Source organism: Rousettus aegyptiacus, unplaced genomic scaffold (assembly GCF_014176215.1).
Source record: "Rousettus aegyptiacus isolate mRouAeg1 unplaced genomic scaffold, mRouAeg1.p scaffold_m13_p_17, whole genome shotgun sequence".
NCBI lineage: Eukaryota > Metazoa > Chordata > Mammalia > Chiroptera > Pteropodidae > Rousettus > Rousettus aegyptiacus.
Genome location: NW_023416292.1, coordinates 16,944,567 through 17,066,462, shown reverse-complemented (window position 1 = coordinate 17,066,462; position 121,896 = coordinate 16,944,567). Strand labels below are relative to the sequence as shown.

General features: G+C 47.8%; 1 protein-coding gene across 1 annotated transcript; it reads left to right on the top strand.

Annotated features, from left to right (window-relative positions):
- The first annotated feature begins 990 nt into the window (after nucleotides 1-990).
- On the top strand, nucleotides 991-89,355 carry BRINP2 (BMP/retinoic acid inducible neural specific 2). Its single transcript, XM_016154375.2, has 8 exons — nucleotides 991-1,546; nucleotides 46,800-47,146; nucleotides 69,514-69,704; nucleotides 70,767-70,975; nucleotides 80,450-80,555; nucleotides 83,171-83,407; nucleotides 85,915-86,137; nucleotides 87,144-89,355. The coding sequence occupies exons 2-8, from the start codon at nucleotides 46,878-46,880 to the stop codon at nucleotides 88,258-88,260; spliced, it is 2,352 nt and encodes a 783-aa protein (XP_016009861.1). The 5' UTR covers nucleotides 991-1,546; nucleotides 46,800-46,877; the 3' UTR covers nucleotides 88,261-89,355.
- The last annotated feature ends 32,541 nt before the right edge of the window (nucleotides 89,356-121,896 follow it).

Genomic DNA, 121,896 nt, shown 5'->3' with positions numbered 1-121,896 from the left:
GCAAAACAGTCCCTGCTTTGGGAAGCGGGACACCCTCCCCCCTTGAATTTCTCCTCAGAAGTGATTTTTGGTTTTGCCACCCCCCCTCCCCTTTGTCTTCACAATCCTGGTTTTGGGGACAGAATGTTTCTTGATTTAGCTGTTGGGAGTCTCCAGATCTGTTTCTCTCTTCTTATTAAGTTTCTCTCTCTCTCTCTCTCTCTCTCTCTCTCTCTCTCTCTCTCTCTCTCTCTCTCTCTCTCTCTCTCTCTCTCTCACACACACACACACACACACACAGTGACATAACTATTTCCCACTTGGAGGCTCATTTCTAATTAAGTGATTCAGGACCAAGAGGCTAAAATACACAAACCAACTGAATAAAACCTCAAATTAAAGGGAGACTGTCTCAAATGGGTCCCTATTTCTGGGAGTTCTAGTTGAGCAAGCGAACAAAATGGTCTGGGACAAATGATTATTGTACTTCAGGAAAATGAGAAGAAAATGTAATTAGCTCCCAAGCTTCTTCCTGTTCCTCAGCTTTCTTACACTCTCCAACTCCCCAGCCGTGAATTTAGCCAAGCCTTCCTTACCCGCACCAAAACGTCCCGGCTTCAAGGCTGGGAGGGTTAACGGAGCGGGTTCCCCCGCCCGCCGACAGAGGCGGTCGGTGCGGCTCCGAGCCCGCCCCCTGCCAAGCCTCCAGCCAATGGGCGCCTGCGGGGACTGTGGCGCCGGGCCCCATTGGCTGCCAACCTCTGTGCATAAGAAAGAGAGAGGCAGGCCGGGCAGCATTGTTATCCTAAGACACTCGTCCGGTGTCTGAGTCTGCAGGTGACACTGCTGAGGTGTGGAGCGCGGAATCGGAGCCCGGGCGCGAGGCTGCAGCCGGGGCTGGAATCCGGCCGCCGCGGGAGCTGCAGGCGGCGGCCGGGCCGCGCCTCCGGGCGCCCGGAGCATCCCGCGCGCGCTGGCCCGGGGATGCGCACCCGCCGTGCGCCGCGGCCGGGCTGCGGGCAGCCGAGCGCGCGCCGAAGCCGGCGGAGCAGCCTGCGCCCGGGTGCGAGGCAGTGATTTCGGGGGAGAGAGAGAGCGAGCGAGGGCGGGTGAGTCCTTGGTAGAGTTGTAAGGAAGGCAAGATCTTGAGTTTCCCTTCGGTGGAGGGACAGGGGACATCCCTGGCTGGGCGTTGCACTTTCCTTCCCTCTCTCGCCCGCGTGCTCCCCGACCTGGCGCCGAAGCCCACTTCGAAGCCGCGTTGGGGGTGCGGACGATCCGGGCTGCTCCGCCGGGAGGCAGCGGCGAGTGGTCTGGCGGCGGCGGCGGCAAAGCCGAGCAGGAGAACTGGAAAAGAGACTTTCCTCTCCCTCTCACGCGCTGAAGGGGCGGCATTCCCGTTTCCCCGAATGAGAAAGAGCCACAAGGAATCATGAAGTAGAAACTTTGGAAAGCTGCCACTGGAGATGCTGCACAGAACCCTGGAATCCGTTAGGAATCTCCTGCCAGGCGGTGGAGGTGTGGGGAGCAGCTGATACAGCCAGGAGGGCTCTTGCAAGGATTCAAGGTAACAGCACAGGGTTTGGGTGACTTTTCTATCCCCTATTCGTTGTCCTTCGGTGTGTCCCTTGGTGAGGGGATCATTGGCCCCCCTACAACGCCCCTGACCCTGGCGCCTAGCAGCTGCGGGCAGAGGGAAGGATCTCATGTCTTAGTTTCCGTCCGGGGTTGCCGAGCAGTGGACTTTGGGGTTTAGCTAGAGATGGCCCCGTTACTGCTTCCTAGTGCCGCTCGGCTGTTGCACGGTTTGGGCACTCTGCATGACCTATATTGCTTTTGCCTGGTTTAAGTCGTCAAAGTTAGTGCAACTCCCATTAGCTTCAGAAAATCCAATCAGGCTGCATAACTGCTGGAGATGACGGAGACTTTAGCCTGCCGAGCCAAGGCTCGGCTGAGCTGTCCCCAGTTCCCTACGTTTGGGAAAGACACCAAGGAGCAGAGGCTGCTAGGCACGACACGGCGCCAGCCACATGTTCACAGAGCCCTGTGGCATGTCTGTAGAGGCCTGTAGCTTCCTCCCATGAACATGCAGCCAAGAAAAAAAAATCCTGAAGAGAGAACCCCGTAGGTTGCAAATAGTGTCCCCAGGGGGGTGGCAGGAGTCCGCTGATTGAGCTGAGCCTGGCAGCCCGCGGGAGACACTGGAGAGAGCACACGGCCGGCCGAGCTGGAAGGAGGGGCGTGCTGACATGATCCCGCCATCGCGCTCCCTGGTGCTGTGATCATCTGGGTACACAGTCTCATGCTGCCCGTGGTGTGTGTGTGTGTGCATGTGCGTGTGTGTGTGTGTGTGTGTGCGCGCGTGCGCACACCCGTGCTCACAGCTGTATGCAGGAAGCGGGCTGCCAACGGAACCAAGCATGTGCAGCTCTCTCTCTGCTCAGGCCCCGCATGCTGGAGCATCCCTTCCCAGCCTCAGTCTGAACTTGGGAGCTGCTCTTCCAGCCCACAGGAGTTTTCTCCTCACCAAGCAGTCCCTCTGCCTGGTACATCTTTATCCAGGGTATACAGACTTCAGCCAAATGTTAACTAGGAATCAAGCAAATGCACTGTAACATGATTGAACAGACAGACCCCTCTGTAAAGAACCGTGTGTGTGTGTGTGTGTGTGTGTGTGTATTCTTCCTAGCCCTGGAAACCGGGTGCCCTGAGCAGGAAGAAACGTTTTGTTAAAAGGATGGCAAATAGAACAGACCACGCTTACAGTTGGGTTCTCTGGGCCTTATCCAGCAGGGACAACGACATATCATTAGAACTAGTGAGAAGGTTACAGGCATACGGCCAGTCAAGTATTTCTGCCTCTGTTGTTCCCCAGACATGGGCATGCTGAAGGGACACTCCGACCGCGCTCTCTAGAACACACGCGATGCCACTGTTAACCAAGCAGCTCAAATATTTTACAGAATCCCCTGGGGGGCAGTCTAATGACATCAGGCTGGAGTTTGTGTGTTTTCCCTCTTGACTTCACACAGTTGTGTGTGTGTGTGTGTGTGTGTGTGTGTGTGTGCATGCGCGTGTACTATTGGTTTGAAGCAGGACACTCAGAGTTCTGTCTCAGTCAGAATAAGTTGCTTTGCAGCATCGGGGGCATGACCAAGCAATGCTACCACAATGGTCCTGAAGTCTTACCAGAGTCACAGCTGCTGTCTACTCTGGGGAAAATGCGCGCTTTGCTTCCCGAGGGGGCATGACTGGGGTCTGTGCAGAGCCTGGACACAGTGAGCCCTTGGAGAAAAGCAAAACAAATGTCAGACCGTGGTCGCCCCTGCGGGCAGCTTTCTCCTCAGGGTCTGACGGCTGGGCTACAGCCGCGGAGAAGACAGACGCCTCCTGCACCCCTGCACCCGGCTTCTGCCTCCTCCCCCCAAATGGGGCTGGCTTTGTCTCCCAGAATGGAGTGGTGTGTGCTGCAGTGGGGGCACCAGGAAGGAGAGGAGAGAGGGCCGGGGAGGGAGCAGGGCTCCTGCTCCGCAGGCACCGGGCCAGTCTCAAGGCGGGAGCATCTCCTCTCCTGCCCTCGGTAGCTCAGCTCGTCCCCTGGGTGTTCCTTCCTGGCCTCCCAACAGGTTGTTTACTGAGCCAGGCCAGAGGGCACAGAACACCCTGCTGCGTCATCAGCTCCTTCTGATCCCCTTTCCCCGGGCACAGGCTGGCCACTGGGGAGCGCGTCACGTGTCACAAAAGAGAGTCCGGGGGAAAGAGCTCCAGACTCCCTCCCCTGCCCACAAACCAGAGGTAATCTGCAGACGCCTGTGGGCGCTTTCTGCTGACTGGGGTGCTTAGCGGCAGGTCTCCCGGTTAGTGTTTTGTTTTCCCCACTGTGCTGTGAATTTTTGGCGATTCAACTCTTTCTCCTAAATAAGGCCCTGTCTTCATTTTATAATGGCATCTTTCTCCGAAGGGCTGGCAGCATTTCAGGGAGCCCACCTCCTTAATCCTCACATGGCTTATTGTCTCATTTATCTTTGATTACTCCAAGAAGTGGAGCTAGCATTTTAGCCTCCTTCTGGGAAAAGTGGGGCCAGAGGACCTCAGGGAAAAAAGGAACCAGTGGCTTTGCTCTGGGTCACACGGCGCTTCAGGGAACCCGAGGGGCGGGGTGCGGGTCTCGTCATTGCTAAGCCAACTCTGGGCGCCAGGCCTTCTCCTAAGGACTGGCTCACTCTTTATGACTGTGGTTTGCTTCGGCTGTTCTGTACTCTCTGGGAATGGGAGGCGACAGTGACAGAGAATGTCTCCTCTGACAATGACCTGAGGCTTCTGAGGGGTAAAAGTCTTATAAGACCTTGCCCTGGCCCTCAATGATCTTCTAGTCTAGCTAGGAAAGCAGGCTCACGTCTGGGCACAGGTAAATGACAACGTACATCATACACAGCAATTAGAAGTGGGAGGCCGTGAGGCTGACCTAGTTAACCCGCCATTGATTTGTGCAGTAACAGGAGCTGGCAGTGTTCCGGAGCGGGGAGAACCTGCATTGTGCCGTGGGGGATGGGTGGGATTTGCCTGGATGGGGAGACTCGGGTGAAGGACTCTAGCTGACAGGGGTGCTGTGGGCAGCGCCATTGAAGTGGCCGGGAACGCCTAGGCTGGCCTGATCCCTGGGGGCTTTACTCTGTGCCACTTCTCCAGATGAATCCTGGAAATACCATCCGCCCGGGTTAATGATCTAGGGCATACATCGGCCTAGAGGAAGCACCCCCCAGTCCAGGCAGAGGACTCTGAACACCGGACGTCTCATTAGGCATTGACTATGACCTAGCCTTCCACCCGCTCTCTACCTTACAGGGAAGACCAGTGTTCAAGGTCAGGGAGCTTCTCAACAGCGCACCAGAAAAAGCAAGTGAAGGCATTGGGAGAAAGCAGGCAAAATTCAAGAAAACATGGGAAAATCTTCTCATACTTTAGAATCAGACCTTCCTAAGAGAGAGCCTTGCTTTTTTCTCTATTTCCTCTTTCCCCGCCCAAATGTCCCCATTGGGGTTCACTTGGAGCCGCAAAATGCCAAAGCCTTCAGGCATTTCGCACTGAGCTGATTTTCAATCTTAAGATTCTTGAGCATGCCCGTGTACATAACCTCTTGTCTTCCCTCCTCTTTCCCTTTTAATAAAACATACGCTGTAGCAGTCACGGAGGAGGAGACCAGAGAAAGCAGGCGGGGTAGCTGTGGGACTGCCTGCAGCTCTACCCCAGGGTACTGTGACTGCTCGGCCAGCCTGGGCAGCACCCAGGAAGGGCCGAGGGCTGCAGACCACCAGGAGATGGCTGTGACTGGTCGGCCACACGCATTTGCTCTCGCAGTGACCCTGGCCGCCTAGAGAAAAGGTCAAGGCAAAGCGCGGGGCTTATGAGAGAGGTGGTGAACAACCACCCTGCTCACTGGTCTTCGGGTAGTGTGAGGCATCTATTTGTGCTGCACGGTTGCTCCCATTCCAACATGGAGGACATCTCTGTCAGGCACTGAGATTGGGGTGACTTGCCTAATGCCACATCACCTTTGCTCTCAGGTCAAGAAGAAGATCCCCCAAACCCCGGTCTGTTTCATTGCTTAGCTCCCGGAGCTCACTCGGGGGGACAAGTCCTGATGGATGTGTAGCTTTTCTTGAGGATCCTCCCCCGGGCCTTGTTGCCACCTTTGTCCCCTGTGTTGAATGACCATGCAGCTCCAGTGGGCGGGTCTCATCTGACCATTTAGGATGCAGGTTGATTTCTCTTGCAACTGTCGCTCTGACATGCTGATGGGGGTAAGGTCGAGTGACATGATGACACTATGGAATCTGGCACAGCTCCACCATTCCGTTCACTGAAGCTCACATGAAACGCAGACACGTTCAGAATGCCCGACTGAGCAACCGGAGCGGGCAACCTGACGCGCCCCGCGACTGAGCCCCCGGCCCGCCCCAGGCCTCCAGTGCACCAGCCACGAGCCACGTGTGGCTCTTGACAGTGTGAAAAGCAAGCATAACATACACGCTAAATTCTGAAGACTCAGTTTTAAGGAAAGAATGTAAACTATCTCAGCAGCGATTTTTAATTACTGATTACATGTTAAAACGATAGTATTCTGGACATATTGGGTCAAACGAAATAAATTGAGATTTGTTTCATCCGTTTGTTTTTACTCTTTAGTGTGGCTACTAGAAAAGTTAAAATCATCATGTGGTTCATGTTATTTTTCCTTCCGACAGTGCTGGTCTAGACCCCGCAGAGTAGAGTAGTGACAGGTGACGTGGAGACAGGGCGGAGGCGTGACATAAGGGGGCGGGAGATGCGGAAAGAGAGGACGTGCAGGGAATGATGCCCAGCAGGTCAGAGCCTCTGCCTGCGTGTTTCTGAAACCCAGAGTCAAGGGGCCGCAGAGAGCGTACACCGGCTTATATTTGCATCATCAGCTGAGACTCAGCTCCCCTGCCCCCTACGCCTCTGTGGAGTGCGAGAACTGTCAGTTCACACACGAACAGTTAGCAGGTAGGCGGCCTGAAATTTTTATCCTAATATTTTCTAGTTTCTGCCTAACAGTACAAATAAATTATCTTTAGTGTCTCATTCCCAAAGTGTGAGGACACACAGTTGGGATCGGCTGGGCATGTTTGATTTTCCAACCCCTTTCTTCCTTCTCATCTCTACCACATTTTCATCTTTTCTTCCGAGAGCATTCCTTCAGACCAGACATGCTGACAGTGTGGGGGGAGAAATGGTATGCATTCGAGATTCTTTCGTGGACCTATCAGTAAGAAGAGTGGGGAGAAGACATCCTGCTTGACTTTTACTTAATAATTACAGATTTGAACGTTATGATTAACTCGTTATTATTATCTCCTTATTACTCATTGCAATAAGGTTTGGCCACAGCGTGAACTCGTTATATTTGCTTAGCACTCCCTAGTTTCTATGATTGGCCCCCAAACATCTCACACGCAACCTTTATTTTCTAATCCTTCTCCTTGTATGCACTTCCTTCCTTCATTCTGGCTTAATCAAACTGGTCCGCTCACTGTTCTTCAAAGTTACCATGCAAAGCAGGGGTCATTATCTCTCTGTGCCAGGTTCACCATCTATACAATAAAAAGATAATAATGCCTTATCTTTCAAAGGGTTGTTCTAGATGTTGGCGCCAAACGTAGTTCCAGGCACATGGCAGACGCTCAACAAACATCAACACCTTTTCTCACCAAGGGTCTTCGCTCTGATAACGCCAAGGTTAACACGTCCACCAATGTCACACAAAACGACCCCCTTTCCCAAACTCCTCGCTTTGGTTAATGGCGCAACCAACGCATAATTAAGAAACATGGGTTGTCCGGGGCTCCACTTTCTCTCGCACAGCCCCCCGCGTCCAATCAGCCCCTGAGAGCCGATAACGAGGTCCGCCGAACCATTTCTCGAAGCCCCCGCTCCTGCCACTCCCTTCTGTCAGCAACTCATCCCTTCTTACCGAGCCTTTCCCAGGACTTGGTTCCCCCGTTTCCTCCCTTGAAGCCTGGCCAGTCCAGTTTCATTGGAGCTGGGCGATATTTCAGAATTATTAATCTGATGATGCACCTCCTGACTCTCATACTCCAGCGACTCCCACTACTCTCAGAATAAAGTCCGAGTTTCTTAGTGTGACAAACAGGAGGTCTTTACCGAGCTGGTCTAACAGCCTCTCCCTGCCTCTCCCCACGCACCCGCTTCTCACTCCAGCGACCAGAGGCGCTGGGCAGCTGGGCAGCTGGGCAGCTCCCTCGGCACGTCGCACCGTTAGACGTGCCGCGCTCCCTTCCCATAGAACCGCCCCCTGCCCTGTTCTCCGTTTCCTGAGGGTTACTGAGCTTCAAGAGTCTAAAGATTATGTCCTCTGTGAAGACTTCCCTGAGACTCTGGGAAGAATTAATTGCCTCCCCCTCTAGACTCCTACACACCTCACACAAACTCTGTTTCTGCACTATGCCCGCCACGCTGTAAGGATTTGTTCATGTGGCTTTCTCCTGCGCTCAGAGGCAGGGCTGGATTGGGGGTTGTAAGACATTTTTTTCTCAGGAAATATTTATTCAGTGTATTATTATAAACATGTGCCAGGAACTCGTCTTAGGCCCTGGAGAGTCAGCAGTGAACAACAGATAAAAACCTTGCCATCAAGCTGCTCATATTCTAGAAGGAAGATAGGATGATCATCACAATAATTATTATTAACATTGCTGATTATAGCTAACACTTTAATAGTACTTACGTGCCAAGCAACAGAACACCGTCGGCATCTCAGAAGCCCCCACATCCCCTCCCCGATGCATTTCCATGCCAAGCACCTGCCCACAACGGGCATTCTGAAAGCTTTTACACACATTAGCTCACTCACTTCACCTAACGATCCATTAATTCATGCTTTAATAGGTCCTATATTCCTGTTTTATAGATGATAACCTAGAGTCCCAGAGAGGGTCCACAGTGTGTCCAAGGTGACACAGCTAATCAGTGGGGTAGCTGGCATCCCAACCCAGCTTAGATTCTCAGTCTATATTGTTTATTACTATGGTATCCAGGAAAACAAACACGTAAACAAAGAAATCAATGAGAGAATTTCAGGTGCTGATAATGGAGAGCATTAAAATAGGTTATTACAGGCGAAAGTGATTGTGGGGGGGAGCAGGGGTCAGGAAAAGGTCTCTTTGAGGGGGGAAGATTTATATCGAGACTAGATTAGTCAGCTGAGGCAGGGAGAAAGTCCTGGTGGGGTGGGGCCTGGGATCCAGAGGAGAGAAACTGTGTGCTCTGTACTCAAGGCTCTAGCCGCTGTGATGTCTGCCCCTCACCACGGGGGGCGCCAGACGTGGCGCCAAGTGGTCCTGGGTGGCCGCGAAACAGCCCAATGTTCCCAGGCTCCTCTCACGTCAGTCCACGTGTCCCTTCTGTTCTTTTGGTTCAGACACGTCTCACGAGGCGTCTGGTTTGCCTCTCCCCACAAAGGTAGGAGTGGTGGCCACACACGCGCACACGCACGCACATGTACACACGCACACACACAACGTGTGTGTGTCCCTGCTCTGCTGAACCACTCTATTTCACTCCTCTCCTGTGAATGACATGTCACTCAGAACCTTAGTGAAGTGACAGGCGCGGGCACAGCAAAAAGGTTGGAGACGACCCCCAGAGACAGGCGCAAAAAGGGCACAGAGAACTATTTTTTCACGAGATGAGAAGTGCGTCGGACTGGAGGGTGGCGTGGGAATTTGATCGGGGGGGGGGCGGTGGATATGGGGGTGCTGCTGGGATGCTGACGGCGATCTGCTCTTGACCTGGGGGGTGGTCTGTGGGATTGGCTTCCACACGTGTTTGCATATAGGTACGCATAAACGCACATATGCACATATGCGCGCATATTCTCACACACACCGCACTATACGTGTACACATACGTGCATCTTCTCTATGACTATTTCTTATAATGAGATTGAAAAAAGCAGGTGAAACAGGTACGGTTAGTTCATACATATATAATACATATCTGAAGCCTGCTTTATGATAAAAATTGCACTAGGTCTACTTTTACTTATGTCGTCTCATTTAATTTTTATTGCAACCTCATGAAGCAAGTATCGTTCCTATTTACACACTAACATTCATGACGGCACAGCACAGCGGAGCTGACGTCCGGAGCCAGGCCTCCGCCCCCACGCCGTGCCCTCGGCCTTCCACACAGGAAAGCTCTGAGTCGGCAAGGTCCCTCTGACTTCTGGGTCAAAGTTGGGCTCCGATCTAGCCTTGGTCCCTTACTGTGTGACCTTAGATCTGTTATATAACCTCTCTGAGCTTCAGTATCCTCTCTAGTCCAGTAGAGCGAATAACTCCTTATCTTGTACAAACACCGTGAAGACTAAAGACAATGACGAAAAAAAAAAGTCAGCCAAGTACCTGCCACACGTGGGCATTCGGAAAACGGCTGCTGTTTTCGGTTGCTATTTCTGTTCGCAAGGATGGAAGCTCTTAAGACACAACTTCCGTGGAGAGCAGTGACGGCACTTAAGCTGTGGTCGAGGTCGGGTGCCAGCTTCAGCGTCCCTGCTCACGAGCTGGTGAACCGGGAACTTCTTGGCACTAGGTACTGTGTGCCAAGCAGCATGCTAAGTGCTTCTCAGGCATTGTCTCATTAATGGTCTAAGAACGCTCTGAGAAAGGGTTATCGACTGTTTGTAGGCGAGGAAATTAAAAATCAGAGAGATTAAATAACCCAAGGTCTGGGAAAGGGGCAGAGTTCACATTTGAACCCAGGACTGTTAGATCCCCAAGCGCACCCCCAGCTTTGCACCGTGGTCACTGTCTTTGGTCATGTCCAGGGTAAGGGTGCCTCTGCGGTCAAGGTCAGGCTAGATTCTCCAGGATCTGAGCCACATCAGTCCGGAGAGGGGTGGAAGCATTGTTCTACCCTCGGGGATGTGGGGGGAGTTCTGGGGCCGGCCAAGCAGGTTGGAGCACATTCAGAAAAGGCTGCAGTTTCCAGTGCCATGCACTCCATACTGGGTGCTTAGTGTGTGGGGGCTGCATGCTTCAGGTGCTTCTGTTTCTGAATACAGGTGTGCTCCTTTTTGAAAAGAGCAGGATTTCAAAACAAATAAAATGAGAGTTGATTGTTCTGAGGCTTGGATGAAAAGGTTTCCCTGAATTACACAAGGAGAGATTAGCTGTGGTTTCTAACCTTTTACAAAAGCGGTAGAAGATTCAAATAAACCCTGACCTAGAACCCCAATATATGAAGCAGAGACAAGTGGACCTCCCTGACTGGAGCAGGCCCGGGGGTCTGGAACTCCCCCACTTCCGCTTCCCACTCCTCACCCACAAGTGGTCCCTGAGGCATCTTCTTGGAACCCAAAGGTTCCAAAACACATTGAAAACCACCACACTACAGAGTCCCTTTAAGAAGTGAGACTTGTGATGCATTTAAAACAGCAGGTGACATACCAACATTGATTTCATGATAGAAGACTCTCGCCGACCCCCACACACCTGTGCAGTTCGGTGAGCCTAGAACAAACTACTGTTGTCCACCCTCGTTACCGATGACACAGGAGGCATGAAATTCAATGCCTGTGAAGAGATGGATGCCTGCTGTGTATCAGGCTCGGTGCTGGGCCCTGTACCACCAGCTAGCTGGAAGAGCCCAGTCAATCCTAACAACGCCCCCACGAAATAAATATTATTTCCATTTTGCAGATGAGAAAAATTAAGTATAGAGAGGTCAAGTCAATTATCAAGGTCTCACGGCTTGCGAGTTAGTAGAGTTGGCATGGGATGGGTTGGAGAGCCATTCTTCCCACCAACCCCCGCGGCCTCTTTAAGCATGAATCGGGAGTACTAGTGCTTCTCTTAAAGTTTCTTACTTTTTACATTTCTCGGTCGTGAGATTTTACAGAAAAACTCTCTCTGGACCCTCTGGCCTTCAAAGGCTCTGCTTTCTTAGGGCACGGAGGTCTCCCAGGGCTCAGGCTGCCGTCCAGCCTCAAAGGGAGCCTGGTCGTCAGCGTCAGGCCCAAGTGGCGGGGGAGGGGGGCTGGGGGCTACCCCTGTCTCTCCGGCCTGTGCAGCATGAAGCCCCAGGCTGCTGGGCAGAGGGTGGACAGGGGTGGGGAGATTCCTGCTCTGCTGTGGTCTGGTAGCCTGGAGACGGGGCTTACTGGAAGAGTGTGAGGTGGGGCTGTGGGGGTTGGGGGGGAGTCCTTGGACTCCCCTTGAGGAATGCTTAACCTCAGTGAGGAGTGCAGGGCCACTGAATTTCTGTCTCCCCATCACTCCCGTTCAGCCATTGGTGCTATAAATAGGCCGTCAGGCTGGAGCCTGGGAGGGGGCTGAGCGGTGTTCCCGGCGGCGGCGGGGGCCTGGGGGCTCCGTGCCCACGCCTCTTTTGCTTTCCACGGTCTTAGCCCTTTTGGGGTTGAGCCCTTCGGGACAACAGAGCAAGGTCAGAGTCCTCCCGAAGCCTCAGGGAGCTGGAGACCCCTAAAGGCCAAAGGCTGCATTACAAGCCCCCTGGCCGCGGAAGCGCAGGCGAGGGAGGTTCTTACAGGAGGATGCAGAGGCCTGGCAGGCACGTTCCCGAAAACCCTCGCCTGTCGCTACGGTTCCACAGGGTCCCAGGGCGGGCGCGTGCGTGCGTGCGTGCATGTGTGTGTGTATATGTGTGTGCATGTGTGCGCGTGTGTGGTAGAAGCAGTCCCGCGGCCCTCCCTCCTTCCCTGCTCCTCCCATTCTCTCCCTTTGAGGGCCAGCACCCCTTGCTGCCAGCACCCACTCAGCCCCTGCGGCCACCGGAAGTCAGCCCTCCCGGGCACCTCCCCACCTCCTCCATCGGAATGACAGCTCTCCCTCGGGGCTCTGCACACCTCTCAGTAACCCCATCAGCTAATTCGTGCTGAAGTATTAATGACTAATAACGATTTAATACGCTGCCCTCTCAATTAACACTTGAGCATTTAAAAAGAGAAATTCACAGATTTTAACCCAAGTAGGAGACTCACGTTTTTCCCACTTGAGAGGCACCATAGGCCCCTCCAAACCAACCACAGAGACAGCCGCCCATCCAATGCTAACACAACATCACCGCTGCTCTTAGCAATGCTGGGAGACACTGCAGGGCCAAGCGGAATTTCCCACAAAGGCCTGCTCTGATCCACAACCCTAAAGACAGTGCCTTGTGCCCGCGGGGCGGGGCGGGGCGGGGCGGGGAGGGTGGAGGGAGAACACAGGAGATGCCCTCTCTCCCACCTCCTCCTCCAAGGGTAAGTGGGGATTTATTTGACCGAGAGAAACCCAAGGCACCCAACTCCACGATAACCCCCATACGCCTCCCCTTCACTAAGAGAAGCCAGGGAGGCAAGCCTTCCAAGAGGTGCCTCCTGATGTCTCAATACCAGGCCTCTAGAGGCCTAATGGGCTTTCACTGACACACGAGATGACCTCCGCATCCAGAGAGTAGGCTCGGGGATGATTAACTTGGGATCAAGTGCTTGGCAGGCTCCACTAGGTACTGGCTGTGTGACCTTGCCAAGTTACTTAACTACGTAAGCTTCAGGCTCCACACCTGTCAAATGGATCCAGTGAAACTCACGTCAGGGGTTGTTTTGAGGATGAAATGAAATCGTGCAGAATTAGCACTCCCCATAAAATCTGGACGTAAAGGGTGCTCAATAAATAGGACTTTTCATTAATCATCTTATTTTTGTTTACTATTCTTGCCATACCGTAAACTTTCAAATGCCATATTTACTATTTAAAAACAAGTGAAGCGGTCCAGCCTCCTAGGTGTGGTGGTTCATTTGGTAATGCACTAGATTTCTTTCCAGGGTATGGGCATTATATGAGATCCTTCCCCCATCACCCCACCTTTGTTTCTTTAAATGTATCTCACAAATGCAGTGAGTGTAATGGATTTGGCAGTGACTTAAAAAGACTTAATGTATTTTGGAAAGAAAAAAAAAAAACAAAAAAAAAACCGGCTTGTTTTTGTGATATATGGTTCATGTGATATGACAAAAATCCATTTTTATGCTTAGGAATATTGGCTAATTTTAAAACAGTTGACACGTGCCATATGCATAGAGAGTAATGATAGATTTTGCTCAGGCAACCCCGGAAGAACACAGGGCCAGTGATACCTCCGTTAGGGCTTCCACTGGTTCGGTTCCTATGTGGAGGCAGACCTGCCGCACGGACGAAAGGAGGGTAAACTGGAGAGGGGTCGGGCGGTGGGGTCGGGCGCTAGAGTCAGACATTAGAGCATAAAGATGCCACCTACCAACCCCGAGACACAGGCACCGTGTTTTCACGTCGTGAGTGAGAAGGGACTGAGGAACGCGCCGATACGGCAAGCTCTGTGCACGAGAAAGCCGTGTACAAAGATATCATCCGGACAAAGGGGAGACGGTGCAACGGGTATTGAATTGTTGGGCCCGCCCGATTTGCAGCGACTCCTGACCTTTGCCTGATCATTTCTCCGGTTGGACAGGTGGATGGTTTTTGGACTTCAAATACTACTTACATCCTTGGGATCCTCTGGTTGACAGCTCTGACTAAATCACACTGAAAGGCATTTTCGATGATTGCTAGTTAGGGCGAAGAGATTACATGTGAAAATAAGATGCTACAAAGGTTGTACATGAAATAAGAAGTGATTATGAAACGCTTAAGACAGAGATCAGCTCTCTGTTCCCTTCATGCCCCTCTTGTAGACCCTTCCACTTTCAGCTCCCAGGATAGGTCAACCAGATGCCTGGCCCCTTTGCTGACTAATGATATGCATTCTACTTGACTCAAGAAAAGGCTGTATTTTCTTTTATTTTCCTTTTTTCAAGGCAACATTTAATTAGTGATCGCAGAGGGAAAAGGCTGAGTAGCTTAGAGGAGGTTTCTAGTTCGGGTCTACAGGACTCAGCAATTTGACATTCTAATCCTGTTATTTCTCACCTGAAACTGAACAGAGTCAGCATAATTCACCTAGATATTAGGTTTCCCCTCCCCTGACTTTCCACTGTCATCCCTTGCTTCAGTGACTTCTTTGCCTGTTTCCTACTGCATTTTTTTTCAAGATACAAAAAAAAGAAAAAGAAAGAAAGAAAGAAAGAAAGAAAGAAAGAAAGAAAGAAAGAAAGAAAGAAAAAAAAAAAAAAGGAAAGAAAGAAAGAAAACCAGTATCTTGGTGGTTCATTTGTGACTGCCCCATGTAGAAGGGAAATTAATGCTTCCTCTCTCTAATTCGATTCCCAGAATAAGCCTGCCGACTCCCACGTGAACTCCACTACTAGGGTGACTGAGGCTGAGGTCCTACAGTGATGCTAGACAAGAGACTGAGCAGTGTCTGTCCATGGTCCCCTTTCTTAATTACTGACTCCAAACACCTTGAAGGCAGCAGCTGAATCTTATTTGCTATCGTATCCCGAGTCCCTTGACACAATACCTAAACACAGTGAAAACTTTTCATGTTTATGCAATTAAACAAACAAACTTCAACATCTACCCCACAACATCCACTTTTAATTAAAATATGAGGTTCTGGGAAGTAAACAAGTACCCTTCTTATTAAGGAAAATTTAGTATTCAGGATTTCAATTTCATAGAATTCTCAAATTAGGGAAGTGTTTTATTTCAAGCAGTGGTTCTCAAAATTTAATGGGCACCCGGAGAGCTTGTTAAAATGCAGAATCTTCTGCCCCTCCTGGAGAGAGTCCGGTTCTGTAGGTCTCGTGTAAAATTCAGAAAACTGCCTTTTTTAACGCAGATGATATTAAGACTGCACTTTGAGAAATGCCATTTTAAGGCAATGCAAATGACATGTTACCCATCACGGTTCCGTAGAAGATTAGTGTCCTTTAAGGAGTTAATGAGTGTCACAAAGGAGAAAAGGTCTGTGCTTGGAAAAGTTGGGGAACACGGTTCTATTCCCCTCCCACCTGCCTTTCATAAACAACTGGAGGTTTATGATGCTCTTAGAATGTAAGACATTCTAAAAAGTTCTACGATAAAGAAACGTATTTTAACTTTGCTTAAGCAAATATTTTCAATGTGTCTTCATCTGGAAGCTCTTATTCATTTTTTGATTTTATGGCTACAAAAACCTATTAAATTTTGATGAAATTCGGTATGGAAAACAATGCCTTAAAGGAGTGGGCAGCACCTACTGGACAAGGAAGATATTGCAGCCCAGCTCTACTATAAATTTCCAAAGAGAGCATGGAGTTGGGGTAAACTGCTAACCATCAGGATATCTTACAGTCTGGAGAAGTGTTCGTTACAATAGCCATCATATGTTAAGCATTTATATTTTCCAGGTACTATTCTGCATTTTCAGTATGTATTAACTCATTTACTATTCAAAACAACCTTATGAGACAGACATTTTTAGTACCCCATTTCACTGATGTTGACACTGAGCTACTGAGAGGCCAGTTATCTGCTCAAGATCACAGAGTTAGAAAGAGATAGAGTGGGATTTGAACCCAGGCCAACTGCCTCTAGAGCCTGCCCTGTTAACTGCTCTGTCAAACAGCTTGTCCTCCAGCAGCGAGGCTCTGGAAATGTCTGCCAGGGAAGAATGACAGCTTCAGATGACATAACTCGTTTGGGAGCCATGTTCCCTCAGTGCCCCAGGAGCCTCTTCTATCTATGAGGACCTGAGAGCCTTACTTTTAATTCATCAGAGAATTTATTATAAAAACCACCTGAACCTCTGAAAGATTCTGCTGCATTCAAACACCAGATATGCTTAGCAAAACAACCTGACAAGGATGATTCATGAAGAGCAATTAGATGCTGTATCCTGTGCCTACCGAATCCTAACCTGGGCTGAAGCTCTGGCCAGCCTGCTGACACCTCGATACGGAATGCAATAGCCTGGCTCTTGTCACTCTACCCCACTCTCCACTCCCTCGTGGTTCATGATAATGGGAGGTGTGCCTCATGGGGCTAGGCTGGCTGGACTGAGCAATTCTAATTCTGGCTTTTGGCATGTTAATTCACCTCTTTGGCCCTGTTTCTTAATCGTACTATAAAAAGAGGAGAAGGGGGATTAATAATGCCTATACTGTTGTAAGGAATAAGTTAGCGCGCGCGCGCGCGCACACACACACACACACAGTGCTTATCCCACAGGTTAATTTGCGCATGGAGTAGATAATATTCAGCCTTTTGTACTGTCAGGGTCTGGGCATGACATGGCAATAGGAGACTCTTCCTTGTCAGAAACTTCAAAGGTGTTAAGGAGGAGAAAATGAGAGGTCAAAGTCACGGTCCTGAGTGAGAAGAACTGAGGAAGATGTGCCTTGGCTCCCAGATCCTGGATCTCTTCCAAAATGCATGTGGGATGAGGGTTGCCAGGATTTACAACCCGACCAGGATTCTTGGTTACTTTAATTTCCTTCTTTGTAAAACATGAATAATACTAGTTATAGACGTATCCCACGGGGACTCTACATCTTCATTAATGAAAGCTGGAGAAGTGTCACATGGCAAAGGTGGAGAATTCCCCAGCCCTGATTTCCAAGCATCACTGTAGACACATTACAGATGAGAACTATACAGTCGCCTCTTTTACAACCAGGAAGCTGAGATTGAGGCAAGCTTTCAGTGAACCTGAGGTCACTCAAGGGCTCTGGAGAAGCAAAGGCTGAGCCCATCACATCTGTCTAATCTGCATCCCTGATTCTTCCTCTCAACCATTCGGAAAATGCATCGAAGGAAAGAAGGCAGATGGGATGACGGAGGGCTAGCTCCTCAATGATGGAAACTTAGAAAGAGCTGCTTAAAATTACATCAGGATCTTTGGAAATAAGCCTTTCCAGCACCCCCTCTTACCACCCAAGTTTTGTGACTCTCTTAAGTCAGCTGTTCCCTACTGTAGTATTTTGCACCCATCCCTTAACAGAACATGCTCATGGTGCATCCAGGCTGACTGACCGACCATCAGCCAGCAGCCCCAGCAGCCCCAGCAGCCCACACACATAGTTGGCCTTCATCCTTGGCTACTTCAAAGGTCTCCCATTTTGAACTGTTCCTCTACCCACCTCCCTAAAACCCTCGGCAGTCATGAGGCTTAGTGGGAAATTCTTCCTTCCCAAACTAAGCATGGACGCTGACCAAACTGAGTTCTTCTCATGCAATTTTCTTTTGGATCGGGCCTCACACACCCTGAGCATGGGATGAGGAATGGAGCAGAGACTCAACACTCCATCTCTAGGCGCCTCACGGGAAGCCTGGGTGATCAGCTGATAAGAAGGAGGAGGGAACAGAGAGGAGGAGAGTTTAACCAGAGTTTTCCTCACCACTCCATGTGTACTGTTCTGCCCTTCTGCTCACAAGGAGTAAATTTTCTATTCCACTTATTTGGTCATATTGCAAGAGGTTAAGGTCATGGAGTCTGGAACCAGGTTGGCCACCGAGTTATCACCGTTGGTTGAAGCTGACTGGTGGGTACAGAGGGATTCGTAACACAATTCTTTCTACTTCTGTTTGTGTTTGGGGAAAGGTTATAATTAAAAGGATAAAAAAAAATCATGGATTCTGGAATGAATCCACGATCTGTAATGGATTGAGCTGAAATTCCAGCATAAAATTGCTTTCTTGCTGTGTTATCTGGAGTCACTGATTTAAATTTTCTGAACCTTTGTTTTCTTATCAATATGATGGAGATAATATCTATCTAAAAGGACCATTGTGGAAATTGAATGAAATAGTGAAATAAGGGGCTTAGCACAATGACTGGCCCATAATAAGCACCGGATAAATAACAACTGTCATTGTTGCTATTATTACTACTTTATCTTCGTCCTATCATTCCGCGAGTTCCTTCCAGCAGATACTGTAACTTATTGAGCTGCCTGTTCATTCTATCTAGCTCAATTCTAAGCTCACATAACAAGAATAACAAATATTTATTGAGCTCTTCCAAGGTGCCAGACACTTTCTGGGAGCTAGACAGATAGCAGTGAACAAGGTGGACAAAAAAAATAAAATCCTGGCCCTTTTGGAGCTTCTATTTTGGTGGGAGGAGACAAAAAGAAAAGAAACAAAAATCACAATAAATGAGTTGGATTTTTTGTTAGAAAGTAGTAAGTGCTATGAGAGAAAACAAACAAACAAACAGTCAAACATATATCTATATAATCAAAGGAAACTGGGACACTGGGGGAGGGTTGCAAGATTAAATGGGACCGTCAGGGTAGGGACTCGATGAGGAGGTAACATTTGAGCACTGACTGCCAGAGGTGGGGAGGTGAGCCATGTGACTATCCGGAGAATTTGCCCAACAGTGGGAATTACTATATATTGTCTGATAACTAACCAGTGACACTCCTTGATACCTATTTAATTCTTATAGCACCTCTTAACTTCCAAGGTACGCGTGTTTCATCTCACGGGAGGTTCCCTCAGTGCTCAGAGAACGCGTCTGTGCTAGCTCGCAGCACTAACTCCTCAGTGTTATATGTCGCTTAAGAACTCAGTAACTGTTTATGAAAAATAAACCCGCACCTATCTTTCCTAAAGATATGTATCTATTTTTAAGAGCAGAAGCTGCAGTGTATAGGTTTACAATGAAACTCAACCGTTTCACCTGTACCGTTATGAAGCGCTCATCTTTTATAAGTTTCACTAGCTTGATGTTTTTGATTACGCTAACTCAGGAGGAAACACAAATTAATTGTAGGGGAAGCTATAGGTCAAGAAAATTCTTGGAGAAGTGAAAGGGCCAGGATTTAGGAGGGTGAGAGAGACACACAGCTGATATCTTTAACTCAGTCCCAACTGTGACAAAACATTTAAAAAGTATTAATGCAAACTAAGGGTTGCAGTTATACATTGTGACCTTAATTGAAAGCCATGCTTGCATTTAGATGTGATTCCAAAAATCCAAACAAAAGACTAAAGACCACTATTAATAAAGCTGAAAAAAAAAGATACCTGAAAACAGATATTTTCTTATGATGCAGTGGGCAAGAATTCCTGCTGTGGAGTTACCTGACAGGTGAGACCTGCTTGCCAACAAGGTCCATTTGGTAATCAGGTGCGTTAGTCACCAAACCTCCCAGGATGGGGTCAAGAGAGGCCTATGGCCAAGCCCCTGTCCACAGCAAGTGGTATCGAGAGATGACAGAATGATTCATTCCAGAGCCCTTGGTCTCTCTCAGAGAAGAACCACAGCCAACAATGGATGTCCAATTACCTTCAGGCTTGTTACAGATCCAACCAGTCAGAGGTACTGATCTGTCCTAGTTAACACAGACCTGCCCTGTCTGGTGCTGAAGAATCTTTTGATTTTTTTTTTCTTCTAGCAACTGTGTCAATACAAACGCTTCTGTCTTGGGACCGAGGCAACACTGATCATTATTTTAAACAGAAGCCTCAACATTGAGATGTTCTCTCCTCACAGAGCCTGATGGAGTAACACGTTGTTCGGCAGCCACCCTCCAGAGAGACCCTCACAAAAGCGGGCTGTCTGTCTCCTGTCTCCTGCAGCAACCTCATGCATAAACCATCTTGACGTTAAGTCACGTGCATAAATGATTTAAGCGAGGCTTGCGAGGGAAAAGGAAAGGAGGGGTGCGGGACACGGATCGCACCGTCGGCCGTCTCTCAGCCAAGCTTTGGGAGGCTCCCTGGAGCTTGGTTACAGGTGGCGCATCCATAAGGTCCAACTAAACAGAAATTTCATTGCATCTTATTGTCCTGTTTCTAGAACTCGCTGATGACGGAGGGGGGCTGATACAAGTCTAAGCTCCCTAAGAATGTTCCCATCACCTGCTCTTCTGGAGGCTGCCTCCAAACCAGAATGACTAGGACACGTTGCTTTGGGACATACATGTGGAGCCTGAACTCGCCGGGCGGGGGGCAAGCGCGTGTCTTTTGAATCTTCTCATTGGGAGACGGTGAGCACGCGATGGAGAGGGACTCGCTTCTCTCGTTTCTAACCGCGTCTCTTCACTCACTTTCCTCACTAGACTGGAGTTATGTGGCATTTAAAAAATGTCCTTTCAAGCCTATTTACCCATCTGTCTCCTAGATCCATCCTTATCCCTCAATCTTCTTCTCTTCCACATGTATTTCAAGTTTAGCTCTTTCTGCTTATGTCACACTTCCCCCCAATCTCTTTCCCTGTTCTTTGTCAGCCAGCAAAAATCTCTCTCTTCCCGTCTCCAAAACAGCCTACACACCATCTGTCAAGGTTGGCAGGCTCCTGTTCGCTCCTCTCTCTCGTCCCCTGGTGGGAGTCAGTCAAGAAAAGCATGCGGATCCCCTCTGAAGCAACTATCAGCAAACCGAACCCCTCCGATGGTTCCTTCTTCACTAATGAGCAGCAGTTTCACAGGACGGGAAGAGAGCCTTGGGGTAGCAGTCTGTCTACTTGGACCCGAGCAAAGTGATAGAGAGTTGGGTGTGGGTAGAACAGACTCCAGGGTCAGATGGCCTGGTTTCAGTTCTAGGCTCCACCAGTTATGTGATTGTGCGTGAGTCACTTCCCAGATCCGAGTTTCCTCATATAGAAAGTGTAGGAGATCACTGTGTCTTCCTCACAGGGCTGTGGTGAGGCTTAAATGAGGCAATTCAGAGCTGAGCACGGTTGCCTGGCCCATAAATGTTCACTCTCATGAAGATATCATCCCAAACCAATGAGCAAAAGCACAATATTTCCCTCCAGAGTCAAGAGAGGCACCCACACCTTGTACTGCAGAGGGCCTGGCTGGGTTGTTATCTGCCCAGAGAGCACTGTCCCTTCAGGAAAGTGCAATGTCCCCATTCGTCACCCTAGCCGCAGAGCCCTGGTTGGCAAATCCAGGACCTCATCACTAAAGACCCCGATCGAAGCATGTGTCCTACTGAACGAGTAGTAAATGGCGCACGGAGTGTTTCTGGGGCTAAATTTTGAAAAGCAGCTGGGGCTTCAATCTGGAGGGCCTTCTGATGATGAGCTAGGTTCCCCAGAGCTCTTCCTCTAGGAAATGGGTTGCAGAAGGCATTTCAACCAAAACCAGGTAAAACTCTGGTGAATATGATGATGAGAACAAACGAGGGTAGCGCTTGGAGACATGACTTAATGGCCTGATGTTCCCCTTCCAAACACTGTTCGATTCATGTCTTTCACCTCTAATGTATACCAAAACAAAAACAAAAACAAAAAACAAAACAAAAACCCCGACTGGAAATATCAAAATTTACAGTTCTCTAGCTGCATATTTTGAAGCTAAAAATTTACAGTGAATAACCCTTACAGAGATCAGATCGGTTTTCTATGTCGTATAAAAGGCGTACTTCTTCTTATATTTTCCTTAATACAAATCTTGGTTTAATCTTACATTAAAAATAAAAGATTATTGTGAAAGACCGTATTTCTTTCAAATAGGTTTAAAGGTAGCATTGATCAACTGGAATAATGAAAATAATGGGGAAACAACTTTAAGTGTGGGATTCGTGATCACGGGGGAGCAATTATTTCCATAATTGCTCCGCTGTGAGCACAGATAATAGGGGTCTTCCCGCGAAACTCCTTTCCCTTCATTATTTCCCGTGCTCAACTGAGATGCCTCACCGATCTTATGAAGCTAGGAGTGCTCTGATTTGAACCTTCTTTAACATCGAAGGGGCAGACCTTCTGCAGCCGAGACAAGACACACGGAATCTTTAATTGACAGCGCACTGCACACGTTATTATTCGTGACTCTCAGTGTACCGGTGTCTGCCCACTTTGGCTGTGGGCGGATGGGCCTGGTAATTATCAAAGGATTAGTTTATGAGGGAAGCGATTTGCAGAAATATAGGTAAGATGTGAGAGACCCACTGTGAAAGCTGTCGGGACACAAACTTAGTCTAATTCATTTTTTCTCCTTATCACACGACTATGGTCTGTGAATACATGTTGGTTTGTAGAGAGGAAAGGAGCCATCCAAGCTTGATTTGTATTAGAAACATCACTCATCTCCCTGATACAACCGAGTTTCAACTTTCATGACAACCTCTGAGCAGTGGCCAGACCTTATGTTCAACTTTGGACTATTTATAATGGCGGGTCTGAACGTGAATAAATGCAGTTCAAAGAACACTTAAAATTTGTTTTTCCCAAGCCTTCCTACAAGTATCTCAATGGCGCAATGAACAACGGCAAAGGAGATCGGGTTTTATCCTGCTCAGTCTATACGCCAAAATGAATGAGTAATTAGGTGGTAGGAAAGATAAGGTAAACAAGCAAAGACACTGAACCACTTAAAAGCAGACTAGATTTAGGAATATTCAAAACTGAGTAGCCCAAGCACGACAAACCTTCTGCAGCCTACAAGGGCTGCAGGGTGAGCCTGTTCCAGTGGAAATAATTATGCGACAATAGCAAATCACCACCCACGTGGCGTAAAGACACAGAAGAAGAAACCCACCTGGGCTGTGAGCATAAACTGCTCGTGAGACCGGCCTTGCATCCACAGGCAGGGCAGCGACCTGGGGGCAGGTTCTGCCTACCCCCACCCTCCTTCCTCTCTGGTGGGTCAATGCGGAGATCTCGGTACAAGCGTTTCTTTTCACCACCTGGAACAGAAGAGCGCGGTCAGAAGACAAGAGCCTGCAATGGGTGAAGGGAGGAGGTGAACCCCCTCAATAACACTGTCATGTTTCCCAAGCAGTTTTCATCAACAATTAAAAAAAAAAATGCCTGGATCTGAGCAATTGCGAGCAGTTTCCCAGGCTGTGAGGGGGAGGGATTAGGGAGACAATCAGACACAATCATCTGTGTTATCTTATTGAAAGCAAATATCTGCCTTCTGTTAATGGCATTTACGGGATCCTTCGAGGTGATACGGATGGAATTATAGGGGACATGTCCAGGAATGCCCAATAGGCGCCTGTGGTAATTCAATTAGAAGAACCTTCGGGAACCACGTAATTGCATGAAATTCTTTGTTGCCTGCTTGTTGGGCAATTTAACAAAATCTTTATTTATTTGTTTCTCTTTGCATGAGGAAGGAAATCAAATGTGTCTTTTCTTGAACTTGAGCCATGCCTTGAAAGCGACCCTCAGGTAGCATATAACAGCAAGAACCATTCCATGTCCAGCAAGTGCCCTCAGCAAAGGCGAGGTCTTTTCAGTAGACACTGTTGGGGCATTTGGAGAATTGTATTGTTCTGTGCTTGTCTTTCCCATCATATGGTGAAACTGTGTTTATATATAAAGTATTAGCCTGCCGAGGCTGGAAGGAGACCCCACTGTTATCTACTCCAGTTACCTCATTTTATACAGGGGGCAACTGAAGGTCAGGAGGTAGCTGGTTAAAGGTCAGAGAGCTAGTTACTGCGAAAGCTGCAACTTGAACCCACGTCCCACCCCTTTTAGCCCGTGAGCCTGGACTTTTACATGTTACTATTGCAACTGAAATGCTGGTGTTGGGACTAGACAAAGACTGACACACGAAGAAGATGCTAACGGTGCGTATGAGATATTTAGCCCTATATCTGATCGTTTGTATCATGCGGACAGGAATAAAACTGACGTTCTTTATCTGCCATCAGTATCCAATAGGAGACACGTGGGAGGGTGTTTTGTTTTGTTTTGTTTTGTTTTCTGTTGGTATTTTCTTTTTCTCAATGACAATTTAAGGTAATTTGTAGGCAAGCAAATTTTCTATTCTTCTCAGCACCCTAAAAATGTGTCTCTATAATATGATCCCAGTCCTGCTGCTTTTCATAAACAGGATACTTTACTTTTCCATGGTTTGGTTATCCATAATTCAAAGAGGATAGACCATGGGGTTCTCAGAACCCAGGTCCAGACTGAGGACACTGTGCTGTGACCTGGACTCTACCTCTCCAGGCCACCCAAAGGTTAAATGGATAGGATCATAGAGAAGATGAGAAATGACCATTCGCCTGGTACCAGAAAGAGGGATAAGATGCATTCTTCGTTTGTAGGCAAAACCTTGTGTCTAACCATTTGGTGTCTCAAATCTCCCTCTATCCCCTTTTGATCTGAATAAGACTTCCTTTTTCCCTCTCTTCTTAGCTACCCATGGCTAAGAAGATTTAACTCTCTTTCCATATGTATAGGGATTTCATGTACATATTTGCATATGGATAGAAAAGGTAGGACTAGAAAGTGATGAGGCTGTGGGGGGGGGGCGGGGAGGGCAGTCCTGGTGCACACACGTGAACTTGAAACATAGGTCAGGACCTGGGCCACTCAGTAAGCGCTGACCCTCCAGTAACCTTTAGTATCCCTGAGAGGTTCAACGCTCTCCAACAATACTCTAATAATTAGAGCATTTGGGGGGTATTCTTTTAAAAATAGCACCTCCTGGGGCTGATACCACAGTATTTTCAGCTCATTCATTTGCTCATTATTTCATTGAATATGTATTGATCACTTGTCGTAGGTCCAGCAGTATGGCAGCGCCAGGTGTGAAATAGAAAGTGACTTGCTCACCGTTCTTAAGCTTATGGCCCAGGGTTTTCCTAAAAAACCTCACTTATCTTCACTGTCTATTTCTTTATTCATTATATTTGGTTCTAAGTGAGCTTTTTTTAAATCTAAACACAAATTATTCCCTCACAGGACAAATATTTGCTTCCATTAATGATATTTACAAGGACGCGTTCCAGGTTTTGGAGGCACTTCCACAAATATTTTGGGGTCATTGCCACATCCCTGGGGTAAAACAGTATACCTAAGGGACTTTTCTGATGAGCGAAATACTTTTTAAATGTTCAAATTTAGCATAGTTAGCAAACTCTATTGTTACTATTTTATAGTCTAATCTTCCACCCGCAAACCAAGACGTGGCCCTCGGCAGACCTGGGCGGGCGAGGCAGGTGTCCAACGGCCTCCGTCTCCTTACAGCGCCTGCTCCTTCGGTGCCCACTCCCCTCTCCTGAACAGCTAGCCATGGCTAAGAAGCCTCGAAGGCCCGAGTCTTCCCGAGTTATTCCTTACTTCATCCGGGTCCAAACCCTGTCACGGCACCACTCACTCTGTGCCTGTAGGCGAGTCATTTGACTGTTCTGCACTGCGCTTTCCTCCGCTGTAAGATTCGGAAAAGGGGAATGCTCACTGTGGGCAGAGTGACGTCAAACCAACAGCGACTCCCGCACGTGGGGGAGGGATTCGGTCCCTGAAAAGCAGCTGGCAAAGACCCAAGCCAATCTGGGATGCCAAGGGGCGAAGCAGAAGTCGCCGACCAGCCGTGTAACGAGGTGTGCCAAGAGTCAAGTGGGGAAAATGTTCGAAATTTAAGTCCTAGATGAGCAGCAAAGATGGCCTGTAGGTAGCATCGCCGATGAGAGAGAGAGGCCGAGAGCAAAAAAACATAGCAGGTGGCATTTTGCTGATTTGTTGCTTCTTTCAAAAGGGTTTGGTGTGTACCCCCCTCCCCGCCCCCAGGCTGTTGCATTTGTGAAGAATAATGATACCTTCCTCACTGGGTTATTTTAAGATTTTGATGACATACCAAGTATGAAAGTGCTTTGAAAACTGTAAAGTGCTCTACAAATGCTAATTTCTCTATTTACCCCTTTTCAAAACTGCTCAAAGCTGGCAATTTATATTGAGATAAGAGAAACAAATTCATGGTTGGGAGTAGAAGCCTCATAATGTTAAATGAAATATACATTTTAATAGACTGCATTCTCCTAGCCCAGTTGTTTCCAACCTTAGCTGTACATCAGAATCACCTGATGAACTCTGAAAACTTGGCTGTGCCCAGGCCCTCTGGCCAGAGACTCTGTGCTGATAGGTCTGGGGAGGGGCCCAAGGTATCATCTTGGCGGAAAAGTGATTCTGCCATTGAGGACCATCAAAATGTGACTTCACTGCCCAAAAGGGTAATCTCATATGTTCGAATTTAGGTAAAAACCTCAATGACAGCCAGACAACTGCCCTCATTTAGTTCAGCCAACCTTGCACATGCCCTCATAGATACATGAGGCTCTCGGCATTCATTTCTTCAATCAAAATATATTCATTGGACAGCTGCTGTGTGTCAGACGTATTCTGGGAAATCAAAGATAAATAATGCAAAGTTCCTGTCCTTAAGCAGCTCAGTTCATGGAAGTCACAGGCATTTGTGCAAGGTGTGTGTAGTTGTGGTTCCAGTAAGTTCTATAATGGAGCAAGGAGGCTACAGGCATAAGACTACAGACTCTGCCGGGGACTATCAGGTAGGCTTTCAGTGAATGTGAAATTTAAGATGAGTGATGACAAACATGTACAGTTTTGCCAGGCAGAGGATAATAATGACAGCTAACATTCGTTGCATGATTAGCATCACTAGTCACAGCTCTGAACCCTTTACCTAACTGTTCCAATGACGAACTTGTGAGGTGGGTGCTAATATTAGCCGTATTTTGTTATGTGGCAAGTGGTTCTGCAAATGCAGCAGAATCATCAGAGGGATCTTGTTAGAAATGCAAATGATCGGTCCCCACCCCAGACCTACTGACTCTGAAACGCTTCAGGAATATGCTGCCCTTTAAAATGGGCAGTTAGAGGACTTCAGAGAGTTCAAAAAATGTAATTTTTACTTTTTTCTCTCTGTCATTTCTCTTATTGGTCATCTCCCTTTCTAATCCTGAAGAAAAATATGCACTTGTAGATACACAAATGCACCCGAGGGTGTGTAGTCCACAAGAGGAAACAGAGGTGACATGTTCAGATAATTCGTCACACAGAACGGCACCGAAAGCCCGGATGAGAGACGGAAGTTTAGGTTAGGGTGGTGGCGGTGAGGACAAAGATGTGCGGTTAATTTTGAGCAATATTTTAGAATCCAAATCGATGGAACTTAGTGATGGGTGACACTTAAGGGGCAAGAAAGGAGAAAATGTTAAAAATGACTACCCAGTTCCTGCTGAGTAAGGAGGTTGGTGGCACTTGACACCGCGTACTCGTGAAAATCCGCTGGGGGCTTTCTAACAAATACAGACTCTACGCCTTGATCCTAGGCTGGGCCTTTTACACACGAACCTTTGCGGCTCCAGGCATCAGCATTTTAAAAAAGATTTTCCAGATGATTCTACTATGCACCCATGGTCAATGGTGTCAGTACTTACGGAATTGGGGATACTCAAATACCTGACTCTCTTCCCCAATAAAAGATGTTAGAAAGTTGTAATGACTCTTTAAATTGAACCCAGAAGTAGCATCTGCAAACGTTTTCTCCTTTTTTGCTCATTACAAAGGTAATGAGTGTAAAATGTAGGAAATTTAGGAAACACAGATAAAGGAAATATTGTCTACCCCAAAACCTATCAACCAATGATAACTACAATTGGTATTTTGGGTGTGTGTGTGTGTGTGTGTGTGCGCGCGCGCGCATGTGTGTGTATAGAGAGAGATTTTTTTTTTAAAGCAGATACACATTATTTTTAATAATAACTTGTGTACTGTTCTACAACTTGTATTCTTCACTCAATATATCTCATTATACGACTTCCTGCATTATTAAATATTCGTATATAGTATACTTTTTAATGATTGCGTTACTCTGAATTGTATGAATATGTCATGACTTGCTCAAGCAATCTGTTATTTGACATTTAGGTTGTTTTGGATCTTCCACTATTATAAAGATCGTGTTATAAAATATAAAACACAATTGAGTATGTGAGGGCTCAACAAAAAGCACTCAAAAGCTGGGATCCAGTAGGGGAATGAGACATAGGTAAAGATCAGCTTCATTTCTAAAAGAGACGCGGAGAGACTGTGACCTGGATCTAGGACTAGATCAGGCCTGGATGGCACAAGCCTTCCACACTACGCCTCCTAACCACACTGCAGGCAGGCAGAGCCAGCTCTGGAGGACAGACAGCAGGCGAAGAGAAAGGGGCCGAGAACCAACAGGGCCAGCTCTGTTCTCTCAAACTCACAGTACGGACAGTCTCGGTGGAGAGAAACCAGGACTACTTCTCACGGTGAAGTCCTCGCCTCATGTGGCCAGCGGCCTTCAAGGCGGCCTCCAGTGAGTCTCGGTTCCTGATATTCGCACCCTCATATTGTCCCCTCTCATGGTGCACCAGGGTTGGTTTACGTGAGCAAGAAATACAGCAAAAGTGATGGTGTGTGACTTCCGAGCCTAGGTCGTAAGAGTCGGTGCAGCTCCTGCCTCGCTCCTTTGGGTGACCAGCCCTGAGGGAAGCTGGTTTCCATGTCGTGAGGGTACTTAGTGGCCTTACGCTCTCGAGAGGTCCAAGTGGAGAGGAACAGAGACTTCCTCCTGACAGCACCAACCTGCCAACCTTGGAAATGAGGCAGCTCGGCCACGATCCTCTGTGTCCAGTGGGACCTTCAGATGCCGGTGCCCTAGCTGACCCCATGGCTGTAGTCTCATCAGACACCCAGAGTCAGGACGACCCGAATCCCGGAGCCGCAGAAACTGCGTGAGAGAGTAAGTGTTTTCTACTGTTCCTGGCTGCTGAGTTTTGTGATCATTTGTTACACAATAATAGATAACTAGAATACTTTGGAAACATAAATGGCAGTTTCTCTCTCCCAGCTGCCAAACAATAAAAGTCCTTCTAGCTGAGTCTCTGTGTCCGTCTTCAAAATAATTGTCCAGATGTAGACTGGCTGGATCAAGAAAATATAGAATTCCACAGTTATAGGGTTAAATCTTGCGTCTGTTATTTCAGACATCATGACGTTGGCCTTGAAGGGTGTGGCGATGATGCCATCACGGCTCTCGTCTAGCTCACGCGCTGGTCTGCAGAACTATGTCTTTGTTTCCTGCATGGAGACAGTCGGACTGGAGCAGGACTGAGGACGGAACGGTCACAGGGGCCCCTTCAAGGTGGGCAGGCAGCACGATGGGTCACAGGACACGTGTTGACCTGAAAGACCATCTTTGCGAATTTATCAGAAAAATCCACGTTCATCGATGCTCCATGTGGCTACATTGACAAGTGAGACTTTATGCCCGAAGTATTTGGTGTGTTAGATAGAAACACATGGGTAGATGGAAATTCAAAGATTCCTTGAAAGAAGAAAAAGGACAGATGCAGAGACCAGGAGAGAGATGGGTAGAGAGAAGAGACAGGAGGCAAGAATAAAAGAAACAGCCCTTAAGGCAGCAGCTGATATGAATGCTGTTGGAGTTGGGGGAGACAGGGCATCCGTGGAGAGGGAGATTTCGGCTAATGATCCCGCCCATAGCAAGCTGCTCCCATTTATGAGCAGGAAGCTATAAAGTGCCAGCAGAAGCAGCAGCATGCTTTTCAAAGGCCTAATTTTAGACCGCTCCGACTAATGCCCCAGGAGTTGCTAGATCTGAATTAAAAACTCCAGGTTCCATCCTCCTCCCTTTTCTTAATAAAGGGCTATTGATTTACTAATGGCCTTTGTATCCTGCTGAAAACAACCCTATAGAAGAAGAAAGATGTTTACCTAGAGCCCGGGTGGCTAGTGGCTAGCTAGAGGCTTGGAAAAATGGAGATTGCAGGTGAGCAGAAAGACAGAGGACAGGCTCTGAAAAAACTCAGTGCTTAAGACAAAGGGAGGGGAGAAATGCAGGGTGGAAAGAGGCTTCGAAGGGGAAGAGTGATGACGTGGCAGACAGACGTCCGCTGGGAGCCAGGCGTGTGGAGGTGGGCGCGTGGGAGTCCTGTGTGGATGATGGGGTCTCTTGGGTTCCTGTCGGAATGATAGATTTGTCAGAGGAGTGGGGGCCGACGACGGTCTCTGGGCTGGTGGGAAAGGCCTGCCTCGGTTCTGGTCCCAGCTCGCCCCTACCTGGTGACATCAGCCGCACCTTGTAGCCACCCTCCGGGTTCTGGTTCTTCCTCTGAAACAAGGGGCCTTTCTTGGTACCAGTCTAGCATTCCAGGACTCAGTTGTGGACGTAGCAGCCATCTTCCTGGGGTGTTTCTCTGTCTGCAGCATTTACAGTTTTTTCTCTGGCTGGTTCCCCTTCCTCGCCCCCTTAGAAAGGCTGGTACCCAAGCTGAGAGTTAGAACAGGCCTCTCTAAAGGGATGGAGGGAGATCTGAAGTCGAGGCTGCTGGATCTGGAAGCTGTATTTGGAGGAGGTGGCAGGCAAAGCAAAAGAAAGCAGAAACGCAGAAACACAGAAAAGGGGAGAGAAGTCATGGGAGAGGCTGGCGGTGCCGAACGCTGTGGCGAAGTCGGGGTGATGAGGGAGAAGCGGACCCAGGAAGGCAGAACCCAAGGCTACAAGCCGAACTCTGGATCCAGGCAACCCTCCCTGGCCATAAAACGCTGGCACCTTGAGAAATTACTTAATCTCTTTAGCTCCTAATTTCCTCATCCATTAAAAGAAAATGACGGTAGAACTCAATGCTATTTATTGCCCTGCAGATCAAATGAGACACTGTATGTAAAGCAACGGGAACAGTGCCTGGTATTGTTATTATTCAGTAAGTGTTAGCCACAGGCACTGCAAAGTCCCTCTGTCTGGAGACGGGAAAGTTGCTGTGAGTTTTGCAGAGGTCAAGTGCAAGGATGGTTGTGGAAGTGGGCGGGAAGTGCATGCGAGTAGGCTCAAGAACAGTGTCGAGAGCAGTTTGGGGAATAGTTTTGTGTCTCTGGAGTAAATCAAATAGGAATGGGAAGATAAGCATTTTAAGAAGGGCCCTTACCATTCCCCTTTCCCCCCGCGTGGCGGCAGTTAGGGCTGCTCGCTGCTGGCGACTGACCTGTAGGGAAGCATCTGCCCAGGGCAGGAGCTGTAAGCAGCGGGTGTTCCTCTCTGGCCCCTGCTCCATGACACTCCATATTTGTATCATAGCCTTGAGTGTTTTAACCCTGCAAGCCACCTCTTGGGGTGAGTTGATGGTACCCAGAGATGTCCTACATGGTCAAACAAATTTTGCCTTTCTTATTTTCTTTGCCTTTCGGGTTTTTTCTTGCCTAGGCGCCCAACCTCTTTACAACTATGCTGCATCACCAAGAAGGAGGCCATTCTGTCATTCTGGAGGTTAAGAGAAGACGTAGGGTGTGGCAGGGCCCCAGATGTGAACACATAGGCTGTGTTCTGCTCAACAATACAAGATGCCATTCACTTAGACTACAGTGTGAATGGTGTCTCTTGGAGGTGTGCAAGGACAATGTGAATCATAATACACAGTGGCCTTAGCATGGAGGGGAGGGAGGGAGGGTTCTAAGTCAGGATAAAACAAACAAAACATAAGAACCGAGAGTAGCTCTAATTGAAACTTCAGGGGATGACGAGCCCGGAAAACATATGGCTAATTGCTCCCGAGGCCCGCCATGCCAGCTGCGGTGTCGGGAGGGCAGTTCCATCCTTTGGGCAGCTCATTAGGGCAGAGACTGAGGATAGATGGGGCGAGACAGAAAGCCCCATCCGGCTTAATCACCAGTGTCCGTTCCAGGATGTGCACAGGCCACCCTCTGTGGGTGGCCCGGCCACGGACCGAGTAAGCACAAGGCGAGAGGGTTGGCAGAATGTCAAGGATGGCAAGGACAGGCGAGAGCCGAAGGAGCGACATTTGTGAATGAATGTGATGGACGGTTTCTGTTTGTTTCAGCTCAGCCCCAGCTCCACTCACACGAGTGGAGCGACCGAGTGTGAGGCACCGAGGGGGCTGGAAATGAGAGGGTCGTCTGGCCAGCTGTTCAAATTGGTGGCTGACACTCTCTAGTAAGAAGAGCTAAGACAGATCTCGCTCAGTCGTATGGATGACAAGAAAAACGGAAGCAGAAGAGTTAAAAAAAAATGTGAATACACATAAAATCATAAAAGAGAAAATAAAATAGACCCACAGTCGCAGCACTTGGCAACAAGCAATGTAAATTCACTTGCGACACGTGTCCTCTCAGGAGAGAGCACAGCGTTTAGCTGATACTTTCTAATTCATTCTACGGTGTTGGCACGTGAGGGTTGGCTGGAAGAGGGCAGAGCATCCTTTGATTATCATTACAGAGGAGTCAAAACAGCACTTCGCTGACTTGCTCAAAGTCTCCGTGACGGCAATGTCTTCTCTCCCTTGGTTCTGGTCTCTAATGATAGAAATGGCCCGAACAGTTGACATTTGCCTAGTGCTTTTCAGTTGTGAAGAACTTTCTCTTGTGTTATCATCCCGCTATATACTTTCCGTATTTATTCACCTAAGTTCTAGTTTAAAGGCAGCCATGATTAACTTAGTAGTTGGAGGTTGAAAACGTTGACCAAATGAAAAAGACAACCTATTGAATGGGAGAAGGTATTCGCCAATGATATATCTGATAAGGGGCTGATATCCAAAACATACAAGGAACTCACACAACTTAACACCAAGCAAACAAACAATCTGATTAAAAAACGGGCAAAGGACCTAGCAGACATTTCTTCAGAGGACATACAGATGGCCAACGGACACATGAAAAGATGCTTGACATCGCTCACAATACAAATTAAAATTGCAATGAGATACCACCTCAAACCCGTCAGAATGGCTAACATCAGTACACCAACAAACCAGCGTCGGCGAGGATGTGGAGAAAAGGGAACTCTCATGCACTGTCGGTGGGACTGTAAATTGATGCGGCCACTATGGAAAATGGTATGGCAGTCGTCAAAAATAAAAAATAGAACTACCTCATGACCCAGCAATTCCACTTCTGGATATTCAAAGGAACCCAAAACACTAATTTGAAAAGATATATGCACCCCTATGTTCATTGCAGCATTATTTACAATAGCCAAGATATGGAAATGGAACCAACCTAAGTGTCCATCGATGGACAAATGGATAAAAAAGATCTGATATAAATATGATCATATATATGATATATATATTTATATATATATATATATATCATATATATATATATATCATATATATATATAATAGAATATTATTCGGCCCCAAAAAGAATGAAATCTTGCCATTGAGAGAACATGTGTGGACCTAGAGGGCATTACGCTAAGTGAAATAAGTCAGAGAAAGACAAATACCATATGATTTCACTTATACCTGAAATCTAAAAAACAAAATGAACAAACAAAACAGAAATACTTATAGATAAAAAGAACAAATTGATGGTCACCAGATGGGAGGGCTTTGGAGGGCTGGGTGAAAAAGGTGAAAGAGATTAAGAGGTAATTGGCAGTTACGAGACAGTCCTGGGATGTAAAGTACAGCACAGGGGATACAGTCAATAACACTGTAATAACTACGTACGGTGTCAGGTGCGTACTAGACGTATCCGGGGGACCACATTTATAAAATGTCTGATCACTGTGTTGTACACTTGAAACCAGTATAATATTGTATGTCAAACGCAATTGAAGTTACAGTGTGTCTCCCCATGTGGGATGGGCCAGGCAGTGCGCGTGCACAGAAATACTCAGGGGCGGACAACTTATGGATCTGTCCAGCCCCACGTTATCCAGTATGGCAGCCCCTGGAAACATGTAACTACTGAGCACTTAATATGTGGCTCATGCAACTGAGAAACTAAGTTTTCAATTTTTATTTAATTTTAACTCATTTAAAATTTAAAACTTATACTAAATTCAGTTATTAGAAAAATTTTAAGTATGCTTGGAATAACTCAAGTATGTTCATTGGTTTTTTTCAACTGAATATTATTTCAAATGTAAATCAGAATCAAGTAGTTCTGTTGGAAAAAAAATAACATCTGCATTGAGATGGGTTGTAAGTGTAGAATACCCTCCAGTTTTCTGATGCAGAGTGAAAAAATATAAAATACCTTGGCAATATTTTCTTATATTAATTACATGTTTAAATGGCAATGTTTTAGATTCTTTGGGTTAAGTAAATGCTGTTAAAATTAATTGCGTCTATTTCACCTTTTTAATGTAGGTACTAGTAAATTTAAAATATCCATGCAGTTTTTATTGGACAACACTGGATTCAGCCACGTGTAGCAAGTCTCCAGTTATAGCTTCTAAAATGTAAAGAATGAGTGTCTCTCTGTATTAAAACTATATCTTAGATATCCCTCATTGATTTCAATAGACAAATGTATTTTACAATCATGGGTTGGTAAATAGCATAGGTGTCAGAGTTAGAGCAATAGGGTTTCAATGTTGGCTGCATGAGCTAGGTAACAATGTAGGAATTTTTTTTTGCACACTGTAACAATTTCAATCTAGTAGAAAAATTATACAAGCGTACAAGTAAATCCCATATGCCTTTTACCCAGAGATGCCAGCCATTCAGGTTTTGTAAGTGACCTAATAATGTCTCTTATGACAAAAGATCCATCCCAGGATTGTATATTGCATGCAGTTGTCAAGCCTTTTGTCTCACGGCCACACCACGTGGTTTATTCTGGCTTCTGTCCTTTCCATATTTATAACACCCTTCTTTGACCATGAGAAACTTAGCTCCTATTATTCTCAATGTATTTGCTTATTGGCTAAATCCCCCTGCATGTAACCAATTTCCTGAGCCTGTTTGGCTGTTTCCCCACTCAACCACCTCCCTCATGTAGATACAGACCCTTACTAGGTCACCCCCCACCCACACACACAAAGGGCTGTCTATTGGCTTTTTGACCAAATAAGGAAGGAAGGAAGGAAGGAAGGAAGGAAGGAAGGAAGGAAGGAAGGAAGGAAGGAAGGAAAGAAGAAAAGAAGGAAAGAAGGAAGGAAGTAAGGAAGTTGTACAAGCTTCTTAATCTCTTAGAATCTCATTTTCCTTGTATTAATTGTTCATAGATTAATAAACCTATCTTGTTGAAAGTGCTCAGCATGGTGCTCAGTGGAAAATAAGCACTCAATAAATAGGCCTTATTACTGTTTTGTTGTTATTGTTATTGAGGATCAACTAAGCACAAAACAGAAATCCTAGACCAAGAGGCTGGAGAAGTGAGTAATTTTGGCCTTTGCCACCATGACGTGCATTGGTAAACTAGATATGCATGAAAACCTTTCCTAAAAAGTTGGCCATCCATTATTCAAAGACGCTTTATGAGTCTGGGCTCGTTAGAATTTGCTGGCTTAAGTCAAAGTTTCTCAGCTTCAGCACTATTGACATTTAGGGTCAGACAATTGTTGTGAGGAGCTGCCCTGTGCCTTACAGGGTGTGTAACATCTCCACCTGCCCGTAACACTGGACGTAGCTCCCGCCTCCAAATTCCTACCACCAAACTTTCTCCAGAAATCGAATAATCGAATAAGGTCTCTTGGAGACAAATCTCCCTCTCTCCCTCTCTCCCTCCACCCCCACTCTCTCTATCTCTATCTCACACACACACACTCGCACACACACACACACACCGGTTGAAACTGCTGGAGTAAGTGGTTGGCTCTGCCTTAACTATATTCCATATTACCCTATTTGAGAAATGGAATATTTTATTTAATTTTAAAAATTCTTAACAGGCTTACTTTATATTACTTTTTCCAAAGATTTGGACTGAAAATCAATGATACAATATAAAATTAGGCCGAAAATAATTTGATCTTAGTTTTGACTTGGAAATCGCTGATTTGAGCCTCAGTAGCACCGAGCTGTGGATGCATGCAGGTCCTCGGCAGCGAAGTCTTCCTAACTTGACTTTGCCTCATACAGACTGACTGCTATAAGAGTTTTCGCTAACGTTTGCTTCCAAAGAAACCCAAGCATTTCCTTCTAGTCTTTTCTCCTACTGTCCCCTTCATGCATTTTACATCTTAGTTAAATGGACTGTTCTTTGTCCAATAAACATTAGTTGGAGGAATGAGTAGATATTTATTAAATTCCCTGAAAGGAAGGAAGAGGGAAACTTATTATCATATCTTACAAAGGGTTTGATTTGTCAAAAATAGTTCAAATCGTCAGCAACAGTGCGAGCCGGAATAAAGTCTGAATTAAGATTTTTAAAGAATTACTTTAGTTTTTCCATTGGAGGCTCTCAAAGCCTTTTGTGCAAGGACCAGACGGTGCGCAAATTGCTTCAGCCTATCTCAGTCTACAGCGCCGCTTTTTAGTGGAAAAAGAACTTGGTGTCAAAGAATTGGAGAGGAACGCAGCAAACAAACAAATAAATACATAAAATTGGCAACGACACAGCATTTGTGTACCAAATGATCAACACGGTGAAACCTTAGCTCCTCAAGGCTACGCTGAGGTGACCCTGACTTCACAGCCCCATTCCTTCTGAACCGCCCCCCCCCCCAAAGAGTGGGGGTTTCGGTGACCTGGGCAGAGCATGCGCACTTTGCGTGAACACACAGAATGACAAGGCAACAACCTTCTCAGCCGAAGACTGCATGAGAGTGCTTAGCAAATCCGCCGGGGAGCTGAGGGTGGTGCGGGGGCACCGACTTCAGGCGACCTGCCATAATTAACCTAAGAGGTTGCTAACATACAAGCCACCTGTAGCGACCAGCGTAAGGGACAGAGAATCATTTAATTCATGGGATCGAGGACAGGACTCGTGATGGTGGATGAGCTTGTTCTCCATCAGGTCTTCTCAGCCACAGTTGCTCTCGGACCATACTTTCAGAAATGGTGCCCCGAGGCCAACAATCCCAGGAGGCTGACTGTGAGTTCCTCATCTGCCTTCAAGCTAGTTCTCGCCACCACACTGTACACACCTTGTCCCCTCCCACCACCCGCCCTCCCACTGCCCACCAGTACCAATCGAAAGCCCGTGGGGGGCAGGGGAGAGAAAGTCGCTTTTATCAAAAACAAACAAAACCTCAACAAATGAAAACACACGGAAAAAGAAAACCATTTAGGGATAGGTTTTTTGGGCAATGATTCTTCCTCGGTGTACTTACTGACATTCATTGAGCAGCATATAGTTTATTTTAGCTGGAGTTTGTGATGTAGCATCTATATTTAATTCCACAAGCTGTCAGGCAACTCATATATTTACAAACACAATCCCGGAAACAATGTGTTCGTTGGTCACAGCTGCATCTGTAACATCTCAGGAGCTCTGTGCTGCTTGGCTCAGGGCCTTATCATTTCACATTCTGGTCCACGCCACGGCCTGAACAGGGTAGAGCGCTCGGGCTAAAAGTTCAGATTCGGTGACAGGCCTGGCAGAGAGCCACGAGCAAGAGTAACGCTGCAGACCGCAGGTCAGAATGGAGAGTTGCTTGTCACCCTGTCTCAGCTCTGCAGCCTACATAGCGATGAGCAATTCCTGTGTGGTTGGCCTGGGTTTATTTTGGCTTCCTAGGCCTGCCATAGGATGCTTAAACCATCCTATGTCTGCACAGAGGCTCGATCTGATGGGAAGTGAGATGGGGCTTAAGCAATGGAGGCCAGGCTGGTGGGAAGGAGGCAGGGGCCGAGACGGTTTCCCGCCTAGAGGAAGGAACCAGTCATCTGCCCGGGACGTGTGGGGTGGACAACCAAGCCAGCGTCAGTAGCTGGAGCCTGGTAGAGCGGCTGAGCAGACCCAGAGGCGGGGGTCCGTTAGCATGGATCACTATTTCTTGGTAACACAAGGACCAACCTGTGGGTTGGTGGTAGTGGTACCATTCGGAATGAAGTAAAGGGTCAGGCAAATGTGGGAGGTCTGTCTCCCTACGACAGGACGCGGGGGAGCTGAGAGCAGCAGGTGCAGGAGCCAGCAAAGACGCCAGCTGCTCACACCGCAGGTGGACACTCTGAGGCTGGGCAGAGAGGAGGGGCTGGGGAGTGTGGGTGCGGCTTCTGTTGGGTCTGGGGGTCTGAGGGGAGAGCCGTGTAACTCAGGGGCACATGGGCAACCGGTAATAACAAGGTGTCCACCAAGTTGAGGGAACATTCTTGACTTTATGATGTTTTGGGACACTATGGTGAAATGTGACTGCCTTCTTGTAAGGCTGCGCTGATGGGCCATCTAAACAGGAGCCACAGGGCCTCCTCCGAGGCAGAGGCTTGAATGCGATGTCCTTATCCAAGCCAGCGGCATGATTTTAGGTGAGTCTTGCTTCTGTTCTTGTCGTCAATCGAAAGCAGTTTTTTGGTTTGTTTGTTTTGCTTTTTAAGGAGAGTGACCTAGAGCAGCCTAGGACAATCCCCTGTGACCACAGCTCCCTCGTTAGAGTTAAGGTCCGTGGACTTCAGGTCCTCATGTCATTTAGACTGCACTAGGGACTTTGTCGGGGAGAACGGTATTGGCTTCTCTACCTCACTGACGCGGGAATAACCGTGTCCATGTCATGGGTCTTAGGAGAATTAAATGAGTCCCTGAGTGGAAAGTCCTTAGACCAGTGTCTGGCGCATAGTAACTGACATCTAAACAAAACTGGCAACGACGACGATGACAGCAGCTCTGGAATGTGCGAGCTCCAGCTTCTGGAAATTTCGACTCACCGCCGACACCCGTGAAAGAGAGGCAGAATAAGCCCTGGACGTGGCATTGAGAGACTGAGGTTAAAGTCCTGGTTTTACCCCAAATCAGTGGTATGACCTTGCATGGCTCACTGCTCTTCTGTGGCCTTTCGTTTTCTCATTTATCATTCCGTGTGAAGGGGATTCTACCACTGGCTTGTACTAAAGATTGTGTATCAAAATCTCCTTCAACAGTTTTCAAAATATTCCAAAATATAAAAATATGCCCCAACCCAAGATATCAGTTATAGCTCTCTTTTCCTCCTTCCCTGTCTCTAAACCTCCCTCCCTCTCTCTGTCTCTCTCTCTCTCTGTCTCTCTCTCTCTCTCTCTCTCTCTCTCTCTCTCACGCACACACACACACACACACACACACACCCCACTCTAGGTTGCAGAGATCCACTGGGCCAGGTAATACCTGGGGTGCCACTCCTTCCCTCCTGGTTCCAGGACATAATCAAGTAGAAATTAATCAGGGACCAAAGTCTGTAGGAAAGCAAAGTAATCAAGCAATCAACAGAGAGCCTAGCTTTGAAAGGCTTCTTGTAGAAAAGGAGTCTAAGGACGTAGAGGACACATACAGACTCAGAGAGAGAAAAGAAGGCAACAGTGAGTCCCTCGGCGGAGCCAACAGCCAGGCCATCTGCGCTCAGGTGTCAGAGGCCCCGGGATGAAGGCACAGGGCCCCGGACAGCCCACCTCTGGAGCCAGTAACCATAGGAACCAGGGTAGGAGGACCAGTGAGGTCACTCCAAGTGACCCACAGAGACCCTTGAAGTCTAACAAGGATCCATTTTATTTTAGTAGAGATCTACTTCTCAGGCTTCAGTTTTCTCACCAGTAAACAACAACAACAACAAAACAAACGAACAAATGAAAACCCATTTTTGGATGAGGCGGATTCTTTTTAGGCTCTAGAACGCATGTTGGAGACCTGGAAGAAATCATAGCAGATACACACACTGCACTCAGTACGGGCTGGGTGCCTCTCGGGGGCTTCGCAGACACTAACTCATTTAGTCCCCACCACTGCAGGAGCAGGCACTATTGTGATTACAACTTTTGTTTAACAGATGAGGAAGCTGAGGTAACAGAGGTGGAGTCAAGGCGAGACGCCAGGCTTTGTAGCTCGGGACCCCTCCACTGCAGAGCCGCTGCGGGGGTGAGGGGGCTCAGTACATGGCAGAGCCACAAAAAGCTGCTGGGGTTTCTTCAAGAAGGAGTATAAGAAACGGTGTGAGGAACAGCTGATCTGCGCGGAGATGAGGTTTTAAAGACTTCGAAAGGTGTAACTATTAGTATAGAGTTCTGTTTCATCGGGAGTACCTTCTTTCTCTTTGCTGGAGACCCCCGTGACCTAAAAGGCAGCTTGGGGCAGAGGGTCCTCCCTGGTCTGCACGCTGTGGCCTAGCCTTGATCGTGCAAGGCTCTGGGCCAGCCTGTGAGTTAGTCTGTCTCTCCAAGAAAAGTGCCAAGGACACCCAGCTGGCAAGTATGACGCCTCTGCAACTGACGGATGCATCTGTCCTTGATAAGTGAAGGGCTGGTTATCACACCGCAGAAACCTATAAATTTGGGTCCCGGAGGGGATGGAGCCTACAAGGTCTAATGTCACTAAAGCTGTGTGTATGTGTGTGTGAGAGAGAGAGAGACAGAGAGATACAGAGACAGAGCGTGAGTGAGAGAGCATGCACATAGATGTCATTGTTTTAAGCTCATCGCAGGATCCTCAAGTGCTATGTTTATTCCTGCTCCGTGAGAGCAAGTGCTGGGTCTGTGTTGCTCATCAGATGTACCGCCATCACTCAGTACAGCCCTTGTGCACAGAAACTGCTTAATACCTGACTGACTGATGGACAGAGGTGAGTGAGGATGAGGAGAACTGAGTGACGAGTCTTGGAGTCAGAATATTCGAGTTTCATTTCTGGTTCCTTGTGGTGTGGCCTCCAGCAAGTCCCTTTGCCTCTCCTAGCCTCTCCTCTTCAAGGTCTCGGGTGAATGTAAGAACATATAGTAAGTGGTAATTATGATTAGCTCTTCCCTTCGCATAAATAATCATTAATATAGTTAATCTAATTCTGCATGGGGAGGATACCCATGCGCCTCGCCTATTTTAAGTTGCATTCTGGCTAGCAGTGGGGAAATGCATCAAACAGAGCCTGCCCATTCTGTGCCCGTTCTGGGGGCGGAACTGAAGGTCCTATCACAGAGCCCAGAGAGGACGGTGGCAGTTGGGTGCAATGCCTGCCTGGGTCCACAGAGAGCCTGCTAAAGCTTCTGAGGCACAACCTGGGGCATGTTATTGGGTGGAAACACCACGGCTCGTCCCTGTGGAGGCTGCAGGTCAGCCCCACGAGAGAAGAGAGCGAAAGCCCTTAATCGGATAGCTCCCACGCCCACACCTGCCCTGTAGGAAGCTCCACCCCAGAACGCCCTGTCATTTCTCCTGTCCGCCCTCACTTTCTAGTCGAAACAGGACATTTTTGCATCAAGATGTTGTGGACAAGAACAAATAACACTTTCCATGAGTTTTTACCTCTGACTCCCTCAGATTTATTCAGGAAAACATCTCCTCAATAAAGTTGGCCAATTAACCACTCAAATGGCTTGAAAACTTATTTAATGTCACTGCCTAATCATTTTATTAAATGTCACTGCTCCAATAGGCAGGAATTTCTGCTTTATACCTCACTTCTCTTATGCTTTCCTCCCTTTCTGAAACACAGAGCTTCCTCCCCCATAAGACTAAAATCTTAGTGCCTCTCTCCTTATATTTGTGCCCCTTATATTTGCATAGAATGATAGAATCTCAACATTGGGCAGGACCACAGGGCTCCTCTTATTTCCTAAATCATTTCACTGACGATCAAAGGGAGGATCCCAGAGGGAAGTGACTTGCTCCGAGGCACCAACTTGTAAGTGGCGAAGGCTACGTGCTTTTGCAGCTATAAATCATGGCAGTGGTGCGGTGAGGTATAAATACTGCGGAATTAGAGTAGGTAGACCTGGATCTGCCACTGAAGTACGTGACCTTGTACCACCCACTTATCCATTCCTAGCCTCATTATTCTCATCTGTTAAAAGGGGGAACATATAAAACCTGCAAGATAAAGGCCGAGTATGGTTTTATCATCCATGCTTCATAAGCAGAAACTTCTGCCCAAATATTAAATAATTTACACTGGTGTTTAATCAATAATGACATTAACCTTTTTGTTAATTGTAATAATAATTTCACACCTGTTTATCCTTTTCTTATGGTCTCTAACAATAGCTTAGCCATATCTTTAACTCCTCCAACATGCAACCCCTCTGCAATAATTTTCTAGAGGGAAACTGTACTTTTTTCTCATTTGCCAAGATTTGGTAGATGAACAGCTGATGCCCCAAATCCTAACTGCTCTATCTATTGACACATCTAGCAAAAATGGAGATTGAGACAAACAAGAGGACACAAAAGAGTCCCCAGACGTCCTCTGCTGGGTGATAATCTCAGAATGGCAGAGATACGATTCTTATAAGCTCTTCCATTTTGAAGGCTGAACTGGCTACTTCTCATGTGACTTCGTCTATACCTGATTTCCTCCACTGACAAAACTGTAACCTGTTTAATTCATGGTTTAATGAACGGATTTGAGCTAATATACTCCCAAAGGAAAACCCAGGACTTATTTTACTTGTACCTTTGGTCCAAAGCTAATTTATTATTTGGGTCGGTGTAAAACTCTGTCTTAACGATGGTCTAAGTAAATTAAATTATTTAGCTTTCACAGGTAAATTTATAACTTTTTTGTCAAGGAGCTAGCTTCGTCATTACTTTAACCTACTCACATGTAGCGTGAAGGTTTAATTACATGGTCAGCTGTAGGACAAAAAGGACACATGGCCATGTCAGCAAAGGTGCCAATTGTTTTAACCTGCTGAATATTAGTAACTAGAAATCATGAGAATTTAGACAGTTAAAATTTGCTTGATGGGTCACTAACACAAAATTTCTAGTGATAGTACTTGTGAAGCATAAACAGGAAATGGCCCAAAACTGTCAATGTAGCAATTGCTTTGTCTTTTTTTTTTTTTAATGTGAAGGGACATATTTTAGGGCTTTTATTTAAAAAGAAAGAAAAGAAAGTTTTGAAACCTGTTTAAAACTTCTCTTTCTTAAATACACACACACACACACACACACACACACACACATATATATTTTTTAGTCAAAATGTCTTGAGATCCTGAGAAAAGCCAATGAAGCAGAAACCATGTGACCCAAGGCCAGGTTTTTTAGAGGAGCAGTCAGCGCTGAATCCGGGTGTTCTTGCTGTGCTCAGCAGACTTGGCCTGGCAATCAGAACCATTCGATTCTAAAGCTGATGCTCCTATTACCAGCCCGGGTCCCACACGACGTGGGCTCCGCAAAAAGCCGAATTACAAACAAAGGATGACAAGGAGCGCTCGCTGACTTAACATAGCTCGCTTCCTCCAAAGAGCACGTAGCTTTTCACACGTGCTCTCACCTGTTCATAGAAAACCCTTGATTCATAGGTGTGCTGGTGGCTACACCGCCCCTGTATTACGGCACTGGGCACCAGAGGTACGGTGGCTGGACCATGGCCACGTGTTGTCACTGGCTAATGACCCCTCGATGAAATGCATGCAATTGATTCATCACATATTTTTGAGGACCGGCCACGTCTGAGTGCCAGAACTTCACAAACAAGGACTTTGCCTCTGACCTGGGGGACCCCTGACCCAGGCAGGGTGTGGATGTGATCAGATGCAGGGCAGATAAGAAGTGTCACTGTGCTCCAGAGACTGTCATACTGCAGAGAATAACACCCAGGCTTCTTCAGGGAGTGTGACCAGTGCAGAATGGGGGTGGAGTGTTGTCTATTAGGTGTCTGGATTATTTTTCTGTTCTGTGTAACAAATGATCACGAACTTGGTGGCATAAAGCAATAAACAGCACATTCACTCCCTTGCAGTTTCTGTGGGTCAGGCTGAGGTGTGAATTGGCTGGGTCTCCTGCTCGGGCTCTCACCAAACGGAAATCAAGGCATCGCCCAAGGAAACAGTTCTCGCCTGCGGCTCAGCGTTCTCTCCCAGGCTCATGGGATGGTTAGCGGAATCCATTGTCTTGTGGTCCCATGACTGAAATTCTCATTTTCTTACTCACTATTGACTGAGCATTGCTCTCAGCTCCTAGAGGCCACTTAAAATCCCGTGCTGCAGAGGACCCACAGGCCATTCAGAGACCGGCTGTTGGCTTTTTTCCAGGCCAGCAAGAGCTTGTCTCTTTGACACATCATCTACTTTTAAAGGTTCACTTGGTTAGGTCAGGCCCACCCAGGATGCCTTTCCGTTTGACTGACTCAGTATCATCTGATGAGTGCCCGATCATGGGAGTGGAATCCTGTCATATTCACGGGTGCGGTCACAGTCAGGGGGCGGGGATGATGTGGGGCACAGGAGGACACAGGAAACCTGGGGCCAGTTTACAATCCTGCCAGTCACCATGTCCTCCCACCCGCGTCCGCGCTCATTCGCCTGGCGGGGTTTGTGCGGCACCCGCTGTGCCTGAAACACGCTCGCTCCCCTCCCCTCTGCGAGCGCGCCTTCAGAAACAGAACAGCGTTTTATAAAAGGAATGAATCCCTAACGGTAGAGTTTCAGATAACGTGCTGAGCACTTGCTTCCATATTGTCAAGACTTATCAAGGTGTCTGGCACTCAGGAGTCCTTGATTTATGTGTCTCAGTAAATGAGCGTGCGAATGATTAAAAGAGAACTATTTGGGGCATCCTCATCGGATTATAACCTATAGAAATGCCTACCTCCATGTACAAGGCTGATTCCTCCTTTATTTTCTGCCATTTCCCCTCCCAATTTAAAAGTAATGCATGCTTCTTATAAAACACTTAGTGATTTGTCTTCCTTCTACACTTTTATTTTTTATATTTAACTTTTTAAATCCATTTAGAACTAATTTCACAGGATGACGTATAAAATATTCCATCCCCCACCCAGTCTATAATGTTTTTAAAAATATATATTAAGTTCCTATCTATAATATATATTTATCTATATATATCTACAGATACATTTAAATAATATGTTAAAACATATATTAAGTTCTTATGTTAATTCTATATTTTATGTCTGATAAGCTCTGCCTGCTGCATACCACTGGTTTGCCTGCTCCATCTGTGTGCCAGGATCATATTTTAATTGTTGGAATATTATAATACTTTTTAAGATCCAGCAGGGCGGGTGTTGCCTCATTATCCTCCTCTCGCCCCTTCTCGATCAGTTCCTTAAGCGAAGGTCTGGCGCGCAGCCCGCTCTCAGCTCTTAGACGGCACAGCACTTCTTGGCAAAGTCTGGACATGGAGCCAGTCTAGGTCCGTGTTCTATCCCTGCATCTTCCAAGCTCAACTCCTCCGAGTCTCAGTGACATGTGAACCTGTAGTAATAATGCCTACATAACGAACGTACTGTGCGAGTCAACCTGGGCGACTCGTAAGACTGACCCGGCCGGCACACAGTAGGTGGCCGCTACCTCCCAGCTGGAGTGGAGGAGTGATACCAAAGGTCCAGGCTTCTGCTCCTCCATCTTTATGAGAAGGGGCTGTCACTCTTTTGAGAGCATCCTGTACAAATGCTGAAGCTCATACCTTAGACTCCGAGACTATCCAGGATTAGTGCTTGCCCCGGCCTCTGGGCAACCCCTGCAGGGTTTGCACTGGTCCAAGGGGTGTCCGGTGGCTTTGCTAAATGAGGCCCATCACAGAGTGAGCTATGGGACTCTAGAGAGGGGTATGAGCTAAGCGCCAAAGCCCATTTTGACTGCCCTTACAAGACTCTGGAAATGCCAGGGAATTACCGTCCCTTCCTTCACCCCCAGAGAGCCCAGCTCTGTGTTTTGGCACCCAGAGAAAGTCCTCAAAGGTACGAATTACAGGTGCCAAGGGCTGGAAGTCATTCTAGCACACACTGCCTTGTGCTGGTGACGGGAGGCAGGCGAGACTCTAACAGCATGTGCTGGAAATTAAAGACTGAAGAAATGAGTACAATTGCAAGAACGGTAATGAATCAGTCCCCCGCATTGGCCCAGAAGTTTAGAAAGGTGACTAGTTATCGTTGGCTCAAGCACAGGTTCTGGAAATCAAAGGCCTGGGATAAGTCCCACAGAATCCAAGAGTTCTGAAGGCCAAGACTGTCTTTCTTGGCACCTTCCTTTCTATTCAGACAAGAAAGGCTACGTGCTCACTTATCCCTTCAAGAAGGGCCCCGAAGGCCAGCCGTGTGCTCTCAGGAGCTAGATGGAAGGCTACAGCCCCACCCTTAGGAGGGGAGAGAGAACGCGGCAGGTATCCTTGTGGGCGTGCACCTGCTCTCCCATGGCGGTGTTAGGGCAATTTCATTTCCTGTTCTGACTCTGTCCCTGCGTGGCCTTCTGTAAGAGAAGGGATCGGATGTTCAAAGCCTCTTTATTTTCTCCAAGAGAAAACTAGACCAGAGAAGGCAGATGATTTGCCCAAGTCCACCCAGCTTCATGGCAGTGACGGGATGCCCCTACTGTGACAAGGGGCGAGTGGGCAGAGGGATGAGTATGAGAAACCGGGCTCTGCATTAAGCTTCCAGAGGCGGCACACAGTCTATTACTGAACCGCCGTGAGTATTTTTGAGAGAGGAAGATGGGAGATACTGGGATCGTGGGAGTCACAGACTCTCAGGCCAAGAGTTAGACCGCCTGCGTTCAAAATTCTGCCTTCTTCGCTTAGAAGCTACTTGAACTTATGCAACTTTCTTCTAAACCTCTCCAAGCCTCATCTTCTCATCTGTAAAATGTTGACGGTGGCGTTTCCTGTAGGATGGTTGTAAACCGACATGAAATATAGATGTACACCTCGCTCCCTGCCCAGAATGAAGATGTGTCGCTAGGGGAAAGGGTTCCTGCATGGATCCCGTCCAGCGACCTCTTCCGATGCCCGCAGGCCCCTAGGGGAAGACAAGAGGACGCAACTGACATCTCCGTGTACTTTTCCAGTTCCAGGAGCCCTGACGGAGCGGCGCGGAGCGGGATAGCGTGGCGAGAGAATGAAGACACCAACCGCGCGGGAGAAGCATGAGGCGGCCGTGTGGCACGCGGTTTAGAGGGCTTCGGCCGGCGGCGGCCCTGTGGGCAACCCTGCTGGCACTGGGCCTCCCCGGCTGGGCGTTGGCTGCCTCGGCCACGGCTGCCGCTGTGGACCCCGAGCAGCATGCCTCCCCGGCCGGCCAGCCGCCCCTGGACTGGCTGCTCACCGACCGCGGCCCCTTCCACCGCGCGCAGGAGTATGCTGACTTTGTGGAGCGGTACCGCCACGGTTTCACCACCAGGTACAGGATCTACAGGTGAGTGGGGACCCCGACCCCGGCAGGGGCTTCCCTCACAACCCGCCCGGGGCCGGCCGCGCCGCTGTGCGCTCAGCCGACCGCAATGCCGCAGACTGATCTGGAGGTGAGACCCAGAGGGGCGGCGGGCAGGGAATGAAGCCTGCCATGTTGGCGTTTAAAAAAAGAAAGAAGAAAACACATCCAAGCTGGAAAACCTGCTGATGCCTCCTGGGGAACTTAGCAAAAGGGTTTCTATTTATAGGTTGTGCTGCTTATAAATTGAGGACAAATCAGGAGGCACAGAGTCAGCATGTGGCCGGTGCTGCAGCAGGAGCTTAGAGTCAAACGCTGGGGCCGGTTTTAACTAATGGATTAGATACTTTTATGAGTTGTAATTACCTAGACATGCAAATGAAGGTGGGGTAGCTCCCACCCCCGCTTCAGAGGTCTGGGGAGCCCTGCAGGCTGTCTGTTTAGGTTAGTATGAGGTCTCAGAAATAAGGTTTTAAGGAATCCGGTACTGGAAGATTCCCAGTGGTGAGAGCAGCCATTCACTGAGGCCATTCTCCTGGTCCAGGACTCCTACCGGCGGATGCAGACGGTGGGAGGAGATGAGGTGGCTGAGGGGCTTGTACTTCAAGGGTGGCGCGGTTTACAGAAACAAGACCACGCCAGCTCCTGTCGGGACACTGCACTGTGCTTAGACCTGGCCTGATCTCACGAGGAGCCGTAGCTCACGCTCTCTGCTTCTGTGGCTCTGCTCCTGGCGTCCTCCCAAGACCACAGCGGAAATACGCGCAGCACCACTGAGGTAGGGCGTGGCCAGCTCAGGATGGGCGTGGCCAGCTCAGGATGGGCGTGGTTGAGCTCACAGGTGCCCAGGTGACAGCAAGAGCCAAGGAGGCTAACTTGACTTTCGGCAAATATATAAGCAATTAGACATACGCCTCCTGAAATTTTTCTATGAGGTAAATTCCAGGTAATGCTTCTCTTTATCGAAGAATTTATATTTCCATCCCTCCGAGAGACAGAAAGAGAAATAGAAAAAGAGAGACAGAACATCCTTCCTCGACTGCTTAAGCAGCAAATTCTTCCAGTGCAGGAAAACAAGATTTAATTTACCTTAGGCTTTTCGGTTTATCCAAATCTTTCAGAAGCACTTTTATTACCTAAAATATATATTTTTAAAGCATATTTGAACTAAAATGTTGGGCTGGGAATCCCAACACCACCATCCACTTCAAAGAGCTATAGGAACTAGAGAGAACACACCTTCAGCTCCCTTGTCCCCGCCATGGATTTTTCCTCTCATCGAGCCCTGGCCCCAAGCCTGGTGGCCTCTGAGCGGCCGGGCGGCAGCTCGGAGCGGTCCGTGGGGACAGTCTGTAATCACTTCTGCACCATCAACCGTTTTATCAGTCGGTAATGGTTTTCTGATCATTTGATGTGACAAGCTCTTACACTGTGCCATTCCGTTTCTCTGGGGTCAGTTATTGCTCATGAACTTGCACTTCGAGAAACAGTAACCAGTCATTCTGACAGGAATGCAGCATTCTGATTCGTGACTCTCCGGTGGGGTGACGAGAGATGGTCACGCGTGGCTGCTCCAGGAAGCCTTCTGGGAGTTTTGCCTGCAGTTATTTAGCAAAATGGTGGATCCATGGATTCTTGTGGTAGGGCTCAATGTTATCCCTGTGGGAATTCACTTATCCCTTCCTCCCGTTGTTTAAAGTGGTGACTCCCTCTGGCAAATTCAAGCCCTTGCTTACTCAGACTAAAGCGGGTCACAGAAAACTGGTAAAACATAGGTGGAGGGTCATCCCCAATGAACAGAAGGGTAGAGAGAGAAAAAGCTTACAGAGGCTATCAGAAATGCTCTGTGGTGAAATATTGTGTCTCACACAGAATTAGTCTTTCATTTAATTCTATAAGAAAGCTTTTGGCACACAGAAATCGAACGATGTCCACATGTGCTTTCCATATAAGGAAGGAGATGAACTGGGGTGGGAGACAGGCCAGACCACCTGGCGCGGAGTCACACGGAGCACGCACACGGGATGGAGACCCTCCTTTTCTTCTAGTGGTGTGAACAGATTGTGACTATTACACAGCAAGGTTCTAATATTAAGTTCCAAGTCTTACCCATTCTTGTTTGGCTATCAGTGTGTGCCCTCGCTTTGAGAAGATGGCTCGTCTTTCTAGAATAGCTCTTGGGTCTAACCGTGGGCCGCCAGAGACTGATGCTCGCTTCATCTCGAGTTTGTACTTACGTGGACATAGGTGCTTCAGAGTGAAGGTTCTGGAGCCAGGGGACCCGGGTCCTAAGCCTGGAGCTGCTGCTTACTAGCTATATAATGTTGGGTAAATTATTTAATTTCTTTGTTCCTGATATCCTTATTTACAAAATCAGGACAATAATAGAACCTACCTACTGAATTAATATACAAATTAAATGAGTTGCTTGATGTAAAGCACTTAGAACAGTGCTTAATAAATATTACCTATTATTATTAGATTGCCCTCAACAAATTTTAGCCAATGCAAGAATTGTAATGAGAGCCGTGGATGCTGTCTGTGTGATAATGTCTGCTGAGGGCTTGGCATTCGACAACCTATATAAGAAGGAGAAAACGATATTCTCTTTCTTTCCTTTTTAAAGTGTATTAACCTTTACCCTACAATCCATCTCTTTGCGGGGAGAGGAACTCAGCTGAAGAATGGATGGCTCTTCCTTGGGCACACTCTTACTAGACTTGTGGGCTTTCCAGAGAGAGCTAGGTGGTTTCCAGTGTGGTTTAGGGTCACCACAGGTAACAATCTTTCTCCTGAAGCCAGGGATGGCCACCCGAGCAGGTCTTCCTGGGAATACCCTACTGAAGCTGGTCTCTGCCAGCTCCCTGATCCCATGGATGAAATAAACAATCTCAGAATGGCGCCGTCACAAGAAAAGAGACAACATGTACTCTTGGTAAGCCTTTCTAAATAGCAGGATGGGTATGGCCATCTCACCCAATTTGGGGTGAGCTTTTAAACTCCATTAACCAACCTCTCAGCACGTCCTCAGCCCAAGATCTGAGCAATCAGCCCGCTTCTCAGACACTGGCTCTTAACAGGCTCGTGGGAAGAGCTATGAGAGCAGCTATCCCAACTCCCATTCCATTTATGACCCCCAACCCCTCTCCCTTGTTTCACTCCATAGCCCCCACTGTAACAAACACTTAGGTTATCAACCTCTCGCAGTAGCCCTATGAGGCAAATGGCGGCTATTAGGGTCTAAGACAATTAGACAGACTTTTTCAAGGTCAGAGAGGTAGCCAGTCACAGCCAGAAGTAGCGTGCAGGCTCCTGACTTGAAGGCTCCTGTTCGTTACTCCAGACCACGCCACTTCCCTTTGACTGGTAAGTGTATCTCCATCATAACATGCAGCCTAATCAGGCACCTAAATTGAGCCGATGCAAATGTAAATATGGTTTCTCGAAACACTCTAGCGGTAATGTTCCATTCTCTCCTTGCTACAAATCAAAGTAATGAGCAGTCTAGTTTTTTTTTCCCCCCTATTTCTTTTTGTATTAAGGCTTTAATAGAGAGATAATCATGGGATTGGAAAAATTCCAAGCCACTATGATGAAACACTTAAAACTCGGAAAGAATAAATTAAAATTGAGAGAAAGTTAGAAATCATACAGAACACTGAGTATAATACTGTGGTTGGGAGGAAAGCAAGGCCAGGTGTAATTCCAAACTATTGACCTCCATTATTACCTCTATTTCTAGCTGCTTCTTTTCTTAGAAAGAAGATATCTGGGGACACATTAGACGTCTTTTAGGAGGAAAATAACAAAGAAAAAAATTAAATCGATATCATCATTGACAAAAAAAAAAGACATTATATTTTGGTCATAATCTGGTCAAAGTTTGCAAATTTTGAGAAATAAAAGTAGAACAAAGCTGAAAACGAGAGAGGTGAATGGTACCCAAAGGTAGGCAGTGTCAAGGCAGGAATCATTTGAGCAAGTGCATCTGGAAACATCCAATAGGACGAGCAGGGGAAGAATCAGGTGATGTGGTAAACCAGGGCAGTTAAGGCAAAGGAACTCCTCAGCCAGCACCAGCGAGCGCAATGACCCTTAGAAAAGACAATGCATCTGCTAGTTATTAGTCCGTTGGTATGAAAGGTAAGAAGATCTGGCAATAGCTTACACGCGAGGAAAGTGAGCAACGGGAAAGGCACGTGTTTGATCCATCCGGCCCCACATATGCCCTGTGGACAAGGAGCATCGGCGTTACCTGGAGCTTGCAAAAATGACAGAAGCTCAGGCCTCTCACAGACCTGTGGAATCGGGATCTGCGTTTTAACAAGAGCCCCGGATGCAGAGTATGACATTAGAGCCTGAGAGGTGCGGTGTGCGATTACACGGAGTGCTTGGGAGAGGAGGAGGAGAGCAGGAATGACCAGGCCGGAGAAGGATGGCAGGAGGCAGCATCTCCCATGATGCATCTGAGGTAGTGAGAATGTTTACAGAAGATGTCACGAATGAAATAGAATCGTAATCAAGGGAGGTTAAATTTAGGAGTTATTAGCGCCAAGGCACATGAACTCATAAGAATAGATGCGGCAGCTGGGAGAAAAAATTAAAAGCAGAAAAGGCTGGAGGGCCTAGAACCAGCCCGTGGGCGCCTCCCGGGAGATGGCGAGCTGAGGAAGCAGCGAGCAGCTGTGGAAGCAATCATGGGCGCCCCGGAGCCGATTTATCATCCCGACCACTTCTCGCAGACTAACGAACGCTGATTTGGATAAACAGCAAACCCTGGGAGAGGCACCATCTCCAATTAAGAGATCACAATCCACATAAACAGACGGCAACCTTAGTCTGCCTGGGTAGATCCCAGTGATTTTCTAGGCGTTCGTTACAGCTCCCGGGGTTGAAAAAGGCTGTTATCACACAGTTGCAGGACCCCACAAGGGAAGCCGTGGTTCTCAGGCGGGTGGGATGGGCAGGGAGGAGAGCAGCTCCCCTGGAGAAGTGACTGTCACCTGGTTGGTCACTGAACTCCTCACTGGGTTTATATTTTGACAACAAGGGTGATCGCTGGGATGGAAGGAGAGAGGGGCATGGTGCACAAGCCAGCGCAAAACACATTAGAGCGGAATGAGAGGCAATAAGGGTCCTGCAGTTCTGGTCACAGGTGCTATGTGTCAGCCCACAAAGGTGAGAACGCAGGAGGGGGACAGAATAAACTGTTCGGAATTCGCTTTAATCAAGAAGAGTTCGGCACTGGCTAAATGTACCTCTGACATGTGATGTCAAATCTAGACTGGAGACCCAGCATAAGGACCTCGCCCAAAAAATTTCATTCCGGAAATTTCATTCAGCCTTGCATATCCTCGTCCTTGTGCTGAGTCCTACCCCATCCCTGACATGGAAAATACCACACCCATGCAGCAGACCGCCACGGAGCTCCCGTAACATACCGAGGAGCGGACGAGGAAGCGTTCTGCTCTCCTGGGGCGAGAAGAAAGCACATAGCAAACGAGCACCGACGGTTAAGAGCAATACTCACTCCATCGGCATTTCTGAGGGCCAACTCTGTGCTTCTGCTTCTACAAGATTCTGCTAATAAACCATGAACAAGGAGTTTCCGATGTAATGGGTCTTACAGATAAGTATGTATGGAAAAGAGTTCTAGGTCACTTGTCAAAGTGACCAAAGGAAACCTGGAATGAATGCAGTGTACAGGCTCAGCTCAGATGAGTGAGCGGGCAGTCTCCAGGTGAGCCTGGGGAATGGCGCGGCAGACCCAGGAGCCATCTAACCAATGGTGCGGGAGCAAAGGCGTGAATCAGGAACTGAGCGGCCAGCCCCACGTCTCCAGTGCAAATGTCAAGATGCTCGGCACTGTGCCCCTCCTTCTCCTTCTCTGCCCCACTATGTTATCTCTGCCACGTCTTGTCCCTCCAAAATACCAAAAGGCTCCATTAGACACTGGTTTCTTCCAGGGTATGTTGTTTATCTGAATTAGGGGTGAGTAAAATGAAGTAAAAATAATTGTATGTCTGGAGAAGGTAGGACTAAAGGCAATTCCCTTTGTTTCTACCTTGGAGAAATAGAGCATGACTATTCCCCTGGTAAGAAAGTGGTCAGCAGTTCTTTAAGGTTCTGTAGACCTACCGGTTCAGCTGAAAAGCCAGTGTATTTATGCTGAAATCACTGACTGCAGGGTAAGCTGACCACACCTCGTGTTCGCTCGCCTGGTCCTCTCACGGGTATTTATGGAGCACTTCCTTTGCGCAAAGCAATCTGGGCACTGTAGCGGGCTACAAGAGGTAGAGGAAACAGAGTTTAACCAATTTCTGGGAGTTCAGCGGTCCAGTTTGAAACTGGGTAACAGGGGATAAAGCAGAGTCGGTTCACATCACAGACTTGACACTGCACCGCGGAGAGGAGGCTGCTCGCTACATTCCACATCGCTGGTGGATGGATTCGGCCCTTGGATGCCACCTCAGAATGAACTCGCAGGATGCCCGTCCCAGGTGCCTCTGGGGCACGACGACTCTTCCCCAGATTTCCCCATGACTTCTGGGGCCGTACCCAGCTGATTCACCCTGGCTAGAGGTAGGATTGCAAAGACGGTCTGGGAAGACTAAGTGAAAAAAAATGTAAATGTGCAAGAAAGAAAGGGAGGACCCAGGGCGGCCAAGGGGAGAAGGCGAGATTGGTTTTGTTTTCAGGTGAGATTTAGCGGAAAGATCTTGAGTCATTCAGACAGAGAAAAGGAGGATTAAGTTTTTGCTCTGAGAAATAATTAATTTTATTCATGAATGAATTGCTACCTTGAGACGTGCGTATGTGGAAAGGAGCGAGTGGGCTTCATCTGCAAACAGTCACAGCTCAGACGCAGGCAGACAGGGACGCTGGCTAGTCACATGGTTTATTTTTTTCTTTTTTCTCCTCAAGAGAAGAGCTTTTTCTGGGTCAGGGATTCTCATTTTTTTTTCTTTATTCAGCTTCTGCCACATTTATCCTACCTCAAGGCTTCCCACATCTCCCACAAGAAGATGATTTCAGTCCATCGAGCTTAGAACACCGAGTGGCGCAGGGGGGTGCACTCATTCACCCAGCACGTGTTTATTGAGCGCCTGTGTGTGCGGGCCACACCAAAGAGCTGGGGACACAGCCCTAAGTGAGGCAGAGCCCGGGCCTCAGGGAGCTCCGCCCTCAAGGAAGACCCATGCAGCAATGACTGGAAGTGGACCATGACGTGCTGTGTGTGAGGAGTGCGGTTCCCATGCCGGCCGTCTGTCTTCTCCGCCAGGATTAGAGACAGGCGAGTATGCTCACAAGGAGCTGAGGACAAGTGGGACAGATTAATTACCAACAAGCTGGGCTGGACACGAAGGTTTGGACCTGAGTCCAAGAAAAGGAGTCCTCACAATCCATTCCTGACTCAACCTAAAGCCAACTGGAGCCCACTGGCCCATTGGACTGATTTGCCCAATCCTAAATGAAGCAACCAGAGAAGGCGTGGCTGGGTACCGTAGACGGGCTGGCCAGCTGGCCTCAGATGGCGCCCCACCAAGTGAGCTAAAGATGGCAAGGGAGAGGAAACCCTCAGAGGGGCTGTCCACCGGAGGGCGTGCACGTCCGAGAGGCAAGAGCCTTTTGTGAGCAGATGTCTCGATGCGTCAACTCTACGCGGTACTGACATGTGGAACACAGGACAGCAGGCTGTCACCGGTCACCTCGATTTCTCCCCGGGACAAAAGGAATACAGAAGAAAAAAAAAAAAAAACATGGATCTGGGAGTGCTAACAAGTTGGCCAAAGTTTCTATTTAAGAAAAGAAAGCAAGAGATCCTCTCTATACTATGAAACATTAAAAACATAAACAATAATAGTGCTCATCATATGCCCAAGATTTTACTAAGTAACACACACACACACACACACATACACACACACATACACACACATCATGTAATATTGTTATACAAGGAAGGTACAGATATTGTCCACACATATTACAGATAAAGACGCTGAGATTTAGAGGATGTCACGTGACTGGTAAGAGAAAGAGCCACCACTCGACCTATAAAATAGAGGGCTTGATCACTAAGTTATTATTACTGAATAGAGTAAATTGTCTGAGCCTGGATTCTGAACGCTCTGAGGAAGATGGTGCCCCCTGGGCTCTCCGGCCCTCCCGCTCTCGTTTTGGTCAGGCCAGCAGAACTCTGTGATGCGGAAGGTGGGCCTGGCTCGCCCCACTCAATGATCCTGGAGTCCTCCGTTCCCACCAGCATTCCCCCTTTGCACTTGGACTCTGGGGAACCCTCACGTGGAAGAAGCTACAGATGAATCTCCCTGAAGCGACTCACCCACAGCAAAGTCTGGCTGTGTCAGCCCGGCGCTGCCAGTATATTTCTATAATAAGGGTGTGGGGTAAATTGAATTTCTATAAATCAGATTCTCTACTGGAGACACTTAATGCCATTTCCAAAATGCAGCGTCTTATTTTCTGCCTGGCGACGGCTTATAACAATTCAGTGTTAAGTCCATCTCTAGCCTCTGACTTAAGGATTATAGAGCTACTGATTTATAAACAAAAATATCTATCTGGAAATAACTTCTATTTCAAGAAACATTTTCATAAAGTCAGAAGAAAACTTTGGTGCTGCGAATAATCTCTGCTTACTGGGCTACTCTGAGTAAACTTAGAGTTTCTTACAGTAACAAGAATGAAATCTCCTCTGGCTCATTCCCACTTACCCTCTGCATGCACAGCACACCGTGTATGTCAGAGGAAGCAATGACAGAGACCCGGGGCCTGGATTCCCCGTTTCAGGGTTTGGCGGTATGGGTGTGGGCAGATCGGGGCTCTTACAGCTGGGGTGAGGTGTGGGGAGCATGCAGTCATTTGGCAGAGCCCCTTCTGCTCCCTGGTTCTGCCGCCATGCCAGGCTCCCTCATAAGCCCAGAAATGTGCCTCTTTCTTCCTCCACCTGCAAGTAACAAGCAAGCTCTGGACATCAGAATGAGTCACAGTGAGCAGGAAGTTTCACTGGCCAGGTAGGAGGCCCTGATGGGGAATAAAACGAGGTCGCCAGAACCAAGCCTTCATTACCAGCCCCAGTGCCGGGGAGAATTCTCATTGTCCTCGAGTGCCAGGAGAATCTGTGCCTTACCTGGGGACATGCTAGTGACGGAGGAGGGACAGGAAGAAAGACTCTTTGGGGAGTGAGTTCCCCTGGATCCGCGGAGGCCTGTAAACACCTCATGTTCCCTTGACATAAGCGACATAAGTTGGTTTACTAGTAACAGAGGTAAACTTTAGCACTGTAAGCCAGCCTCTTACTCAGCTCATTCTGTACATGTTCTGAGTTGTGAGTTTGATAAAGACAGCATGGCGAGTCCTTGGATGTCAGCCTCGGACATCTAGGAACTCATGCTCCATGGGACTTGATAGAAGAAATGTGGCTCTAGAGGCTGGTAATACATTCTTTGGCCTTCTGTTACTGCTAAAATAAGCAGTGTCCATTTCGGTGCCTGCAGGCCAGGAGATTAAATCTGGGAACCATGGGTTTGAGTGGATGGCCTGGGACAAGAGGCCAAAGCTACGAACACAGTGTCTGGGTGTACGAGGAAGCCCAGTGACGTGGGTGACAGAACAGAACCGAGTGATGCTTGATGCTTGAATCTGTGAATTAGAGGAAAGCTTTAAAATCGCCTATTTCCTACCTGATGCAGACAACCACTCTCTCTACAAATCCCCAAGAAGGTGGTCCACCAGCCTTGGCTTGAGCAATTAGAGTCCCGCATGTTTACTGACGCCGGTTCCCATGCAACAGCCCCAAACACTATAAAGACGTTTCTGGGATTGAATCACAGTCTTTCCTCCCATAATCCCACTTATTGGTCCTGACTCGGCTTTCGCTTATTTCTCTACGATAAGTCTAAACGCCTCTTCTTCACAGCACATCTCTAGATATCTGAAGACGGTTATTACTCTCCCCGATTCTTAGACTTGGTAGCACCGTATAAATCTTCACTCCAGAAGTCGCTTGCCCTCTTTCCCCTCGCCGCACGCTCTCTCCCTCCAGCCGTCCTCGCTTCATCTCTCTAGCTCTCCCACTTCCATCTTTCTTCATAAAGAAAATGTAAGAAATTTAGTTTGGTGTAAGATTTTTTTTTTTCCCCCAGAACCAATTCTGACTCCCAGGGAGCTCGCTCGCTCAAGAATTTTGTCAGAGATCAATATCAGTTCACTATGCTGGACTTTCTCAGATGAGGCGTTTTCCTTTCCACAGACACCTCTAACTTCTTGCATCCTGTGCCACTCTTGATGGTAAGTGATGGTGGCTCCAGGTCGCAGGGACACCCCAGGAAGAGTGGTGTCTCTGCTTTGAGACTGAACCATCGAAGCTTCAAGAAAAGTTGGAAATAAGTACTGGGCTTCTGGTGAAAGAATGCAGGGTTTTTTGTTTGTTTAAGTTAAACGTAGGGGAAGACATTCTAACTTTTCCCTCAGCGTCTCAAAGGGCCGCATCCACCTCCCGCTTGATCTGATTTTGTGCGCCTAGACTCGGTTTCCGTGGTAAAATCACAGCCCGAAGTGCGCGTGCCATGTTTCCGACCACACTTACTACACCCCGCGCCTCCTTTGCTGTGCCTCCGGGCGTGACCAGCCCCCCCCCCCCCCGGCTGCTCGGACTCCTGCCTCCTCCCCACTCTTACCCGCCATGGGAGTCGTGTGGCTTCTATCTCAGAACTGCCTTTCGAATCCGGCCTCTTCCCTCTGCTCCTGGCTTCCTCATTCACCACGCACACTTTCCAGCCTCCCCAAAGTACTCTGTTGGCTCCTTGGTGCCCAAACGATAAAACTCAAACGCTTATTTTTGGTCTCTTCCAAATCCGCCCACTATCTCAACAAACTCTCGGTGGATACGGACTTGCGCCAGGGGTTACGCCACGGACGCCGTTCTCCAGCCTCAGTGAACGTCTCCAAATTCGCCCAGACACAAAGACTCCTTTAGTCACGCGGCTTTCCGCGTCCCAGCCTCTCGTCCGTGTTCTCTGCCAGCCGGGCTCCTACTCACCTTCGAACCCATTTAAACATCACCTCCCCATGAAGTCATTTTTGACTCCTGCAAGACAAATGCTTATTCTTTTGCTGAGGGGTCTCCCGAGAGTATATATGGGGGGTGGGGGAAAGACAGAGGAAGGAAACAAGAAGAGGAAGAGAAAACGAAGAAAGATTAGTGGATAAAGAGGAAAAAAAGATGGGGCCGTCCTACTCTATCAAACATTTTCTACTGCAATTTCCATACATTAATCAAATTTATCACATAAAATCCACACACTGGTCTCCCTAACTGTCGCCTGAGTTAATCTATCCATTGATTTTTTAGATAGTTCAAAATAAATCCTTAACGGTGACAGGTGCTTTCCCTGTGGAGAACGACTCACACGCCAAGATCCCACGGTATAAATTCAGGCCCCAGAGCCAACACCTTCTCCCATCTAGACTCACAGAACAAGAAGAGCCCACGTGGGGATGATCCTGGGCCGGGGAGAAAACGGAGCATGGAATTTTGATCGCACAGACAATAAAATCAGGTAACTGAAAGAGACCCTTCTCTAGACGGGCAATAAAATCAAGAATGAAGGTCATTTTGCCAGGCTGGACTATGAGATTGACGTGATCGAGGTGGTATTGATCAGAGTAGGCTAACGGCTGGAACGAACGGACCCCTAATCTCAATGACATAATAAAAATTTTTTGTTTTGTTTTGTTTTTAGTGTCTAGTTTCTCATGTTCCATTCCAGTGTAATTTATGGGAGGGTTTAAAGGAGATTGCTTCATGAAATCATTCAGGACCAAGACATGTTCTGCCTAGTCACTCTGTCATCCCTTAGGGCCTCAGAGTCCCCCTCCGGGTCCTGGTAGACAAGGAAAGTGGGAGAGCATGAACGATTCCATGGGAGGTCTTATGGGCCTGGGTTCACACCCCATTGGCCGGAAGTCAGTCCCGTGGCTACACGTGAGTACAGAGGAAGCTGGGAAAGCTGTCTGCGTGAGAGCCTAGGAGGAAAACAGAAACAGTTTAGAGAACGACTTTCCAGTCTCTGCCAAAAGGGGCAGAATACAAGAAGAGAATGAAATCTAAAGCCCTGTATTTAAGCTCAAAATGTCGACTTCACAAATATATAAGGTCTAGGAGACCTGGCTTAGCTATGAAAAAAAAATCTGGGTTTGGAAAAAAATCTGGGGTTTGATTGACCATAAGATGACTGTTAGCCAAGATTATTCTTGTCTTATAAAAAATGAAAACAAAATTCAAGTGCATTAATAAAGGGAATCTTCATCTGTTGCTTAACTAAGTGTCCTTGACTAAGACACTTAAATTATCTGAGCCTCAGCTAGTCAGGCTACAAAATAATACTAAAGTGTGTGGTGTGTATCAGTTAACTGCTATTGCAATTTTGCATATGAAAACAACCCCCCCCCCCACCTCAGTAGCTTAAAACAATAATCACTTATTCTCATGCATCTGTAAGTTGGCTTGACTAGCTGTGCTTCAGGCTGCAGGCCTTCAAGGGAGGTCTGCATTGAGTCTTTACTCCAAGAATGTTTATTTGGGGGCACAGGCTGAAAGGGAAGCACCTGGGAAAGCAACTATCATCGTGAGTGCAGAGATGTGTGTGTGTGTGTGTGTGTGTGTGTGTGTGTGTGTGTGTGAGAGAGAGAGAGAGAGAGAGAGACAGAGAGAGAGAGAGAGAGACAGGCCTCTTGAAGGTCTTGGCCCAGAACTGGCACACTGTCCTTTCTGTCCATATTCCTTTGTCCAGATCAAAGTCCCATAGCCGAGTCCAATATCGATGGGGGAGGAAAATAAGCTCCATCCATACGAGTGACACTGCAAAGGCATATGTCAAAGGACATTCTAATGTAGACGAGAATGAGGATTCACTCTACCACACTGACATCGGTAAGATTGTGGTGTGATTAAAAATTATGTAAAGCATCCAGTCCCAAGCCTGGCGACACAGGGGCTCAAAAAAGAAACACTGTAATGATAGTTATAATGATGATGGTAATGATGTATATATTCAGATGTATCCTAGTGTACTCTTAGTGGCTCGGAACACATCTACTGGATTGCATTTAATTTTTGTTTTCATGTTCAAAAAAAGAAATGCATTGACTAGCGAGATTGCATGCAGAGAAGGTTGAACATAAGGGCCTGAGGACCTGGAAACTGCATCGAAGAAACTAAAAACATGTAGTCTAAAGAAGAGTGGCTCACATAAAAAGCAATGCACTCAAATATCAGAAGGGCTGTCTCCCTGCAGAAGGAAGAAACTTGCAGAAGAACGGAAGGAACGGCCAGTCTCAGGGAATTCTCTTAGAGTTAAGGAGAAAACGGGAAGCCGTGGACATCTGCAGGGGAGAGCGTGCCACGGGCAGCCAGCCTGCCGAGCACAGACAAGCACAGCGGGAGGCGGAAGGTGAACAGAGCCCCCACTGCCCAGCTGAATGGAGCAGCGGGGAGGAGCAGGCTGGAGGGGTCTGTACCTGGGAAAACCCAGACCTTAGCTCCCTTCTCCGTTCCTTCTGGTCTCATAGGTTCGCTGGTCCTCCATCCCAATGTGTCTGTTGTGTCTCATGGTGACTCCACACCACGCTCAGTGCCTCTGAGACCCTGGGCCCCAAAAGGGCAGTGTTAAGATCGCCCAAACACGGATCTCTTCTTCTTCTTGAAGCTCGAGTACCCCCTCCCCATCACTCCCAATCAGCCTTAATTAAACTGTTTGAAAGCTGCAGCTTGCTTTTAATTAGAGCAAAATTGGGAAGATTAGAATGAAATTGGCCAGTCATTGTTTACGGCCGTTGTCTGAGAACACAGCAAGCTGCTAAATTACCTCCGCACCAGGCTTCCTGAATTCTTCTGGACGGTGGGAAGGACAGAGGCACTGGGACATCAGAGGAGGGCTAGCCTCGTGCCTCCTCGAGTTACAGGGGCCCAGATGTTACCTAACCAAATGGCTCCTGGATCGAAGCATTCCTGCCTGGGGATTTCTGCCGGCCACAGTGGTAAACGCGGCAAAGAATTTCCTGGGGAGCAGGACAAAGGTGAACAGTGGTCTCTGAGCTTGAGCACAGGTCACAGACGAAGGCAGAAAACCATCTGCAGCACCGTCTGGGGCTCCCTCAAACTCTGCCACTGATCAACAGAAACGCAAGCTCCTGCTCCCAAGTTTCCCTGTCTTCTTCATTTATTAACCTGAGAAAGGTTAATAGTTGAGTAATACTATTTCCTCTTTCTCTTTTCCAAACTCCCTGCATAGATAAAATGGTCGAGCCTGTGTGAAAACTATGTACAAATTAAAAAAAATAATAATAATAGTAATCTAAAGGAAAGCTCTACGCCGATGTAAGAGATTATGATTTTTATTAAAATTTCTTTTTATAGCCCAGCTTAATCATGTCTTATTCATTATGGCAGTGAAGGCTCTAATGGCCAAGTACATTATAGTAATCTGTTGTTGAGACAGAAACCTCCTGACGATGTAATGTGTCTAGAAACACTGCCTTCTTTCTACACAGGAGCCAAGACATGACACATCCCTCAGCCTTCTAAATGTCCAGTTAGAGAACATGAAACCACCTCAGCCGAGCCGCTGAGGGAAATAACTGACATCCCTTGATGTGTGTGTTGGTTCTGGCTGTTCTTGTTCATATGAGTTTTTCAAGATGAAGGATGTGAGCCTTACGAAAAAGAAAAAAAAAGGGAGGGGGTAACGCCTTAGCTTGGTGGATGGGATTTTGTGAAGGGAGCAGGAACCCCAGACGTGAGGCATTTGGGTAGAAAAAGAGAGAAAAGGCTTCTTTGTGTCTGGAACTCTAGGAAAGTCAGCAGCGCAATACTCAGTGGTATTGACTGAGACCCCGACATCAAAAGAAAGATGGGTTCTGAGCACAGACATGCACATTTATCTAGAACTGGCTGGTCTGTGAGAAATATTCCCATGGTCACTGGTTGACAGTTTACACAGACACACAGTCAAGTCACAGGAAGAATGAAAAGAAAACTGTGTCCTCAGCTTAAGGCCAATCCATCCTTTTTTGTTCTAAAGTTCTTAACTATTTCACTCAATAACCTGTCTTATGTCTTCCTTCATTTTTCAAAGAAAACTGATCATACATTTTCTTATAAGTATGGTTCATACCAAAACAACCGTTTGGAGAATGACGGCTCGGTCCCATTCAGTACTGCAGTCCCCTCAAACACTAAAGGTTGACAGAGGGTCCCCTCACCCCCAAAGACAGGTTATTGGAAGGAGGTCAGGAGGGCCACCGAACAGAGAAGGGCGATCGATATTCCCCACCATGGCAGCTGGCGCTAACTGCCACTGTTTCCTTAGTGGTGCGTGGCGCCGGGCACTGTGGGCTCCACGGCCGCCCTAAGACTTCTCCCAGACCCCGTTCACCCCGGGCAGCAGGTGCTGGCTGTGCTGGAAGCGCCACCGATTCCCTCCCCAGCGAACCCAGTCTGGAGTTCACCTCGGGAAGAGCGAACGGTCTCGGAGCACCCAGGGGCCACACTCAAATGAAGATGGGAGGGTGCCACAGCAGAGGGGCGTGTGGTAGAGCTGGATATTCACGGCGCAAGAAAGGCGACTTTCCAAATCACACCCGTGTCAGTGGCCTTGGGAATGGGCCTGAATGTGCATTAAGCACAGCGCTGGAAGGACATGTCCATCAGCGGCTGAGAGCAGAGCGAGGTGGTGGTAGGGCCTGGGCACGACCGCCCGGTCTGTCTCTGCCGCGCTCGTTACTGCCAGGTGCCAGCCTCACTTGGGGCCATTTTTGCTTTGAAACTATGAATGTTTTTTGTTTTTCTTTTGTTTCTGTTTGTGTGTTTGTTTGTTTTAAATCTACTCTCTCCCTTAAGGCTGCTTAGGGAGGGAGCCTTCACAGGTAATGCCTCTTCATGGGGGCCAGATCAACGTGCTCAGCTTCCAAGCCAGAAAAACGCTGGCTGCTGAAGGCAGCGGCCGGGACAGACGAGGTCCCCGGCTGTGCATTCTGCATCTTCCATTGCTGGGAGCACAGGCCCCCCGGGGGCTCTCACTGGCAGGGCTCTCGTTGACATTGTGTAACGTGAAGGAACACATGGCTGCAGGGGGCTTGGTGGCCTTTATTGACCTCTTTCCAGTGAGGGACACCTCGTGCCATTTACTATTCTCACTGGGACCCTTTCGCTGGAAACCCAGAGCTGGCCAAGGCACAGGGCCCTGCTGGAGCTCCTGCTGCCTCAGGCTTGGCATGGCTGCTCAGTGCTGCCCCTTTGGATTCTGGGAAAATCCCTAAACTCATGTATAACCAGATCATCATTTATTGACAATCTGGACCATTAGTGTTAAGCAGTTTGGGACAAAGATAACTACAATCACTTCAGAATATAGATATAAAGAAATTAAATTAGGTCTAAAGTATTATGAGTATTGGTGTGTACAGTGGCTTTAAAAGCATTGGATCTCACCCTCCAAATTGGATCATACATTTCCGAAACTTTATTTTGTTTTTAATCATTTTAGGGGTTCGCTGTTTGACAGAAATATATATTGTCCATTCTAGGCTAATCTAAGGTATGATGGAAAATAAACCGAACTTCTGTTAATTATAACGGATCACTGAAGCACTGTTGACACCTTGTACAGGTCAAGTCCACTGTGGAGAGCTCTGGTCACCCTTCGGCTTAACCAGTGAGACCTTTGTGGCATGGCCTCTGCTGTCCTCAGGAGACTTTCCACTGTCTGCTTTCTCGGACTGTCTATTGTATCACAAACACAGCAGGGGAAGATTTGGAGAGAAATGGCTAAAGGGAAATGCAGATACTTGAGGTCTTAATTGGAACAAAGATGATGGCTTAATTGAAGTGTATGTGAATTAATTGATACATAGAAAATATCCTTTTCCCAGGGGGGAAAAAAAAACTTGATTATTTTATTACTGGTAAAAAGCTACTAAATCAAAAATGAGGAAAAACATTTATTCTTTGAATGGCTCAGGCTGCCTTCTAGTCTTGCCTTCTGAGGATTTCAGATGCTGTAAGGAACCAGTTTAATAAATCCTACAAGCATGTTTTTACCACTTTCCCATTTAAACTCCATTCACAGATGTTGCCTGCATGATTCTGATTCAATGAAGGGCCCCAAAGGGCAGCAAAGAAACTTAGGGATGGAGAAGAAACCTCTGGGTCTCCTCAGAGCCAGAACCTTCCTACGGCCAGCTGAGACCTTATGCCTAATTCTGCCTTGACACCAGCCTCCCACACATATTTTCTCCAGTGGAATTCATTCTGTCCCTGTCCCTGTCCATGTGCCCGTCCCTGTCCCTGTCCCGCACCCCCTCACACACACACACACACTCTTCCAGTCACAAAACTGGGATTGCTCCTTTGTATTTCACAGGAAAGGCCGTATGGTGCGGTGGGAAAGACTGTGGATCGCAGAGCCAGACAGTGCGTTTAAATCCCCACTCTGCCACCTGCGGGGCGCTACCTACTGGGAAATGAACTTTTTGTGCCTCAATTTCCTCATCCATAAGATGAAGATAATTATATTTCCCCCCTTATTGGGATGTTGTGAATATTCCATTGCTGATACTTGTAAGATGGTTGGCATGCCGGGCGCATCCTAAGAATTCATTAAATGTTAACCATTATTTTTTATTTGCTCATAAAAAGCTTCCTAAGACAGTATCATTCATGTTTCTGAGTCCCTTGTTGTTCTGTGTTATGAGTTCCTGAGCAGCCACTGGAATGTCGCAATCAGGCCTTGACCTCTGATTCTGCCCCTGGTGCCCTGCGTGTGGATTTGGTGTTTTTCTAGGTCTTAATTTCTCCTCTTGCAAAGGGGTGTACTGAAAGGTTTTGCTTTAGCGTATATGTTGCACAGTGTTTTGCATACACAGGAAACTCATGTTTTGTATAGATAATTAAAAAGATGGAATGTTCCAGGTTATGAAAATATTTTGTTAGAATATAGTAAACATTTTTAAAGAATTAAAATGCAATAGAATACACTTAACCTAATCCTCACAAGGGAAAACAGAGTTACAGAGACTTCGGCATGGTACTAAGCTGGGTTTTAATTTCAGCTCTGCTACTTACTAACTGTATGACTTAATGCAAGTGACTCTCTTAACCTCCCTGGGTCTCATTGTTTTTATGGTCCCCATCATCCTACTTGCTGTCAAACAGCACTGGGGAAGGATCAGGGCATTAGCTTTTTGTTCTGGTTCTGGCACCAACTGGTCGTGTTGCTTTAGGCAAACCACTTCCCTCTCTGTGTCATGGTTTTCTCATGACATAAGAGGGTTGGAGCAGCCCTTCTCAACTGGTGTGCACACTGGCACTGGTGGATGCTGCAGACAGATTAGAGGAATGGTCATATATTGATCCCACCCCTTGGGACAACTGGACAAGACCTTGGGTAGCAGAACTGCCTTTCCTAGTCTGCTTGGGCCTGAGCCGTCTCAATCATTGACCCCAAGCATCACATGAAGAGAATATTAGATGGACACGAGAATGCAAAAAAAAAAAAAAGAAAAAAAAATTGGCAAGCAGTACTGAAACGTTTCTTCTAATTCTAACAGCCCGAATGTCCCTCCTGGTAGTCATGTGACATCAGGCAAATTACCTAGCTTTCTGAGCTTCAATATCCTCACTCATTTAAGTAAGATATACTCAAAATTCTTCTTGGTTTGGATCAAATATATAATTTTCCAAGTCTGAGGTTGGACAAAAGAAGATAAAGATTAAGAAAAAGAGTAAAACCCCGAAATTGTTGCTTCTTTGGGGGACCTTGGATACTAGGAGTGGAGCAGAAATTGTTAGACTCAGCGTAGGGGACTGGAGGGTGTACAGCACGGCAAAGTCTGAGTGAGAGCTCTGTGCTCATTGGACTCCAGGGTGCGGACCATGGACAGTCACTGGATGTTGTCCATGTCCATGGAAGATGATGTAAGAGCCTTGATTTCTATATATTTATTAAGAAACGCATAAAATTTTTATAAAACAAATCTAATTTGCCCTTTGATATATATACACATTCATGATGTTTTACTTTTACTTCAGATCAATACTAATTGGTGGTCACTTCTGAGTATTCTCACCTTGTAACTTTTTTAAAAAAAATCAAGTCATCAATAATTTGCAAGCAACTAAAGGATGAGGAGAACTGTGACCTAAAATGACTATTTTAAATTAAAAAATAAATGAGAGAATCTCTCATTCAATCATCCGACAAAAATATATTGGACATCTATTATTATTCTATTGTTAAAACATCTAGTATTGCTCTATTGCTGTTGAATAAGACAGAAAAAAAATCAATTCTGCTCTCATAGAGTTTATGTTCTGGAGGGAGACACAGAGAATTTTAAGCTATGTTATGTCAAGTAGTAATAGATGCTAAAAGATATATACATAATACAGAGCGAGGAGACAGAGAATGAGGTGGGGTGTTCTTTTGGATGGGATGGTTGGGGAAGCTTCTTGTAGGGGGTACTATTTGGCAGTCTTGAATGAAGTGACTGTGTGCAAGCAGTGTGACCACCCATTTCCATTGTTTAGATATGATTAAAGTGGGAGTCACGTCTACGGTAAGGTGGCCTTTTCTTTTAATGAGGGGCTTTTACCGTTTTGAGAAAATACAAGAAATGGAAGGATGCCCGCCTTTCCCTGCCTCTGGCAATTTAAATGACAGAACAGCAATTCTTTGTTAGTTAATAAAGTCTAGCTGTGACCTAAGACAAAGCAGGGTGGCTGGATTTGGTGTCAGATTTTCAAGAAATCATCGCCGAGACCCATGTCAAGGAGCTCATCACCTATGTTTTCTTCTGCAGGTTTTATGGTTTCTGGTCTTAAGCTCAAGTCTTTAATAATCTGTTTTGAGTTGACTTTCATATATTGTGTAAGATAGGGGTCCAGCTTAATTCTTTTGCATGTGGCTACCCAATTTTCACATTACTATTTTTTGAAGAGAATGTCCTTTCCTCATCGTGGTGTATCACATAAATTGATTTGTGGATGTTAATCCATCCTTTCATTCCTGGAATAAGTCCCACTTGATCATGGTGTAGGACCCTTTTAATGTACTGGTGAATTCTGCTTGCTAATATTTTGTTGAGGATTTTTGCATCTATGTTCGTCAGTGATATCGGCCTGTAATTTTCTTTTCTTGTAGTGTCCTTGTCTGGTTTTGGTATTTAGAGTAACGCTGGCCCCATAAAATGAGTTTGGAAGTTTTCCTACCTGTTCTATTTTGGGGGGATGAGTTTAAGATAGATTTATATTAATTCTTTTTAAAATATGTTTATTAAAATTTACCAGGGAAGTGGTCTGGTCCTGGACTTTTGTGTGTTGGGAAGTTTTGGTTACTGATTCGCTGTCCTTACTAGTAATTGTCCTGTTTATATTTTCCATTGCTTCATGATTCGGTCTTTTTTTTTTTTAATTTCATGATTCAGTCTTGATAAGTTATATGTTTCTAGAAATTTAATCATTTCTTCCAGGTCATCCTATTTGTCAATGTATAAATTTTCATAGTAATCTCTTGTGATTATTTTCATTTGTGTGATATCTGTTGTAATGTCTCCTCTTCCATTTTTTATTTTATGTTTTGGTTGAGTAGTCTAACTAGTGATTTTTATTTATCTAATGATATATCTCTCTAATGATCTCTTCATTGTTTTTTTTAGCCTCTATGTCTTTCATTTCTATGGTGATTTTTGTTATTTCCTTCCTTCTACTAACTTTGGGCTTGGTTTAGTCTTCTTTTCTAGTTCCTTGAGGTGTAAAGTAAGGTTGCTTATTTAAATCTTTATTTTTTCTTAATACAGACATTTATTGCTATAAATTTTCCTCTTAGAACTGCTTTTGCTGCATCCCATAAGTATCAGTATTTGTGCTTTCATTTTTATTTGTCTTAAGAATGTTTTTATTTCTCATTTGACCCATTGTACAGGAGCATGTTGTTATAGTCCATGTACCTGTACATTTTACAGGTTTCTCCTGGTAATTGATTTCTAATTTAATAGCATTGTGGTCAGAAAAGATGCATGATTTCCATCTTTTTAGATTTATTAAGAATTGTTTTGTGGACTAACGTGTCTATCCTGGAGAATGCTCTACATGCATGTGAAAAGAATGCGTATTTTGTAGCTGTTGGATGAAATGTTTTATATCTATTAAGTCCATTTAGTTTGACATGTAATTTAGTCCAATGTTTCTTTGTTAATTTTCTGTCTGGATGGTCTCTCCATTGTCAGAAGTCAGCTACTGAAGTCCCCTTCAATTATCGTATTGTTGAGGCCAAAAATGTTGAGAACTGTTATTCTAAACCAAATATCTGACTTTAAAAATGGGTAACTGAAAATGTCCATCAACAGACAATTGGATAAAAAAATTATGGTTCATATATACACTGGAATATTGTTCAGCCATTAAAAAGAAAAATCCTACCATTTGCAACAACATGAATGCACCTGGAGGTTATTATGGTGAGTGAAATAAGTCAGAGAAAGATAAATACCATATGATTTCACTTATATGTGGAATCTAAGGAACAAATAGAACAAACTAATCCAAAACAGACTCACAGATATAGTAGACAATTTGGTGACGGACAGAGGGGAGTGGGGTTGAGGGACTGGGAGAATGGGGTGAAGGGTTAAAGAAGTACAAATTAGTAGCTGATAACTGGTCACAGAGATGGGGAGCACGGCAGAGGGAATCCAGTTAGCATTAATACGATGGCCAGGTGGAGGGCCGGGGGAGAGAGGGAACAACTGGGGGGATCGTTTCATGAACTATATAGATGTCTAACCAATGTACTGTATACGCGAAACTAATTAAAATAAATAAAGAATTTTTTTAAAAAATGGGTAATGGAGGCCGTGACAGGTGTTGTGGTTCGTCCACTGAATGGCAGCTGTGACTAGGTCAGATCTCTGCAAAGCAATGTCCCGACGTTTTCAGTCTGCTTGCTTGCTTGTCTGCTTGTTTCCCCTACTACATACACTACCAGCGTGAGTACCTCTATCTGAATGAGCTGTCTGGCCACTCTCCGATGACAAAGCTGGTGGCAGTAAGTTCTGAGGGAGGCCACCCGCGATGGGGCTTTCTCACCGCCTGGGAATGAGGGGCCAGGCGGCGGCCGAGGTCCTCTGAGGCAGTGGGAGCCTCCGTGCGCAGACGTGGGCAGAGCGGAGGTGGGCGGATACCAGCAGAGGAAGACACACGACCTGCTCCGGATTTCCTGCCTCCTGCTCCAAAATACAATGAGCTTTTCCCTATCCCTCGATTTCTCCTCTAGGGAGTTCGCACGTTGGAAAGTGAACAACTTGGCCCTGGAGAGGAAGGACTTCTTCAGTTTGCCACTGCCTCTTGCCCCGGAGTTTATCCGGAACGTCCGCCTCCTGGGGAGGAGGCCCAGCCTGCAGCAGGTCACCGAAAACCTGATCAGAAAGTACGGCACTCACTTCTTACTCTCTGCCACTCTTGGAGGTACGCGCATCAGCATCCTATGCGAACCAACGGCCAGATCCCTGAAAATAGCTTATAGATGCACTGAGTAGAGCTTCGGTTGTCTTCCTGGGTCTCTTGTTTTCCCTGGCCTGTTATTGTCTGATGAGTGTTTTTCCTTCCAGTGCCTTTGAGAACAGTATATTGTCTCGACATCCAAATTCACTCCAGAACATTGCTGTTTGCTTAGACGCACCCTCCTGAGAAGGGGGTGTGGGGTAAGGAGGCTGGGGGACAGACAGGCTCCTCCTACTAAGCACCTGCCCGCAGGGGTGCTCGCACTTATCTTCTGACTGAGCCATGTAACTTGAGGCTTCTCTGCATCCCCGTATTTGCTGTGGCAAATAAGTCAATGGTTGCTGAGTCCCTGCCTCCCACTTCCTCTTTATAAAGACTGCTAAACAGAGAAACCAATTCTGACGATTCTGGGCTGGATGGAGGTGCGGGTAGGGGTGGCGCAGCCTGTGCCTGGGACCCAGGGGGAGAATCGGAAGCCCAGAGGGTCAGAGTTCTCTCAGCCCTGGGAAGAAGGAAGCAGGATTGATTAAAAACAGTTAGCTCACCGTGGGATAAAAAGAGGGAGCTGTCCAAGGTCGCGGGCCAGCTGCCCGCGTGGTAGGTGCTGCGTTTGATGGGGCAGCAGGGGGCAGGCTGAGCTTCAAGGCTTTTTGCCCTTTCAGAGGGAACATAAATATCCATGGCAACTTCTCATAAACAACTCGAGAGAAAGAATTTTATCTCTCCCACGGAGGCGGATTGCCTGAGACAGAGATCAATAGAGGATATTAAACAGATCGACTGGATGGGGTGGGGGGACTTACAGGAGCGAAGGAAGGGAGGGACTCTCGGGCATCCGTGCCCGCTATCCCGTGGCACAGTCGGGTGAGATCATTCAGACGGTGGTGTGGGATGGGGAAGAGGTGGTCCGCAGTAGGACCAAGCTCCTTCTCAGCCCCACCTCACCTGGCCAGAGTTTCATGTTCTTATAGGGAGGGGATCAGGGAGCGGAAGGCCTCATCAATGAGCCCATGTTGTTTGCTATAGGAGAAGAGTCCCTGACCATTTTTGTGGATAAGCGGAAACTGAGCCGGAAGACAGAGACAGCAGGAAGTGCCCCCGTCGTCAGCGCCAGTGGGAACAGCTCTGCCGTGTCCCTCGAGACCCTGCATCAGCTGGCAGCCTCCTACTTCATCGACAGAGAGAGCACACTGCGCCGGCTGCACCACATCCAGATAGCCACAGGGGCCATCAAGGTAACAGCCTGGTGGGTACTGGGAGAGGGGCTGGGGGACAGGCAGAGAGAAGCCAAGGGGGAGGCCAGAGTCCTACACAGCTCCGAGTCCGCCAGGCCTGAGCGACTGAAGTGGGAGGGAAGCACTGTGAAGGAGGCACCACCAGCCCGAAACGTGGTCCAGGTCTTTCTCTGCAGCAAATAACCAATGCAGCATCTGCTCTATGGCCGGCGCCCGCCGAGGGAGCACAGCGAGAGGCAGACGAGGTTCCTTCTTCTCCAGAGGTTATATTTTTAGTGGGGTATGAAGATAATGAGCGAGTAAACATGGACGAAATAATTTCAGATCCTGACGTAAATTAAACACAGATCAAAAGGTGCAGATTTCCTGTGTGAGAGAAGGGAGCCGCTAATATTTGCCAGACGAGTCAGGGGAGGGTTTTGATTTTGAGGGTGAGGTCTGAAATGAAAAGAAGCCAGTTGTGTGTAGATCCGAGGGAAGAGTGTCCAGGCGGAAGGGACAGTAAGTGCTAAGGCCCTGAGGCGGGAACCCGCTTGGTGCCTCGGCGGAACACAGAGAAGGCTGTGGTCGTTCCAGAGAGATGAACAAGTAAGGCGCCGGTACAGGGAGAGGTTCGGAAGTGGGCTGGAGCCGGGTTGCAGGGCCATGATAAATAAATGTTTAAAAAGCCCAAGTGCAATGGAAAACAACCAGAGAGTTTTAAGCGGAGGAGTGATGTGATCTTTTATGCTTGAAAAAGATCAATATTGCTGTAACTTTAATAACTATGACCTCTTCTCCTTACATCTAGGAGAGTTCTGGGAAAGTTCATATTGTTTTAGGAAAGAGAAGACTAGTAAAAGTACTTGAGGATGCTGGATTATAAAATTCTAAACATAAAGTTAGAGTGGTTAAGTAGACATCAATCTGGTTTTAGATCCTGCTTTTACCCCACCGAAAACTCACAAGGAAGCTCCCTCTCTTCATTTATTTATCATTCAATAACTATTTGTTGAACACCTATTATATGTCAGGCATGATTCTGGGTACTGAGAATCCAAGAGCGAACAAAACAAAGGAAGCCCCTGATCTCCTGAAGCTTAAATCCTAGTGGTGGAGACATAATTAAATAAATACGTAATGTCAGGTGGGATTCATGGTATGAAGAAATGAAGCCAGGGGAAAGGACGGAGCATGCTGGAGATATGGCACTTTAGGGAAGACGCGTCTGAAGGAATGTCATTTAAGCAGAGATTGGAATGAAGGCAGGGAGCGGGCCGCATGGGAGTCTCGAGGCAGAGAACTTAGACAGAGGGAGGAGCTCGGGCAACCGCCCCGCAGCGGGAGCGTGCTGGGCATCCGAGGCGGGCACCGCGTGGCATTGTCGCTGGAGAGGGAGCCAGACCGCGAGGGCATCACGGATTAGCGACTGCTGCGGCGGTCCAGGTGAGAAATAATGGCGGCTTGCTAGGACCAAGCTGGCTGAAAAGAGGGCGTGAGGAGTTGGCAGATTCGGAATGTATTTTGATGACAGAACCTACAGGATTAGCCAATGAACTAGAAGAAAGGAGTCAAGATGAACAGCAAGGTTTGGGGCCTGGGAAACTGGATAACGGCGACTCCACTTACTAAGAACGAAAACACCGGGCGGTGGGGGGAGGTGCAGATCTGAAAGGGGTAAATCGAGAGTTTGGTTTTTGACACAGTGAACTTGACATTTCTATTAGACATCCAAGTACAAATGTCTAACAGGCAGCTGGATATAAACGCCAGGATTTCGAGAGAAAGGCCATAACTGGAGGTATAAATTCGCCATACAAATACGCACGCATGCGTAGTTGGCATTTGAACCCATGAGAAAGGATGCGACGCGATCACTCGAGGAGTGAGTGTGGCGGGAAGGCGGCCTTAGCGCTGAGCTGTGAAGCACGTCAGTAGACCGCAACGAGGAGGAGGAGGAGCGGAAGCGCGCATCAGAGAGAGGAGGGTGATTCACGGAGACAGGGATTTGGGGTACATTTGGGAAGCTGGTATCTTAGGAGATGAAAGAGTAATGTGAGCAGCATGGGGTGGGTTTTACCAGGAAGACAGAACTCTGTGGAAGTCCCTTTCTCCGTTCGGGCCCCTTCAGGAACTGGTCTTGCCCAGATACGAAAGGCAGACCTGCACCCACAACTCGGTGAGCCTGCTGATGGTCTTTCTTATTGTTTGAGCAACTTTTCACTTTCAACCGCCCCTTGGTGGCCTCGTTCCCCTCTTTGCCTGACTTAGATTCCTTCGTCCACCGCTCTCATCGCCCCCTTATGCATCTTGAGCTTGCTCTTCGCCATCCTTCATGCCGCTGCCATTCCCTTAATCCAGCACCTCTGACTCTTACCGGATCTTCTTGCATTATCTTCTTAACTAGACTCCCAGCCCCCATTCGCAGCGCTTCGCCCTGATTCACCCTCCGCGCTGCTCGCACGGGTGCGAACCATCACCTCACGTCATCCCCATGCCCAAATTCCTTCAATGGCTTCTGACTGCACATGGAACAGAGCCCAAGCCACGTGCCCCAGCCAGGGCGGCAGGTGTGACGCAATGGAAGGAACACAGGTTCGAACTCAGGGGTCTGATTTCCGCCACTGCTCGCAGCAGGGCTTTGGACAGGTTATCAACCATCTCTGAACCTCAGTTTGCTCATCCTAAAATTGTTGAGCAGTTAGAATAACTTCTACCTTGACGGATTTCTGTGAAGATCAAATAAGAACATGTATGGAGAGCATGAGCGACGGCACAATCGGAGATTGAAAAGGGATGATTCCTTTTCTTAATAAAAGTATAAAGCCGTCGAAGATCGACTCTTGCTGTCTTTCTAGTTGCATCCCTTCTCGACCCATTTCCTTCTCACCCGCTAACGTAAGTGACTTATCGCTTCTACCATGCGATCCAGTCCTATCTCCTAGTCTTTATTCAAACGGAGCAGGCGCTCGCGTCTCCCTCCCTGGGCACCTGCTGTTCGCTCTGCTTGCAATTCTCACCTATTCACCTGAGTGACTCTTCTTCACCCTTCTTTGCCCAACTCAAACAGGTAACTTTTATGAAGACCTTCCTGACTCCCAAGGTAGTTAAATGGCCCTCTTCAGTGTTCCAAGCACATGCCTCTTTGATAGGGCTTACCAGCTGAACTGTAGTTGCTAGATAACACAAGACTATGAGGTCCTCATGGGAGGAACCAGGTCTTCTTTACTATTGGCTCCCAGGGAGAGTACAGAGCTTGCCACGTTATGGGTAATGGATAAAGGTTTCTAGAGTGAGTGAGTGAGTGAATGAATGAATGAATGAATGAAGTCGCTGACCCCATTTTCCACATGGATTAGGGTCTTCTCAGTATGTGGGCAAGGGCATATGAGTATGTTTAGTGGAAAGAAACAAATCTACTCAAGGTAGCTTGAGAATAAAGATGGCTTACTAAGACGACTTTGGTGACAAATATCACAGATCTCCAAGAATAAGACACAAGACCCAATCCAGACACATGGGGCTTACGAAAGGACAGTAATGTTCCCAGGTTCCTCCCTCTGTTTCTTGTTAGAACACATGTCTCTACCTTTTCATGTCCACCTGCTTCATCTACCTGCATCTCTTGCCCATGTTCTTGCTTCTATCTATTCCGGACTCTTCTGTGTACCAACGACTTCAGCTTACACGTAGCTGCGCCTGGTTCTGGAGCTGACTCTGGGCCTGACTGAATATCATCTTTCTGTTTCATCTCTCAGCCAGTGTCGGCAGTGCAGGGACCACTCTACTATCCAGTGTTGCATTCTCAGTGCCTGGTGCTCGATAATCATTTATTCTGAATTTTGTAAGTGTCCACAATCGCCCTTTAAATTTTTTATTCCCAGTGCCGTGGGTCTAAATTCTCTAGAGTAATTAAGAGATTGCTCTAGATCTCGAGTCATCTGCTTCAGAGTCCATCCCAGTCCAACGCAAAGAATGGGGGCTGCATAGCCTCAACCATGGCTTATTGGACCCGCCTCTTCCGTAAACTCTGTGGGCTGCAGAGAGGTGACAGGCACCCCAAACCACATCTACTGATAGTGCCTGTGGATATACACTTTCTGGAACTAGAGACACTGCCCATGTCCTCAAGGCCACCATCCTCAGAAGCCTCTCTTTGGACCTCCTCCAATCACACATGGAATGTGAGATGGCCATTCAGCTTCCGCGGGGCTGACCGACCTGGAGCTTCTCTGCTGAGGAATGCAAAGCATTCTCCCCATGGAAAGTAATTCAGAGAACCACAGGAAAACATTTAGTGTTTTCTCGCACCTTCACTCCTCCAAGCCTTCATCTCTACATAACTTAGTGGGGTCTAGAGACCTGCGTGACCTGTCCGAGGACACACCGCCAAGCTAAGGAGCACAGGGGGTGTTGGCAACCCATCCCTCAGCCCTGCTTGCTGGATAGAGTTGGCCTCCGCTTTGTGTTCTGCTTCTGGAGGTGTTCTTCGCTCTGACACACTTAGCACGCTTACAGATCTAGGTAGCCAGTAGACGGGAAGACATCCTTTCCAGCCAACATGTGTGTCGGTGCTGTGGCACCTGCCACCAACTTTCTGACATGCCTTGGTAGCACCTGAGCTGGCTTCTAGCATGGTCGTCACTCTGGGCAGAAGCGGGTGGCGGGGAAGGGCTCTGCTCACTTGCTCAGCCTTCGTGAAAGGAAGATCCTCCAGCAAATCTACCTGTTTCTTGTTTCTCTAAGCTGGTGTGCACTCTTACTTCTCACTCTATCTTAGCAAATTCTTTTCACTAACCCAGAAAAAGAGGTCCTCTGCCACCTTCTGTTTAGCCGGCACACTTCTCTGAGACCCCACTGCAGTCGCCCTGTGCGGCAAGATTTATCCTGATCAGCACGCACCTCTAGTGCTGGATTCGTCACATTCCGCTGCAGCTGTCTGCCTCCCCCTCTCTGCCTCCTCGTGCCCACCGTGACGGAGGGCTCAGAGCATGCGTCCAGTTCCGGGTCCTTTCACAGTGTCTGACAAGTGGTGAGACACTCAATAAGATGCTTGATAGGTGAAGGCAGGCTACATGGTACGGTGAAAAACAAACTTACTCAAGCGAGAAGATTTGGGATTGAGTTTCAGCCTTGATGCTTACTGTTTCTATGACCTTGAGAAGTCCTTAACTTAACATGCAGTTAGCAATTGTTTGACTTACTTTTATCCAAAGCTCATATTCAGCTACTGTGGCTACACGGTTATTAAAATACTAAAACACTTCCATACCAGCTGATAAAAAGTCTTCACGCCAACCACCTGTGCGCCGCCCTAACCACCTGACCCCTCCCCTGGAAGCCCCTGTTCCCCCCTTGACAGTAACCAAAGGGCCAAGGCACCGTGGGGGGCTCTAGGTCCCTGCTTTGGGACCTTTTCTGATCTGTGAGCACATTGCCGTCCTGTCCATAAATACTGTGATCACCACCCCTGACTTCACCATGGAGTTCGAGTGGCACTGAATACCATAGTTCACATGAAAACACTTTGCACACTGTAAAAGGCTAAACACACGCCCACCCTGTCCGTCATTCCCGAGAAAGGATCAGAGCCATAAGGGGTGGCAGGGACGCGCCTGAGTTGTGGCTCACCCTGTGTTTAATTGAAGGCTGAGGAGGAGCTTGGTGGGGAGGGCCTGAGATGCTCCTGAGCTGACCACACAGAACCCCCGCAGAAGTCCAGGCGGACCCCAGGAAGGCGCGGTTCTCACAAAGCGCCCTTAAAACACCTGTCGGAACTCCTTGCCACGGCAGCCTGGGACTCTGTTGGCAGCTCTTCTGAGCACCCGCACCATGGGCCCTGCTCTCCCGCCATTAGAAGCCCATTTTACATGCCCTTCGCTTCGCAGGTGTCCCGCTAGGTAGGACGAGAGCAGCCGGCAGAAGTGAAGGGCGGGAGAGGAGAGCCGGCTGGCTGGAATGGGGGTTCGAATGGTCTGGTGTTTACGGAATATTGGGTGTGCTAATGAACCTGAGATCCATCAGAGCTTTCTGATGGCAGGCTGGTCTCTGTCAACAGACCAATTAGCACACAATTATTCTCCCTTTCTGGAAGCTTATCTGGGATGCTCTCTGAAGTGCGCCTGAGTGAACTGCACTTTCCATTAGCTCTCTGGGTTCCTTTTTACCATCCGTGGGACCTGCCGTCCGCTTCTCCTACAGAGGAAAGGGCAGGCTTCTCAGGACCGACCAGCTCTGCGGGACTCTGGGCTTTCGTCACTTGGCCATCCTACTTGTCGAGTCTCCCAGCCCTCTCCCCCCACCTGTCTCAGGAGGACAGAGGGGCTCAGAGCAGAATAGCGGTAGGAAGAGCAAGGACTTTGGGGTCTAGCGAAACCAGAGTGGGCCTTCCTCACCCCTGGAGACCCGGATCGTCCCTCTCACGGGAAATGAGGGTGGGTGTCACCGTCTTGGTCTCTTCCTCATCCCTACTGTGCGCCTCAACCAACAAAGCGAAGCTGCTCACGCCCCTGCAATGACTTGCCTGACTGGCTGTCCCCTCATGGATCTGACCTTTGGAAATAGCAGAGTGAAGCACATAAAAGAGCTCCAGGGGCCCGGGACACTGACAAGTTGGCGGAGGGAGGGAGGGACAGTGCTGGGGCGACGGAGAGGAGGTGGCTGCGCTGCCTTCCTCCCTGGGCCTCGTCCTGCTCCCACAGGTGCGTAGCTGCCTCCCTGCCTGGACCTGACGCTGCTGAGTGACCACCTCAGCGGGGAGTGGATGGAAAACCCAGTATGAGCTCTGTGACAGCGTGCTGGCCGGCTCACCTGCAGCAGGGGACAGGCACGTCTCCCAAACAGCTCACCTGCCATCCCACACTGCCCTCAGCCCACCCCAATCACAGAGGGGCAGGCTCTCCAGAACAGGGGGGCTTGTCTGTAGCCACGGCTCTTATAGAGACGGTTACTCCCTACAGACAGAGGAGGCTTCGCTTTGAAATAAGGCAGCACCCGACTTCCCACGGCAGTCTGGCAGCTCACCACCAACTCAGCACAGAGACGCGGTTCAGCACCCAGCGCCCACCTGTGGAGGGAGGCGGGCCCGCGTGTAAGGCAGAACTCGGGGGGCCAGGAAACGCGTTTCCGCTGATCTATAAACTCCTATGGCGGCGACCGTGGCTCGCTCACTGTGAGCTCTGCTTGCTCCGTGGGTATTGGCTACATGAATAAGTGAGTGAATGAAAGAATGAGTTAACGAATCCTAGCCCTGCAGGTGACTAGCTGTGTGACCTTGAATAAGGCACGCGCCCTACCTGGCCTCGGTTTCCGGTCCGTAACATAAGGATGCTATAACCTCAGGCTGTAGAGCTCGTTTTGCATATGGCAGAGAAGGGAGATCACTGCCATGTGTTCAGGGCACTGGGCTGTTGGAAACATTCGTTTTTAAGAGCAATGTCATCTGAAGGGGTTTGACTCACTTTGCTTCCCACAGTCCACTGACGTGTCACAGGACACACCAGGGCAGGTAACTGGCATCTGGGGACGCGAAAGTTAACACCCCGTGTCGACTACGCAGCAGCGTCGGACCCTGTAACCCTCCGAACCCTGGTTTCCTGCTGTGGAGACCGACAGTGGTGATTTAGCCCAGGGAATTACTGTGAAAGGCAGATGGGACGGCCTTGGAGGATGACCTCGGAAAACTCTGGAGAGGCCGCTCCTGCCCCGTCACCATCTCGCCCCTCTCTTCATTCAGGCTAAGCCCTGCTGCTTCTCAGCACCATGCCCATCGTTGCCGCTTGGTCTTTGTCTGCAGCCACCTCTTTTCCTCCCAATTCCCTCCCTCTTCCTTCCCACCCCTACCTGTCCTTCAGAACCAAGTCATGGCTCACGTCCTCCAGGAAGCCTTCTTTCACTACTTTAAGCTACAAAGATCTTCCCCATCTCTCTCCCCACTATCTTCCAAGTCAGTATCGCACTCTCTCTCACTTGATTACTCTGTTCCATGTGTATTTTTTAAGCCCACGTGTACTAAATTCCCTTTAAGAATGTCACTTAATTCCTCGGTATTCACGATGGTAACCAGCAGCTTGCTAGACACACACACCACGCGCGTTCGAACCTGCGTGTTTTAGACCATGCTGCCCCTTCTTTTCCTCGGAGTACTTTTCCCTTCCTTCTCTTCCTGCCCACTTCCTACTTATCTTCAAGGACCAACTCGGGTGGCATCTTCTCTGCTACTTCTTCCCTTGTTTTCCCTTTGTTCAGATCTGCACCTTCCCCAGTGCTCATCACGACGCATGGCTTCTGCTCGACTTGGATGTGCATCAGTCAGTCAGTTGTGTGTGGGCCTGGCCCCCTGCAGGTTGTATTCTCCTTTAGGACAGAGCATGTAACATGCGTACTTTGCGCCCGTCCTTCCACCCTCCAAAGCCTGGAACCTATTACTCACACATTCTCCAATCTGTTGGGTACCTACTATGTGCCAGATACTGCTGACAACATGGTGGGCCAAATTAACATGAGTGTACCCCTGCGGAGCCTTGGGTGTGCAGAGAACCAGACATGACTGGAATACTTGCGGAAGAGGGTGGAAAACGGCAGCCCGTATGCCCGCCGCAGAGCACTGTGCCCGGGAGAGGGGTCAGAGGTGTCAGTGCAGATCGCCTCGAAGAACTTTGGGAAAGGCGCTCTACGGATGTCTGATGGATTGTATGGAATTGAAACAGTGACTGCTCAATAAATACTCGTTGATTGGTTGATTGATTGTTGGCAAAGCCTTCGGAGATCTGGAGAAGAAAGGGCCTCAGGTCCCCATCATTCTTATTACATAATTATTTCGGCGCATGTAAAGCTCCCCATTTTTCATCTTATACTTTAAACATCAGGGAAAAACTGATAGGCCAACTTTATAATATTTTAAAAAGACTCCATGGTGTTTTGGAATATTACATGCCTATAAGACTTTATGTATATTTAATATACTTATTAAAATATGAAGTGAGCCCATGGCTGATTTTCTCAAAGGGCTTCTCAGTGCCGAGGTGGGACTTAAATGTTTAATACTAATAGTAATACTCATAACTCCTATTTCTCGAGTGCTTTTCATCTTTGGGATCCCTAAAGCCTGGGAGCACCGTGTCAAGTGGATGCAGCTGGCTCACCAGCAGGCTCACAGCCTCCGCATCTGGCCCCCCGTCTTCCTCTGGGGGAGAAGAAGGGGGGACTCTAGCTTAAAAGCCCAACACGGGCTTCCTCTGCCTAAGTTGAATTTTCTCCTCCCGCACAGAAAGTCTTTTGGGCTCCCTCTGAAAGGCTCCCACTACGTACACCTGCTGCTGCCAGCCACACACCAAAAGCAGCTTTACGCTCCTGGGGCGAGGGGGACACAGGTCACTCCTTTGGCCAGTCAGAGACAGGACGCGGAGCCTGAGGCTGGCCGGCGGGAGATGGGAAGTGCGAAGGGAAAAGCCTCCCCTTGCTATCGGCATCCACGCTCTGCCCTTCCTTCTCCAGGTCACGGAGACCAGGACCGGCCCTCTGGGCTGCAGCAACTACGACAACCTGGACTCGGTCAGCTCTGTCCTGGTGCAGAGTCCAGAGAACAAAGTGCAGCTGCTCGGTAAGCTGCACGGTGGTGGTGTTCACGCCTTTCCCATCTAGTGAGAGGCTTGGATCACCAAGAAGGCGGTGGGGGGGGAGCCCCACCCACCCCAGTAGGTCAACCCTACTTAAGACAGGAACTACCAAGAGTTCCGGGGCGTGTACTTAACAACTGTCCATCATCCTCTTGTGAAAACTTCTGGCATGGTTTGCCCTGCGCCCAAGACCCGTTGCTCATACCAGTCACCACCCAAACCCTCCCCCTCATAGTCCAAGAGCTCTGTCACTGTCCTGCAGCAAGAGCATGTCCATCCCTACGTGCCTTGTCCTAGTTCAATGATCTCCTTTGTTGCCCAAAGAGCCTTCTGCCATGTCCTAAGGACGCACTGGGAACAGCTGGCCTTTGCAGAGTGGCTGTGGAGCCACCATCTCTAGCTCAATTAAGAACTATACAAACTGTGGACCCGTTGGTTCCCCCTGAGAGTGGCCCCTGCTTTCTGCTATTATCCTGCAGTTTTCCAGGGGGTGGGGCACAGCCAGGAGAAGAGTTTGAGAGAACGGGAACCTTGACTGGGGATGGAATAGGAAACGTGAAACAGGAAAACAGGGGAACAAGAAAGTGAAAGGAAAGGGAGCTCCACAAGGTCAGGAGCCCAGGTGACTCGGGGTGGCTCTCTGCTCCTGCTCTCTGTCCCCTGACCCCTCCCCCAACATACACACATAGCATCCTTGTGGGGGCGCTATGCAAGCTGACTCAGACAGAGCCGCCTGGCAGTGGGAAAAGTTCATTTTTCTTAAGGCCTAACCGAATTGAACTCTGCTTAAGATATTATTGTCTTGGTATTATAAAATCAATAGCCCTCACCCAGGATCTACGATTACAAATTCCAGGCAATCTGAGCCAGATGCGACCCATAAATACCTTAGGAATCAGGCATAGATAATAAAGAGGTGTAAAAGGCCCCTTTATTTAGAGGCACCTGACGCAGTCAGCATCCCTCTTCTCCCGTGTTCCTGGATGGGCCGGATTTGCGTCTGGAAATAAGTGATGAGTGAAGTTCAGAATGCCTGGTGGTTCATTTGGAGATAGTTTATGCCATTTAATTTTATAGCCCATCAGTCATGCAGACATTGCTCAAGGCACTTATTTCATAGCGACGGGAAACGTGAGGAGGAGGAGGAGGGAGACGTGGGGGAGGTGAAAGGAACAAACCTGCAGAGGGTGAGGGCTGAGAGCCGGCCCGTGCGCAGGGCGTGCGGGGAGGGCTGCTCAGGCACCACTGTGGGCGCGCAGTCGGGCCAGGAACACTCAGGAGCAGATCAGAATGAGAGGTAAATCTCGCCCAGGCGGCCGCATAGCCACTGCTGCTGCAAATCTACGTTACAGGCAGAGGGCTGCCGAGGCTGCGACACACGCTTTGGGCTCCCGGATTTCTTGCCAAGGACAAGGTCAAGAGTGTGAAAATAAAGAGCTGGCAGATATTTGAGGAAATGGGGGCTCATCCTAGCCAGAAGTCCCCATGTCCCTCACTCTCCTGGCACGGGGTCTCACAGTGTCCCTATGGGGGAGCCTCCTGCAGGTCTGACCCTGAACCTTCCAGGCTGTGCCCAAAGACATGTTTGCCCTTTGTTCATCCTCTGCTACACTTGCAACAGCCACCCTGTGTGGCTTGAAGCCAATTAGGAGTATGTTCTCCTAGTGGTAAACTAACATCCACTCCACATGGGCGGGGAAAGTCAAGCTTTAGTGGATTACATCCAAGATCAAAGGCAGCTAATTACAAGAGAGCTGAGAGCCATTCATCTCTCTGCAGGCCTGACCGGCCTTGGGGTGTCTATCACTACCCTACTTTCAAATGTCCTCAAGAGTTAAGTCACAGTGAGATGGGGCAACCAGTTCAAGTTATTCAGTGAGACCAGATGGGACAAGGGCAAGGTCTGACAGCAAGCCGACTTCACTAGTACTGTGACTCGGGCAGGTCCCTGAGGTCACTGGGCTTGGATTTCCTCACTCGCTAGAGCCTTAGTCTGACCACAGTATGATCTCATGCTTGAGATCGTAGATGAGAATATGTGTGGTATACCTTCCACACACGCCACCACGTACCCACATTACAGGTCCCTACTTCCAAACCAGGGCTAGGTGGGAGGCCCAGGAGGATAAGCATTTGGTAACGTCCTAGGATGCCTGCTGCTAATTGCAGTGAAGCTAGAAACAGGATGGCTATCAGAGGCAAAGCAAAAAGCCCATCAAGACTTCATTCTTCCCCCATGAGAGCTGTAAGCTCTTCTTTTATCTGAAACATCTTCCTGTTTCCATCCTAGAAATGCTGACGTGTAGCCGATAAGCCCGTTCATGTGATATGTACGCTCTCGATTTGGCTGATATCAGGGGTTCGACAAAGCCTCGGGCTTTGATGCTCCTCATTTGCATTTTCGGATCCTCTCTGACTGGTCACTGAGGCAGCCCTCTCTCCCAACCAGCTCAGCAAGATCAGGCCCTGGGGTGACCGTTCTCAGGCCTGGGATGCACTAGGCAGCAGAACCCCAGCTGGGGCTCCCGCAGGCTTGGGTGAGGGAAACTGAGTCCCCGCTGGTTCTGCCTGGGGATTCCCTGACCAGCCCTTTCCCTAGGTCTGCAGGTGCTGCTACCTGAGCACCTGCGGGAGCGTTTCGTGACTGCGGCGCTCAGCTACATCACCTGCAGCTCTGAGGGGGAGCTCGTCTGCAAGGAGAATGACTGCTGGTGCGAGTGTGGCCCCACCTTCCCAGAATGCAACTGTCCTGATGCCGACATCCAGGCCATGGAGACCAGCCTGCTGCAGATCCAGGAATCCTGGGCCACTCACAACCGGCAGTTTGAGGAGTCGGGTGAGTAGCTGGTTGTCCCAGGCTCCCTCCCTGTCAATGGGAGGTGGTTGTGAAGTAGAGGGCGAGATCATGGGGAACTCAGCTGGGATTCTGGCTCAGCGACTTCTGGTCACTGTGACTCAAGCAGATTCTACCTCCATGGAGTGTCAAGTTGTTTCTCTTTGTTCTATATGCAAATGGACATAGAACCTACCAAAGAGAAGTGTTTTAAGGACTTTATAAGCTACACTATATGTAATCGAGGGCACAGATTTGTCTGTCTTGTTTGCTATAGAATCCACAGTGCCTAGAACAGCACTTGCAAGTAAGATGCACAACAAATATTTGCTGAAAGAATAAAGTGCATCAACAATTCTAGGAGACCCAGTACATGCTTAGTGTTGCTGGCTGTTGGTATAACCAGCATCAGTGTTACCTTGAGACCTAGATTCCGAGGACTTGGTTTTGCATCCTTGCTCTGTGTTGAGGTCGGAATGTTTATATCCCTGCTCCTCCTCCCACATTCATATGTGGAAAATCTAACGCCCAAGGTGATGGTATTAGGAGGTGGAGCTTTGAGAAGTGATTAGGTCCTGAAGGGAGAGCTCTCATGAATGGGATTAATGAACCCCGAAAAGAGAGACCCTGAGAGGTTTCTCACTCCTTCTACTGCATGAGGACACAGTGAGAAGTCACCCATCTGCAGCCTTGAAGAGGGTTTTCACTAGAACTTGACCGTGCTGGAGCCCTGGTCTTGGCCTTCCAGCATCCAGAGCTGTGAGAAATAAATTTCTGTTGTTCACAAGCCACCATGCCTGTGGCATTTTGCTACAGCAGCTGAAAAGACTGAGACACCCTGTTACTGACCAGCTCTATGACCTTGGATGGGCCATGCAGCTTCTCAGTGCCTGTTTCCTCATCTGTTAAAGATGGAAAGTAAGAATAACAGATGGATGGAAGGCTTTATGGGATAATTTAGATCACATAATATAAAAAGAACTCTGCATAGTATATTCATGTTCAGTACTAACCGAATGGTAGTTAAGTGGATATATCTCAAAAACATAATGTTGGATAAAACAAAGCAAGATGAAAAAGGTTATGTATTGTGTATGTATTTAGATTTCTATAACATTTATATCTAATGCTGTAGTATAATAATTTATTAAATATAATACATGCTTAATACTTTTTACATGATGTTTTAAAATGATATTTAATATTTCTCATTTGTGGAAAACATTAAAAAATGTGATAATGATTAAAGTAATATCCAAGAATGGTTACAATTAGATGGAGATGAAGCAAAAACTTGGGGTCTTCAAGCATATTTCCTTTGCTTTATTTCCTAAAAAAAAAAAAGTCTGAAGCCAATATGGCAAAATGCCAAATTGTAGGTGTCCGGCACATGGGAGCTTATCCTGTTATTCTCCATACTCTTTTGTATGCTTAAATGTTTCATAAGGAGAAGTATGCACATGCTAGTTGTGAGCTTCATTACTAGGGGTGATTCTCCGGCATTCTTGGGGTGGGGGGCGGGGGTGGGAGTACAGAACTGGGTGCTTGGGAAATCAGAATAAGGTGAGGCTCCAGGCACTGTCATTTCAAGTCCCAGACAAGGCATTAGCAGCTAAGAAGAATATCACATTCCAGTCCTCCACCCAGCTGCTTTTGGTAACTGTAGGGATATGCTTGATAACCCTTAAATGTGTGGGAAATGACTTTGGGTTTTCAGCACCATAAGTTACCGTGAACGAGTAAATGGAGTCTCAGCACCTTCACCAGCAGACTAGGGGGTGGCAGGTCCCCAGTAAGATCAGGACCATGGACAGAGACCTGAGCCTGCGTTCAGAAAACATGCTGTGCCGGGAAGCTCTCAGAACTCAGAGTTGCAGTAGGAGCTGAGAACCAGAAAGCACGTTGCTTCTGGATTTGCTACAGGAAAGAAAGGGTACTGGCTGTGGGTCAAAGCTCGAAAGAAAAAAAGTGTACCCCAGAGTCAAAGAGAAGGATGGGGACAGGGGAGGCTGCTCTCAGAGACTGAAAGGCTTGTGGAAAGCTACCTGAGCTGAGTTCTCTACCTTCTCTGGCCTCGTGAACGCTCACCTCCATGAGTGCCTCACATTTTCCGCGAGGGTGTGTGTGTGGCGTTGCTGACGAAGACTGGCCTGAGAGTGTTGTCAATGACTTATGAGGGGGTACGAAGAGGAGAAGAGATGTGTCCCAAGGCCACTGGCATAAGAAGGCCCTCTGGCCCCTTAGATGGTGAGAGAACTGTTTCGAAGTTCAGGAGCATGTTAAGGACAGGAGAGATGAGAAAGAATCCTGAGTAATAGTTTATGAAATGTTCATTATTTCTCAATAAAGCTATCAAAAAATAAATAAAGGGCCCGGGAGAGCGGAGGGGAAGGCTCCTTCTGCATTCAATGGCTCTGAAGGGCCGGCTGGGTTTGGGGGGTGGGCGCCTGCCTGCCCCTTCTGGGTCTGCCCCGCTCGCCCTCGGCTCAGCCCTGTGTCCCTGCCCGCAGAGGAATTCCAGGCCCTGCTGAGAAGGCTGCCTGACGACAGGTTCCTGAACTGCACAGCCATCGCCCAGTTCTGGGCCACGGACAGCAGCCTCCAGCACCGCTACCAGCAGCTGGGAGACAGCCTGAGCGCGCTGCTCAAGAAGACCCAGCGCGTCGTCCGCCGGCTCTTCAACCTGTGCAAGCGCTGCCACCGGCAGCCCCGCTTCCGCCTGCCCAAGGCAAGGTGAGCGTCCCCTGGTGCCAGAGCTCGGCACTGCACCCCCCGCTCCCCGACCGCTGTGGCCGGGGAGGACCCGGATTGTCCAACCCCGGACATCCGTGAGCAGAGCTCCACATTCAGCCTTTCAGGTTCTCCTGTTACCTTGACCTACTCGCACGGCGAAAAGGAGAGGCCAATTTTACTCTTATATAAACGACGGGAGATTCCTATGTTAGTGTAGTAATACTCTAATTCTCACCTATGTCCATGTTAATAAGTATTTTAGGAAAGGAAGAGGTGGAGTCAATACTCCATGGGATGAGAAATACAAACACATCCGAGTCCCGCGGGGAAGGAAGGCTGAGTTCCCACACCCTCGGGGACAGAGCGGGGCCGAGTCATCTTGGGCACTTACTCCTTCATCCTTTCGTGCGTGCGTCTGATTCAGTTCACACTGCATGTGCTAGCATTAAGCTGTGGGGGATATTTATTAATCTGGAAGATTTAATAAATATATGGGAACATAAAAACTAGAAAGTTATAATTATGTGGCAGCCACTTAAATTCACGTTTGTGGAACATAAATCAAAATCTTAGTCAGGGAGAAGCAAAGGCCAGAGAGAAGAGCCTCCCCAGGAAGGCAGTGGGGAAGAAGTTGGCATGACGCTGGAAAGTTCGAAGAGCCCGTTGTTAGAAGACCTTTTCCAGAAGGCTGAAAACTAGATTAAAAAGATGTCGGAGAGCTTCTGGGGGCTGCTGAATGAGAGAGTGAGGTGGGACCTGGGAGGGACAAGCCTGGCTGCTCCTACAGGTTGATGCCAAATACTTCTAGTGCAGACCCAGGCCCCAAGCCCAGGCCCTACTCGGTCTTTCCGGATTGGTAGAGTAGGGTTTCCATCACTCGGAGACCTTGGCTTCTACCTTCCTCATCACCTTCCTTTCTGTTAGTCAATGTCCTGCTACCCTCAGGGAAGACAGCAGTACGTGGCTTCCTATGACTCTGGCTTCCCTTTTATCCCCTCTCCCAAAGGTCCTTGTCCTACTGGTGGAACCGAATCCAGTCCCTCCTCTACTGCGGAGAAAGCGCCTTCCCCGGCACCTTCCTGGAGCAGAGCCACAGCTGCACCTGCCCCTACGACCAGTCTTCCTGCCAGGGCCCCATCCCCTGCGCCTTGGGCGAGGGGCCCGCGTGCGCCCACTGTGCTCCGGACAACAGCACGCGCTGTGGCAGCTGCAACCCGGGCTACGTGCTGGCCCAAGGGTTGTGCCGGCCGGAGGTGGCCGAGTCCCTCGAGAGCTTCCTGGGGCTGGAGACAGACCTGCAGGACCTGGAGCTGAAGTACCTGCTGCAGAAGCGGGACAGCCGCATCGAGGTGCACTCCATCTTCATCAGTAACGACATGCGCCTGGGCAGCTGGTTCGACCCGTCCTGGCGGAAGCGCATGCTGCTCACCCTGAAGAGCAACAAGTACAAGCCCGGGCTGGTGCACGTGATGCTGGCCTTGTCCCTGCAGATCTGCCTCACCAAGAACAGCACCCTGGAGCCTGTCATGGCCATTTATGTCAACCCCTTCGGGGGCAGCCACTCTGAGAGCTGGTTCATGCCCGTGAGTGAGGGCCACTTCCCTGACTGGGAAAGGACTAACGTGGACGCAGCTGCCCAGTGCCAAAACTGGACTATCACCTTGGGGAACAGGTGGAAGACCTTCTTTGAGACAGTCCATGTTTACCTACGGAGCCGAATCAAGTCCCTGGATGACAGCTCCAACGAGACAATCTACTACGAGCCCCTGGAGATGACGGATCCCTCCAAGAACTTGGGCTACATGAAAATCAACACCTTGCAGGTCTTCGGCTATAGCCTGCCCTTTGACCCGGATGCGATCCGGGACTTAATTCTCCAGCTGGACTACCCATACACTCAAGGTTCCCAGGACTCTGCCCTCTTGCAGCTCATAGAGCTTAGGGACCGGGTAAACCAGCTTTCCCCACCTGGCAAAGTCCGGCTGGACCTTTTCTCCTGCTTGCTCCGGCACCGGCTCAAGCTGGCCAACAACGAGGTGGGCAGGATCCAGTCCTCCCTGAGGGCTTTCAATTCCAAGCTGCCAAACCCCGTGGAGTATGAGACAGGCAAACTCTGTAGCTAATGGGGTCCCGCCCTGGTGCTGGGCCGGGAGGAGACCAGGAATCCTGGTTCAGAGATCATCCGAGCCCTCGCCTCGCTCCCTGGAGACTTGCCCGCACCCAGCAGAAGGGACCTGGGGGCCCAGACTGAAGCAGGCAGGAGAGAAAGAAACAGCCCCTGCACACATGCATACACTCACTGTGTGTGTGCACACAGACGCACACACACAGACACACACACACACACACACACACACACACGCACACACACACCCTCTGGGAGGCTGCGACTCAGCAGCCTCGCATCTGTAGAGTCGGTGCTTTCTCAGACGAACGCAGAGAAAGGAGAGGAGCCAAGGGAGAGATTAAGAAAAAGAACCAGCCAAACCATGAAACCAACGAATCCTGAAAAGTGATTCTTATCATTCTAGGCAGCGGGAGGGAAGAGAACGAAGGGGCAGCCACTCCCCGCCCCCTCCGCGGAGTCACTTTTGTAATCTTTTTAAGCAGATTTCTTAAAATGGCGTTGTTTCGTGATTCCCTATATTGGTCCCTACTTTTTGTACTCCGCCCTTCTGTGCCCGCCCCGGGACACTGACCGCCCCTCAAGCCGGCTCCCTGAGGAAACAGGAGAAGCGGCAGCAGCCGAAGACCACGTGGGCGGGCAGGCGCCCTTCCCCCGTCGCCCCTTGCCTCCATCCCTCCCTCTGGATCCTCTGCTTCCTCCGCCTCCCTGGTTTCCGGACCCTGGCTTGCCCCATGTCCCCTCACGGTCCAGCCAGAGCTCCCGGTCCAACAACACCTGTCGTAAAACAGCAGCTCCGTCACGTTAGAGAGAGACAATGTATAGGGAAATGTTCTTTTCTAAAAACAAAAACAAAAATATTTATTTTGTGATTGTTTTCCTTGTCAATCTGCTCCAGGATACATATGAGTAAAAATTTACCTGGTTTAATATATTTTCAAAAGGCCTTTTTTTAGGGGAGAAAATGGGAGCAAAAGAGGGAAAAAATGGACCCCTGGGTTGCCTGGATATTTTATTAAATGCTCCGTGAGTGACTCATGGGTGTCTATAGATGGTGCAGACTGCTGTGTGAAAGGCTGGTTCATTATTGTGTACACAAGTGAATGCACGCCTCTTTTAACTGGGTTTGTGAGGGGTGTGTGTGTGTGTGTGTGTGTGTGTGTGTGTGTGTGTGTGTATGTGTGAGTGAGAGAGAGAGAGAGACACAGACAGACAGACAGACAGACGAATGGATGGATGGACGGACAGACGGAGAGACAGACAATGAATGAAGAATGGAGTGAAATGGAATGAGACAGAATTCTCCCAGAAGATCATCTGCCTGTCCAACCCTCTTTTTTTCCCGGGAGTGAGGACCAACATGGGTCCTGCGGCCAGGACTGGCCACCACCGGAAGCAGAGTGTGACAGTCTTTGCCCTTTCGGGGAACTGCAGCCTTTGTGCTGGGCAGATGCCGGCTAAAGGGAGCCCCTCTGCCCGCACTGCTGCCAACATCAGGACGCCCCACACTCTGCATCTCACAGTCTGGGATCACCCTCTGAGCGGTCAGGACGCAGACTGGACAATGGTTTCTCCATGCGTGACTACCGCCTTCTCAGCCTACAAAGCAGTTCCAACATACGCCGCGCAGAACACCGCGCCATCCTCCCCTCAGCGCCTTCCCCAGGCGGTGTGAGAATCGCTTCACAGCGAATCTTTTGAAGAACCGTGACTCTGTTCCCAGCACAATGCGTAGGCATGACAACCCCATTTTATTCAAGCGAAAGTCACCACATAAATACTAAGTGCCTCGTTCCCTACCTGTGGTGCATCTCAGTGGGTACAAAATAAACTGGGAGACAGTGAGAGGAGGGTCATGTCTACCTGCCTAAGAGCCTTCCATGTTCATCGCTGCATAGAGAAGAATCCGGTATTATATTCGACCACTGAACCATCTTTTAATCCACAGGGACCTGAAAACCTTGGTAGATAAACAGCCTAGGGCACCTTCCTCACAACTCCCTGACGGCTTCTGTAGAGGTGGAAATGCAGAATGATGGATGAGCTAGGGATGACGAGTTATTGGCTGTCTATTTCTAGTCCAGCCACTGCTCGATTTGGGGAGTTCGCATTAAGCTCTTTGTCTGTGGGAGATGGAGCCAGTGGATGTCATCTTTGACAGAGGAGGGTGCTTTTGGTGGGAAGGTTTGCTACCCTCCAAGGACGGGGTTGGAGAGGGTAAGGTCGATGCGAGCATCTAAGGTTAGCACTCTGAGCAAGCGTGCCTTCATGCTGTAGGAGTGGGTGGGCAGAAGCTTTCACCCACAAACAGAAGGAGTATCGTGCACAGCACCATTCAGAGTGGGGAGAAGAACAATCGAAAATGCGTTGTGCACAAAGTCAGCGGTTGGACCCCCAGTAGCATGAAGGTAATTGCCGTGGTGGGAAATGAGCCAGCACCTGAGGGCTCACATCTCACCTGGGCCAGTCCCACGGCTGAGGGATGGGGACCCTCAGCTGTCAGTCTCTGAACCTAAGACCAGACTGGGGGAAAAGCACGCTCGTAGAGTTATTAGGAAGGCTCTGGGAAGATGACGGTGTGATGTATTAAGGTTTTAGAAATACAGGAATCCAGTTCCCAAGATGTGCACTTCTCATCTGCCTGAAGGTTTAAACCATGAAGCTGAGGGTATCGACTCCATCCAAAAGTGCCATTACATATTGGTAAGTATTTAGGAGTGCCCTTCTGAGCTCAGATGCAAGAACCATATTGACAGAAGGCCTAAAGGACGGTGTTAATTAACCACAGAAGTAGAAATGTTCGTGTTTGACCTCATCTGTCATCTGTGATGGGCGCCTGACTCCTCAGGTCTGAGACAGTGATGAGGTGTCTGCAGTAGAAGACCTCGGGCCAGAGCAGCAGACCAGAGGCTGCTTCTAGAGGCATGCAGAAGAGGAGGAGGACATACAGGAGGGACAGGATTCCTTCAGGGGCTATTCAAGGCTTGAAACCACGAATTCAGCATAGAGTTTCTTGAAGAGCAAGGCTGAGAAATGTCAGAATAAAATACGGATGATCCCAGTCAAAATTGTCACTTTTAAAGTCTACAATAATCAGAAGATGGGAACCACCTATTCTCAGACATAGTTGGCAAAAAAAATAATTATCATTAACTAATTAGTAGTGCTTTATTGCTGGTGAACTCATTGTGGGATTAAGAGCCAAATCGTAATTTAGTTACTGAATATAAGAATCAGGAATTCAAACCTTAACTGTAACCCCAAAGAACTAATACATCAAATGTAATCGGCCCTAATGCTCGAGACTAATACCTCTAATGCTAAATAATATATTTAATACCTGCTGCTAATAACATAATGCCATGCTCTGCCAGCATACTCATGCATCCGCAGCCAAAAACGTAAATGAAGATCGCTTCGAATATTAAGTTTCACAAATAATTCACATCCAGTTCTTGGATTCCTTTCACAAATATGAAAATAGTCAGCATGGCGGCAGAGCTGCCTCGCCTGTACATGGAATACGTTGCTACGTGATATCCTGCCCAAAAATATCGTCTCCAAAGTCTGCGATCTCATCATGTAAGTCTGTTCTCTTGCATATGAGAGAGATCTTTTTTTTTTCTTTTGCCATTACGTTTTGTATGAAAGTTAAAATGCCCTAGGAGGAAATAAATCTTAGAAGTTAACTCGCTAGCAAAATAGAGGATTCAATTTTTGGGCTCGGAAAGTTTTTAGAGGTCATCTGTTCTTATTTCTGCCACGAGGAAGGAGAGGTGACAGAACTTGCCCAAGGTCGTCTGTACTAGCAGAGCTGGGAACAGCTGTCTAATCTGCTTTCTGCTCTACCTCTCGCTGCCAGGAAGCGGCATCTGGGTCCTGGGAGGTGATGGGGACCCAGTGCGGGGCTTGGGACTGTGAGGGTGAAGGAGGGAAGACCACTTTCTAAGAAGGAGAAGAAGACGAATAGGCAAAAACGTCTCTGAGAAGCTTTAGGCATAGAATGGCCATATTTCTGTCTAGGCTGGAGATAGAAAGATCACCTTTCTAGATTACTGATGACTCTATCAGCTCAATGTTTTTTTCAGTACAACATTCTGCCTCCGATTTCTTGATCTTTTTTTCTATAAACCACTAGTTAGAGTTTAAGTATCTTTATAAATCTGAAAATTTCTGCAAAACATCTTTCTCGTGAAGGCTAGTGGCATCTGGGGTACCATCTACATCCAAAAAAGGCCTCAGGCTGTGCAGGCACGTGGCAAGTGCATGACCTAGATCGAGGACCGCGGCAGGGAAGAGGAACGAGGCACCGCTCTGCTCGGCGCCAGGAGTCCTTGCTCCCTCCAGCTGTAGGGCAAGAACACGGGCCAGAGGAGCCACCCGAGACCAAACGGTGGCCAGTACTCCTGGTCTGGAAGGACAGGCTGGAAAATTAGGGTAGTGCGACCGGCTATGGACGCACACCTTTTTTCTGGTGTCTTGTTCTGGGTCTGCCACCAGCCAGCTCTGTACCTGTGAGCAAGTCACCCCACTTCTTGGGGACCCAGTTTGTTCTCCTATGGATGAGGGACTTGGATTTCCTGCGCAAGTACTGGGGATCCCTCTAGGACCCCTTTATGTCGTTAAAGGCAGGCTATAAGTCAGACACACCTGGATATCATTCTGGTTCTACATTTACATGTGGGTGACCTTAGTTCTTGACTTGTCCCCTTATCTGTAAGCTGACTGCTTCGTCCCCACCTCCCTAAGATTTTTCTTTCCTTTTTCTTTCTGAGCACTCACCTCTCCACACACTTTTGCTCCATACTCTCCAATTTCCAGAATACACATAAACCTTCAATTCCCTAAAACCCCACCCTATTATTCCTCGTCCTCCCTCCTGCCTTCCTTCCCTCCTTTCGTTTTTCTTTTGTGCATTAAGTGCTAGGCACTAGGCTAAGGTGTGGGACAGCCACGGCTCTATGAGACATGGTTCCATGCCATGAAGAATCGCGCAACGTGGGGGACAGGGACGCACACGCAAATCAGACCAGTGCACCCTCTAGTCGAGATGAACCAGGTACAGATGATGCACAGAAAGGGAGTGAATCGCGCTCTGGAGGAGACACTAACGTGAACCGACACTCCCGGGTGTCCAGGCATTTCGCATCTCAGTGGAGGGAAGACCCAACGCAGAGTGTGCGCATCCCTTCTCAGGGGCAGAAAAGAGCGAGGACAGCAGCCCCACGGAGGCACACACGTCGTCTGGTCGGTGCCCTCGTCCCCAGCTCCCGACACCACATCAGCACCTTGTCATGCAGTCCGAGGCACGCACAAGGGCCTGCCCGGGGGGAGGAGCTGCCTGTGCCCCTTGAGCGGACACTGTCCTGAAACCAGTGTGCCCCCGACTTTAACGGGCAAAGCTTCAGGTACGAATTCTGATTCAGCAGGTCCGGCTGGGGCCCCAGATTCCCACGTCTAACAAGGTCCCAGGTGATGCTGCCGCTGCCGGTCTGTGGACCACATTTTAAGGAGCACACTTAGAGAAGCCTGTTATCCTCCTGCAGTGATCAGGGCTCTAAAACGCACCCCCCCCCCCTCCAAGGAGCACAGGAGCCGAGAAACCGAAAGGTTAATAATGCCAAGCTAGGAGGTAAAGACCCCACTTATGAAAATCTTAGTGCTCTACTACTGGCCTTTAATCTCTCAGCCAATTGAGAACCAAGTGTCTGACCCTTATGTACCAGGAGGGTAAGAAAACTGAGGAGGGAGAAAAGAAACTCGACTAAGTCCAAATTCTGCAGGCTGAGAGCTAGCTTGCTTCTGAGTGTGTGAATCACGCTGAATCACGCTGGCTGAGTAAAGGTCCCCCTGCTCCCCAAAGCCTATCAGAGTAAATCTGTTCAGAAGCGGGACAGGGAGTACCTGTCACTCTATGGAAACACACATCAGACGAGATGATTAAATTTCCACCAGCCACGTACAAGCACCCAGAGGCCTCAGACTCCAAACAGCGAAGGTGCCATGCAACCTCCGGGCACCTCATCTAAGAAAGAAAATGAATGCTTTTTGTTTTCAGCTCTGTCCTCCTTTCCTCCAGCCTGTGTGCTGACTACTCCCCACTTGCATCATTAATAAAAATAGCCACCAGAATTTATGCCGGGTCATTCTTCCAAGGATCTTGGAATCTGGTGGAAAGAATCAATCAGTGTTATTTATTGAGCATTTTCAGCTAAGGGACATGGGAAAGAAAGCAAACATGTATTTACTATGTACACTCCCTTAATTCAAAGATTTTGCAGATGGCTTAGAAAATGAAATGTGGGGGAGGCTCCACAGCTAAGTGAAAGCAGGAGCCAGACTTAGAATGCTTTCCGGAGTCAGGCTGCCTTGGTTCAAGTCTCATTTCTGCCACTTGTGCATTGTGAGGGGCGGGATGTGTCATTTAATCTCCGTCAGCCTCGGTTTGCACGTCTGTGTAAGGGGGCAATGTCAGTGTGCACATGTGTACAACATAAGATACCGTGATGCTCAAATAAGGTGAGGCACGCCAAGGACCGCTCAGAGTACCTGCTCCGTAAGTGTGGGTTGTTTTTACCACGTTCGAAGGTTTCTATGTTTCGGTAAAAGGAAAGGAAGGTGAAGAAAAGCAAAGGAAAGCAAATGCAAGGAAGAGATGCATCCCTGTTACTCACTTGCAGAGCAAATTTCTTCCTAGTAACAAACAGAAATTCATCACCTGGGCCCTTACGTAAGGGTCACTAGGTAATATATCGGGAAAGGTCTTCAATTACTGTTTCGTGGCAGCCATAGGTAGGCCATTCAAATGGGTGTTTTTTATATAGGCTCTCTATAAAAGCAGAGACTAAAACATTATGGCATCACTCATCACCAGATGCCTGCGCCTCGCTGGGTCATGTGGCCCAGGTACACCGTTTCTGATGATGTAACTTATTACAGGGATGAGTTTGGCGTAGCTATGAGAATGGCTAGTTCACCGTCTCCTTCCAACAGCGCATCTTAAGCGCGTTCTTAGCAAGTTCTGGATTGCAGTCAATTCCTGGTTGAATTCTTTGATGGAGAACCAAGATGTAGTACTGCCATAAGGTTTTTAGATGCAGACATGAGGGAGGCAGAGTTTATATTCCAGCTATATGAGAGGTTTAAGATGTAGACACGTCTAAGAAGTGGGAGCATCACTGGTCGAGGCTCATATTTATAGACATAATGATGGTTCGGCCTAATGTTCATGTTCTGTATCCAGCCTCCTGGGCCAGTTCTCGTCATTTTTTTAAATAACATCTTTATTAAGATATCATTCATATACCATAAAGTTCACCCCTCTGATGTGTACAGTTCAGTAGTTTTTATTCAAAAGGTTGTGCATCAGTCATCAGCCACTATGTAATTCCAGAACATGAACATTACCCAAGAAAGAAACCCTGCACCCATTAGCGATCACTCTCCACCTCTCCCTGACCCCTGCCCTTGGGGATAGATCCGCTAATCTATCTTCAGTCTCTGTGCGATTAGCTATTCTGAACATTTCGTATGAGTGGAGTCCTACGATATGCATGATGCATAAACACCATATGATGTACAAACACAAATATTTTCTCCTGCTACGTGGATTTTCATTTCACTTTCTTGAGAGTGTCCTTTGAGACACAAAAGTTTAAAAATTTGACAAATCCCCGTTTATCTATTTTTTTTCTTTTGCTGCTTATGTGTTTGGTGTCACATCTAAAAATCCATCACCTGTTCTAAGGTCTCACAGATTCACGTGTATGTTGTTTCTAAGTAGAATGAGTTTTAGAAACTCTAAAGAAAAACTCTAAGAAGAAAAAGGTTTGAGAAGAGTTTAAGTAGAGTTTTAAGAGCTCTAGCTTTTACATTTAGGCTTCCGATACATTTTGAGTTAATTTTTGTGCATGGTGTGAGTTAGGGGTCCAACTTCATTCTTTCACATGTAAATATTTAGTTTTCCCAGCACTACATGTTGAATGTATGTTTCTTCCCCCATAAAGTTGTCTCAGCACATGTGATCTTGACAAAAATTGATTGACCATAAATGCATGGCTTGATTTCTGTACTCTCAATTCTATTTGATTTATTCATATGTATATCTTTTTTGCCAGTACTACACTATATCTATCACTGTAGCTTTGTAATAAGTTTTGAGATCAGGAAACATGTATCTTCCAATTTTCTTTTTTTTTTTTTGTCACGATGTTATGGCTCTTCTGGGTTTTTTGCATTTGTCTGTGAATTTAAGGTTCAACTTGTCGTTTTCTGCAAAATAGGAAGCTGGGATTTGATAGCACTGTGTCGAATCTGAAGATCAATTTGGGGAGAATTGCTGTCTTAACGATATTAAGTTTTCTGATCCATAAATATGACACGTGTCTCCATTTAAATCTTTAATTTCTTTCAAAGATATTTTGTAGTTTTGGGTCTTAAAATTCTCACACTACTATTGCTAATTTTATTTCTATAAGCATTTTATTCTTTTTGATGCTATTATAAATAGAATTGTTTCCTTAATTTCATTTTTGGACTGTTTATTGTGTATAGAACTACAATTGATTTTTATACATTGATCTTGTACAGTTTAACCACGCTTAACTTGCTTATTAGTTCTAATAGGTTTTTGGGGTTTTTTTTGGTGTAGATTCTTTAGAATTTTCTATATACAAGAGCATGTCACCTTCAGACGCAGTTCTTAACGACCCTTCTTCAGCCGGTACATTCATGTTGGCAAGGCTCATCCTCGCTCTTGGCGCCTCCTGTCAGGCCAGGGGGACTTCTCCATTATGCTCTTTACCAGGAGCATCTGTGAAACCTGTTTTCCTGTGGAGTCAGATTGGCCTACAGAAAAATATGTCACTCTCAGAGCTATCTGTGGGTACAGGTACACAAAGGCATCTGAAAGCGAAAACAGCGAAAAGGTGAGAATAATCGGTAATCCAGGGTGTTTGTTCAAAGTTCTTATCCTTAGCCCATCTCCAAAGTTCTCATCTGCCTCCGAGGACCGTTCAACAGCAGCAGGAATTGGACCAGTCTTAACGAGCTGACACACGTGCAGAGCTTCCACGCTGGTCTCCATGGCTACGTGGTTCACGCACTCACTGTGCCAGCACCAGGGCGGCCAGTGACAGATGCTGGCTTTCACCAGTGGACTGAGCCATTCTGCCCGGGTGCCTCCTCCACGGTGGACGTTTCCTGCTGGGCGTTCACGTGTAGTTTGAAGACCTCCGCACTTCCTCTTCCAGATCCATCCACATGTCTTTTTACTGGGTCTTCTTGTCTCTACTCTCCCAACTTTCTCCTCCCCGGCTCTTGACCGAGCAACCATGCCACTCGCCATTGCCTATGAGTTCATCTCTCTGCTTTTTATCTCAGGCCACTGCTCTTTCTATGAAAAGATAATGACTAACTGCACCTAACATCAAAACTCTGCCTGCTGGGAGCATTCCCCCTCATCATTATCTGTCAAAGCCACCTTACAAATAAAGCTTGGCCCTTTTACTTCTCTGCTGTCTGGTCATAAAGGTCCTCCCATCAAGCCACAGATGGGAGCTGTGGGAGGTACGCTAGTGCAACGGGGATGGGTGGCATGGGGCTCTGGGCCACCTGCTTCATGCTCTCCAGCTCTACTTGTTCCCAATCTCGGATGTACCAAATCCATCTTAGAATGGACTGCTGTGGGACTGGTCCCACCTCATGACTTAGTGGCCTTGACTGAAGCCAGCTCATGATGGATAGCTCTGGCCACAAGGTCCTTTGGTATCTCATGGTCAAAAGCTCTATATTTACCAGGGCCAAATGGCACATTAGTAACTGCTTTCTGATAGTGACAGTCCTCTGTTGTAGGTCGCAGGGACTTTCTCCAGAATCCTAGAGGTCTACCTTGTGATTCTCCTATTAGGGTTTCCCATAAACTCTACCATAGATATCTCTAGTACCATAGGGTCTCCTGAGTGATATGGTTCAAGTGTCAAGATCACTGTGCCATAGCCTGGTCCTTCTGCTAAGCTCTCGTGCTCTGGGCACAAATCGAAGCTCATAGCCTTTAGCATTGCCTAGCAAATGGACCAGAGCTATATCCCCAGGTACAGAATTTGCTGCCTCCAGAACCTGAAGGGGCTATTTAGATTTATGCTGCTTTCGTAGTAGTAGGAGAATGTTCTGACATTCTCTAGAACCTTGGATCCCTAAAACATTTATTAATATGCCGGGATTCTGAGTCTTTAATCTCCACTCCTTGGAGCACATGTATTTTGTCAAGACTTTTGGCATAATTGCTGCTTTTTGGTTCATCTAGTCTGACTAGCATTATATTGACATTATATTGTCAATATAATGGGACAATGTGATGGTCCACGGACTGTCAGACACACTATATCCCTCCTAGCAATATTATAACAGAGGGTCAAAGTGTTAACATAACCTAAGATAAGACCATAAGTGTGTGCTCTTGTCCAACTCACAGAAATACGAGTGGCTTCTGATCCTCTTTTCTTATAGGGATGGAAAAAAATGCACTCGCCAAATCAATGGTCACTGAATATGTGTCGAACGCTATATTAATATGCTTTAGTAAAATCGCACCTGGCACGGCAGCTGCAATTGGAGTCACTACTTAAGTTTGCAGGAGTGAATCAATCGGTCCTAATTCATTTCATTTTCGAAGCTATTCTTTGCATCTTTGAAGGTAGCATTGATGCCTACTACTCTCCCCAGGTTGCTATATTACCTTTTTATTTGCTATCTTAGCTTGGGCGGATGCACAGTCACGAAGGTTTCCATCTGGCTTTCTCTGCTAAATTTTGTACTCCACAGATTAAGGAAGCGATGACGACTCCAAGTGTTTCTGCCAAACTTCAAGTATGTGTGCTCCAATTACACCAGCAAATGACCAACAAGTAGATCACTAGTGGACCCCTGTGAGCCTTATCTAGGATTCCAAGATTCCATTTATTTCCTGGTACCAGACCACCTAACTGTATGGCAATGCTCCCCTGTTGATCTCCAAATGCAATTCTAGCAGGAAGGCTAGTATGGCATATTGAGTCGTGTACTGGGTATCAGTGTAAATTCTGACTCTATGTCTGACAATCATTGAAGAGCTTGAGCATCCCTTTCCCAATGCACTGTCACTTGAGTAAATAAATGGCTGGAGTACCTTGGGAGGAGGCCTGGAGGAATTTCAACTGAATATAATTGCTGTGAAGTTACAGGATTCCTTCTCACAGTCTCTCTTTCTGCCTCCAGTGTTCTGGGTCTGAGAAGTCAGTCAAGTCTGGACACTTGACAAAGTGACATGAATCCTCAAGTTAATTGGAGAGGCTTCCATCAGCCTTCTTATCATCCATCCTTCATATCTGTAGCTTGTGTAAACCAACAAATACCCGCTGACTTCTCACCTAAGTCGCATCTGGAAACACCGAGTTCCATTAATATCTCCATAACTCTCTGAAGGTAGGATTTCCCCTCCAACTCAACCCAAGTGCCACTTGCATTTTGCCACATAACGGGGTATCTGTGGCCACTTTGCTTCACTGCGATAATGGCAACTCCCTTGCATCTGAGGTTGGAGTGCCACCACCTGGTCCTTTATCGTTTGGGGCTCTAATCAGGTGTCAGGCAGTCCAGTTCTACGTCAGCCTCTCCTATCATCAGCCTCGGCCCGCAGAGAACAGCCATCATGGAGCTAATCCCACTTTCTCCAGTGCATTCCTTATTGGTTTGACACTTGGAGGGTCCCTCGGGCCCTCCCGTGGGACACATTCGACTGGTGGTTTCTAACCTTATGTAGTACATGTGCCCCAGTTCTTTGAACCTTTCGCTCTATTCCTCCACCATTCTACATGGCAAGTCAGCATTTTTGCTACACGTCGCGTGGGCCCTTGCTTCTTCCAAGTCCTATCAGACCTTCTATCAACATACTGGCATCGTCTCCTGGGTTCTCACTAAGGTGTTAAATCATATAAAAAGGAGACTGTTCCGACATTGACCAACTCTTGATTATCCAACCTTATGTTCCACCCTCTTGATCTAATACTCCAGACTTCAGTCCCATACCTATGCTACCACCTACTTACTACAAGTACACCTGAGCCATGCCTGTAGCCCCCTGGTGTATACCCTCTCTCCTTCCATAGCAAGCTCAGCGTGTCTATCTCTGGCCCGGTTGTACTGAAATTCCATCCTCTTTATGGGGCTGTTTTACAGGAAGGGAGTTGGGGGTGATCCTAAGGCAGGCAGGCATTGTCTTGTAAAGCACATGCCTCATCTGAGGTCTCTACATTCTCTTCAAGCATGGGGAGGGCTACTCTCTTCTAATAGGGTAGAGGGGAGGAGGGGGCTTCTGAACCCAGCAAGTCAGGCTACCTGACTACATCTGCTCAGAGAGCCCATTCCAAATCCCAGCATCGCTCTCCTTCCCCGTCAGGGCCCTGCACTGAGGCTGAGAACACAGCCTCAACCGAAGCTCTACTACTTTAATGACTGACTCCTGAGCCTGGTTTCCTGTTCTCTTCGTGCCCTGGCTATGGGAGGTTAGGCTTTCCCCAAACGCTGCTAAGCAGGACCTCTGGTTTTTATATTTTGTCTCGAAATGGTGATTAATCATCTGAGCCTGCCATTATTTATCTTTCAAAACTCAATGGTGCTCAGCAACAGCCACCGATTCCATGGTCCTTATAATTACCATTCCCCTCATCCCTCTCGATTACGAGAAACACTGCACCAGGCCACGTGTCCCCTTCCATGGCTATCCTGCATCGCTCTACCGCTGGGAGTTTTAACAAACGCACAGAAACGTCCCTGCTTCTAACGACTGCACCGCTACGAGCTGGTTGGCTCTGCTCACACCGACTACCGGCGACGGGGCCATCTCCAAAACCCTATTTCAAAAGTCAGCTTCCTAAAACCGCTTTTTGTTCAACTAATTCTTCCATGAAGAAGGTTTACAGAGGAGACTTTTCGAGGAATATGTAAAGAAGTAAAAAAGTTTGGGCAGAAGGAGAAACCTATTTGCAGGCTGTAACTGAGGCCTAGGCATTCTGTGGAGGTTCTGGGCCTGAATGGCCAGTCAGAGTTGTCCCAAATTGAGGCAAAGGGACGAGGCTTTTAGTTCTCCAAGCAGGCTCCCTGGGTGGAGTTACTCATGGGAGGAGCCGTAACTTTGGGCAAGATAGCCCCGAGCGAGAGGCTTAGCTGTGAACTATGAACGGTCAGCTGTCGATGTCGCGAGAAGCAACAGGATGTTCATGTCGGCCCTGAAGAGGGGGCCGCTGTGGCCCACCATAACATCTGTTGCAATGACCACCTCTGTTACAATGCCACCTGGACCACTGCCCATCGTTCTCAGTGCCTTACCAGGCTGGAATCGCCACACCTTTCCAGATAATGTTGCTTATTATGGACATTCAGGGATAATTTTTTTTTTTTTTTTTTACGCAGAAAGAAAACATTCTTCTGCTACAACACTACCACAAACGGTCCACAAAGCTTGGCTGGCAAGTGGGGGCCGTGGGTGACAGCCCGGTGCCAGTGAGCAGTGGAAAGGCCGGCCTCGCCCTCTGCTCTGCCCGGTCCTCTCATTGCTGCAAGTTTCCTTTCTCTGCCTCAGAAACTGCCAAAATAGGTCTGGACTACGAGAGAGAAAAATTTAGTTTGGCATTACAACTTCTTGACCATGACCTTGTCCTGATTAAGAATCACCTGGGAACAGCAGGGAATCACCCTCTAATCAATGTGGCCGCTATCTCGCAGTCTCCTGACTCACAAATCTTCAAGGTCAAGCCAGAGCCCAAAACGGCCTCTCTTGGTCTCATCAGAGAGCAAGCGAGAGAGAGAATATGAGAACATGACTTTGTCAAAGACCGACTGGGTTGTCAACAAACCTTTTCCCTATTTCTCTGCGACATATAGTCAGTCTGTAGTTGCCAACCTCTTGAAGTGCCTGAACTCTGGACAAAGGGGTTGGACAGAGAGGACGCAGCCTGCTCAGGCCTGGCCTGCAGATGCTCCCGCGTGCAATTCTCTGTTTCCTCTCCCAGGAGAAGACAGGAAAGGGTTCTGAGGGGCGAAGGTTAGAGACGTGAGATGAAATGTGTGAGGGTCCTTGGATGTCTGCTCGGAAGAAAGCTCCAGGGGATCTGCTCCACCAAAGCAGACTGCTCTGCAAATAATCCTTTGTTACGCTGTCCCGGGGGAGTCTGGGAGTTGCCAGTTACGGCAGTTGGGTTACGCTGACCAATACGAAGATGGCAAATGAATGTGAGTCAGAGGGAACCGAAGGGAATCCGAGCTGTATTTCTCACCAGCTCTAGGCACTAACTACTTGGTAACTTTTTTAGGTTTTCAGCACCTACCTGGTGACTTCGGCTGGCCAAAAGAATCATTTTCGAAAATAAACAAATATTCTTCTGCAAGTCACCTTGATGGAAACAGGAAATCGGCAGGACTCCCCTGTGGCAGAAGGGTCTCAACGCGGCTGAGATCGAAAGCCTCTGTGTTGCCCTTTGGACTCCCTGCACGGAGCTTTCGGGGAGCAGACAGTGACTCATCCTCCTTACCCCCGCTCCCCAGCCTCGCACCAGGCACAAGCGCCTCTGGAAGGCTATACCCTGGTTCTACTCAGAAATGCATTTTTTTTTTTTTTTCAGCCAAGGAACATAGCAGCTGTTGATCTGTGAAGAGGGTTTGGCTGGGGGCGTTCTCCAAGGGAGCAAGGATACATCAGCCCGAGGCGAGGAGTGAGGGCCCCGGGGACATGTTCCTGCACTTAACCGCACCAGCCCGGCACGCCACGTGGCCCCGCTCCTCCGATGAAACTGTTGGGCTCTCAGTCAGCCGGAGCCGCTGCCAACTGCTGGTTGCTGATAGTCAGAGTGGCTGCTGCCCGGAATGCCAGCAGTCCCGCTCTCCCGGGCGGGCTCCCTATGACAGGCCGGTGCTAACGGCCCTTCACCTGGGCAATCGCAAAGACACACCTGCGAAAGGGCAGCGGGGCTACCGCGCACGGATTTCCCCTAGTGTCTGCAGCCTGTGCCTGGCACGCTCCCATCTCAGGGCTACCAACAGCCCCGTATCCGAGTGGGACATCAGTTCTCGTTCCTGGGGAGAGAACGGCTTGGGTAGCAGGAGAATGCCGGGTAAGCAACGGTCCCCGCCAGCCTGGGCTGGTGCTTTGTGTACAGATCTCAGAGAATCCTTATGTCGCTCAGGAAGGTAAATACTATACTCGATGTCATAAAGAAGGGAGGAGAAGAAAGCTAAGTCACTTGATAATGTGTCCATCATTTTCTCTCCATTCCCATTACCAACACCCTGGATTAGCGGCCTTCATATGGCCGCCGTGGCCCTCGCTGCTCTGTCCCTCATCTCTCTCATGCCTTTAATTTCACGCGCCTGCCTCCTCCACGTGTGGGTAATTATTCTTCGCCCCATCATAATGCTTCTAACCCTTGTTCTGATTACGCTCTTCTCTCTGCCTGAAATACCTTCCTCTCCAAGAGTCCCCTTTTTGGGCTTGAAGACTCCTTCCAGAAGCCGTCTGCAACCCTTCCCCCTGCCTCCCCTTCCCCAAGGCCAGCACCAGGGTTGAGCAGGCAAAGCCCCGACTGTACAAAGTTTAAGGACACATTTCCACAAACCCAAGGGCAGCGCCTCCTTAGATCCGGTGGCCCAGGTGCCTCGCCAGCCTCGCCCCAGTCCCCGCCCTGCCCGCCTTCCGATGTTCCCCCTCTTTGCCGAACGTCCCCGAGTAAGTCTATGTCTGCTCCCTCTGCGTGTGATTATTTTGAGGGTGGAGACTATGCTTCATTCATCAGTGAAACCCCAGCAGCCTGCTTTCTATCAAAACATTAACTGTGACGATCGTGAAATAAAATGTTCTTCTGAGGAATGTGTGGTTTATCAGGCGCTGTGTTTTGTGCTAGGGTTTCAATGACGCCCTAAAACAAACAAACAAACAAACAAGCAAAACCTGCTAAACCTTATTGTGCGCCCCCCGCTTTCCTACATAGAACACCAACTTCCCAGCTGTGAAACGCGACCACGTGTGCAGCGGCTGAAGTGCAGACCCCCAGACCCATCCCAGCGTTTCCGATTCTGCAGATCTCAGCGAGGCTCAGCTGTTCCACGACCAAACTTAGAGAAACACTCCTCTACCGCATCTCTTCGTCTACTTCTCTACTTATTCCGCTGCCTATAATTGAGTGCCTACTCTGTGTAAGCCTTCGTGCTTGGGGCTGTCAAGGAAACAAAGATAAATTAGGGAAGAATAATATCTTAAAGATGCCTATAGCTTATGAAATGTTTCCATATGTGCAATTTTGTTTCATCAGAGGATTAAAGATTATCTCCCTTTTAGAGATAAGGCTTATTTGCTTAAAGTCTCACATAAGTAAATAGTGGGGACTATTTTCAAGGTTATAATGAGTAAGCGGAGGGGACTAGGATCAAGGTCACATAATAAGGAGAGACTAGGATCAAGGTCACATAATAAGTAATGGGGGGCTGGAATCAAGGTCATCTAGTAAGTACTGGGGACTAGGATTAAGGTCGCTTGATGAATAAGGTGGAGGGACTAAGCTCAAGGTCACATGGTGAATATGTATTGTGGACTGGAATCAAGGTAACATAGTAACTAGTAGGGGGATTGGAATAAATCCCAGCTTATGCCTTCCCACTTGACACAGAATTTGCCCTGAATGGGTGATTTTCGGATTCACAAAAAGTTCACACTAGAAATCTGAGCCCAGTAGAAAGAAAGAGAAAAGGAGAAGGGGAGGGGATCCGGGAAGCTGGCTGGTGTAGATAAGAAGAGGGGAGGGAGGGCCAGCTGGTCCCTGGAGTGGCCGCTCGCTGGCCAGAGTAACAGACACCCAAGGTGGGTCCCCTGCACCGGTGTGCCTGGGCAAGCTCCGGAAATCTGTAACTCCCTCCACTTCCTTCCTTCCTCCACCGCCTTCCTCCTCAGCCCAAAGGAGCCTCTCCTATCCCAACAAGGGACGGTGTCCTGAGAAGGCCTTGCCTCTCTGTCAGTCTATCTATTCACCTTGTGGCCCCTTCTTTCCCAGGATGACTGGCAGAACACAGGACATGCCCCACCTGATTCCTTGGGTCTCTTCCCCAGGGCTATGCCCCCAAAGGGCCTAGGGCAAGGTGGGGTGGGGAGGGCAGCAGCCAGCAACAAGCCCCAGCCCCAGCCCCGGCCCCGAGGCCCTGAGCCCAGGCTGTCAGGTAAGCCGACCTGACAGCTGACAGCTTCCTGGAACAGCGGGAGCACAGTCAGCTCGCCTTCTCTCTTTCTTTCTCCTCCTCTTCCTCTCCCTTGTTGTTGTTGCAAGACCGAAAGCCTGAGCGGAATTTAAAGCAAGGCTCTGGGATAAGGACGCATGCCAGCCCCAAGGCCTGCTCTCTACTTGCGGTTCTGACTGGCAGCTGTCCGCTCTCTGGGGTCTGAGAATGGAACACCTGCAAATCATTAGGGGAGGGGTCGGAACAGAAAGGCGGGTAAGCAGGCACAGGGACACCTGAGTAAGCTTCTCCATGCGAGGAGCTGATTGTGTTTTCATTTCCGGCACAGAAGGGGCAGGAATCCTCTAGGGAAGCGCCTGTCATCTGCCCTCCAGGTCCCAAAGTCCCTTTGCTCTCCTGAAATCTGGGATGCTAGGAGACACCCAGGCCTGCTGCTAATCCATCCTACTCATGTTATCTGTCTGTTCTCCTATCAGTCACTGCTTAGGGCAGATACGGAGATAAATAGATGGATAGATAAGAAGGAGAGACTCTAAACAGCTTAGATAAACTATCCTATTTACATCTCCGGGTCCAATCTATCCATCCATCCGTCTGTCTATTGTGTTTGGGCTCTCTCTCAATCTGCCACTTCAGCCCCCATTAACTATTCATCTGTCTTCCTTCTGCCCTACACCTTCCCCTCCCCGCCCCCCGCCCCCCAGCCCCATTTCTCAGCATCGAAATAAATCCGAAGTTGAGACACAATGAGGCATGTCCTTCCGCTCCGGTTGTCCTGGAAGGATGGCCTTGGCCACTGACTCTCACCGCAGGAAATAAACACATATCCTTTTGAACCCTCAGAAGGACAAACACCAAGGATCATCTCTGCTGCTGGATTGGTCTTGAATTCACAGTTTTGCAAATATAGCACAAAGTTCCCTAACCTCTGCTCTTTTGGGGAAAGGGAGGTGGTGGTTGATGTCAGTGGCTGGGGTTGGGGGGGCGGGGGTTGGTATTACACATTTGCACACAAAACAGTTTTATCATTTTTCAAGTGATTTGGACCAACTGGATGAAGTGAGAGCATGGGAGAAGAGGAGAAAAAAAAATGGGAATTTTATACATTTCATAATTAGGACTATTTGTTGATATTCAAACAGTTCCTTTAGACCTTCTAAACTTCACATTTCACTGCTAAGAGTATAAGGGGCTATTTTAAATGATTCAGTCCCAGTAAATGGAGTAGAAAAATGTGATATTAATTGTACATAAAAATAGCAACAATTTAAAAGAAAGGGAGAAAAAGCCAAAAGACCACCAGCTTCACCGAATCAAGAGTCTTTTCTGCCTGCTAGGCACAGAGACATACACAAAAGGTAGGGTAGCCTGCCTTCCCCTTGGCGCCAGCAAGCATCTAATTTCGTTTGGTCAGAAAACAGAACAAATCTCAGGCTGCCCACTGCCCTCGGGAGACCCACAGCAATCCTAGTCCCACAAGTAACCTTAGGTCCTCAGTCCCCGCCTATTGGCCCCGAGATCGTCTCTGGCACGCACACACACCTCCTGTTGACTCCCGGATACACGTGAGCAAAGGAAGGCAGCCCCGCAATCTGGAACTCTTACAGAGAACTCAAGAAGATACGACAGAACTTTGTTTAAAATGAAAAATATAAGTTTTGTGACTAGCTTGATCCCCAACACATAGGTCAGAGATGAGGGTTCATGCCCCATCCCAAGATGTCACTTGCCACAAGAGGGCAGCACCATTCTGGACCCTGTGAAGTTTGACTGGAGTCCCCAGAGGAAAAGGGCTTGGGTTGGGTGGGGGCGGGGGGGGGGTGCAGCCGTTGCACCCTGACCCCAACAGACCCCATGACAGCTCTCAGGACTGCCTGGAGACCTGCCTCTGCATGAGCACTGGGGCCTGCTGGTGACAAATGAACAGCGCAGCCCTGGAAGAGACACAGTCAGGACGGCAAAAGTGGGGTTCAGGGGTCCAGGGCTCCAGGGACTCTGAAAAAAACTCCAGGCCCTATTGCAACTTAGAAAAATGGAGTGCAGCTAACAACATTTTACTTGGCCACCGTTTAAGAGCTATTGACTGACTCAGTTTGGGGGCATGTGATATTTATTTATAAGCATACACTGGTGAATATCATATGTCGATAAGTAATTATGAAGAAGAAGAAAAGGCCCATTTCTCAAGCCAGCCAAATGAGTATTCAATAGGTCGTATTTTTTAAACGAGAGAACATTGCTCTCACATTATTTTACAATGAAAAGTTCTGAATAAATATTATTTTACAAAGTTAAAGGGCAGAGAGAAGAGATCTAAAACCTACATTCCCTGATTCTGACATTGGAAAAATCAATGTTCCTGACTTTTATTTATTGTAAATGGGGAAATGAGAATGACGCTGCCTTATATTTCTTGAGATCCCTCCCAACTGTATGATCCATAAATCTGAGGCATTCAAGGATTCATTATTTAAGGAAAGAAAAACTTCTTTCTTACGTTAGAGATAAGCAAACAGTGATGCAGGAGGCAAGTCTCCCTATATCTACACTTACACGAGGCAAAAAAAAAAAAAAGGAGAACTAAGAGGCTTTAAATCATGGGGTTCTTGATGACAGATATCTTGAGAAGGGATGCAGTGGAATAAATTAGCGCAGTGCTGGGCGCGTAGCAGGTGCACAATAAACACTTGTACGGATAGATGAGTGAATGAATGAACCAAGATGCCCCAAGTCATGGCTCTCTCACACGACCTCTTGGTGCAAAGAGCATCTCTAGCAAAAAATTTCATTGAGATGTTTGAAAAGAAATAGACTATTTAGCGCTTTGCTTCAGGAGTGATTCTGTATGAAGATGGTGAGGAAGGCTAGGTTGGTGTACGAACCAGCTGTACCACATCTAGTGGGGAATTTAGTCCTTACATAGCCAACCTTCGCTAGTCCTCAGATCCACATTTGGGAACCGCCGTTCAAGAGGACATCCTGAGAGCCCTCCCAGCCCAAGGATCCCATGCTTCTGAGGAACTGACACCGGAGAGAAGCGATCTCGGTCAGAAGATCCATCCCACATTTATTGAGCACACATTGGATGCCAAGGATTGGAAATAGAACAGAGGATAAGGAAGCACAGCCCGTTGCTATGGCCTCTCACCAAGTGAAAACAACATGAACTCAAGAGACAATCAGTAGAAATCTACCCCCAGTGGCATTGCTGCCCTATAGGACAAAGATTCTGTTTTAAATTTTCATAGAATAAAAGTTATTCCTTAGATTGTGTGAAGTTTTACATTTACTAAAGCGCTTTTATACACAGCCTTCACACGATTCAACAAGGTCGGCATGGTTATTATCCCTATTTCATAGGTGAGAAAAATCAAGGCTGAGAAGGGTTTAATTACTTCCCCAGTATCATTTGGCTTGCATGTAAGGGGACCAGAAATCCAATCCAGGTTTTGAAACTCCTAATACAATGCTATTTTAACTATTGCCTAGAGACACTTTCCCTGTGGAGTTTGGCTTAGATATCCCTGTGAAATTGCTGGTATTTTTTCATATTTTATCTGTGCAATAATATTAACTCCTAAGGCAAAAAAAAAAAAAAAGTTCCATCTTCCTTAGTAAAATAAAACCCTGATCTACAGGGAGAAGGGCAGCTAGACTGTTCAGCTTTGGTTTGCTCCCAAGATTCACATTTCTTCTGTGAAATTTCCCAAAGTGTGTTCCTAAGAACACTAGTCCTACGAAAATATCCTGAAATGAGGTTGCTTTGCCAGGGCAGCTTGAGAAACACTTCACGACTCTCACCTCACCCCTCACCCTAGAGACGCACACTGCTCCTAAGTATTAAAGGCTATAGTGGGTTAAGTGGTGACCCTGCAAAAAGATGTATTCACTTCCTAATTCTTAACCTGTAAATATTCCTAATATGGCAACAGTGATTAAACAGGATCTTGAGAGGATCTTGTCCTGTGTTATCTGGTGGGGCTCTAAATTCAAGCACAGGTATCTGTTAAGGATGGAAATTTTTCAAATGGTCAACTTCTGCTTCCATTGTTTAATGTTAAACAGGGTGTAGTTCTAGGAGAAGTTCTGTGCAAAGATATGCTAATGTTAAGGGTGTAGTTATCCCATGTAAAGATGTGTTAATGGCCAGCCTCGCCTTCTGTAAACCTGCCTGCTTGCCAGAGGGGTTTTGGGGCTTTTTAAGCTATCCCCTCTAGGGGCTCGGGACTGATCTCTTCTAACCCTGCATGGTAGAGAGTCAGTCGCCCACTAATAAAGCTCACAATTCATCTCAATTGGCTCCGTGGGTCTTAGATTTGATTGCACCACAACAGCACCCTTATAAGAGGGAGCAGAGGGAGGGTGTACACACCCTTTTTCACTGTCACTCACATTTTCTCTCTCACACACACACTCGAGAATATGATATGAAGAGGGAGCCAAGAGAGAGATTTGAAGATGCCCGCCTTGGAGACTGGGGGGATGGGAACCGATCAAGAAATGCAAACAACAAAAACAACAGCCACAGCCCGAAGCTGAAAGAGGCAGAACCGTCTTCCCCCCATCCCCCCCACCCTGCCCCAAGAGCTCACAGAGCAAAAAGGGCCCTGCAGACACCTTGGGCTCAGCCCGGTGATGCCGACTTCAGACTTTCAGACTTTCGGCTGCAGAACCAGGAGCCTCCGCGAGAGCCACCACGTTTATGGCCATTCGCTGCGGCTGCCCCAGGAAACCAGTCGCGAGGCCTTGGGAAGTCTCGCCAGGAGTCGACCCCGGGCAAGATGCACAATTGACACACCCCTGACTCCTTCCACAGTGGAGCTGTTCTCCCTGGAAGGCTCCTTAATATCCAAACAGAACGCACATTATGCCCGGCCCACTTTGGAAAATGCCGCCCGAGGGAAATCTTTTGTTAATTACCACGGTCACCGTTGCTCTGGGGACAGAGCCGCTCCTACTTGCTGTTCTGACCAAACATAAACCAGGATCCTGTCCTGCCAACTCGCAGCACAGCTAAGACCAGGGGGAATATTTCAATGACACTTTCCTGGAGGGCAGGGTTAACAGAAGAGGAAAATCACAGAGATAGAAACGCAAACAGGATGGTCCTGCTGTCAAAAGACTTTCTGGGCCGGGTCCCCTGGGGTAACTGAGTCCATCGGGGTAGCTAGAGGGACACTGTCTTGCATAGCTCTTAGCCACTGCCACATGGCCTGAGACACCAACGGATCCCAACACCTCCAGGCTTCTCTCTGGAGAGCAAGGGCCACCTGCACAAGGACTCTTGCGTGACATGGCTCTCCTGAAATGAGCGAGACTTGGACAATGGCCTGTGGGCATGGTCAAGTAACTGTGCCCGACTACGGTGGGTGTCTCCGGCCTGAGTACAAGACACAAACACGGTGGAAGGCGAGGAGACCCGCTTCTTCCTTTCACCGGCTCAGGATAGCCGCCCCGTCCTCACCGTGCAGCTCTGCACACTCAGGGACAGAGTCCAACAAGGACCCCCAAGGTCAGCGCGGCGAGCCCACCCAGGAAGGGCGTGCTTCGCCCCTGCCTCGCAGGACTTATGCAGAAATGAGCGGGAAAGATGCATTTCAGCGCGGCCCCCATCTCCAGCCAGGCTTCCCGAATGTCCACCTGTTGCGAGGACGATCGTCGTTACTGCACACCCCTCCTCCCGTGAACGGCTGGCTATAAAGCAGCCCTTGTTTTGCTTTACTGCCTTTTGCCTAATGTAGGTCATTAAGACTTGATCGCGCAAGCAAGGAAGGAGGCTTAATTTTATTTTTAAATAAGAAGGTTCTAAGACTTCAAGACATTTGTAAACTCCAGCTGGAAGGTATTCGGCCTTTCTGTGGAGAGCAAAGGACTTGGTGTCCTGGCCACTGAGCAAGGAAAGGGGTCATCAGTGGCATTGGTGTAGCCTCTGCGTGAGTTAGCCAGGCTGTGAATTCTTAGGGGAAAAAAAAAAATTACAATAAAACAGAAAGACAGCAAGAAAGAAAAATAGCTGAAAGATGAAAAGGGTGTTTAGAGAAGAACCCCTCGAAGGACATGTGACAGACACAAAAGAAAGCGGCTGCTGGCTCAAGAGGCCAGGTTTCAGAGCAATTGCTTAAAGCTAGACTGCCCACGCTCCTCGCTGAGCTGATTTCTCTTGACAGGTAGGGAAAGGAGCCGAGGAGGGAAGCAGACTTATTGTCTCTACCCGCTGGTGAATATTATATGAAGGCTCCTTTATGATAGGGAGAATGGTGATGTGAACTCTATTGATATTCATAATGTGCCGAAGCCAGCCTCCTGTAATAGACTCTAAAAGCATTCACAAAAGCCTTAGCAGGGGGCGCCGAGAGGGGAGTGTGTTCTTCTTGGGATCTGAATGGACTCCTTTTTTCAAAGTGTGACCTCAGGCTCCTACCTGGCGCTTCCCCTGTCCCCAAGCTGCAGAAGTGCTTTATTAATAACCTGAACAGGTGAGCCAGAGGAGAATATCTCTAAGGAAGTTTCGATAATTTTCATTCAGTGATGGGAGAGGAAGCTGGGGCCAAGGATGGCAAAACACTCCCCAGGCGGAATCAAGAATAAAGAAGAACAATGCATGCTAGGGGTTGGTGGGCTGGTCACTCTGAGCGCTAAGCGGGAGGCCAGGCTCTCGGCCGAGCACTGGCAGCTCTGCGGACGCTCCTCTGAGCTGTGACAGCTGGAAACAGGTGAACCGGTGCAGATTAAAGAACACGCCCCTCCCTGCCTGAGGAAGCATGAACGCCATCTCCGCTAACCTTTATAGGAGGCATTTGTTCCCTTCCCACTATTGTCTCTGCCTTTCCAAAACCCTGGACAGAGCCAGCCTCATAAATACCAATGTGTCAATTAAAATCGTGAGGATGCAAGCCCAACTGTGCCAACATCCATGGGTCTGCCGTGGCACAGCGATCAAGGGGAAACAATTGAAATCTAATGGACCCCCTCGGGGATCACCTGCCTCTACACATTGTTCCCTGTCATCATCGCTGACCCAAAATGGGACCATCTGACAGGGAATGGGCTGAGCAATCCACAGACAGAGTCCGTGCCATATGGAACAGGCATGTCAATTGCCCATTGCAATACATAAAAACGATACAAAATCCTAACTCTATTTCCCTGGCAATCGAGTTTAACTATCACTGGGCTCGCTGTAAGTGGATTCTGCTGCTGTATTTATTAAATATAAGTTGCTAAACATATGGCTTAAGGGATGGGTAACGGGACATGGAGTCAGGCTTAGCGGGAAGATCATTTTTCAGTTCTGCCCCTAAGTATTTTGGGCCGGAGGCGTCAACCAGCCTGTGGCTGCTCAGAGCCTATGAAGAATGGGTCTTCTCAGTCATGCAAGCGGGTTCTCCCAATGGTACATGCAGCTGCTTAGAAGTTATGACTAAACTGGTCAAGATTATGGATTTCATCCTGGTGCCAGATGGCTCCGACTCCTCTTTATTCAGCCAACGTTTTAATAAATACCTATTATGGACCATGCCTGGCACTAGGACTTGATGATACCAAGCAAAGTGAATTGTGGCCAATATACCTGTCACAGAAGCCATTCAGTCTAATGTGGGAGAAGGACAGGAAAATATAAATTTAACTCTAGCGTGGTTTGTGCTATGAAATAGACGGGCACAGACTAATGTATTTGGGAATCAAGAAGGAACGACTAAAATATAATGTTCCTCATTATTTGCACAGAGCTTTACAGTTTACGATGCCTACGGCTGACACAAAACTTAGGAGCAGAGATGTGTTTTCTTCACAAGGAAAGGCGTCGAAATCAGAGGTGTTAGTTGTCCAGGGTTACACAGCCAGTGAATGGCAGCCAGGGAAAATGCACCGCCCACTTGAGCCTTGCCAGCTAGTCCAGAAAGGTGAGTGCTGACCACACCCCGGGACCTGGTGGGCAGATCAGGAAAACCCCCTCTCAAGATTCAGAGCTCAAACCCCTTCCTAACGACCGGCAGTGGTATCTTCACCAACCAAGGGAGTCTAGTTATTAATGATCTGGCCGGCGGCCCTCATGGTTTATGGTTCACCATACAGAAGCCAAAATCACGAGAAAGGCAGTGAGAAGTGTGATCATAAAGAGAGGCAGATAAACACACTGGTGTATCTCTGCACCGTCCTCAAACTCACAAACAGGATAACAAAAGGATTTTTTTTTAAGCTGTATACACTTAGAAGGGTCGAGAAAAGAAAAAGAAATGGAGAAAATAGCCACAAAATTTTAGCACTAGAGATTAGAGGAATGAATGGTAATAAACATAGCAAGACAGAGAAGGCTGAAACCAAAGCCTGCAGTGAGAAAAATCCAGAATTATGAAATCTCAGGATGCTGGGAAAGTGACAGAATTTTGAAAGCTTTCTACAGGGGAAAAAAATAAATAAATAAATAAAAATTTAATTGGGATAAAATCTACCTGAGACTTTTTCAAAAATCACTTAGGAAGCTAGACAACAATGGATAGACGACTTCAAGGTTTGGAGGGAAAACTATTTTTGCTCAATCTATTAGACTAAAAAAAAAAAGATTCTTTTCAGATATAAAAGGTATCTGGAATTTATCTCCAAGTCATGCAGCCTGTTTTGGAAAGCTACTGGAAGATATAAAAAGTAAATCAAGAGGGAGGAAAAGGGACCCAGGAAATCAGGGCCTCCAACATGGAGGACAGTGTGACCCTACCGTGGAGCACAGTGCAACTGCTGAGTGTCCTGGAAGCCAAAGAAGATTCCAGGAGGGCAGCTGGAAGCAGCCCAGGGACAACCATCACACGGCAAGACGGGGTGAAGGCTCCAGGAGGGAGGTTTCCAAGAAAGGAAATGAAACTAATAAATTATCCCCTGTGTTTTGAAGCCATTAAGCGGGGAGATCTGGTTTAGAGATGAATTAAAGATAGTTGCATGCATAAATGAGTGAGAAGAAAATTTAGACACTATTCACTTCAGAGAAAAATTGTAGAGGAAAAAAAAAATCGTATTGCTCCACGAGACTTGGCAGTGTAACTATCTTATTTATGCCCTCACGGTAACGTAAACAGAGCATGCCGATCCAAAGAAAAGTCGTGCTGTAACAATAGCAGGAGAAAGAGGGGCAGAGAAGCTGTGTGTGGGTGTGTGTGTGCGCACGCGCATGTGAGCACACGTGTATGTATGCATCCGAGAGCCAAATCTTATTTTTTTTTTTATAGTAGGAAAACCAATAGATTAGGCCCAAAATTACGAAACACAGACATGCCATTAACAATTATTGAGTTAAGGACCAAAGGACAGAAGCACTAACTGAGAGTGCCTCTGGGGACTGAGACTCAGGGCAGGGGACCGAGGCTTTCACTGTCACCCTCCTAGGACCATTTGAACTTTCTAAAGTGTGCACTCCTCATCGAAACTGTCTTACTGAAGGCAGTATCCAGAGGACACCAAAGGGCCATTTGTGACCGAGCCACGGCACTGCCCCCAAGCGCCTGAGTTGGGGTCTCGGGCTGCCCATGCTGCCATTCAGCCTCCGGTGAGCTGGAGCATCTGAGCCTGGACAACCTCACTCCTGCCAGCTGCGGATGCCCGGGAATGTACTGCTAGTGGGTTCCAGGGGACACAAGAACAAACACCAGGCTAAGCAGGATTTCAGTGTGGGAGGCGGACCGAGCCCGGCTCGCTTTCCCAGAGGACAAAGGGCTCCTTGTGCTCTAACTGGGATGGTTCCCCTTCTGTGCCGATGGTTTTCTGGCAACTGCGATGCTTAGAAAAGGAGGACAGAGGTGCTGATGGAATAGGAAAGAGGTACCTTTGCTCATTGGTCTGAGCCCAATGATGTTGGATAGTTTCGTTCTCAACCTTATTAATCAGTGAGTCAAGCAGCAAAACAAACAAACAGAATTTGAATTTCTATAATGGAGTCAGAGTCTGTGGATAGTTATAAAAGCAGCCAGTGAGCTTTACATACTAATGGACAGGGCGGGGAATGGACACGGGCCAGGCACATATCTGCATGCACATAACCAGGCTAGCATCGGTCAAACGGCCTAGAAATCAGCTGAGACATTAGCCTAGCATCCATCCTGGCAGACAGCACGTCCCGCTTGTAAATCCAGTTTAGTGATAACTGTGATCAAAACCAAAGAGAACGCTACCATCTCTACCACGATCTGTGATGGGTGCCGTTGGCTGGCACCATCTCATAGGACAAAAATATCGGTGAGGAGGATGAGGGATTTCTCCCACCGAAAGCCACAGTCCTATCCATTCCTCTGTGGCATCTTATCTCTTCCCCTCCTTAAACTCACAGTTAGGCGCCAACCTAAGTACCTGTTAAGAGGAACCACCTAGTAGGTTTCGCATTTCCGAATGAAGGGACGGCCATCCAAGTAGGTTCCCGGCCTCTGAGCCCTGTGGGAAAGGGAACAACTTCTTTGATTGGTGGGTTTCAGAGGAAAGCTTGAGTTATGTGGCCCAGCTCCTTCTTCGCTCCCTTTTCGGGGTGTCTGTGGAGTGAATTATAGATGCAGGTCCAGCTGGAAAGGCTGGCCGCTTTTTGACTCCTCCCGTGTCCACTCTAGCCTCAGTTCGGCTTTCGTAACACTGTCTTCTCTCTGTCCAAAGCGAGTCGCACCGCTGCCTCTCAGAGCCTCCGCCAACCGGACATTAGGTTTCCCTGGGATTTCTCCTTCAGGGCTTCACAGCACTTTGCATTTAAAATTAATGTCTGTACATCTTTAAAAAGTTTAAAAAGTCATGAAGACACTACATCTATATTTTAATAGAAATAATCCTCGTCCTCAGTCGAGGTGGCTTCCCTGGAATTTTTAACCATGGTTCCAGGAAGATCCTGTGCTGTCTCTTGAAGGGTTTGTGAGCGCAACTCTGCAGGTGGAAGGTGCTAATGAGGTCAAATGGCTCCATCGGGACTCAGAAGTCCCTGTGACCATCTATCTTAGATGATGCCACCAGGATCAAGGGACAAGGGACAAAGCAAATCATGGGAGGTTTTTGTTCTCTGGAGATTCTGAGTTTGGCCTAACCGTATTTGACCTATAGGCTTGTAGGTAGTTCAAAGTCATTCTCAACCTTTCTAGAACTATGAGATGTGTGAGATGTGGAGTTTGTGGAGGTTCATGACTCATTGTCTTAAAAGCCTCTGCTTGTGAATCATATATATGTATACACACACACACACACATGATATATATGAAACTTAAGGCAAAGCTGTAAATTGCCTTTGAAAATAGAAAATTATATATCTAATTGTGAGTGGTGTTCCTAATTAGAATATAGTTAATTTGGGGTGTTTTCTTTACTTTATAAGAGGTGTGGTCTCGTGGCAGACTGACTTCCCAGTAGATTTATCTGGATTTCAGAAAATTCTTTTTTTTTTTACCCCGAGCTTCCTTGGACCTGGGCAGCCCAGAGGATTAAATGAGCGCTAGCATGGAGGATTCCGATTTAATACACGAATGTCTCATAAGGAATATCCAGTGATGCCCAGGTAGCCTAAGAACATCCTAAACTTCTGGCCGTGCTCATGTTCTGCACATGAACAAAAGATGTAGCAAGACAAATATTTTTAATTGTCTTTCCTTTTTTACCTTAATCTTCATTTTTTCACCGTAATATCTTGTGAACTGAGCATATTTCTATTATGTCTATGCTATGTCCAATGTTACAGACAGGCCAAAGCAATATTCATATTTACTTATGTGTTATTATATACATATACATACATATGTACATATCTACACATGAATACATGTGTGTATAAAAATTAAAAGATAATCCTCTAATAAATGCCTTGGTTCAACAAAATGTCCCTATCATGACAGTTTGACCTGACAAAAGCACTTTGTCTCCCATTTATTAAGACTCATGAAATCTCCCAGTTATACATGTTGTCAGAAAATGTCCTGTGGTGAGAGACAAAAGTTCATGGAAAACAAAAAAAGTCTTAGAAGAAGAAGGTCTTTCTGATGATGTGCTTAAGCTAAAGCTGTTGCTAGAGCTAAAACGAGTCACTGATTATGAATAATTAATTCGAAAGACAAAAACTTGAAGAACTTCTTCAGGAAAAAAAAAATATGTATTTTCTCTGATGTGTATATATCAGAGAAAACCGTTGTAATTGCAGGGTTAGTGGACTCAGGCTCGGTTACATTACTATTCTCACTCGTTCTCTGTCAGCCTAACCTAAAGGAGAGAAGACACAGAGGTATCAAAAAAAAAAAAAAAGGAGCTGAGACTCAGAAATTTGAAAGACAAAAGAAGTGTGCCCCGCTGATTGAAAAGCAGTTGGTTGCTGGTAAGAAATAATGAGACAGAATCAGAACTCAGGATTCCATCTTTCCTCAACCACTCTGCTCTGTGCAACGCCCAGGGAGTGAGATTCTAGTGCCTCGACTGGAACTGGTGTAAGCCACATACTCCAGGCCTTCCAGATGCAGTCCCAGACTCAGTTAGAGTAACTGACATCCTCCGAAAAAGAGGACCTCAGGAGAAATACCCCCAGAGAGATAGAGAGATGTCTCAGACTTTGGCTCGATAAATCTCCTTGAACGAGGTCCGTTTCTGCTATCTTTCTTCATTATGAGATGGGGACGATGGAAGGCAGAGAGGGCACTGGGGTGTTCCTCGACCAAGCACCTGCCTCTAAACCCTAAACGGGGTGACCAGGTCAATAACAACCGGGACGAAGGAAAAGAAGACCCTGGCAGCTGGGGAAAGCCCCCCGGAGGGGCTGCCGCGGCTAAAAGGCTCCGGTAACGTGCCCGTTCAGAGGGCAACACCGTGAAGATGTTCGGAGCTCACAACAAAGGACGAGGTAATTTTAATCAAGGCATGAGGATGAGATGAAAATTAGATTACCGTAATTTGTGAGAAATGTTCTATCAGAGCTTGTTCTTTCTAATTAGGTGCGTCATCAATAAATTAGAAGTTGATAGTCTAAAGTTTTTTATGTAAAAGTAGCAATAAATATAACTTCGTCTTCATTTAAGGCACAATTTCCAGGGTAAGCAGTTTTGTCTTGCAACATTCTGGCACATGGGAAGTCTACCAAATATATGCTGAATTAATGAATTACCAAATGAAGAAGCTACAATCCATATTTTTAACCTCACGGTCTTCTATCACACACGCTTTCATTTAGGGACTGTATCCCTAATTGTAAGCCAAGTGCCAAATGACAAGAAATTTAACAATTTTGAAGTATTAGTAAGTACTACTGGGAAAGGTCTGTGGGTTTGTTCTGTTTTTGTTTGTGTGCTTGTTTTAATGAGGAACACGCTGACAGTAGCTTGTGTAGATATTTGTACTGTTATTCCATTGGGTGAGAAAAGACAAAGGAAACCCCCTCTCAGAAGTCCTGTCTTCTTCACCTGGAACTCATCTTGGCTTTTTAGAGCATTTTCTCAAATTTAGGACTTTGAAACAGTGGAACTCTTTTTTATGTTTATAACGCCCCTTAACTTGGAAGTCATAGGAGAATTGAATGAGTTCACACTCTAAACTCATCTAAAGAGCTTAAGGGAATATTCACTCTCCAGCATCAGGAGATGAGTGCGCAGGTCCAATGGGCTTTGAGGCCAACTCCTCACTGACGATGATGGACTTTGCTTCTACCCCAGAAAAGAACACGAGGGGTTGACACAGGTCTTCTGTTTTTTACTCTAATAGGTGCTATTTTCATTCGCTTTAGAGAGCAGTCCTGAAGAAGACTCATGACATGATGAAGGCTCACTGGTTTCCTTCTTCTCTGACAGGTTCACAAGTGCTGTGCAGGTGGCAAATTAGACTTGGCTCCCATTAATTGGCAGGAAGAAACTTTCCCTCCTGCTGTTCACATTGTCACTGGATCCTTTAGCATGCACTGAGGTTTTGTGGAATTATCATTATTATATTTATCATCGCTGCAGCAAATGCTGTAGGCAATATTTCAGAGAAAATGATAAAAGGCTGATGTCAATTAGAAGCCCTTCTTTATGAATGTCTTCAAGTAACTAGGAACTTGAGATGACTCCTGGTGGGGTGAGGAGCAAATCAACTGATATAAATTCACAGTTCTGGGTTTGGGTAAAGAACTTATGCTGTGATGATCTTTAAAGACTTTGAGAAAGTCATAAAGAATAATATTGAGATGATAATAATTATAATGCATTATCATTTATTCAAGTCCTACAGTGTGCATTTAACCTACAGAACAATCCTAAGGGGTCACTATTTTTGGAGCCCTGGAGAAGTAAGGGATTGTTCCAGCATCATACTGCTTCTAAGTGGTAGAGCCATTGTCCCACCCAAGTGTATAACTGGAAGAACTCTAACCAAGCAAAGCACAAAGACGAGGATGCAGAGCCTTCCTTCCTAGGACATGCAGCAAACAGAGCAAAGGCCTTATCATGGTGAAACCAGACAGGGTTTAAACCCAAGGAAAACGATGAAAGGAAGAATAGAAAAGGAAAATGTGTCTTTCTAAAGCTGGGTGGTCTTTTCCACGAACAGAGATGATTTTTTTGATTGACCAGCCCCAGAACGTTGTGGGATAAAAACATTAGAGTGAAGAAGAAGGACCCTTCAGCACAGAACACGGGTGGCTTTCTGATGGGTCGACTTGGCTAAGCTCAACTACTTCCCCAGAAGCCCCTTTCCAGTGTGTTTCTCATTAGGGCGGGCTACGAGGGAGACTCAGGGGAACTGGAGTGTCAGAGAAGTGTGGCAGCTGCCATTTTTTAATATCCACACACTTTCTCCTAGTTATGCGAGGAGATGCTCGGGTGAAGGGATTTTCCAGATGCAACTGAAGTCTCAAATCGGTTGACGTTGAGTTAATCAAAAGAGAGATTATCCCGGATGGGCCTGACTTAATTGCGTGGAAGCCTTTTAAAAAGGGACCCGGCACTCAGTGAATATCAAAGATTGCAAGCGACAGAGGAGAAAGTCAACTGTAAAACATGTCTTCGTTCTGAGATCTCTGTGCTCACCTCGGGCCTGCAGATCTGCTGACTCACCTCACCGGAAGGAGCAGAGGGAGCTGCAGTCCCCCCACCCTCTTCCTTCCTGACAGCCCTGGGGACTTCAGGATGGCAACTGTGTGAGCCCATTCCTATATAATGCATACATCACACATACACACGTACACGCACACACGTACACACGCACGTGTCCTCCCAAGGGTTCTGCTCCTCCAGTCACACGCTGACCGACATGACCACTGAGGGACAGCAGAACCACAGCACATGTGAACACCAGCCCCTTCCGCCGGCAGAAGAGGCATTGTATATGCGGACCGTCTTCCCAGAAGAGCCGGGGCACGGACTGGTACTGCATCCGAGGTAAAAGGACAGGCAGGGAGACATTAACACAAAGCCATGTCCAACGGCAAGGAAGACGGCGATCTTTTAATGGAAGGGCACGTGGTCTTAGTCTGCTCGGGCCACGTTAATGCCACAGCCCGGGAGGCCCAGACAGCAGAAGTGTGCCTCTCACATCTGGCAGCCGGGAGGCCAGGCCGCAGCGGGCTGGGTTCCCGGCGAGGCCTGTCCCCCCGGCTAGTAGGCAGCCTCCTTCTCACCACGTTCTCACGTGGCCTTTCCTCAGTGCCCATGCAGAGAGAGGGGACCCTCTACCGTAGCAGCCCTGCTGGATCAGGGCCCCGTGTGACCTCATCTGACCTTAATCATCACCCTCGCCTGTCTATCTCCAAACACGGCCGTGTTGGGGGTTCAGGCTTTAACACATGCACTTCGGAAGGATACGATTTCAGTCCGTAACGCACATGTGGTGAATAGAAAGAAGAAAAATGTTTCCAAAATTACGGAAGTTGAAGGAGGGTTGTTTCTACTAAGGATTAGCTAGTTATTTCGGTAGAAAGCAGCAGTCTCCTGCTGCTCAGGTCGGCGTGGGCACCTCAGCACGCGTTTTATCCGGCTTCCCTCCTGCCCTCTGGTTCCTATAAACCATGCAGAATGTTTTCATCTCGTCTTTATCAGATGACATCTCAATACTGACTCCTCACTGTCTTTCAAAAGAAATGCAGTTCACGGTTTGTTCACAGATTTTACTGAAGAATCATAAGAAAAACAAAAAGGAGAGCTCGTATTCCATACCCCACAGCAAAATACTTCAGAGAACTCTCCTATACTCTTCCTGGGGTCCTCAGACAGAATCCCCACACCCAACGTCGGCCTTTTGTTCCTCTGTTGTCCCACATAATTCTGCCCCTAACCTGAATACCCCGCCGGGCTTTTGTTATTTAATATAACATAAATGTTAAAGTCTTGACCCACCAACCCAAGTGATTTATCACACGACACACAGTGGTCTCCCTCAGAGAAGTTCTAATAAAACATACTTTTCTCCATCTTGCTTC

Bases quoted from the DNA above. Each gene is read 5' to 3' on its own strand.
- BRINP2 (XM_016154375.2), top strand. From the start codon at position 46,878: ATGAGGCGGCCGTGTGGCACGCGGTTTAGAGGGCTTCGGCCGGCGGCG. The intron at 47,147-69,513 runs GTGAGTGGGGAC...TTTCTCCTCTAG, and splicing joins ACCAGGTACAGGATCTACAG to GGAGTTCGCACGTTGGAAAG. The intron at 80,556-83,170 runs GTAAGCTGCACG...CCCTTTCCCTAG, and splicing joins GAACAAAGTGCAGCTGCTCG to GTCTGCAGGTGCTGCTACCT.